The 125,594-nt window shown below is 32.3% G+C and overlaps 3 protein-coding genes across 4 annotated transcripts; 2 read left to right on the top strand and 1 right to left on the bottom strand.

Moving 5' to 3' along the window:
• Positions 1–18,602: 18,602 nt before the first annotated feature.
• Positions 18,603–44,298, top strand: LOC143076172 (gametogenetin-binding protein 2-like). The gene is made up of 12 exons (XM_076251862.1): positions 18,603–18,852; positions 19,626–19,819; positions 22,335–22,478; positions 23,133–23,231; positions 24,067–24,177; positions 24,895–25,098; positions 26,023–26,200; positions 28,758–28,952; positions 30,414–30,666; positions 38,896–38,999; positions 39,978–40,076; positions 40,684–44,298. Exons 1-12 carry the CDS (start codon positions 18,766–18,768, stop codon positions 40,888–40,890), a joined length of 1,875 nt encoding a protein of 624 aa, XP_076107977.1. The 5' UTR covers positions 18,603–18,765; the 3' UTR covers positions 40,891–44,298.
• Positions 44,299–48,452: 4,154 nt separating this feature from the next.
• On the bottom strand, positions 48,453–78,397 carry LOC143076173 (trichoplein keratin filament-binding protein-like). 2 transcript variants are annotated; one of them, XM_076251863.1, is made up of 15 exons: positions 78,302–78,397; positions 75,313–75,531; positions 73,884–73,992; positions 72,701–72,802; positions 72,006–72,062; positions 70,298–70,366; positions 69,253–69,426; positions 64,280–64,392; positions 62,243–62,309; positions 61,133–61,243; positions 56,233–56,294; positions 54,281–54,362; positions 53,826–54,011; positions 51,023–51,166; positions 48,453–49,357 (listed from the first exon to the last, which is right to left on the bottom strand). In XM_076251863.1, exons 2-15 carry the CDS (start codon positions 75,501–75,503, stop codon positions 49,328–49,330), a joined length of 1,497 nt encoding a protein of 498 aa, XP_076107978.1. In that variant the 5' UTR covers positions 75,504–75,531; positions 78,302–78,397; the 3' UTR covers positions 48,453–49,327. The 2 variants fall into 2 exon arrangements, with proteins under 2 accessions (XP_076107978.1, XP_076107979.1); XM_076251864.1 differs by having other exon boundaries at positions 78,171–78,308.
• Positions 78,398–85,207: 6,810 nt separating this feature from the next.
• LOC143076171 (NADH-ubiquinone oxidoreductase subunit 8-like) lies at positions 85,208–103,537 on the top strand. Its single transcript, XM_076251861.1, has 6 exons — positions 85,208–85,294; positions 88,075–88,152; positions 92,576–92,671; positions 95,272–95,444; positions 101,197–101,325; positions 103,286–103,537. The coding sequence occupies exons 1-6, from the start codon at positions 85,258–85,260 to the stop codon at positions 103,415–103,417; spliced, it is 645 nt and encodes a 214-aa protein (XP_076107976.1). The 5' UTR covers positions 85,208–85,257; the 3' UTR covers positions 103,418–103,537.
• The last annotated feature ends 22,057 nt before the right edge of the window (positions 103,538–125,594 follow it).

The raw sequence follows: 125,594 nt of genomic DNA, 5'->3' as shown, positions 1-125,594 counted from the left end.
GCAAGAAAAAAAAGTGAGATATAAAAAAAAGGCTTCTGCTCGCATGGTTCATGTATTCAGACAGCACAGGACAATGATATGAGGCTAAAATATCCCGACATTATTCGCCTCTTTTTGTATCAGTAATTGTTATATCAAAATAGAAAAATAAAAGTTCTTGAACATGGATAAAAAAACGATTATAACTGACGCTTTATTACCCTTTTAGAAGAAATGATGTACGAACCCCTTTCATACAGTGGCGAGAAGAATATTTTCACGAACAACTTTGGGCTATATATTGCATTTTTTGAATAAATTTTATAAAGTTATTTCTTATGGGATGTCAATCAACCAATAGATTTATTTGTTATCACATATCTATTTGTTTATCAGGTTATATTTATCATCGAACAACTATCTTTTACTGGAGATATAAACACTAATTTTTTATCCTGAAATTTGCCATATATTTGACCAAAATTGGTTTGAAAAATATCATTATAGATGTCCACATCAGTAGAAAATAAAAACAATCAAAGATAGAATTATGACCATATAAACAAATTTATTTCCGGCAATTCCGTGTCTTTCAACATAAGGTTTGGTAAAAATCCGCCCATAAATACCCTAAAATATCTTTTTAAAAACTGTTATGATATGAAAATATGTAGCAAAAAATTGTAGGCGGCGCATAAAACTTTAAAAAAATTCTCTCTCAATTAAAAAAGATCATTTCATAATTGCACGAATTCAACAGCATTTTGAAAAAAATTTCAGTTTACTTTACATTTGTGAATCTCCTTGGTCCATCAAGATGCAAATTTGTATAGAAAGATTTTAAGTACCGGTCTTTGTAAGAATCATGCAGGTTCCTGTTGATGGGCGATTCATGACCCCTCTTCAAATGTCTTTATATTTTGTTTATGAGGAGGGTATGGTATGAAAATAAGTTTCATGTATTTTTTTTTTCTTTTGAACCTTGGTTGCCATGGAAACCATTACTATTATGCATATTTTAGGGGCCAGCTGAAGGACACCTACGGGTGCGGGAATTCTCGCTACATTGAAGACCCATTGGTTGCCTTCGGCTGTTGTTTGCTCTATGGTCGGGTGGTTGTCGCTTTGACATATTCACCATTTCCTTTCTCAATTTTATTACAAAATCTTGCCTAAATACGTCCATAAGTTGCCTTTGAAAATTGAAATATAAGGGGTTTTAAAGAACCATAGAAATAAAGTTAATCAATATAAACAATATGTATATTTACAGTATTGGCAAACAAAACCCCAAACTATACAAAAACGTTAAAATTTTGAATTTACTAAATAGTATGTTTCCATAGCAACCATTTGAAAATGTGTTAAAATTCGAAAGTGAAAAATTTCAAAAACTCTTAAATTTTAAATCTGTTTATCTCCCAAGACCAACATTACCATGACATGTCATTGACAATTTTTGAAAGACCACATTCTATATATTCATAAAATAAAAAGAAAGTCGTGTGTTTTTTTTTCTTTAAAAAAATAATTTTAGTCAAAAATTGTCAATTTTCACCAAAATTCAGATTACCAAACAGATGAATACTGAAACATTTTGAACTTAAAAAGCTAAAACATTCCATTTATACGTGCATTTCTGACACAAATTTGGTAATTATAAATGAGAATATATGATTGATAGAGATATTTTGGTAGAGAAGGAATTTTTTTCTCTCTGGGCATGGTGCCCCCTCCTCCTTTTTTTCAAAATTCAAAAAAATATTAAAAATTTAAAAGATGTTATTCAATTGTGAACATTTTGAGCATTAATACATGAAATTTCTTCAAAGGGAGAGAGCAATAATAGAACCCCCTACACCATTTTTATATATTAAGATCTTTTTTTTAAAATGGGGAATGTGTCAAAGAGACAACAACCCAAACAAACAACAGAAAATAGCCGAAAGGCTGAAGACTGAATGAAGGATAGCTGCGTCCCTAATTACACTTGTTTGTGCAAATTCAAATTTAAAATCTTTAAGTGCTATTTCTTGGTCTTTAAAATTGACTCTGTCCTAGTTTCATTTCATATTATGTAAAAAAATAATTAGTCTCAGACTGATTTTAAATTTTAACTCTAAACAACAGGCTCTAAAGAGCATGAATCGATCACCTGTAATTTTTTGGTTAAATCTTGCATCAATGATTATTTGTGCCTTTCAATATATATCATTTTTTTTTTTGATCTTTATTATATATCAATGAGTGGCTTTAAAATTCCATTTAAATGTTCTTTGGATCTGTCGTTTTTTTCTTCAAAAGCAAAAACATGCATTTTACCCCATATGTTCCATTTTAGCCATAGTGGCTAAGTTTCTTGAAGTACAAGAAAATATAATACAAAATTTATACAAGATACTCCCAAGTTGGGCTGAAATTGATTAAGCATATTCAGAAGAAGTTTTTTTTTTTAAAGTAAGCAAACTAGGTGAACAAATTTTTAAAGGGCTATAACTCCAGAAGGATTCAATTGACACTGTTGGTCATATAATTTATTTGTAGATCTTACTTTGCTGAAAGTTGTACTCTTTACAGTTTATCTTTATCATTAATAATATTCAAGATGATAACCAAAAACTGCAAAATTTCCGTACAATTAACAATTTAGTGGCAGCAACCTAAACAATGGGTTGTTAGATTCATCAGAAAATTTGCTCTTAAGGCTTTAGTGTTTGAGATATAAGCTACACACTGCATTTTACCCCTATGTTCTATTTTCACCCATGGCGGCCATGTTTTTTACAAAATTGAAAATAAAGCACAAACTTTATTCTAGATATCCTAAGGATCATTCAGTTTAAGTTTTACTGGAATTGGTTCAGTAGTTTCAGTGGAAATGTTTCAAATATTTAACACCGGACAGACGACGACGGACGCCAAGTGATAGCAAATTTCACAGTTCCTTTGAAACGGTGGGCTAAAAAAAACTACGTCCGTTCTATCAGAAATAAACTGAAAATTAAAAACTTGTACCATCGAGAGCGCTAACGAGGCCACTTTCCATAAATTTTAATATTTTTAAGGGTCATAACTCTTTAAAAAAAGTCCATTGTCCATCATTATAGAACTTATCCTAGATATTGTTGATATTAAACTACATGTAGTGTATAAGTTTTATTAAAAATCTGGCAAGAATTGTACCTAACAGGGCTATTTCCATAAATTTATTATTTTCAAGGGTTACAACTGTTTTTATAAAAGTCGATTGGCCACCAATGTATAACTTGTACATGTGCGAGCGCTGCAAGGACCGGACAGACAAACACATGGACAGCCAGATGGACACAAGGACGGATGGCAATCAAAATTTTAAGCAGACCATGTTTAAATTTAAAAAAAATAAGTTCAAATTTCAATTTTTTTAATTATAAAAATACTATTTTTGATATAAAAAAAATAAAAAAATAAAATATTTTGTTTTGTCTTAAAACAGTGGTTTTGATAAGATTAGACCAATGGGAAAGTTTTAAGCTTGGTACAGTGTATCCATTTTCATTATCTATGGAAAATACATTGCCTTGTATCGTTTCTTTTGTGGACTAGTACACTATTGCGCAGAGTCAGATTATGTACACATACATGTAATGGCTGAACTACTATTTACCTCCCATGTAAATCGACATGTATCGAAACCTTTATGCAACCACTTATTTGTCACTATGTCAATTTAACCGGGTTAAAATTGAAATTGAAGAAGAACTACAGAACCTTTCTTTCTAATCTAATATATAATAATCTAACTTATGTAAAAGATTTGAAATAAATGCGGGGCACAAATAATGCTCCGGCTTGCATATCATAAAAGTTATAAACTGACATAACTGAAGAACAGTAAAAGTGACACTTACCAATTGTGTACTAACTTTTATGGTGATAAGTATTGTGTAAAAATTTCATAACATTTGGTTGAGGCAAACTAAAGAAAGAGAACAGAAACCAACTTTGGGACATGCTGACGGACGGACAAGGGAAAACCTGAATGCCCCCACAAAAAATTCAGCAAATGTTTTCCTCTATAAAGAGACATTGCATAGAACAGTAAAAGTGACACCACCAAAATTCAAAGTTGATCTGTATTTGGTGGTTTTAAGCATTGTGTATAACTTTAATAACATCTGGTAAAGACAAACTAAAGTTAGAGAACAGAAACGGAAAATTCAGCAATATTTCTATTTATAAAGGGGCATAACTCTTGGACGGTTTAAGTGACACCACCAAAATTCAAACTTTGTCTGTGTTTTATTGTAATAAGCAATGTGATTAAGTTTCATAATATTTGATTGAGGCAAACTAAAGATAGAGAACAGAAACCAACTTTGGGACATACTGACGGACGGACAAGGGTAAACCTGAATGCCCATCCGCGACTGCGGGGGCATAAAAATGTGTAAATATAACAATTGATTAAATTAGGCAAAATTCAATGAATGGTCATTGCACATGGTTGTCATAAAGGTTTGAGAATCAAAACACTTAACAGTATATAATAGTAAGGACCAGCAAAGGAGTAGGTCCATTAAGACCCCTTTTTGGCCCCAAATAAAGCAGTTTTACAAAATATTAAAATGTAATCTTTTAGCCTATTTATTGGACAATAGAATGCTTCTGCTACATAAATATGGGCTGTTTTTGACAATATAATGCACATATATGATATATCAGGTACTAGCACCATTAAGTCATGCTAAATTACTGAAATCTTCACAATTCTAGCATTTTAGTTAAATTTTAGACGGTTTCCGTGAAAAACGAAAGTAGCCGCATTCGTGTTCATCCTTAATATTGAAATGTATGTTGTATTTGATGATAATACATAACATATATAAAGGTTAAGGATGAACACGGATGCGGCCACTTTCATTTTTGACAAAAACCATATGAAAAGTGACATTTTTCAGCATATTTGGTAGATTTTTCATATTTGAGTTTAAATCGATTCGTTTTTAATGACTAAATTAGTTAAAATCTTTCACATAAACTAATTGAGACACTTAAGTGTTTAAAAAAGGTCAAAATCTTTCGTCAGATGAACCTGAAATTTGAGGCCAAAATCGGTCCTTAACGGACCTACTCCTTTTCCTCAAGGCCACAAGAAAAATATGTTTTGAGAACCATAAAAAATTCTGCCGTATACAAATAATAATTCAGTTAGGTTTAAAAAAAAAATAATAGACAAGCGTTCTTTTCCACCATATACAATAGAAACATTGATAAATTCTTGCACAATTTAATGTAGATCGTTTGTATATTTTTCCTCAGATAGAACATGAAGAATTTGTATGTCCCCACCGTAGCAAAGGGGGCATTAAGTTGTACCCTTGTCTGTAAGTACTCCGTTGCAGATGTAAACCCTTATACAAATGGAAAAAAAATGCTGACTTTTTTGTTTCCGTTCTCTAACTTAAGTTCATGAAGTTTGCCACAACCAAATGTTTCGAAACTTATACACAATGCTTATTTCCATAAATTTCAGAACAGTTAGAATTTTATTGGTGTAACATGTACTGTCAATAAGTTATGCCCCCTTTAAAAATGGAAAAAAATGCTGAATTTTCCGTTTCCGTTCTCTCTTTTTAGTCTGTCTGACATAGTTCATCTTACCCTGACCTCATTTTCTTAGAACATTGATAATGTTAAGTTATTATGATACTTGTATTAAAATCTTTACATAACATTTACAGAATTTAAAAAGTAATTCATTGATAAATAAAACCAACCAGACATTTCAGGGTGAGCCTTCTTGCTTAGCAGATCTTAGTCTAGGGTTAAAGTTTTTAAAGCATCAATCTGTTTCAAAAACCAACAATGAGTTGCATTAAATTGTTGCTGTAACTTCTTTATAGCCATTTTGAAAGAGAAAGTATCCTGAGCTAAATTTTTTTAAACGTTCATTAAGATTTGTTTTATAGATAATCATGTTATGCTCATTGTTGAAGGATATACGGTGACCTGTGGTTGTGTATTTCTATGTCTTTGCTCTCTGGTGGAGAGTTAATTGTCTCATTGACAATTACAACACATCGTCTTATTTTTTTACATAGTCAGACTTACTAGTAATTAAGTTTTGGATTCAATATTATTCTTTTTCACTGACAGCATCAGTCTTAGATACGACAACGGGTTATGCGTATTACATTTTTTTTTAAACTTCTGAGAAATCTTACATATAAGATTGAAGAGAGGGGGTACATATGCTGCCCTCAACTTTAGAAGTTGTGTTATGCTTAAATTCTTAAAATACTTAGTTCACAAGTAAACACAATGAGATACCACATTTTTTTTCAACAAATTCTATAATTTTGAAAAAAAAAAAAAAAAATCGATAAAAAAGGGGGGTGCACCATACCCAGAGTGATGATTTTTCATTTTGTACAAGGATATCTTCATTTATCATATATTCTTGTTTAAAATTCACAAATGTGTGTCAGAATTGCACATATAAAAGGAATATTTTAGCTTTTTAAGTTACTAAATGTTTGATTATTCATCTGAATTTTGGTGAAAATTGACAATTTTTGACCAAAATTTTTTTTTAAATAAAAAAAAAACGCACAACTTTCTTTTTATTTTATGAATATATAGAATGTGGTCTTTCAAAATTTGTCAATGGCATGTCATGGTATTGTTGGTCTTGGGAGATAAACAGATTTAAAATTTAAGAGTTTTTGAAATTTTTCATTTTCGAAATTTAACACATTTTTAAATGGTTGCTATGGAAACAAACTATTTAGTAAATTCACAATTTTAATGTTTTTGTATAGTTTGGGGTTTTGTTTGTCAATACTGTAAATATACATATTGTTTGTATTGATTAACAATATTTCTATGGGACTTTAAATTCCCTTATTTTATATTTTCAAAAAGGGTCTTTTTTCACATATTCAGGCAAAATGTTGATTTGATGGTTACCATGGCAACGGGCATAACACAGGGAAAATAAAGACAGAATTTTACTCATCTACCAAAGTTCTTATGATATAGGGCAAAAAAAATTACTTCTGTGACATGTCATGAATCACCTTCTGCATGATTTTTACAAAGACCGGTACTTAATCAGTCAATATAGAATTATCAAAATGTTCTCCTGGTCACCGCCCTTGTGAATGCCGTTCGTGTAGAAAAAACTACTTTATAAATCAATATGAAAAAAATAACGCCAAAAAGACGACGTCAAAAGAATTCGGCACTGGCGACGTCAAATTGTCATTTGCCTATTGACAACGTCGAAACGTTGATTTTTTTAAATCTGGCATCAAGAGGGTTAACATGTATTTCACTAACCTTATTTAATCATGATATTATTTTCACAATTACGATCTTTGAAATTACTTCTGGTTTTCTTCCCTATGTTTCATGATAAGGATGATATTGACTTAAATATTTCAGGTAATTTTTTCAAGGATAATTTGTGAAATTATTTCCCATTAATATAATACTTTTTTTTTAACATTTTCGCTTTATTTCAAATACACTATTATTATTTCATAATATTTTTAAAAGATACGTTTTTTCTAATAACTATTCAATAAGTTAACTACCAAGATAGAATTTCACGGCAAAGGAAAAGATATCCCAGGGAAATATTTTCCTCCGGATAAAAAAATAACAACAACTACTGTGACATTTTTTCCTCCGGATCAAATTTTACCAGGATATAATTTTGCTTTACAAACACAGTCTATCACTAATGTGAACACAGTCTATCACTAATGTGAACATCATCCCTGAAAGTCGTCATTGTAAATTACAAATTCGAACGCTTAGGAGTCGATAATCAACAATGATTTTAATGTATCCGTTAGCTTCTAATAGAAACAAGATAAAGGATAAGTCGTTAATCAAATATTCTACAATTTTCTTACAGCGTGTTCATTTTTGTGTTTGTATAAACGACTGTTCACGTCATAATCCATAGTACGTTTATCACGTCTATACTTTCGCGGAAAATCGCACTTTAGCGTATGGAGGCATCGCACTTTAGCGCAGACCATCGTACTTTAGCGTGACCATCGTACTTTAGAGTCGAAACAATTGAAGAGGTGTGTGGCTAAATGGGACATTGAAAATAGCAAAACACATCTAACCTCAACTTTGCTTGAGGGGGTAGATACCTACCATTCTTTACAATTTATTTATGAAGGTCTATATTTAATGACTCATTACTGGTTGCTAAACGTCCATGGCCAGTTGCAAATATTTTAAGCATGCTCAGGACGATAACAAATTATCAATAAACACAGTAGGAAGGTCCAGAAGTAGAGTCCGTCCAGAGTGAAGGTCGGTAAAATTCAGATCACCACTTGAAAATGGGAGATTTTGGATAGGGACAAAATATTGACTTGCAAAAAATATAATAACGAAAATACCGAACTCCGAGGAAATTTTAAACGGAAAAATACTAAGCAAATGGCAAAATCAAAAGCTCAAACACGTCAAACGAATGAATATCAAGTTATAGTTATTGACCAAGCAAGTCGGTATATACGATTTAATTTGCACGGCTGGGGTGATCCTTATTAACCCGAACGACGTAGGAGTTCGGGTTAAAGGGTCACACAAGCCGTGCAAATTAAATCCAATATACCGATTTGATTGGCCAATAACTGTTTTAACACATGACGTCATCAATTTACGTGAACGTTGTAGAAACGACTTTTTGTGGACGATTTCCGCAATCCAAGGATTCTAGGAAGTTTCTTGTAGGTTAAAGAAAGTGGGAAATATGACTTTGGTAAGTTTTAAATTAACTTTGTATTAAGACTGATTCTAAAATTGAGATTTAATGGTAGATTTTTTTTTATCGTTTCTGTTTAATTCATTCCCAATTTTTATTTAATCATTGACGATTAAGACTTTGACAAATTGTGTACTTTCAAATCGGTGTCTGAAAAAAATCATAACTGAAAGGTCGATGTTATTGAGTTTGGATTAAATGCTTTTGAATTTCTTTCCCTCAATGATATGCTTAGAGAAAGATAAACCGAGGAAGATGTTATATTAACTAAATTTAAAATGTTAGATAAACAGAAAATGCGTTTCACTTTCCAATCTTTTACTCCCCAACCTCACACATTTCTAATTGTACTGTATCAATTTTTAAAGACATGTCCATCTAAATGAAGTCTGATTGATCTCTAGCTAATCCCCCCCTGTTTTGAAACAAACTTAAATATGATCCGGCCAATCCTCATTAAATTCGTTCCAGAAATAGTCACTTTATAGGAATAGATATTTAAAAAGTCGTTATAAATTCCATGGAGTCTAAGACTAATCCAAACAGATAAAAATTTCTGTAATTCGGATATCTTTAGATACATTTTTTTTTGGCAGAAATTACCAAAAACTGTTTTAGTTATCTTCCACTGATTTAAGATTTACATTGTACTCAAAATATGATGAAATATTTTATGTCCCAACTCAGTCAGGAGTCTACTTCGTCAAAATTATCTTCCCATTACGCCAGTTCATTTTCACAATCGTAGAAATGGATGCCATTGTAGGGGTGACGCGCTACCAATATTGCTCTTGGAAACCGATACATTTATCCACATTGCACCATTACGATCATTATATGTTAGTTGTATTTTAAAAGACAAATGTAAAAGCTAGCTAATGAGCATCAGTTAATAATCTTGTCTGCATTGATTCAACTTAAAACTATTGTCTGATCGGTTGTCAGGTGGAATTTTCGAAAATTCATAAACATTTAAAAAAAATTCTAATTAAATATTTCGTGGAAGGGCAGACTAGATTTTTTTAGTGTATGAAGACTATAAACCCTAGTAATCACACACAAAAAATTAGAATTTTTCGAAGATATGCATTTTCATCATCCAACTTGAAAGACTGTCGTCAAGTACTTTCAGTAAAAAAATAGCTATTCGAACACACCTTCTCTGTTTTTGTGACTCATTAGATAGGTATTTCACTTGACCCATATATTTCATCTTTTAGTACTGTGATTCTTTTGTGTTATAAAGTCAACCTGTAGCTTTAATATATAAAAATGATAGAATCTGAAGCGAGACGATGTATGAAATATTCTTACTTTGTACGATATCAAGACAAAATACTCAACTCAAACACGCCCTAACATAAAAAGGTGCATTCGATTTTCTCTTTTTGTTACCCATTTTTGGAATTTTTTCTTCAGTCACATAATGGAAGGGCAGACACGAAAATTACTGAACTATTAGATTGATATGTTTTCCGTCCGTGGTAATTTTTTCATAAAAATCGGAGGTTATGCATTTTCTTCATCCAACTTGAAAGATACCCATGTCGTCGACTTGATATCTAATCAGTCGGAAACCAGGTTGAAATAGAACAAAAGAATCGAAGCTCTTTGTTAGAGAAGGCGATAAATGTTTACTGTATTGTTTACTATAGTGACCAAATTTTTAAAAGTTAATAGAAACAAACAAAATTGCAGTTTTCTTCTCAATTACGAGGTGTTTTATTTTAAAAACACCATTTGCATAAGTTTTCAATTTATTTAGTACATAGCTAAGCAGAACAATTAGATATCAAGTCGACGACATGGGTATCTTTCAAGTTGGATGAAGAAAATGCATAACCTCCGATTTTTATGAAAAAATTACCACGGACGGAAAACATATCAATCTAATAGTTCAGTAATTTTCGTGTCTGCCCTTCCATTATGTGACTGAAGAAAAAATTCCAAAAATGGGTAACAAAAAGAGAAAATCGAATGCACCTTTTTATGTTAGGGCGTGTTTGAGTTGAGTATTTTGTCTTGATATCGTACAAAGTAAGAATATTTCATACATCGTCTCGCTTCAGATTCTATCATTTTTATATATTAAAGCTACAGGTTGACTTTATAACACAAAAGAATCACAGTACTAAAAGATGAAATATATGGGTCACAGGCCCGTAGCCAGGAATTTCCAAGGGGGGGTTCGTTGGACTCATGAACTCGACTTTAACAGTCACAATTTGAACAAAACGTTGACTTTAACAGTGCTTATTTGATTTCAAGGGGGGGTTCGTCCGAACCCCCCGAACCCCCCCCCCCCTGGCTACGGGTATGGGTCAAGTGAAATACCTATCTAATGAGTCACAAAAACAGAGAAGGTGTGTTCGAATAGCTATTTTTTTACTGAAAGTACTTGACGACAGTCTTTCAAGTTGGATGATGAAAATGCATATCTTCGAAAAATTCTAATTTTTTGTGTGTGATTACTAGGGTTTATAGTCTTCATACACTAAAAAAATCTAGTCTGCCCTTCCACGAAATATTTAATTAGAATTTTTTTTAAATGTTTATGAATTTTCGAAAATTCCACCTGACAACCGATCAGACAATAGTTTTAAGTTGAATCAATGCAGACAAGATTATTAACTGATGCTCATTAGCTAGCTTTTACATTTGTCTTTTAAAATACAACTAACATATAATGATCGTAATGGTGCAATGTGGATAAATGTATCGGTTTCCAAGAGCAATATTGGTAGCGCGTCACCCCTACAATGGCATCCATTTCTACGATTGTGAAAATGAACTGGCGTAATGGGGAGATAATTTTGACGAAGTAGACTCCTGACTGTAATTGTTCTGCTTAACTATGTACTAAATAAATTGAAAACTTATGCAAATGGTGTTTTTAAAATAAAACACCTCGTAATTGAGAAGAAAACTGCAATTTTGTTTGTTTCTATTAACTTTTAAAAATTTGGTCACTATAGTAAACAATACAGTAAACATTTATCGCCTTCTCTAACAAAGAGCTTCGATTCTTTTGTTCTATTTCAACCTGGTTTCCGACTGATCTTAGATTGAAAAAAAGGAGTGAGAAAAATTTTCTTGTTTTCGTATTTTGAAACTAAGATGTTTGTACAAAGTTTAACTTTGTCGTAATTTTAAGGCAGATGTCGGATTCTGGGGTGGGGTGAATAAGTCGTTCACTTTTGGATTGGACAAAGTATCGTGTTTTAGCATAAAGTTGTCAATATTGTTTTTAGTCTCGCTTCACTCGGTGATATTTTTTTTATTTTATAGAATAACGCTCCTTTCAAAATCCAGGAACCGCCTCTAAAGGTAAAAATAGATTTGAACTGTGCAGTATATTATGTGAGGTAGTTAATGCACACCTTTGCTGTGCATTATTCAGATTATAGCACGGTAAGAACAAAGAGATTTTACCCGTGTCATGTGTTAATAACTCTCAAATACTGACTTGACTACCCCTCCCCTAATAGAGCAGCTACATAAATGATAAATGCATAAAAGAGGGACGAAAGATACCAAAGGGACAGTCAAACTCATAAATCTAAAACAAACTGACAACGCCATGGCTAAAAATGAAAAAGACAAACAGAAAAACAGAAAAACAATAGCACACACGACACAACATAGAAAACTAAAGAATAAACAACACGAACCCCACCAAAAACTAGGGATGATCTCAGGTGCTCCGGAAGGGTAAGCAGATCCTGCTCCACATGTGGCACCCGTCGTGTTGCTTATGTGATTACAAATCCGGTAAATAGTCTAATTCGGTAGGTCACATTCATGAAAGGGAAGGGGATTGTAGTTACGACGTAAGGAACATATCCGATATCATTTGTGAAACGGTTATTCCATAACGGTCAACCAGCTCGTGATGGCGTCCGTAAAATTTACGAAGGGATGATTTCAACTTCACCATTTGGAACTCTTGGTTTAATAGCTTCCTTGTGAGCAGTAACCCTCTATCAAGAAAATCATGATAGGAAATGCAAGCACGGGAATATCGTATCAATTGGGAGATATATACCCCGTATGCAGGTGCTGCTGGAATGTTGCTACTTAGAAATGGAAAGTTCACAATTGGAAAGCTGAAATCATCTCTTTTGTCGTAAAGTTTTGTTTTCAACCGACCCTCATTGTCAATTTCTAGATGTAAGTCAAGATATGAAACCGACTTAACTGTATCTGTAGTATCCTTTATCTCCAATTCGATGGGATAGATGCGTTCCACATAGTCACCAAATTTTGAATTGTTTAGTGAAAGAACGTCATCTATATAGCGGAAAGTAGAGTTAAAGGATATTGCTAACTTCTTATCTTTCTTCCTAAGAAGTTCCTGCATGAAGTCAGCCTCATAATAATAAAGAAACAAGTCGGCAAGTAGAGGGGCACAGTTTGTTCCCATTGGGATGCCGACAGTCTGTTGAAAAACACGTCCTCCGAACGTTACAAATATGTTGTCAATCAAGAAATCAAGCATCTTGATAATATCGGTTTCAGAGAATTTTTTGTTTGAATCAGAGTGATTCTTTACAAAGTATGATTTATCCCTCCCTAAGACAAGATACTTGTATCTACGTTGGCCATTCTTTTTTATGAAGCAAAGTAATACCAACTCTTTCAATTTGTCTTTTAGTTTGGAATGTGGAATACTTGTGTACAGAGTAGAAAAGTCAAATGTTTTAATACTGTTACAATATGAAAGAGAGTTAGATTGTATGTACTCTAAAAGATCTTTGGAATTTTTAAGTATCCACATCTGATTCACGCCACCTCTAGAATAGGCAGTTTCACAATAACTTTGAAGCCCGTCTTTGATTGCTGATAAAATAGATGTTAATAATTTAGAAAGAGGTTTCGTGGAGCACTTGGAAGACCCAGCAATATACCGTTGTTTGTAAGGACACTTATGTAGTTAGGTATCCAATACAGTGATGGAAGATCCAGTTCTTCATCTTTGGTTGAAATACCAAAGGAACAAAGAACAGACCTATGATTATCCAGGATTTCCTCTTTGGTAAGTGTCGTGAGGGTATATGTTGAGTTTACAAGTGAATTGTCTATACCTAATTCGTTTATCAAGCAATTAATGTAGTGACTTTTACAGACAAGAACGATGTTATTTGAGGCTTTGTCTGCGGGGACAACAACATATTTATCATGGAGGTCGGATAAGTGTTTAGCAACATTTGGGTCTTTAAAGATTGACGTAGCATGGGCATTGATAGACCCATTCAGTTTCTTAATTCTGATGTGTATTAACGACCTCACTGCCTTAATCCATTCGGATAGAGTGTCTACGTCTTCCTTTTCACGTTTAGCCCATTGCCTGGCATAATCCTCGACTGAGTCCATCAAAATTTTAAAGTTGTATTTCCAATTGATGGATTTAGGCTCACGATATTTCGGACCTTTCGATAACACATTTCGTAGAGAAGTGTTATTAACAATGTTAAGGTCACCGGTAATAACGTGGCCAGCAGGATTATATGTGAATTGGGAACTAGCACAAGTGCAATCAGGAGGTTTAGACTTGAAGTCGTCAATATCGAGATTCTGCAAAACGCGTTTGTAATTGAAAATTTTAGTTGCAATAGGTTTGGTATAGGTATAAGAAATTATTGGTACAGACTGGTCTTTGAAATAAGGAGGTATTTTCGATTGAACTAATTTATGATGAAGGATATTGCCTAGGTTGACGCCATCGAGACCTTTGTTAGCAAAGGAAAGATTTAGAAAAGATCTTTTCTCTTTTTCATCTTTTCCAATGCGAACTGGCTTGAAAAGTCTGTGACTTGCAATATCCGAAATTATAGCTTGAAGTTTGTATTGGTTTGAATGAGGGTTTGTAACAGTGGATTCCAAACATAAATTGAACAGAGAATGAAGTTTTGAAAATGGTAATGAATAAAGTTTCGTGCGAATGTGATGAATACCTAACGGCTTTTGTATGAATGACAGCAAGTCATTAATAGAGACATCATGCAGAGAAGGTGATGTATAATGACGATGACCATGACTGCGTCTACGTCGAGGAGTCGAGTTGAAAATATTCATCACATTCACCGAGTTACACGAAGGACTAGATAGAATACCTATACCATCAATTTGGTCATTGCAGCCATACGGTATTGCAGTTCCCAATTGTCTAATCCAGTAGTCTTCTTTTTGTCTACGGAGAGTCGTTGAAAGATTAGGATTGTTAGAGCTATGGTATATCTTTTCGATAATGCGAACTGTCATAGAAACGATGGAATGATCGGGCTGATTGAAATGCTGGTATAGAATGTCGTTAGCATTGAGGTTAATGTCTGATCTATGACCGCACATACGTTTGTTTAGCCTTCCTTTCGTTTCACCGACGTATACCAATCCGCAAAGGTTGCACTCTAATCCGTAGACGACATTTATCGATTTACAATTCAGATCATTGTAACTTCTGGTAAAATATGACTTCTTGGTCAAATTGCTAGTGAATTCAGCATAAAACGTTTTACAAGCATCAGTCCAAACGTTGGGTAAATATAGACCCCACCTTTTCAAATCTCTGGATCTTTACCAGAAAAAAATGTACCATTATTGTAGCCCCTCGTGGAGGTATCCAAGTCAAATATATACATGATATACAGACGGTGTATACTATTAATAACCACATTTAGAGCAGTAATCACAAAGTTAACAAGTTATTTCTGCATATTGTTCATTATGTTAAGAGAATTAACGTGCGTCAAAATGAGGTCTTACTAATAAATTATATTTTTTCGACTTAAAGAAACATTTTTCTCATTTTCACAACTTACAACCGTCTCTTTTCGCCCTTATTCTTTTTTTTTTATTTTTATATATCAAAAATAAAAGAAAACAAACTTTCAAAGAGCGAAATAATCAAAACTGAACGTTGCGTTTAGTATTTTAAAAGTTTTATCAAATATCTAAACAATCAAATTTAAAAACGATATTCAAAATTTCAAAATTTTAAATTATTTGGTGAACATTTTTAAATTTCAAAAAATAAAAGTAAAATTTGGAATTCTCGGATATTTTAAAACTTTAAAATACGGATCAAAATGTATAGTAAAAAACAAAAGCATGAAAAGAAAATTACTTTGAATTGTTATTTGTATATATATGCTTCTGACATCGGACTCGGACTTTAATATAATTACTTTGCATTGTTATTTGTATATATATATGCTTCTGACATCGGACTCGGACTTTAATATTATGATTGTATGATACAAAACCCTAACGGGAGGGATTGTGCCTGAAATTCATATGATGAAGAAATAATCTTTCAATCAGTTTAATTGAGGTCTGAGCTGGTATGTCAGTTAACTGCTAGTAGTCTGTTGTTATTTATGTATTATTGTCATTTTAATTATTTTCTTTTGTTACATCTTTTGACATCAGACTCGGACTTCTCTTGAACTGAATTTTAATGTGCATATTGTTATGCGTTTATTTCCTACATTGGCTAGAGGTATAGGGGGAGGGTTGAGATCTCATAAACATGTTTAACTCTGCCGCAATTTTGCGCCTGTCCCAAGTCAGGAGCCTCTGGCCTTTGTTAGTCTTGTATGATTTTTAATTTTAGTTTCTTGTGTATAATTCGGATTTTAGCATGACGTCCATTATCACTGTACTAGTATACATATTTTTAGGGGCCAGCTGAAGGACACCTACGGGTGCGGGAATTCTTACTACATTGAAGACCCATTGGTGGCCTTCGGCTGTTGTCTGCTCTATGGTCGGGTTGTTGTCGCTTTGACACATTCCCCATTTCCTTTCTCAATTGTATTGTCTTGAACTGAATATAGGGGGAGGGCAGGCCACGGTTGATCGATCGAGATCTCAAAAAACATGTTTAACCGCGCCGCATTTTTGCGCCTGTCAGAAGCCTTTGGCCTTTGTTAGTCTTGTATGATTTTTAATTTTAGTTTCTTGTCGGTATAATTTAGAGTTTAGTATGGCAGTCATCATCACTGAACTAGTATATATATATTTTAGGGGCCAGCTGAAGGACACCTCCGGATGCGGGATCGAGTTTCTCGCTGCTTTGAAGACCTATTGTGACCTTCTGTTGTTGTCTGTTCTATGGTCGGGTTGTTGTCTCTTTGACACATTCCCAATTTGCATCCTCAAATTTACATATGTATAAACTGTCTATATAAGTTATATGATCCTAAGTACGCACGTGCGGCATATAGTGACATCCGTTAGACTTGCTGAACTATATAAAAGAAAAATTAAAGTAAAATACTGCATGAACACGGAGGAAAATCCAAAACGGAAAGTCCCGTATCAAATGGCAAAATTAAAAGAAAAACACATTAAACGTATAACAACACCTGTCATATTACTAACTTTGTACAGTCATTTTCTTATGTAGAAAATTGTGGATTAAAGTTAAACCTGGTTTTAAAGCGCTAAAGCTCTCACTTGTATGACAGTCGCATCAAATTCCATTGTCTTGACAACAACGGGTGAACAAAACCAACAGACACAATAGGTATAAAAATGTCACAAAAAGGCTGGTGTACAACAGCAACACGAACCCTACTAAAACTCGGGGTGATTTCGAGTGCCCTGGAACATGCAACACCCGTCGTGTTGCTCATGTTATGACAAAGCCGACAAATCGTCTAAGTCGATCGGTAGGTCATATTCGTGAAGAGGAAACGGGATTGTAGTTACGACATAAGGAACACATATCCGATATCATCTGTGAAACGGAAATTCCACAACGGTCAACCAACCCGTGATGGAGTCCGTAAAATTTACAAAGTGATAATTCACCATCATTGGTCTAAAAATGAAAAATCACAATTGGGAAGTCAAAATCTCTTTTAAATTAAATTGTCGTAAAATTTTATTTTCAACCGAATGTGCGGCCTCGTCAATATAGTCCATAGGCGAATCCAGGGGGCTGTGGGGCCGGACCCCCTTTTCGCGAAAAAAAAATATGGTTGCTTAGAAAGGGAATCACTGAAGCGTGACTGGAGCGGGTCCCACCTTAGAAAAAGTTCTGGATCCGCCACTGTAGTCAATATCTATAGATATAAGTTCTTATCAAATGGCAAAAATCAAAAGCTCAAACACAATGGATTTGGTACAGGCATTTTGAAATTCTAGTGTAGAACCTGGTTATATAGCGCTAAACCTCTCACTTGTATGACTGTCGCATCAAATTGGCAGGCTTTGTTAGTCTTGTATTATTTTTAATTTTAGTTTCTTGTGTACAATTAGGAGTTTAGTATGGCGTTCATTATCACTGAACTAGTATATATTTGTTTAGAGGCCATCTGAAGGACGCCTCCGGATGTTGGAATTTCCCTTAGCATTGAAGACGTGTTGGTGACCTTCTGCTTTCATCTATATATAACTTAACATGAATGATCATGAAGGAGGTGACTGATTATTTCTATTCTGTTGCATTCAACCCAATCCAGACTCTCGTGTGTTAGGTTTAAATAGAAATTGCATGTCAAATTTATAGGATAAGTTGTATCGTCATTGTAACAGCTCCTTTGACCACTGGAAAATAAAATTAAATCCTCCGTGTAAATAAAGGCATTAACTGTACTGTGGTACCGTTTTACACCGTTGTCACTGTCACGTTCAACGGGCGTGGACTGTACCGTTGTTATCTGTGTACTTGGAAACATACAATTTTCTTTTCAATTCATTTTAAAATATCTTATTTAAAAGTAACTAAGTAAATGAGTTATTAAAAAGACTGTTTGTGAAAATACGCTTCGTTTCTATCCAAAAATATTAGAATTTATATAGGACTATTTCATACGCAATCCGGAAGTCGGATTAATTTTAGCATTGTGGCTGTGTTGTTCGGTCAAAATTTGACAAACTCAGGTGCCCGGTTAGCAAATTTGTACTTAACATACGTTGTTTAGAAGATAATAATAATCAACAGATATATTTGATGACTATATAAGTTAAAGTTGCATATATATCACATTTGGCACGGGATATACATGGCTAAGCTGGTTGCGGTATGTCGAACTGACGACTATCAATTTGAACGGAGACAGCTCCCATTGACAGTCGATGACAATTTGAAGGTGAGGTTTGTCAAACTGAAATTAGAACCATTCTCAATAACATAATAAAATTGTGCAAACCATTAACGAATGTAACGAAAATCAATTGATTTGCCCCCGTACTTATAAAAAGTTGATTCTGAAAAAAAGGGAAATGGGGGACAAATATAAATTTGACATTTTGAAAAGTAGGTCAAACTTCTACTAATCTTTTAAGTTACTTTTCACAATTAATATATAATCATGTGAGAAAATGTAAATATGAAACAGTACTGGTTAAAATTAGAATAAAAAAAAGATTACAAAATCAGATACTTGAGATAGTATATATCCAGATCAATAATCATGATAATGCTCAATTTATGTAAACAACACAGCTTACATTTTGTATTTATCATCAGTTTTGGAAAGGAAAGGAAACTAAGGAGCGTTGAACATATAAAATTGTCAACCCTTAAAAATTAGTTTTAACTGAGAGCTGCCTGTGATTATGGAACCATTCAAATTTATGATTTCATGTGTAATTTAATCAACCATTTTTGTTTACCAGTCATCCAGTGGTCAAACAATTATTTTACAAAATTCTCTGTGGGGTACTTTTAGGATTTAATATGATAGTGGCATACATGTATATTTACATGTTCATTTGGACATGTAAAATCTTCAATAAAAGAAGAAAAATATTGAGTTACTTACATCTGTATATGGTTGTTTCTAACAACCTCTGAACAGCACTGATACAGTTCCATTGAGTCCATTGATTTATGTTCCTATTGCTTGTTTGTTTTTTTCAGATGGTTGTCCAGTTTAGTGATAACTGTGTTGATTGTGAACATGTTAGAGGAATCAAACAGAAGGAACTGGAACATTTTGTTCAGAGATTTAGTCGACTAACAAAAGATGAAGTGGCTGTTGAGATGATGGTCACAAGTAAAGACATCATGAATCTTCTAACACATATGGTTCCCTGTGTTGGTTGTAGGAGAAGGTATTTAAGCTAATACATACTTTTTTATTTGCTTTCATCACACTTGGTGCCTGTAATCTGTTTACTTTTACAAATCCTCTCTTCTGAAACTACTGAGCCAAATTTAAACAAACCTGACCACAATTATTATTTTTTTTTTTTTTTTATTAACCCTTTTCTCAATGATTTTTTTTTTGCATACTTAACCCTTTAGCCGATGAGTCCCGGTTTACAGGGATTCACGCTTCAGACAGCTGACGATAAGTCCCGTTTTACCGGGATCGGAATACCTCTTTTATATTTCCTGCTAAAAACAGTGCAAACATGAGTTATCTTTCTTTGATGAATACCCGGATGAAAGTGTAAACATGGCGCTTCCGTTTGTTGAAAACCGTGTCAAAATCAGACGAAATTTACGGAATTTACAAAAATTTGAAATGAGGGAACATTTTTTTTGAAAGAATATGGAAGAATTGAAGTCAAACTAGTATACTTTTTTGACATAAAATGTCCTTTTATGTCCTACAAAACACTTGGAATGGACATCGTTCAGTGTAAGGAATTTGTACAGCCTCGTAAAATTTTTCAAAATTTTGCCGTTTTGGATTAAAATATTACGATTTCGGGTCAAAGAGCAGAATTTTGAGAATTTCACCTAGATAATGCCGAAAATTTGAATATTTTATGAAGAAAAAATTATCAAAACATGAACAAAACTGTGAACATGGTGTTAGTGAATGAAATAAATACACAAATAACTACAAACAAGTTTTTATTGACATTTATTATGAAGATCTCCCACTTGAGATATAGTAGCCAGGGAAGCCATCGTCTCCAGAGTAGCTTCTGTCTGGGCAGCAATCGGTGAAAGGGTTAAATTGCATAGGATTTTTCAATAAAATGCTGAAAATATGTTTAAAGTATTTTATCAAATAAATTTAAGTTGAATATCCATCTCATATATGTTACATGTAGATGCAAATTTTATTAAGTCTGATGCAGACACTTCATAATCAAAGCGGTTCAACTGAGGTACAAATGTACAGGCCTGGGGTAATGGTAATTTGTAATTGTAATGCATTGTAATATTACATTTTTTGGATGTAATGCAAAGTAATTTGTAATGCACATTTTCTGCATTACAATTACATGTAATGTAATGATTACTTTAGTTAAAAATTGATGTAATGCCTCCATTACAGTACATTACTTTTCATTACAAATTGGTAAAATAGATAAAATTGAAGAATATTGTATAATAAAAATAAAATATTAACAAAAACAAAGAAAGTATGGAATAAAATTTTTGTCACAGTTAATTACTGTATTAAATAAATTACATCAATCTTTAAAACACACATTAAGGTAAGAAATATAAAATGGTAAAAAATATCAAGTCTTTGATCTTGGTTTCTGATATTTGTTTAATATGATATGGGAATATTTTGGTGTTTGGTGGTCTATGAAAAATCTTATAAAAAAAAATTATCAAACAAAACTATATAGATCAATGAAAAAAAATGAAGATGAAAATTTCATAATTCTATACACACCTTACATGTATTTCAATGAAATATTGAATATATCAAACAACATTTTTAAACCAAACTGTGGTTTGGGTCCTGTCTGTGTTGTTATTTCACCTAATTTAATATCACAATGTTTTTATTGCAATCAAATCTTCTCAACTTATGTTTGTCCTCACAGATCCCTTAGGCATTTCACAAGATAATCCTTTAATGACACATTTATTATATCCCTTTGAAATCCTTAATGATGTCTTAATGATTAAGTGATCAATGTTAGAAACAAAATTATATGATAATTTATTTATTTTTTACCACCACCTAAGAAACTTGAAAGTGACTTTTTCAGTTTCATGCCTCCTACTACTCAATCAAAGGGTATAGACACATGTACGGTGCAGTACATGATGTTGACATCTACTTGTCTGAGCCATGTGAAGAAATTTCAATCAATGCACTGGAATAATGGAAGTCAAATTCAGTGTGCCTTTCTTCTTTGGCTAATACAGCTATCAAGTATTTAGCCATTTCCCACACATAAGCTCCTGTAGAAAGGCTTTTAAGTATTGCGGGAAAGGTGTACAGAACTGATCGCTGTTCTCTTAATGGCATCACATTTAAACCACTTATTATGATAAAGTGCACATATTAATTAACCAGTATTTGAAGTCTATGTACCTTACACTGTATACATATGTACATATACCTTTGTTTTTGAAATGCTTTTTGTTTTTATATTGAAAAAGTAATGTGTAATGTAATGCATTACACAGGCAAAGTAATTGTAATGTAATGCATTACATGTGAGAAAAAATGTAATTGTAATTGTAATTGTAATGGAAGAATCACAAAGTAATTGTAATGTAATGCATTACATTGCAGTGTAATGGCCCCAGGCCTGCAAATGTACCACACAGACGTCATTATGGAGTAATTGAGTTAAACTACTATAATTAAGAAATGTTAATATTGTTATACATGTACATATAACATTATATATTTTATTACAGTGTTGAAAGGCTGTTCAACGATTTGGTGGAATCCCAGCACACAGCATTAGAACCTCTTATCATCACACGACGTGGTGTGTTATCTGTAAATCGTGACAGTCTTTTTGATCCGAAAGCATTGTATGCTCTCTTCTACATTCATGGGTTAGTACAAAAATGTAGTTATTTTACTATTTACCAATAACATTTTTTATTGTATGACTATAAGATATCTCATATGTTAATAACAGGTGGAATCAACTATGATAAAACTTTTAGAGCAGAAATATCTTGAGAGGTTAATATAAGATTTTTAAAGGTTTTAAAATTCAAATCTCTGACTGTCATGGCTGTTGCTGAGACTTTTCATATTAACACGATTAATGAGTCAAACCACTGGAAGGTAGAGCTAGATAAGATGTATTGTTTACAACCATTTGAGTTTGTAATATGTTTTTAAGTACTCTGGTCTGCATCATGTGTACTTGTTAAATGAAACTTTTTTGAGAGACCCCAGTCATGTCTGTCCCTTGATGATTAATGGAAAAATAAGCATAATAATGGAACATCATTTCAAAGAAGTTTATCATGATCTGTTGAAAGTTGTAAAATTGTCAAACATTTTTTATAAAGCACTATCAAGATTGATTCTTAGCAAAACAAAAATCTGTTGATGTGTGATGGATATAAAAAAAAAAGAGGAAAAGTCATATTTATAATCTTTGTCAAACATGATGTTATTCAAAATTGAATTTCTGGAAAAATGACTTTTTGTGCAATTTTTTTTGGGACAGTGACTACAGTCTTCTTTTTTTCCAGATCAAAGCTGACATCTGTGATGGAATCTATTCCGAAAAGTAAGAAGAACAAACGGTGTAATCTTCATTCCTTAGAGACTCATAAGACAAGAACACCAGGGTATGTCATGTATGTTTAATAATCATAAAACTGTGTCTGTCCTGTCCTGTAAAGCACCTTCACACTTTAAATGGTGCAGTCAATTTATCAGTTTACATCAGAACATCGAAATTGAAATACCGATTTTGTGTCAATCATAATTATGATATGACGCTGAACTGATTACTATGGTCTCCTTTTGATACTAAGTCTTAACCCTTTTCTCCATGTAATATTTTTTACCTACTTGATTCACATAGTCATAGGATTTTTTAATTAAAAAAAATCATGTTTAAAGTATTAATGAATTATGAAAAGGAATATTTCATCGAAAAAATTCCAGTCAGAATCAGATATTCTCATGAATATCCTTTTTATATTCGATACAAATTTTATTAAGTCTAATACAGATTTTTAGTATTCAAGACATTTCAACTGAGGCACTACACAGGCATCATTATGGAGGAAAGGGTCAAGGGATAACATCTGGAAAAAAATTCTGACTGGCTCAAATATTTTTTGAAAGCCCTGTGCTAAAATTTCCTATCAATATTTTTACCTAAAATTGACATGTTTGATACCTTTATAAATGCTCAAATGGTTAGCAATAGTATTGTATAGCCATCACGTTTAGAAATACATTATAAACTAATAAAATACAGGAAAAGAACTGTCAGAATATAGTTAAAAGAGTTAGTTGCATTAACTGTAAGTTTTTCATGTTTATTAGAAATTTCATAAGGCAAATGAAGTGAAACTGTCAATATGTTCAAATAAGTCACAAATGACCTCATTTTCTCAAACCGTATTGATTAAAATGATCATGATAATGGAAGAGGTAAAAACTGTGTTTCAGAAGCTGGATAGATATATGGGATTTGTTAGCTCAAGATTGCAGAGAGGAAGTAGTGCTAGTAGATGCTGATGGTCTCTTGGATACACTTGAAAATTATCTCAGAAAACACAGGTAATTGTTTTATAGATATATAGATGATAATTTCTCTAATTTATAACGGATATTCACATTTCTTGATTTTTTCCTCACTAGTCATGCTAGTGAAATATCAGTTCTCCACAAATGATTTGTCAAATTAAGTTATGATGTCAAATTTTTTATTAAATCCTTCTGAATTTCCTACTGTAATGTCTTGAAAAAAGTGACCATATCTGATGACGTCATATGTCAAGAAATCAACTTTTTGCAAATGTTTGAGTTGCCAAATGCCAAAGCAAGGCTAGTCATGCTAGTAACTGCTCGACTCTGTCTGTCTATAAGACAAAGTTTTCTTGGCTTCGATGCAACGGATAATTAGTCTACAGCTTGATAAGGTTGAGTTGTAGTGAGTTGTCAACCAGGTAATTACTTCCTGTTTGCAGATAGTTTGAAAATATTTTTTTTCAATATTTTTCAATTTTACAGCACTCTTTGTATGTGTTGTGAAAATTTTCATTCAAGTTTTAATGACTTCAATGAAAGGGAATGATCAGTTATTCTCCTAATCTCAAATTAATAGCATGCAGCGACACAGAATAAAATTTGTTTTGCCTTTTAAAGACTTATAAAATAGAGCAATAGAAAATAATATGTAAATCACATATATTTACTTTATTTTGAATGTGTGACTGGCAGATTGATGACAGGAAATACTTTCATTGACAAATTTTAACATCAATATTTTTTTAGGTTTTGTTCAGAATGCAAGTCAAAAGTGTTAAGAGCCTACAGTATTTTGGTTGGAGATTTGGACTGTACCAAAGAGAAGGGTTATTGTGCTGCCTTGTATGAAGGTTTACGATGTTGTCCTCAGGAACGCCACATACATATGCTCTGTGATACAGATTTCATAGCTCATTTAATAGGCAGGGCAGAGCCAGAGCTTGCTGGAGGGTAAGAATGTCAATTGTAAAATTATTGCAATGATTTTTATAATATAATAGATTGAAGTACATTTGGTAGTCACATCTATTATGAGAAACATGATTTTTACTAACAGATTGCAGAACCTGAACACCAATAAGTTAGTAAAGTATAAGACACAACATATGCAATGCAATCAATGAACATAAGAACATAATATTTCACAAAGACAACCCTCTATTCAATACAAATCTTGTGTGCTATTTAGAATTCTTGATGTCTTAACTATTTGCTTTTTGGTAATCATCATACAATGTAGTATAATAAAGCAAATATGAAAATTTACCCTAATCAATTTTCATGTTTTGCCATGGAGTGTATTGGGTCAATTTCCCTGTGGCATTTTAGCTGAAGCCATTACTTTTTGCTGATACAGTGTTATTCAAAATCTGCTCATACATGACTGATAATTCTATTTAAAACAATATAGCTAAGAGTAAAGTAAAATAATAAAAATACCGAAATCAAAATGAAAAGTCCTTTATAAAATGGCAAAATCACAAGCTCTAACACATTTAATAAATGGAAAACAACTGTCAAATTCCTTTGTTTTCCTGACTTAGAACAACCATTACCTTTTAAAGAAAAGGAGGATTAAACCTGGTTTTATAGCTAGCTAATACCTCTCACATTATTACTGTTGCATATTATTTCATTATATTGACAACGATTGTGTAAACAAAACAAAGACATAATAAGCAAAAATGAAAGACAAGAACTCAAAACTGACTGTAGCACAATAATACAATGGTAGGAAGTATAAGTACCAATCCACATCATATTAAAGTTTAAGTATACAGTGATAGACATTTTATTTTTATGATTTGCAGATTTTTGACATAAAAATAAACTTTTTTAATCAACACACTTTTGTTATATGTTTGTCTATTGCAGAACACGCCGAGATAGACATGCCAAAACTTTAGACATTGCCCAGGAAGAAGTGCTGACCTGCCTCGGTATACATGTGTATGAGAGGCTTCATAGAATCGCTCAAAAATTGAAGGAAGAAGAACAGACTTGGCAGATTCTATTCTTCCTTGGAGTGGATGCTCTAAAGAAAAGCTTTGAGGTCTATATGTGTTCAATTTTCTATAAAAATCTTTAGTCTTCCTATAAACAAGAGTTGTGATACATAAACATGTTCAAAATAACTAAATATACTAAGAAAATGTGTAAATTGTTTTTTTATTATCATTGATTATTGCAAATTATGTGACTGGGTTAGTATCACAATAACAAGAACTATCATTCTGAAATCTGACATATTTGTATATATGGAGCTTTTCCTGTTATTTCAAAATTGAAATGATAAATGAATGCAAAAACTTCTAACTTTACCAGTAATTTTTTTTAAATAAAAATGAGCAATATCTCAGGCGTGTAGCTACGTTAACGTCAAAACGCCCGTGCGTACACTTGGATTTTGATAAAAAAAAATAAAAAAATAATCTCAATAAATCAAAAAGATCTGATTTAAAAGCTTGTAAATCTTTTTTCAATAGCTTGTAATTGCGAGTAAAAGTGATGGAATTTACTTTCGATCAAATGGTACTGTATTATATATTTGTTAATTTTCTGTCAGTCAAAGTCTGAATCTACTTGGCATTCTTTTTACTTTCCTTTTGTTTAAAGCAATTCATAATCAGCTGAGATTCTAATATGAGCTTTGATTTTAGCTGAGCCTGTGACATTTTTTGTCGCAAAAGCAAGAAATAGCGATCCTAGTTTTCGTCGGGGGTTTCAACATTTAGGTTTAGTATGGTTATTTTTTTTTAATATCAATTATGTTGTCAAACCTTCGTGAAATTTTACGAAAGTTGGACAAGCTATTCAAATATTTATTACCATAAAACTTTATACATTAAGTTTGTGACATACAAAATAAGTAAACTAATTAATGTATGAAGCAAAATTTTAAGAATATATATATTTTTTTCCATTGACAAACGGACTTATCTTGTAGCAATTACCAGACGGTCTAACTGTGATTATTATTTTTTTACATGATAAATTTGAAATATTTTTTCTGATATTGTAATATTCCATCTCAAGAAAAAAATCTACAGAAAATGTTTAATTATCTAAACTCCTGTAATGGACTGATAATGGATTCAATTTTCGCTGGGAAGCTGTAATCCAGGCGAACACCACAGTCCTAAGGAACCCTTTACGAATTTTCATAATACACCTAAACATCTATGAAAATTAATCACTTCATATCCATTAACGTCATTTGCACAAAAAGGGGTTTTGTTAGAGTTACTGCTTTGCCCTACGGTTCCTTATAAACATATTTTAAAGTAACTGGTTTGGATATTTTCTCTAACACCAATGACCATTATTGACTAAATCAATACAAAACATAAAAGATTCAAAAGATAGTATGTCCAACTTGCTATTGATTAGTTTTTAATGTCGGAAAAGGGCTTCCCCACGAACCCACTACTAGTAGCAGAGGCGGATTTAGGGGGGGGCCCCTGGGCCCCGGGCCCCCCTTTTTGGGAAAAAATTTGGTTGCTTATATAGGGAATCATTGAAGCGTGACTGGAGCGGGCCCCTCTTAGGTCAGTCAGTGGGCCCCCACTTATGTAAATTTCTGGATCCGCAACTGAGTAGATGTTAGAACTTGGATTCGATTTGGGCCCTCAAACTTCTCGCCGAGGTTAGGGCGTACACTCAAAAATAGCCTAGCTACGCCACTGTATCTAGAAAATATTTTGTCAGACAGGTGTCGAGGCATAAATGGAAGTTCTTTTACTTTAAACAGCCACTTATTTCCATTTTTAGAAGTGACATGACGAATAAGTACTATACTTTAAAACTTTAATTAAACTGTTCTCATTACAATCAAGGTTTATTAGTTGTCTGACAGCTGAAATGTACTTGTTGAGTCAACAGAAAAACTATTTTGGACTGAACATAGATACTTCTTTGAATATCACTAGTTTGCATTCTAATTAATTTAGTTAAAAAAAATTAGTTTATTTATAACACACATTAAAATATCATTTGATGATAAATTTTAAAAGGTAGTAAAAAAGGTTTTAAGTGAAAAATTATCACAATCACATTATTTGAACTAGCACAGTTGTGCACAGATGTGAATTGATTATTATGTTCAAAATGCTAAAAATATCATTGATATTTTATTTTATGTTCATTTCAAGTATTCTTGAAGAAATAATGTAGAAAGAACTACTTTGTATTTAACCTTTTGTAAACATTTCTAGAGGTATAGGGGAGGGTTGAGATCTCATAGACATGTTTAACCCTGCCGCATTTTGCGCCTGTCTCGACTTAGAAAGGAGCCTCTGGCCTTTGTTAGTCTTGTATTTATTTTTAATTTTTGTTTCTTGTGTATAATTTGGAGTTTAGTATGGCGTTCATTATCACTGTACTAGTATATATATTTGTTTAGAGGCCAGCTGAAGGAGGCCTCTGTGGGTGCTGGAATTTCTCGCTGCATTGGAGACCCATTGGTGACCTTTTGCTGTTGTCTGTTCTATGGTCGGGTTGTTGTGTCTTTCACTGAGTTTGACACATTCCCCATTTCCATTCTCAATTTTGTTATACATGGAATTTGCATATCAATCTCATGTTCAAGGTTCTCAATTATTATTTAACAGGTGGCATTAGAGAAGAAACAAGGTGTGTCAAACTTAGAATTGATGTATGAGGAATTGTTGGAAGAGGAAAGAGCTAAAGAACAAAGAAGGGAACAGAAAAGACAGAAGAGAAAAAAGAAGAAAGCAAAGACATCTCAGATTGCTGAAAAGGAAAACATTGCAGTTGAGATAGACAATGAGAACTCTAAATGTGAAGTAAGTAGATACAGTGTAAGGTAATGATAACTCTAAATGTGAAGTAAGTAGATACAGTATAAGGTAATGATAACTCTAAATGTGAAGTAAGTAGATACAGTATAAGGTAATGATAACTCTAAATGTGTAGTAAGTAGATACAGTATAAGGTAATGATAACTCTAAATGTGAAGTAAGTAGATACAGTGTAAGGTAATGATAACTCTAAATGTGAAGTAAGTAGATACAGTATAAGGTAATGATAACTCTAAATGTGAAGTAAGTAGATACAGTATAAGGTAATGATAACTCTAAATGTGAAGTAAGTAGATACAGTATAAGGTAATGATAACTCTAAATGTGAAGTAAGTAGATACAGTATAAGGTAATGATAACTCTAAATGTGAAGTAAGTAGATACAGTATAAGGTAATGATAACTCTAAATGTGAAGTAAGTAGATACAGTGTAAGGTAATGAGAACTCTAAATGTGAAGTAAGTAGATACAGTATAAGGTAATGATAACTCTAAATGTGAAGTAAGTAGATACAGTGTAAGGTAATGATAACTCTAAATGTGAAGTAAGTAGATACAGTATAAGGTAATGAGAACTCTAAATGTGAAGTAAGTAGATACAGTGTAAGGTAATGATAACTCTAAATGTGAAGTAAGTAGATACAGTATATGGTAATGATAACTCTAAATGTGAAGTAACTAGATACAGTATAAGGTAATGATAACTCTAAATGTGAAGCAAGTAGATAACTCTAAATGTGAAGTAAGTAGATACAGTATAAGGTAATGATAACTCTAAATGTGAAGTAAGTAGATACAGTATAAGGTAATGATAACTCTAAATGTGAAGTAACTAGATACAGTATAAGGTAATGATAACTCTAAATGTGAAGTAAGTAGATACAGTATAATAAGGTATGGTTATCATTGTTTGATTCTAGGTTCACAAATTTATATGGATTTTGTGGGTATAGATTTACCACCAATTTATATGATTGACGAAAAACAAATTTACTATACATGCCATAGGGTTGTTTTCAGAATTTGACAAAACAAGAAAATCAGATATCAACAAAACTACAATTTTTCTTCATTCCACAAAATCAATTTAATTTATTCCAGAGTAAGTTATGTGGAAAATTCTAGAATAGTGGCTACTTAAGCAATCTTATTGTTGGTGTTTGACATTAAAACAATTATATCTTGTATATCATGTATATACATGAATTTGGTATGAAAGTTTGTGGCCTGTCTTTAATATCTTGACAATAGTACACTGGAGCAGATAAGTAACTAATGAAAATTTGCATGACTCAAAACCTGATACACTCATTTAATGCAAAACTTAAGATAAAATTTGATAATGTTTGCTGCTGTACTGTTATTATAGAAGTTGATTATGTTTTCTCTGCTGTACTGTTAATATTCTGGAAAATTTATATTATTATTATGATGGTATTTTCCACAGTGTGATAAAGAGAGGAGTAAGGATAAGTCGACTCACAAGTCTTGTAAAGATAAGTGTAGTATCTATGGTGACCAAAATTCCAATACTAGCTTGGCTTCAATGGAAAGTTGTCGGAGTAATCAGTCTGGAGAGAAGAAAGGAGGAAGTGATTGTGGTTATTCCTCTGGTCCTGATGGTTGTGACAGCTGTAGTGTGCCAAGTTCAAATGATTCAGATGTCTCCAGTCTGGAGCACATATGTGGTAGTCAAGATGGTAAGCAATACACATTCTATAAACCACAGATACATATGTGGTAGTCAAGATGGTAAGCTATAAACATTCTACACAGATACATATGTGGTAGTCAAGACGGTAAGCTATAAACATTCTACACAGATACATGTATGGTAGTCAAGACGGTAAGCAATAAACATTCTATAAACCACAGATACATATGTGGTAGTCAAGAGGGTAAGCAATAAACATTCTATAAACCACAGATACATATGTGGTAGTCAAGACGGTATGCAATAAACATTCTATGACAGGATCCAGAGCTAAATAAGGATTATTTTTTTTATACGACCGCAAAAATTGAAAATTTGTTGGTCGTATATTTGTATGACGTTAGTGTCGTCGTCCGAAGACATTTGGTTTTCGCACTTTAACTTTAGTATAAGTAAATAGAAATCTATGAAATTTAAACACTAGCTTTTATGACCATACAAGGAAGGTTGGGATTGATTTTGGGGGTTTTGGTGCACAATAACTATTATAAGTAAACAGAAATCTATGAAATTTTAAAATAAGATTTATGACCACAAAAGGAAGGTTGGGATTGATTTTGGGAGTTTTGGTCCCCACAGATTAGGAATTAGGGGTCGAAAAAAGGTCCCAAATTAGCAGTTTTCTTCGTTTTTGTACAATAACTTTAGTATAAGTAAATAGAAAACTATGAAATTTAAACACAAGGTTTATGACCACGCAGGGTTTCCCCTGGGTCAATTATTTTTTTCGCCACCTCTTTCACCAAAACAATAGATTTTTTGCCACTTTATTATTTTTTTCACCAAGTAACATAACTATATTTTTCGTTTAAAATTTACCTTTTTTTCTACCCCCCTTAAATAAGATGATTTTGCCCCATTGTGTCTATGATTATTCTCTTAAACTTAATTTAGAGTCTACATTTTAATGAATAAACACTAAACATTTACTTTAAAACAACCCATTTTTAGCTCACCTGGCCTGAAGGGCCAAGTGAGCTTTTCCCATCACTTTGCGTCCGTCGTCGTTAACTTTTACAAAAATCTTCTCCTCTGAAACTACTCGGCCAAATTAAACCAAACTTGGCCACAATCATCATTGGGGTATCTAGTTTAAAAAATGTGTGGCGTGACCCCGCCAACCAACCAAGATGGCCGCCATGGCTAAAAATAGAACATAGGGGTAAAATGCAGTTTTTGGCTAATAACTCAAAAACCAAAGCATTTAGAGCAAATCTGACATGGGGTAGAATTGTCAAACAGGTGAAGATCTATCTGCCCTGAAATTTTCAGATGAATCGGATAACCCGTTGTTGGGTTGCTGCCCCTGAATTAGTAATTTTAAGGAAATTTTGCTCTTTTTGGTTACTATCTTGAATATTATTATAGATAGAGATAAACAGTAAACAGCAATAATGTTCAGCAAAGTAAGATTTACAAATAAGTCAACATGACTGAAATGGTCAGTTGACCCCTTTAGGAGTTATTGCCCTTTATAGTCAGTTTTTAACCATTTTTCGTAAATCTTAGTAATATTTTACAAAAATCTTCTTCTCTGAAACTACTGGGCCAAATTTAACCAAACTTGGCCATAATCATCATTGGGGTATCTAGTTTAAAAAATATGTCCGGTGACCCAGTCAACCAACCAAGATGGCCGCCATGGCTAAAAATAGAACATAGGGGTAAAATGCAGTTTTTGGCTTATAACTCAAAAACCAAAGCATTTAGAGCAAATCTGACATGTGGTAAAATTGTTCATCAGGTCAAGATCTATCTGCCCTGAAATTTTCAGATGAATCGGACAACCCGTTGTTGGGTTGCTGTCCCTGAATTAGTAATTTTAAGGAAATTTTGCTGTTTTTAGCTCACCTGGCCCGAAGGGCCAAGTGAGCTTTTCTCATCACTTGGCGTCCGGCGTCCGGCGTCGTCGTCGTCCGTCGTCCGTCGTCGTCCGTCGTCGTTAACTTTTACAAAAATCTTCTCCTCTGAAACTACTGGGCCAAATCAAACCAAACTTGGCCACAATCATCATTGGGGTATCTAGTTTAAAAAATGTGTGGCGTGACCCGGTCAACCAACCAAGATGGCCGCCACGGCTAAAAATAGAACATAGGGGTAAAATGCAGTTTTTGGCTTATAACTCAAAAACCAAAGCATTTAGAGCAAATCTGACATGGGGTAAAAATGTTTATCAGGTCAAGATCTATCTGCCCTGAAATTTTCAGATGAATCGGTCAATCGGTTGTTGGGTTGCTGCCCCTGAATTGGTAATTTTGAGGAAATTTTGCTGTTTTTGGTTATTATCTTGAATATTATTATAGATAAAGATAAATTGTAAACAGCAATAATGTTCAGCAAAGTAAGATCTACAAATAAGTCAACATGACCAAAATGGTCAGTTGACCCGTTTAGGAGTTATTGCCCTTTATAGTCAATTTTTAACCATTTTTCGTTAATTAAAGTAATCTTTTACAAAAATCTTCTCCTCTGAAACTACTGGGCCAAATTAATCCAAACTTGGCCACAATCATCTTTGGGGTATCTAGTTTAAAAAATGTGTGGCGTGACCTGGTCAACCAACCAAGATGGCCGCCACGGCTAAAAATAGAACAAAGGGGTAAAATGCAGTTTTTGGCTTATAACTCAAAAACCAAAGCATTTTGAGGAAATCTGACATGGGATAAAAATGTTTATCAGGTCAAGATCTATCTGCCCTGAAATTTTCAGATGAATCGGTCAATCGGTTGTTGGGTTGCTGCCCCTGAATTGGTAATTTTGAGGAAATTTTGCTGTTTTTGGTTATTATCTTGAATATTATTATAGATAGAGATAAACTGTAAACAGCAATAATGTTCAACAAAGTAAGATCTACAAATAAGTCAACATGACCAAAATGGTCAGTTGACCCGTTTAGGAGTTATTGCCCTTTATAGTCAATTTTTAACCATTTTTCGTAAATTAAAGTAATCTTTTACAAAAATCTTCTCCTCTGAAACTACTGGGCCAAATTAATCCAAACTTGGCCACAATCATCTTTGGGGTATTTAGTTTAAAAAATGTGTGGCGTGACCTGGTCAACCAACCAAGATGGCCGCCACCGCTAAAAATAGAACATAGGGGTAAAATGCAGTTTTTGGCTTATAACTCAAAAACCAAAGCATTTTGAGGAAATCTGACATGGGATAAAAATGTTTATCAGGTCAAGATCTATCTGCCCTGAAATTTTCAGATGAATCGGTCAATCGGTTGTTGGGTTGCTGCCCCTGAATTGGTAATTTTGAGGAAATTTTGCTGTTTTTGGTTATTATCTTGAATATTATTATAGATAGAGATAAACTGTAAACAGCAATAATGTTCAGCAAAGTAAGATCTACAAATAAGTCAACATGACCAAAATGGTCAGTTGACCCCTTTAGGAGTTATTGCCCTTTATAGTCAATCTTTAACCATTTTTCATAAATCTAAGTAATCTTTTACAAAATCTCCACTGAAACTACTAGGCCACAATTATCTTTGGGGTATCTAGTTTGAAAAATGTGTCCGATGACCTGGCCATTCAACCAAGATGGCCGCCACGGCTAAAAATAGAACATAGGGGTAAAATGCAGTTTTTGGCTTATAACTATGAAACCAAAGCATCTAGAGCAAATCTGACAAGAAGTTAAATTGTTAATCAAGTCAATATCTATCTGCCCTGAATTTTTCAGATGAATTGGACAACTGGTTGTTGGGTTGCTGCCCTCCAATTGGTAATTTTTAAAGAAATTTTGCCGTTTTTGGTTATCTTGAATACTATTATAGATAGCGATAAACTGTAAACAGCAATAATGTTCAGCAAAGTAAGATCTACAAATAAGTCAACATGACCTAAATGGTCAATTGACCCCTTAAGGAGTTATTGCCCTTTATAGTCAATTTTTAACAATTTTCATTAATTTGGTAAATTTATGTAAATTTTTACCAAATATAGTTCTCTGTTACTAATGGGCAAAGTTCATTATAGATATAATTGTAAGAAGCAAAATCGTTCAGTAAAGTAAGAACTTCAAACACATCACCATCACCAAAATACAATTTTGTCATGAATCCATTTGTGTCCTTTGTTTAATATGCACATAGACCAAGGTGAGCGACACAGGCTCTTTAGAGCCTCTAGTTGGTCATTATCTTGAATATTATTATTGATAGAGATAAACTGTAAACAACAATAATGTTCAGCAAAGTAAGATTTACAAATAAGTCAACATGACCGAAATGGTCAATTGACCCCCTTAGGAGTTATTGTTCTTTATAGTCAATTTTTAACAATTTTCATAAAATTTGTAAATTTTTACTAACATTTTCCACTGAAACTAATGGGCCAAGTTCATTATAGATAGAGATAATTTTAAGCAGCAAGAATGTTCAGTAAAGTAAGATGTACAAACACATCACCATCACCAAAACACAATTTTGTCATGAATCCATCTGCTTCCTTTAATATTCACATAGACCAAGGTGAGCGACACAGGCTCTTTAGAGCCTCTAGTTTTTTAACTTAAAAGGGAAAAATATTCATTGTATTTATACCCCCGCTTTAAAAAAGGGGGGTATACTGTTTTACCTCTGTCTGTCCGTCAGTCCGTCCGTCCGTCAGTCAGTCCGTCCCATGAAACTTTTGTCACATTTTTCTCAGGAACTACACATCCACCCTTTCTGTCAGTCCGTCCCATGAAACTTTTGTCACATTTTTCTCAGGAACTACACATCCACCCTTTCTGTAATTATACCCCCGCTTTAAAAAAGGGGGGGTATACTGTTTTACCTCTGTCTGTCCGTCAGTCCGTCCGTCAGTCCGTCCGTCAGTCAGTCCGTCCCATGAAACTTTCGTCACATTTTTCTCAGGAACTACACATCCACCCTTTCTGTAATTTGGTATCAACATTTATATATGTTAGCCATACCGTGTGATGCGTTTTCAGATTCATCACTTGACAACTTCCTGTTTACCGAACACTTGTATGATTTTACACATAATAGCCAAGTTGAAAATTTTCGTCACATTTTTCTCAGGAACTACACATCCACCCTTTCTGTAATTTGGTATCAACATTTATATATGTTAGCCATACCGTGTGATGCGTTTTCAGATTCATCACTTGACAACTTCCTGTTTACCGAACACTTGTATGATTTTACACATAATAGCCAAGTTGAAAATTTTCGTCACATTTTTCTCAGGAACTACACATCCACCCTTTCTGTAATTTGGTATCAACATTTATATATGTTAGCCATACCGTGTGATGCGTTTTCAGATTCATCACTTGACAACTTCCTGTTTACCGAACACTTGTATGATTTTACACATGATAGCCAAGTTGAAAATTTTCGTCACATTTTTCTCAGCAACTACAATACAAGGATTTCTGAAATTTGGTTTCAGGATTTATATAAGTCAGCTATACCGTGTGATGCGTTTTCAGATTCATCACTCGACAACTTCCTGTTTACCGAACTCTTGTATGATTTTACACATGATAGCCAAGTTGAAAATTTTCGTCACATTTTTCTCAGGAACTACAATACAAGGATTTCTGAAATTTGGTTTCAGGATTTATATATGTCAGCTATACCGTGTGATGCGTTTTCAGATTCATCACTTGACAACTTCCTGTTTACCGAACACTTGCATATTTTTACACTATTAATATTATCCACTTGCGGCGGGGGTATCATCAGTGAGCAGTAGCTCGCAGTTTCACTTGTTTGGTATCAACATTTATATATGTCAGCCATACCGTGTGATGCGTTTTCAGATTCACCACTTGACAACTTCCTGTTTACCGAACACTTGTATGATTTTACACATGATAGCCAAGTTGAAAATTTTCGTCACATTTTTCTCAGGAACTACAATACAAGGATTTCTGAAATTTGGTTTCAGGATTTATATAAGTCAGCTATACCGTGTGATGCGTTTTCAGATTCATCACTCGACAACTTCCTGTTTACCGAACACTTGTATGATTTTACACATGATAGCCAAGTTGAAAATTTTCGTCACATTTTTCTCAGGAACTACAATACAAGGATTTCTGAAATTAGGTTTCAGGATTTATATAAGTCAACTATACCGTGTGATGCGTTTTCAGATTCATCACTCGACAACTTCCTGTTTACCGAACACTTGAATATTTTTACACTATTAATATTATCCACTTGCGGCGGGGGTATCATCAGTGAGCAGTAGCTCGCAGTTTCACTTGTTTAAACAACTTTTCTAAATGAGGGGGCCACTTAGTCCAAATAATTATGACGTCTGGCAAGGAAGGTGTCCCAAAAAAAAAAAAATAAAATAGCCTTTCCACAGGAAATAATTATTTGGACTAGGGGCCACTATATTTTTAATAGTAAAGAAGATATAAGTCCTGGAATATAACAAAATTAGTGGATATGTTTTTATTATATAATACCAGTATAGTTCGTAGGGAAAGTTTCTTTAAAAGAAAAATACTGATGTGCCATTTTGTACTAAGAAGTGGTTTTTACAACAAAATCTTTTGGATAGATTTCTTCATAACGACAGTTTTCTTTTCTTGACCATCGTAAATGAAAAAGTTGAGACGTAAAACTATGTTTGAAACACGTGTGTCACTCAAACGACTTTAAAGTAGTCTCCCTAATCAATTATCTATATTAAAGTCAAAGGATAAGTTTTAAATCAGAAATTTTTCTTGCTTTTAAACATTTTTCGTCACAACAACAGCGGAAACCCTGTGACCACGAAAGGAAGGTTTGGATTGATTTTGGGAGTTTTGGGTCAAACAGTTTAGGAATTGGGGTCCAAAATTAAATTTTGTTTGGTTTCATCAAAAAATGAATTATTGGGGTTCTTTGATATGCCAAATCTAATCGTGTATTCAGATTTTTAATTTTTGGTCCTGTTTTCAAATTGGTCTACATTAAGGTCCAAAGGTTCCAAAATTAAACTAAGCTTGATTTTAACAAAAATTGAATTCTTGGGGTTCTTTGATATGCTGAATCTAAACATGTACTTAGATTTTTTATTATGGGCCCAGTTTTCAAGTTGGTCCAAATCAGGGTCCAAAATTATTATATTAAGTATTGTGCAATAGCAAGAAATCTTCAATTGCACAGTATTGTGCAATAGCAAGAAATTTTCACTTGCACAGTATTGCACAATAGCAAGAAATCTTTAATTGCACAGTATTGTGCAATAGCAAGAAATCTTCAAATGTACAGTATTACGCAATAGCAAGAGCTATCTAATTGCACAAAATTGTGCAATAGCAAGAAATTTTAAATTGCACAGTTTTGCGCAATAGCAAAAAATATTCAATTGCACAGTAATTGTCCTGTTTTCAAATTGGTCTACATTAAGGTCCAAAGGGTCTAAAATAGAACATTATTTGATTTCATCAAAAATTGAATTCTTGGGGTTCTATGATATGCTAATTCTAACCATGTATTTAGATTTTGGATATTCGACCATAATAGGTAAAAGTTTTCAAGTTTTAAGTTCTTAGACCACATTTATTCTGTGTCAGAAACCTATGTTGTGTCAACTATTTAATCACAATCCAAATTCAGAGCTGTATCAAGCTTAAATGTCGTGTCCATACTTGCCCCAACTGTCCAGGGTTGGACCTCTGCGGTCGTATAAAGCTGCACCCTGCGGAGCATCTGGTTTCATTTTTTACTTACATAAAACCCACTGGGCAAGTGTAAGCTTTTGCCATCACTTGTTGTCTGTTGTCTGTTATTGTCAACTTTTGATAAGAATATCTTCTGAAACAACTAAGCCATATTTAACAAAATAGGACACCATCATTAAGGTATCTAGTTTAAATGTTTAAACGATCAACAAGACCAGATCTAAAAGTATTTGCCCATTTGATGACGATTTTTACCTTTTTGTGTGCATTTTTGCCTATTATCTTGAAATTTAATAGATATATAGAGAAACTTGAAACCTGAAAAGATTTACTCCTAAGACAATATTGCAGACATCATAAGTTGACTCCTTTTGGAGGTATTGTCCTTGGTGATTTTTTACCAAGTTTCTAATTATTAATTAAAGTTATCAAGATAATTGGCAAAATGTTAAAAAGTTGTAAAAATCATCATTTAAGGGTTGATGAAATAGGAGTTTGGATTTCCAAATGTTTGGTAGATGATTGAAATTATTTGTTTACAAGATGTGATAAAAATTAAATGAATTTGTTGACAGGAGGTGAAAGTGTATGTGGTTCCAACGACAGGTTAGACTCATGCCAAACTTGTTTGTCTGAAAGTTCTCCATCTAAACTCAAGCACAAAAGAAATCACTACAAGGTATGGTATAATAATTAGGATACATGTAGTATTGAAGTATCTGTTGATGCACATAGTTATTGTTTTACTGTTTACCCAATAAAAACAAAACCTATGGACAGTCTGTTAAGTTCTAATAAATTGTATCAATAATGGTGTCCACAATTCTCCATTCATTTCTTTGTTACTTGAACCGTGTTAGTCTAGTATGTTACACAGTTAAATGTCATTGTCCTGAATAAGCATGAAATATTTGCAGGGCCTATTATCTGATTCTGGAGAGGGAGAAGTGACTTATCAATCGAGGAAAGAGTAGGGAGAAGTGGAAATCCATTACCCTTTCTCTTGTATCTTGTTTTCTTAACCACTTCTCATCCAAGAGGAAATATTTTAAAAGTTCAATACCAGCAGTCAACTGAGTTATTTATGGAAGAATTTTGATAGTGTGACATTTTAATATGTTATATTTTCCTGTTGATCTGTATTTGAGAATGATTGAGTATTCAGTTGTAGCTGAAATGAATAGATCTACTATCCATGTATCGATTAAACAATAAAGGGCTTAATTTGTTTCCTTTAATGCCCCCACGTTTTAAATGTTTAGGGCATATTAATTTACCCCTAATTAATGAATATACATTGTAAATACACACGATATCTAATATCTCCTCCTAGATTTTATGAGCTACAGTTTTAATATTTTGATGGATATTTCTACACAAAGTCACATAATATACATGAAAGAGGTGTGCATGTCCACTGGATTTTTTTTAATTTTCCAAATAATCCCAACGCCAGGTTTTGTCTGCGGAATATAAATAAAAGATAGATCATCATAAATAGCATTTAGTGTTATTAGTGTTGAATTAACTTCAATTGTTTTGTCACAATTTTCACAAGTACTGCGGAGCAGAATGACTTCATATTTCAATAGCAGTGACTGCCCCACAGAGGAAACAAGATTTTTGTAAAACTATAGAATTATTATTACTTTTTTAGTGTGAAATGTCTGTGATTCCTCAGCATCAAGAAGACTACTGTGATGCCAATACAAGCTCTCAACAGTATATGCCGCTTAGTCTTCAAGATATGCTAGAGGTAAATTACAAATTATTGTTTATCATCTTTAAATATTTAGTTATGTTCAAATTAAACATTGAAATCAACAAAATAGCCAATATTTAGTATTTGAAATAAAAACCACCTTAGAAAGCAGGGTTGATAAGTAATGCCACCTTTTTCCATTTCAAATTTTGTAATTTTACTTGAAGAGATCAAGATATTTAGATATCAATGCAATATTTTCTTTCAAAACATTTGCATGGAAGATGTGTCTCTAAGAAAAAATTGAAAAATTTGAGATTTTGGTTGTTTGAATTTGTTGTATCTTCGTCAAGACTGAATTCAAACTTGAATAAAAATTAGTGAGATATATTATTATTATTCAGAGACTTCAGATTAATCTAAAGTAAGTTCAGAAAATTATTCATAATTGTATACTTTTATGACCTGGAAATAGACTACATAATTGTCTTAATACTCTCACATTATTTGAAATTAGAAAGTAGACTGAGCATAAGGCACACCTGTGTTTAATTTTTCCTTTTTTGTTTACATATTGAATGACTTTCTAAGACCACAACTAAGTTATGTGAAATTACCAGAGACATATATAATTATTATGTATTGCTCTCTTTTTTACCAGGCACCATGTTCATCAGAAGATGAGGATGATTTTATTTCAGAAGAAGAAATAAAGCAATTCAAAGCTAACAAAAAAAATCTTCAGGTCCAACGGGAGGAGTTAAGGGAGAAACTTAGAAAACAGTTCTGCAGTTTCTGTACAGTACATCAAAAGACACCAGAAACTTCGCCTACTTTGTCTGGATCAGTACGTCCATCCAACTGTTGACTCGGTTACATGGATTTTTTTTATTTTTCATTTTCTGTAATGTGTTTTGGTTGACTTTGTTTGTAATCTTCTTTATTTAACAGTATACACATAGCCTCTGTCCTTGTAGTATTTATTATACAGAAATCTGTCAGTCAGTATATGTTAGTGTCAAAACATTTGTCTAATCTTGTACATGCAGTGCAGTTGCAGGAATGATGCATAAGGGAAATTAGTTTTTCTGCTGTTTCATTGGTTACGGAAATTAAAACAATATATTATGATAATTATATTTTTATTATTTCAATTTGTATATGGTTTTGGATAGAATTTTACATTAAAAGCTAACTCTTTTGCCTGGCTGCTTGAGAAAATTATGAAGATACACATTCTTTTGAAACTGTTTAACATATTTGTGAAATTTTCCTCCGGCCAATTGCTTTAGAGAAAGGTTGTACAATATGTACAAACTGACACTTTATAGAAGTAAAGTTTCACATGAGATAAAACTACATTACTTGTAGCTAAAACAGAGAAAAACAAGAATGTGTCCACAGTACACAGATGCCCCACTCACACTATCATTTTCTATGTTTAAAGGACTGTGAAATTGGAATAAATTCTCTAATTTGGCATTAAAATTAGAATGATCTTATCAAAGGGAACATGTATACTAAGTTTCAAGTTGATTGGACTTCTACTTTATCAAAAACTACCTTGACCAAAAACTTTAACCTGAAATTTGCACTATCATTTTCTATGTCCAGTGAACCGTAAAATTGGGGTCAAAACTCTAATTTGGCATTTAAATTAGAAAGATCATATCATAGGGCACATGTATACTAAGTTTCAAGTTGATTGGACTTCAACTTCATCAAAAACTACCTTGACCAAAAACTTTAACCTGAAGCCAAAAACTTTAACCTGAAATTTGCACTATCATTTTCTATGTTCAGTGAACCGTAAAATTGGGGTCAAAACTCTAATTTGGCATTTAAATTAGAAAGATCATATCATAGGGCACATGTATACTAAGTTTCAAGTTGATTGGACTTCAACTTCATCAAAAACTACCTTGACCAAAAACTTTAACCTGAAATTTGCACTATCATTTTCTATGTTCAGTGAACCGTAAAATTGGGGTCAAAACTCTAATTTGGCATTTAAATTAGAAAGATCATATCATAGGGCACATGTATACTAAGTTTCAAGTTGATTGGACTTCAACTTCATCAAAAACTACCTTGACCAAAAACTTTAACCTGAAATTTGCACTATCATTTTCTATGTTCAGTGAACCGTAAAATTGGGGTCAAAACTCTAATTTGGCATTTAAATTAGAAAGATCATATCATAGGGCACATGTATACTAAGTTTCAAGTTGATTGGACTTCAACTTCATCAAAAACTACCTTGACCAAAAACTTTAACCTGAAGCCAAAAACTTTAACCTGAAATTTGCACTATCATTTTCTATGTTCAGTGAACCGTAAAATTGGGGTCAAAACTCTAATTTGGCAATTAAATTAGAAAGATCATATCATAGGGCACATGTATACTAAGTTTCAAGTTGATTGGACTTCAACTTCATCAAAAACTACCTTGACCAAAAACTTTAACCTGAAGCCAGAAACTTTAACCTGAAATTTGCACTATCATTTTCTATGTTCAGTGAACCGTAAAATTGGGGTCAAAACTCTAATTTGGCATTTAAATTAGAAAGATCATATCATAGGGCACATGTATACTAAGTTTCAAGTTGATTGGACTTCAACTTCATCAAAAACTACCTTGACCAAAAACTTTAACCTGAAGCCAAAAACTTTAACCTGAAATTTGCACTATCATTTTCTATCAGTGGACCGTAAAATTGGGGTTAAATCTCTAATTTGGAATTAAAATTAGAAAGATCATATCATACAGAACATATATACTAAGTTTCAAGTTGATTAGACTCCAACTTCATCAAAAACTACCTGGACCAAAAACTTTAACCTGAAGCGGGACAGACGGACGAACGGACGAACGAACGGACGGACGAACGGACGCACAGACCAGAAAACATAATGCCCATAAATGGGGCATAAATATTGAATTAATATACAAAGTATGCTATTTTCAGTGACTGAAAAATATCTTTGATTTAAAGCTGGAAATGTGTTTGTTTTAATTATGAAAATGTCTTGACAAAGAACTTAACAATAGCTGTTTATAGTTTTAACACCAGTTTACATGAATAATTTTCTCATTCTTTCAATTGCTTTAAATTTAATTACTTGGTATTTTTTTTTTTAGCAATTTCATAACACATTTTTAAAGTAAAGCTATAATATTTGAAGCCCTTGGTGGATTAAACCTTATTATTTACATGATTTGAAGGTATCAAAATACAAGTCCTTATGAAGGGATTGTATTTATATGTATACAAAGTATGAAACAGTTGGCTCTTTTTGATTGACAGGATTTGATGTCAAGTTAGGGCTATTCCATTAAAATGTTTGTGGGAGGGTAGAAAGGGACTTTCAAAATATCCCTACAACCAAGAACCATTTTTCAAATAATTTTACATTATGGTAAAAGAAGCATACTGGAAAAAGACCCATGATCCACATTCAATAATTAAACTTCCCTTCCTACCGATCCATATACATTTTAATGGAATAGCCCTTATATGAAGAAGAAATTAATTTTGTGATTATATGATCATTGCAGCTATTCAGATTACATTTTATAAAACTGCACTTAATTGTAATATTTTGTACATTGATATTTCATATGCGAGCATTTCTTAAATGATTTAGAGGACGTAAGTGCTATTATTTTTCCGCCTCTACTGATATGCTTGAAGAGTCAATATTTGTATACTGAACCATGTTTCATGTTTGAAGTGAATTAATGTATTTAGACCAAGTCTTTATGATTATGCACATGCAAGCAGGAATACTCATATAACATAGAGCTTGAAAAGTATAAAAGTTAAGATGTTCCTTGTTGAAAGGGATGGAAGGGGGGATAAGAAGACAAGTATAAACAGTGGTGAGGGATTAGGACAAACTCAGATTGATGTCTTTCACACAGTTTTGTTACCTTTGCTGTCAGAAATTTAATGAATACATGCAACAAATTTCCATGCTTATCAACAGTGAACAGAAACAATGCTACAAAATGAATGTTATTGTAAGTTTTAATACATGTGTATGTCAACATTCTTTTATTTTTTTGTTTTGAATTCTTTCTATTTTGTCTGTTTTCATTATTTTGGTCAACAATTGATAGATGTATCTTCCTGACACAAGGATTAAGATGTACTGTTCTCGTTATAATGATGGACAATGTTATTATCTTGTTACTGAATTTATTCAATACAATGATTATCTGTATGCAGCAGTGACATGATAAATATGCTGCCAAAATAAAAGTCTTATGTAATATTGTGTTCAATTCTTTACTAGACTATGAACATGTGTGTAAAAGGAGATGTTTGGAATTTTTCAAGAGCATGTCAAAATATGGTTTTCATTGATACTAAACCTGATAAACATGCATCTTTACCATAATGTAAATTCAGAAAGTAATGCATTAAATGAAGAATGTAAATGGGGGAATATGTCACGGAGACAACCAAACCAAAGAGCAGATAACAGCATGAATTTATTATTGTAAATCACTGATTACCGGTTAAAATACACAATCTAACTAATGTTATTGCAAACATTTTATAAAAGAAATTAACCACTGAAATTATGAATGAGCTTTTGTAGTAAAAATCAACATTAAGAAACCAATGGAATTATTTGTTAACCTGCTGTACAAGCAAGTAATGGACCAGATTCTATAGAAGTATGTGTTGAAGAGCACCTGGTCTACCAAAACTTTGCCATTTACCTAAATCATTATAAATATACAAACACTTAACTAAAGTGCTTCCTTTACCATATTATAATATTTTTACATATAAGAACCATTGCTGGAACAAGTCTTTTCCAAGTACCAAACGGACTGATGAGACTGATAAGTGATAGTAATGCCTTAAAAATTTTCTCCACATTGCCAGGATATTTCAGAAAATAAGCTAGTTAAATATAATAAAGAAGATGTGGTATGATTGCCAATGAGACAACTATCCACAAAAGACCAAAATGACACAGACATTAACAACAAAAAGAATGCTTGTTGCACAAAATGAGTATTGTTTTCAGACTATCTTTAATATATTCATGATTTTTTTTTAAAAAGGTAGAAAATCCCAGAACATAATTAAAAGGGCCTGGTAATAGTTCACAGTCTGTATGATTTAAGTCTTACATATCAGAGGCGGATTTAGAGGGGGGGCCCAGGGGGCCCGGGCCCCCCCTTTTTGGGAAAAAATTTGGTTGCTTATATAGGGAATCACTGAAGCGTGACTTGAGCGGGCCCCCTCTTAGATCAGTCAGTGGGCCCCCACTTATAAAAATTTTTAGATCCGCCAGTGCATATAAACCAGAAGATGTGGTATGATTGCAAATGAGACAACTCTACTTTGTACACGAGACCAAATGTTACAGAAATTAACAACTATTGCTCCCTCACAGTGTTCAACAATGAGCAAAGCCCATAACCATACTGTTCAAAGAACTCAATCACATAATAAGTACCACTTTCTGATATTTAAAAGGGTGATAACTTGAGAAAAGCTAAAACGATGAAAATTAAACTTTAAAGCCATACCACAGATTCAGCTATAAAAGGCCCAAAAATGACAAATGTAAAACAATTGAAACGAGAAAACTTACCACACAGGTTTCTTCATAATCCAAGACATCATTATTCCCTAAGAGTAAAAGAGTTGCATAGGAGGGGCATAAAAATATACATCCGTTTTTTAAGGTTTATGATCCTTCTGTAGTAATGTGTATACAAAATTTGCAAAGTACAACAACATCAAAACAGCAAAGATAATGAAAAATAGAGATGAATATTCCAAAGAGAAACTACAATCTAAGCAATATTATTTATTTTATTGCATTTTACTATAAAATGGCGAATTTGTGGCATTAATTAATTGATTTTTGCACAAAATCAAGACTTTAATTTAGAAATTTTGGTTTTAAATTTTGAAGCATTGATTGCTCACTTGATTGCCCATAATGTGCTAGTGTTGATTATTTAGAAAAATTCATGAACAACCTTTACATTCCAAGACCTTATGCTGAGTCACTAATCTTGGTACTAGAATGTGTGCTTAAATTGGTCCATGTTTATATTTTTTACCCAGTTTCTGAATTTATAAACTTTTTTTAAAGGATATAGTCATTTTATAGTCCTTTTATATCAGTCCTTTGTATTGTCTTTTTTGGGCTTCATGCTAATCTGATGAGTTGAGCCATTTCAAATTAGTTTTTTTAGTTTGATTTTATGTTGTTCATATCCACAGCTTGTTTAATTTTTATATCAATTATGCAAAATAAGTCCAGGTCATTGATTTTCTCTTTTGAATGCTTTGACTTTTTATATGACTGCAAAAATTGAAAATTTTTGGTCGTATACTGGCATCACGTAGGCGTCGTCGTCTGAAGATTTTTGGTTTTCGCACTATAACTTTAGTATAAGTGAATAGAAATCTATGAAATTTAAACACAAGGTTTATGACCAGAAAAGGAAGGTTGGGATTGATTTTGGAAGTTTTGGTCCCAACAGTTTGGGAATTAGGGGCCAAAAAGGGCCCAAATAGGCCTTTTCTTGGTTTTTCGCACTATAACTTTAGTATAAGTAAATAGAGATCTATGAAATTTTGACACAAGGTTTATGACCACTAAAGGAAGGCTGGGATTGATTTTGGGAGTTTTGGTCCCAACAGTTTAGGAATTAGGGGCCAAAAAAGGTCCCAAATAAGCATTTTCTTGTTTTTTTTGCACAATAACTTAAGTACTGTATAAGTAAATAGAAATCAATGAAATTTAAACACAAGGTTTATGAACACAAAAGGAAGGTTGGGATTGATTTTGGGAGTTGAGGTCCCAACAGTTTAGGAATTAGGGGCCAAAAAGGGGCCCAAATAAGCATTTTCTTGGTTTTTCGCACCATTACTTAAGTATAAGTAAATAGAAAACTATGATATTTAAACACAAGGTTTATGACCATAAAAGGAAGGTTGGGATTGATTTTAGGAGTTTTGGTCCCAATAGTTTAGGAATAAGGGTCCAAAATTAAACTTTGTTTGAATTCATCAAAAATTGAATAATTGGGGTTCTTTGATATGCCGAATCTAACTGTATGTAGATCTTAATTTTTGGTCCCATTTTCAAATAAGTCTACATTAAGGTCCAAAATTACTAAGTTTGATTTTAACAAAAATTGAATTCTTGGGGTGTTTTGATATGCTGAATCTAAACATGTACTTAGATTTTTTATTATTGGCCCAGTTTTCAAGTTGGTCCAAATTGGGGTCCAAAATTAAACTTTGTTTGATTTCAACAAAAATTGAATCCTTGGGGTTCTTTGATATGCTGAATCTAAACATGTACTTATAAATTTTATTATGGGCCCAGTTTTCAAGTTGGTCTAAATCGTGGTCCAAAATTAAACTTTGTTTGATATCAACAAAAATTAAATCCTTGAGGTTCTTTGATATGCTGAATCTAAACCTGTATTTAGATTTTTGATTAAAGGCCCAGTTTTCAAGTTGGTCCAAATTGCGGTCCAAAATTAAACTTTGTTTGATTTCAATAAAAATTGTATATATGGGGTTTCTTTGATATATGCTTAATCTAACCATGTATTTAGATTTTTGATGTTTGGGCCCGGTTTAAAGATTGTTCCACATTGAGGTCTAAAGGGTCAAAAATTGAACTTTATTTGATTTCATCAAAAATTGAATTCTTGGGGTTCTTTGATATGCTGAATCTAACTATGTTTTGATTTTGGATATTGGACCATAATAGGTAATGTCCAATTTAAAATTTAAAGTTTTTAAGTTGAAGTTCTTAGACCACATTCATTATGTGTCAGAAACCCGTGTTGTGTCAACTATTTAATCACAATCCAAATTCAGAGCTGTATCAAGCTTGAATGTTGGTTCCATACTTGCCCCAATGTTCAGGGTTCGAACTCTGCAGTCGTATTAAGCTGCACCCTGCAGAGCATCTGGTTATAACTTACTATACAGTCATTATGTGTTATGCTGAGTTTTAAGGTGTACCATGTAGTGGTTGTTAGTATTTTTCATCCTTTGTTGTCTCATTGGTATTCATACCACATCTCTTTATGTTTATCTTATGAGCTCCAACAAATTTCTAAAAAAATATTTCTCAAAAATAGGTAAAAGTAAATACTACCTGCAGTATCAGGGAAATGAATAACAAACTCAGAATTCAAAGGACAATACACCAAGAAAATCAAAATCAACAATATTGTATAGACAAGAAACACATATAAAACAGAGAATGAATGCACAAAGGTATACAAAATCTTTACTAAAACCTCTTCATATGCTCTGAAAAGCTTAACATTTCCTGCTCCAAAAATGAATGTCAAATTAACAGGTATATAACATGAAATACCAATGAGGTTTGCTGATGATTGGAGTAAAATAAAGACAAGAAGGATTTTAAAATTATTTCAATGACATTTTATTCTAAAATTTATCAGAAGACGGGACAAGACACATCTTGTGATGTGTAAATAAAGTCTTTAATAAAATATAAAAAAGAAAAAAATATATATCACAACTCAACATTACTACATATACAGCATTATGTACTAATTTTTCAATAAAAAAAGGTTATATTATTAAGCTGGCAGTACATACATGCATACCTCAGATCATGTATACCATATTTGGTTTAAAGGGGTATAGTATAAAAAAAACAAACTATGATTTTTTTTTCTTCAAACATCAATAATTACAAAATTGTGAAATTTTTATTTCACTGTAGGCAGTCAGTTTTGATTTGATAATGTCAACATTGATGATGTATTATTGGCTTGGGAAAATCCCATTCATAATTGACTTATTCTGTCCACAAAAAATTGTTTAATACAGGTAAAAACTATGATTTCCATATTTCTTTTAATCTATGACATGAAATCAAACAGATCTCCTATAACCAATAAAATTACTGAAATTATTTTGGAATAGCCCTAAAACTTACTGTGTAAAAAATACATACAAGTTTAAATTTTTGTATTGGTATATATAGTGCATACCAGTGTATGGTGCATAAAATTGAGGAACTAAAAGTTGTATGAGCAGAGACATTTCAAAACTACTCTTTTCATAGTTATTGTTTTGATTGATGTAATAATTCACAAAATTTTCATATAATAACATGATAACAATAATTATGGTCATCCGCTATTTCTCCTGAATTGTTGAGATCTGTGGAATCAATGAGCCCCCAACCATAATGAAGTGACATTTTCATTTGTTTTTATACACAATAATTTAGTAAATGGTAATGGGTCTAGGTTTTTACATCTATCATGACCATGCCTGTTTTCTTCCATGTTGCTGAAAAGAAAAGTGAACAGGTTAGAAAATCAAATGACTTCATCACATACCTATCATATTGCCCTATCACATACCTATCATATTGCCCTATCACATACCTATCATATTGCCCTAAGACATACCTATCATATTGCCCTATCACATACCTATCATATTGCCCTATCACATACCTATCATATTGCCCTATCACATACCTATCATATTGCCCTAAGACATACCTATCATATTGCCCTATCACATACCTATCATATTGCCCTATCACATACCTATCATATTGCCCTATCACATACCTATCATATTGCCCTAAGACATACCTATCATATTGCCCTGTCACATACCTATCATATTGCCCTATCACATAACTATCATATTGCCCTATCACATACCTATCATATTGCCCTATCACATACCTATCATATTGACCTAAGAAAATATTTGGTTTTCTTTCGGTCTGTCCTCTGGCTAAGGTGATGTATTTAATCAAAAGACTTGATCACAACGGAAATATTATAATAAAGTGATCTTGTTGTCAGATACCTTCATCTAGTAGAAAAGTTTAAATGGTAAATGACAAATCCAAATTTAAATTGAATGTGACATGTGTTTTATGTTTTTATATAGCATCTTAGTTAAAATTTAATAAAAGATTTTGTAAAATAGTACTCTCTCTCACCTATGCTTGGGAACCATAGCTATTTTAGTCCTCATTATATCTTTTCATAATTTTTAGACCAAATTAGGTACAGTTCCTCTGTTATATCACCAGGAAACATAATGAATTAGAGTTTTAAAGAAACTATTTTGGTAAATTTCAAAATCTTCAAACTTGACCTGCATTTCCTGCATAAATTTTTGAAGATAAAAAAGGTTGATATTGTTTGTTATTGGTACAAATTTATACCACACAAAAAACAAGAGCTAAGGTCCAAATGCTTTTGCTGGTAATTTTTGTGCATCTACTTGACCAGTATTTTATAATTGATGTGTTAAAATATCACAAGATTTAGTCAAGTGGTACATTATCCACAAACCAAACAAATGCCCATTTATATAGTGACTGTGGGCATGATTGGCAAAATTCTTGACCTGTTAATGTTAAAACCATCAAAATCTAGCTTGACCTGTATTTCAAGGTCAACGACATTGTGTTCAAATTTCAAAATATTTGGTCAAGAAGTGTAAAAAATTCTTAAGAAAACTTTATGATGTTTGAGACAAGTGCAAAAGTTAAAAAAAAGAAAACATCACAAAATATTAATGGAGTTTTAAATAAATTAAACAAGTTTAAAAGTTGCAGATGTTCTTTGAAATAAGTATGTGATAACCATCTTGTATTCATCTTCACTTTTAGCACATGTTTATGTAGCAACATACAGTATACTAATAAAACATGTATATAATAGAGTGAAACAAAAATGATAAAAACAAAGTTTATGAATAAAGAAATCACCAAACATAAAATAACTTTTTCGATGTCACAGATTTGCTTTGTTAAATTTTCATGTAAAATGTAATGCCTTATTGAATTTTATACAGATAAGAGTTATAACTCAGAGAAGACAAATTTTAAAAGCTTAAGGGGGTTTTTATGCATGAAACCAAACATATTGTAAAATTTGAAAAAGATGAGTCAATCATCCTACAATGCAAATATGTCAAACTTACTCTAGGTGTAAATCCTTTTAGTCTCATTCTTTCTGTTTCTTGTCGTAAGAAATCATCATATTCTTCATCTCCTTTTTGATCTTCATTAAACTCTAAAGCGTCCCTCTGTTTTGCTCTCTCATCTTGTTCACGACGTGCTGTCACCTGTGAACCGAAATGAAATTTGTCTAATTTATAAACAACAAAACTGAAATATGGCAAAGACAAATTTATTGAATTATCAGCAATGTTTACTAATATTTATGTTTCTATCCTCATTTGAATCACTTTGAAACACAGTCTAGAAACAGACAGTGTTTCAGCTGTATCATTACAGCTAAATCCTAAGTTTTAAATAGTGCATAAAAATTAAGTTTGTTTACTGTGAAAGTACTTAATTAGTGGGTATCAATTTTCATGGTTTGAGCAACATTTACATGTTCGTCGGTTTTTAAATTCGTAGATTTAAGTTTTCTATGAAAAAAAAATTTGAAAAATTGAAGCCATTAGAAACAAAGGTTACAAGTTGTCTGGAATGAAGGAAATGCAAAGTAAACATTGACCTGTCTAAATCTTTGTGACCACACTAATTAACCCGAGATAGAGTGATCAACAGACTAAAGATCATTAAAGGTGTTGATTAGGTCATAAACATGTCAACTAAAGAAAACAATTACATAAACAAATGCTTTAAACGTATCTTGAATTGTAAAATATGTTTTATCAAAAGCCATTTATTATTTCATGTATGTACAAGATCTAGAGTTATGAGTATATAAAATGAACACTTTATCATAGCATATCAATACCGGAAATCTGTCTTTTATCGATCAAAATATCGTTTTGATTTAAAAGATCAAAAATTGTACAGCTAAGGTTTTAAAGATTAAATGGGTCTAATCCTGCCTGCAGTTGTAGTTCATAGTGCATTTGCCCTGTGACAACTATATTAGTACTCTCAGATTTGGCGATGTTCAATATGTTCTCTAGATCATATCAGAAGTCAAACCTACATGTGGATATTTCCATGCCTCGATTTTGACAATGGTTGGGTTTTTTTCGTTGGACACTTCAATTTGTGGATAAAGTCATCCACGAAAACCACGAACAAAAGTACTTTCACAGTATTATGTTATGTTAACCGTTTGCATATCATATAAATGGACATAACTTAACAGTAAAAGTTAATTTGTACTTGATCTAAATTTTGTGGTAACAAGTATTCCATATGCATTTCACAAAATAAGGTTGAGGCAAACTTAAGTTAGAGAACCAAACGCCTGAAACGGTAAAATTCAGATTGATGCCACCGAAATTTTTACTTGATCTGAGTTTTGTGGTAATAAGCATAGTGTATAAGTTTCATAGCAATTAGTCAAGGCAAACTAAAGTTAGAGAACCAAAACGAAAATTTAAGAAATATTTCAATTTTTAAAGGGCCACAACTCTAGAATGGTTAAAGTGACGTCACTGTAATTCACACTTGATCCATGCTTTGTGGTAATAAGCACTGTGTATAAGTTTTCTAACATTTTTTAATAATTTAATTTTGGATGTAACACGTCTTCTGATTGGCTGACGTTATTTTGTTATGAGCCCATAGACATAATTTAGTCATGTGACCGTGGCGTCATCAACGTTTTTTCATGGTTTTCTACGGTTTAAAATGAAATTTAGAATTAAATTATAAGAAATGACTGTAATATTTTTTCTGTCTATTCGAAATAACATAAAAAATGTGGTGCACACTGTTAAATAACCTGCTACGCGCGTTATTCAGTGTGCACCATATTTTTTATGTTATTTCTTCATAGACAGAAAAAAAATATTACAGTCATTCCTTAACTAATTTAGTTAGAGGAGAAACTATCAAATAAAGATGTGCATTAACCTTGGCCTAAATCTTCTACATATAATTGTTCTATTATAAAACCATTTTAAAACCAACAATGGCTGTCTAATGATGTAATAATTGTTTCTGGTTTTAGCCTTATGTGGCGCCTTGTTGACAATATAATTTTTCTTTGCTGGTGATCCAATTCTAAGTACTGGTACACATATCTCTCATAGCTGTTATCCGCTTGCAGTGACCACTCTATATTCATTTTTTTAAAGCTTGAAGTCACCATATACTTTTGTAACATTGGGATCATGTATATTTGAATATATAACTAGAGTGTGTCCATAGCACATGAATGATCCACTCACACTATCATTTTTTATGTTCAATTGACCTTGAAATTGGGGTAAAAGCTCTAATTTGACATTAAAATTAAAAGATCGTAATATAGGGAACATGTGTACTACCTTTCAATTTGATTGAACTTCAACTTCATAAAAACTAACTTGACCTAAAAGCTTTGATCTGAAGTGGTGAAGACAGAGGGACAAACAAACATATGCACAGACTGAAAAACATAATGCCCCTAGGTGGGGCATAAACAGATGTGTTTTTTCCCTTACATATTGATAAGCTCTCATTCTCACTTTGACTTTTAAGTGCTTTTTGGAAATTTACCTCTTCAAATGTTTTGATTCTTATACATCCTTGGCTTTCAAATATACAGCTTTAAGCGTTCCTGATGAAGGTTAATTCAGAAAATCTTTATGGACACATCAAATTTAAAAGTTTTATTTTCATTTTTTTGCTTTTCCTCTTTAAAAATAAATAAGTTAGATGCTCTTCCTTTTAGAATTCATTTTGTGCCCGCCCTAATTTTGTGTGGTGTTATCAAGGTTTAGGAAACTTAAAAACAGGTGTTGGATTTGAGCCAAACTTTTATGACAGAAACAAGTCGTTAATTGTAAATTCTGAGTTATATACCTGTTCTTTCAAATTTAATTTAAGTGCTTCTTTTTGTGCTTCTGTCTCCTCTTTCTCTCTGTGTGTCATCTGTTGTGCTATCTCCATCTCACGAATTAACAGCTCTCTCTGTTTTAAAGACTCTTCCTGATCTATTCGGTTTTGTTCCATTCTATCTTCAAGTTGCCTTTGTCTGTCATCCATCACCTGTTATAAGTAGTTTCATAATTCAACTTTCATTATAAGCAGGCTTTAAAATATTTATTTTTTATGTGTTTCAAGTAAAATTTAGATGGCATTTTAAACAGTTGAAGGTTAAGATAATTTTCTCATTGTTGAAAGTCTTGGAACAATGCCTTTCCAAAATACTGAGCAGTAAATCTAACACAATTCCATATTTTTTGTCTAGTTTTTTTTCTTCAATTTTATTACATGGGGAAATAATTTAACCATTTCTTTAAGTATATAGTTCTTACTTCGTGCATCAGTCTTGCCCGAGCTGCTCGTTCTTTCTCCCATTCAGCTTCTCTCTTGTGCCACATTCTAGCTGCTTCTTCTCTGTGTAGACAAAGAAGTTAATATATTAGGGACTCACAATCTAATATTCTTTGTTTATGCCTTATCTACTTTTGAAATCATTTTTATTGTTAGGCCAAAATATTAAAATTGTTCAAAGAGGTGTAAAGGGTTATTTTTGTGCGATGTGTTTTGCCATTTTTATTTCATGTGTAGCCGTGAAAAAGGTTCGTTATTAACCGTGTTTCATGAAATCGTGAAAAAGATCAGCGTGCAAGACATTTTTTATTGTTCGTTCATCATGATATAATGTTATTTTGCGTTCTTCCTTGCAGTTAGCCCCCTATTTACACCCCTCTTCAAAGACATTCTAAACTTTTTACCCGATGAAAAGATTTAACAAACCAGTAATTTGGCTTCTTGAGCACTTAGTTCATTTAGGGTAACTTTCATTAAGAAAATATTTTTTACATATAATATACATTTTGACAGTCAGATTATTGACTTGCAAAATAATATCTACTACCCAATAGAAAGTCAAAGTTGTTTTCAATTTGATGGTACATGTGTACATTATTAGAGCAAGTAATGAAGAATGACATGTCAGCATAATAAAACACTAATTCAATATAAACCAGATTTCTGTTCCGAAAACCTTGTTAAAAATCTTTTACATGAAATAGGAGTTACAAAACAGCATCGAGTAAATTTATGTGAAAGTTTTACAAATTTTGTCAAGTTGTTCAGGAGCAGTTGCAACATTACTATTTACAGTCTGCTTCAACAAGCGATGGAATTTATATACTTATACACATGTATTTTCCAAATAACTAAATCTTAGAAAAGATTAAAAAAACTAGATATCATTGAGATGGGAGCCATCTCTGTGGGCCCCGCTGTGAATAATGTGCATTAAAAAATTGTATCTTTACCATAGGACATGGAGTTGTCAACTGAAACCAAAGTTTTTGACCTTGACCTTTGACCTAGGAAGTTGTACATAAATTATGACACACCCTTTGGTGTTGGTTTATTTACATGTCAAGTACAATGTATAAACTTTGAAATGATAACGGTTATCTAGATATGGAGCGGACACGATCTTCACCACAGGACACGGGGTTGTCAACTGAAACCAAAGTTTTTGACCTTAAACTTTGACCTAGGAAGTTGTACATACATCATGACACACCCTCTGGTGTTGGTTAATAAACATGTTAAGTATTAAGTATAAAATCATAACGGTTACCTAGATATGGAGCAGACACGATCTTCACCACAGGACACGGGTTGTCAACTGAAACCAAAGTTTTTGACCTTGACCTTTGACCTAGGAAGTTGTACATACATCATGACACACCCTCTGGTGTTGGTTAAAATGGATGTCAAGTATAAACTTTGAAATCATAACAGTTCTCAAGATATAGAGCGGACATGATCTTCACCACAGGACACAGGGTTGTCAACTGAAACCAAAGTTTTTTTACCTTGACCTTTGACCTAGGAAGTTGTACATACATCATGACACGCCCTCTGGTGGTGGTTAATAAACATGTAAAGTATAAAGTATGAAATCATAATGGTTCTCTAGATATGGAGCGGACACAAAGTTAAAGTGTTACGGATGGACAAACTGATCACTATAGGGCGCCCCGCCTAAAGGCGGGGCCCTTATAAAATAAACAATAAGATACTTTTTCTTTCTGTTGACTTTAAATCAGTAGAGGAAAAAGGCATATATTTAGGCAAAAGAAAAAGCAAAATAAAATTCTTGACATTTCAATCTTAGCAAAAAAATGGACTAAAACCAATTTTGAAATCTCTTTTGGCCATAGTTCATGAAATATATGACTATTGGAGGTGTTTGTAACTTAAAGCTAAACTTTTTCAATATAAGGAATGTCCAACTTACTGATAAAGCATATCAAGTTCTGCTTCTCTTGCCTTTTCTAACTTTATCTGGTCTTCAATAACCTATACAAAATAGTAAATATATAATATACAACACATTCTAAAGCATGTTACAAACCAGGTGCTCCGCAGGGCGCAGCTTTATACGACCGCAGAGGTCGAACCCTGAACAGTTGGGGCAAGTATGGACAAAACATTCAAGCGTGATACAGCTCTGAATTTGGATTGTGATCAAATTTTTGACATTACATGTTTTTTTTTTACACAAAACAAATGTCAAGATTTTACAAATCAATTAAAGATTTCTTCTTCAAACTTTTTAAATCTAAAATTAAATAGTTGACACAGTATAGGTTTCTGACACAGAATGAATGTGGTCTAATGAACTTAAAAGTTTTTTTTTGCCTTTGAGCAATTCACTATGCTGTTGAATATTAATCCTCTCAAAAAAATGTTTGAAGAAATTTTCTTTTTATTTATGAAATCTGAAATGAGAAAAATTTAAACCCCCCCCTTTTTTTTTCACATCCCTGTTTCCCTTTTTCCAAAACTGATATCAATTCAAATTTCTAATGGAGTTTGCAACAATAACTACTCTTTTAAATACATCATAAAATATTAAAATGTAAAATAAAGTGCTTGTTATCACTGAATGGTAAAGATTGGTTGGTAGTAAAAGTGAATATACATTGTTTATTGTATAAAACAATAAAAAAAAACTTCATCAGCAACATTTTATATTGGCAAATTTCCAATGAAGTTATTTACATAAAGTTATTAGCAAATAAAAATAGAAAATGACATCATAGTCATGTCTGGCAAATGTCCAACATACATTATCTAAAAACATTGTAGATAAGATAAGGAAAAAAAGCTTCATCAGCAACATTTTATATTGGTAAATTTCCAATGAAGTTATTTACATAAAGTTATTGGCAAATAAAAATAGAAAATGACATCATAGTCATGTCTGGCAAATTTCCAACATATATTATCAACTACTATTCTATACAAAGAAAGATAACTCCAATTGAAAATTAATTGCTATTGCACAATATTGTGCAATTAGATATTTCTTGCTATTGTGCAATACTGTGCAATTGAAAATTAATTGCTATTGCACAATACTTGATAAGGAATCCTGATTTGGACCAACTTGAAAACTGGGCCCATAATCAAAAATCAAAGTACATATTTAGATAAAGCATATCAAATAAGCCCAAGAATTTAATTTTTGTTAAAATCAAACTTAGTTTAATTTTGGACCCTTTGGACCTTAATGTAGACCAATTTGAAAACTGGACCAAAAATTAAGAATCTACATACACAGTTAGATTTGGCATATCAAAGAATCCATTTATTCAATTTTTGATGAAATCAAACAAAGTTTAATTTTGGACCCCCATTTGGACCAACTTGAAAACTAGGCCAATAATTAAAAATCTAAGTACATTTTTAAATTCAGCATATCAAAGAACCCCAAGGATTCAATTTTTGTTAAAATCAAACTAAGTTTAATTTTGGACCCTTTGGACCTTAATGTAGACCAATTTGAAAACGGGACCAAAAATTAAGAATCTACATACATAGTTAGATTTGGTATATCAAAGAACCCCAATTATTCAATTTTTGATGAAATCACACAAAGTTCAATTTTGGACCCTTTGGGCCCCTTATTCCTAAACTGTTAGGACCAAAACTCCCAAAATCAAACCCAACCTTCCTTTTATGGTCATAAACCTTGTGTTTAAATTTCATAGATTTCTACTTACTTATACTAAAGTTATGGTGCAAAAAACAAAAATAATGCTTATTTGGGCCCCTTTTTGGCCCCTAATTCATAAACTGTTGTGACCTCAACTCCAAAAATCAATCCCAACCTTCCTTTTGTGGTCATAAACCTTGTGTTAAAATTTCATTGATTTCTATTTACTTATACTTAAGTTATTGTGCAAAAAAAACAAGAAAAATGCTTATTTGGGACCTTTTTTGGCCCCTAATTCCTAAAATGTTGGGACCAAAACTCCCAAAATCAATCCCAACCTTCCTTTTGTGGTCATAAACCTTGTGTTAAAATTTCATTGATTTCTATTCACTTTTACTAAAGTTAGAGTGCGAAAACTAAAAGTATTCGGACGACGACGACGACGCCAACGTGATAGCAATATACGACCAAAAAATTAAAATTTTTGCGGTCGTATAAAAACAAGGCCATTTATGTTGATTTTGGCAAAATAATTAAATGTTTGTTTCGAACTTACAAATATACAAAGCCCAAAGTAACTGAACAATGATTGAGAAATAAGGCAAACTTTAAAATACTTTTGAACATTATACTACACTATCTTTTTACAAAAATTACAACGACTAACGAGATGGTGAGCTTTGGGACCACATAAGCCTATCAACTGACCAAACCTTAAAACTGTCTTATTCAAAGTTACTGTTGTCAAAGTTATTAAAGATGAAATTTTTTAGGGAATAAATATTGATTCAAGTCAGAAATAAACACATTTATTCTCAAACAAGTCATTTGCATGATACAGGTTTTGTTCTTCTTGTATGTTTTATAATGATATAATATCAAACCTCTAACAGAACTGATTGTGCTAGATTTTCATATGATGAATATATACACAATCTTTCAATCAATTTAATTGGGGTCTGAAGCTTGCATGTATGTAACTGTTAGTAGTCTGTTGTTAATTAATGTTCATCATTGTCATTTTGCTTAGTTTTTACTGTGACCTTTTCTAACATTGTACTAAATAAACTCCTTATAGACTTCTTTTAAACTGAATTCTACTGTGCATATTGGGGGGGGTGTTTTTTTTAATTCCACTTTAGCTAGAGGGGAGGTGAAAATATCCAAAAACATGTTTAACCCCACCACATTTCAGGAACCTCTGGTTTTGTTTGTAAATTTTGTTTTTTTCATTTTGGTTCATTCATATGTTTCAGAGTTTAGTGTGATGTTCATTATTTGGTGAACTGATATATATTTTTTAAGGGGGCAGCTGAAGGTGAAACAATTTGACATCCCTGCAAATTGTTTCTCCACCTTTCATCTCACCATGACTACGTCAAATTCAATGTACCACTTTCAGTACTTCAGTAATTAATTTCTGAATGAAAATTGTGCTGATGAAGCCTGCCTTGTAGGCAAAACACGTAGACCATAGCAAATAAAATTGCAGAACATTTGAAGTGTTGGTGATAATTTTTAGTATTATTTAAATGTTGCATTCATTTGCATAATTTGACAATAAAATTGAGAAAGGAAATGGGGAATGTGTCAAAGCGACAACAACCCGACCATAGCGCAGACAACAGCAGAAGGCAACCAATGGGTCTTCAATGTAGCTAGAAACTCCCGCACCCGGAGGCGTCCTTCAGTTGCACCCTTAAACATATGTATACTAGTTCAGTGATAATGGACGTCATACTAAACTCCGAAATATACACAAGACACTAAAATAAAAAATCATACAGGACTAACAAAGGCCAGAGGCTCCTGACTTGGGACAGGCGCAAAATTTTGGCGGGGTTAAACATGTTTATTAGATCTCAACCCTCTCCCTATACCTCTAGCCAATGTAGAAAAGTAAACACATAACAATACACACATTAAAATTCAGTTCAAGAGAAGTCTGAGTCCGATGTCAGAATATGTAACAAAAGAAAATAAACAAAATGACAATAATACATAAATAACATTAGACTACTAACAGTTAACTGACATGCCAGCTCCAGACCTTAATTAAACTGATTGAAAGATTATGTCTTCATCATATGAACCCTGCATACTAAGGTATCCACTTCAGGGACTCTATCGACATGATTCACACAGGCATTGGTGCATCAAACAGAGTTTAATTCTTTTTAAATAATGTATAACAATGTATTGCCAATTATATAGTATGATCATCAAATATAATCTTAACACTCAAGAGAAAAGAATGTCATAAATCATTCTAATGCAATTAGTTTGTAACGATAATTTTCATTGGACGTTGATAAATATTTTGAGGGGTTAGATTCCACGTTCTACCAGTCCGTAACTAAGAAAGCCACCATTTTGAATTCCGATTTTTTTTGGATATGTAATTTCTCAAAAAATTAACAAGATATTCTCATTTTGAGCCTCAAAATCTTCTTTTTGTCTATATTGAAACCATTATGAAGCGTACAAAAAGTAAAAATACGTTTAGAATTCATGTTTCACACCCAGATTAAACACATGACGTCACACTGTTAAGATGCTAAAAACAATGCGACAGTTTCGCGGACTTTTTCATTAATGCCATTTTTAAGCCAAAAAATAACATTTATTTTAAGATGCGGCATTAGAATGGAGATAACTGTATTGTATTTTAAGTTTGGCCTTCGTAAAACTTGATTTTACTGTCGCAAATATCCGTTTACCTATCTCCGCTCCGCGTCGCTAGGTAAACTCAATTTGCGACAGTAAAATCTACGTTTTACGAAGGCCAAGCTTAAAATACAATACAGTTATCTCCTAAATAGTGTTCAATGACCAGAATTTACTTACAGTTGTACTGTCAGATTAATTTGTAAATGAATTCAAATCTCAAGAGATCATGTTTTGACATTTTTGTAATGGTTCAACTATAAATAATGCAATGAATATGCTTTTGTTAACCGTGGGACCATAAATCTATTTTGAGATAAAAAAAAAAAAAAAAATCAACTCATCAGGAGTATAAATACATTTTTGTATATATGATTGTATGGAACAAAGTTCAGGACCCTGTTGAAATTTCTGCTTGTTCTAAATTTTGAGTCAACCAGGTTTTGGACAGCAAGAGTTAACAATTTATAAACATTGAAATCCATAAAAAAAATTAACAGTTCTTTGAAAAATATGCAGTGTTACAAACCTGTTTCATCCAAGCTGCATCTGCTCTGGCTGTTTCTTTCCTTGCTGTCTGTACTTTTTCATCTTCCTGTTCTTGTTCCGCCATAGCTTCTAATATCTGTCTGTCTTGTTCCTAAATTTAAATCAGTTTAATCAATGCACTTATAAATGTTAACAAATTTTCTTAGAAACACAATATCTGAAATTAATTTCTTATATTCTATGCAAAGTCTTTAACTGTTTAAAAATTAAGTTGATACAAGTTGAACCCTACAGAAAGAATCATTTTTATTTTGTATTTTCAATAAATCAACAACTTATACATGTATATCCATGCATACATTGGCATAAGGTCGATTTGACTTATACATGTATATGTATGCATACATTGGCATAAGGTTGATTCGACTTATACAGGCATATGTATGCATACATTGGCATAAGGTCGATTCGACTTATACATGCATATGTATGCATACATTGGCATAAGGTCGATTCGACTTATACATGCATATGTATGCATACATTGGCATAAGGTCGATTCGACTTATACATGCATATGTATGCATACATTGGCATAAGGTCGATTCGACTTATACATGCATATGTATGCATACATTGGCATAAGGTCGATTCGACTTATACATGTATATGTATGCATACATTGGCATACGATTGATTTCTATCAAACACAACTCATTTGTTTATAGATATGAACTCAATCGCTTTTGTCATGGAAGAACAATTGAGTATGTAAAAGTCAATGCATGCAGCCTCATTGATCAACTCCTATTGTATGAATTGAATAAAATGACCTTCTAATTATAGAGGCTAGATAGATATATTTTAAGGTGCATGTGCCAATCAAGATGACAACATTCAATTGTAATTTAACAGGTATAAGCATTTTTTAAGTCAAATAATTTCAGACAGAAAACTTAAAATGAGATAATAGGATTTTTCTGGTAAAATATTTGCTATCCATCCTCTTTGACAAATCATCACAAATCAAACTTTAGTTATACTTTTTGACACTGTTATTTATTTATAATTCATCATTTATCCTATCCTCAATGTCAGCACCAAATATTTGTGGGTGGGGAAGAAGGGGTATAATAATAATTCTTTTTACCAGTTCTTCTAAAATTCTTCTGGACTTTGCCATCATCTGTGTCTTGTGTTGCCTAAGCAGCATCTTTCTATATAACAATAAAATAAACTTATTCTATGAAATCTTAAAAAAGACATAATATGATCTATCATTCCTTCCCTACAATTGAAAATAAGTACATGTTTATCTATGGTTTTTTGTTTCTATAAACTCCATTTTTTTTATTGCCAATTAAAGACATTTTCACTACTCAGTGAAATAATAAATGATATTATTTGAATATTTATAGAAAAATAGTCATGCTATTTTGTTAATCTTCTGTGCATGACATCCCATTGATGTTTATTTCACTGTTTTATATCTGCTGTATGGATTTGATAAAATAACTTATATCCCTAAAAATTTAAATCCCATCATAATTTTCAGAAAAAACAAGCTAGAAATTAAATCTCTGCATGATTTGAGATATGCCAAATACAGTGATTTTTCTAGTTTATATGTTGTTCTTTGTTGTTTGTGCATTTTGTAAAATTATAGTAAATTTTGCTGATCTTTTATTGTTTAAAGTTTATAGAATAATTATCTCTGTCTATCTAATCAATCAACATGTACAATTGTTTTCGGCTTTCCACATTGCTGGTGTACTTTGTGCAAACAATTAGGCTTTTAAAAAAATCATAAATACTATTCAATTGAAATAAGTAGCTGATAAAATATCTTGAAATATGAACAATTCATATCAATAAATGACAATTAATTATTATTCTTTGATATATATTATAACTAGATGTGTCAAAGCGACACGAATGGCCCCGTCTCAAAAGGTTGAAAAATGTGAAATTTCAATAACACATGTGGACACAAACATGATGGTAGTCTCACATATCTAGAATCAGCTCAAAATCTGGAGGCGTATAGAAAAAAAGTCTGTATAACTGTGATTTTCAACAATTTTCAATGTTATAAACTCATAATTTTGGCCAAAATTAGCAGAGCATCAAAAAGTTGAAAGATCTGCAATTTCAATAACACATGTGGACACAAACATGATGGTAGTCTCACATATCAAGAATCAGCTCAAAATCTGGAGGTGTATAGAAAAAAAGTCTGTATAACTGTGATTTTCAACAATTTTCAATGTTATAAATTTTTTAAAATGACATTTTGTTTTATTTTGCAGGGAGATTACGTGGACCAAATTTGATAAAACTGTAAATAGTGCAATTTTTTAAATTTTGATAAATATACAGCAAAAAATGACGTTTTTTTATCTCAATTCAATATCATTTAATAAATAAGAGTTATTTCTGAATAAAAAATGCATAAATTTTTATGATACTTATAAAATACAGAAATTACAAATCATTTAACAAAAAAAAAATTGTGTTTATCTCTTTAAACAAGAAAGTTATGGCTTTCTTTCGAAAGGAAATATACGGCTACAAATACGAATTTTGAGCCAACATACAAAATTTCGACCTCATTCAACTCAAAAAGTAGCACATGAAGGCATATTTTTTATTATATATTTGATTTACTCGGGCAAAAAATAGCCTATATGAAAATTTTCATCAAACTGTAAATACGGGATCAAAACTGTATCGTATGCCCTTAAAGGCTTATAAGCAATCTTAAATTACTTCTTACATATTTGGAAATCTGAAAACCTATGCCAGAAACAGTAATTTTCAGGAAACTTTTCAGGTCTCATTTCTTGTACCATTTCAAAGTAGGTAAATCATGACAAAATTAACATATGATATGCACCTACTTATTATGCAGTTTTATAAGCAGTAAGGACATATCATGAATGATAATAATCATCTTCCCTTTGTTCCAGTAAGGACATATCATGAATGATAATAATCATCTTCCCTTTGTTCCAGTAAGGACATATCATGAATGATAATGATCATCTTCCCTTTGTTCCATTAACAAATCCATTCTGATACAAATTTAAAATATAATGGAAAACTCTGTATTTGAGCATCTTTTCATTTTCTACCATTCAATTTAACATGTCTTCAAATAAATTTGCACTCAACTGTTGAAACTTACCCTACTTCTCTTTGTTTACGTTGAACTTCTCTTTCCTTTCTTTCTTCCTCCATGTTTTCTAACTCCCATTGTTCCTTCAATAACTGATCCTGTTCTCTTTTTAACATCCTTGCCTGTAATTATAGCATGTGTCTCATTTAAAAGTAAACAATTTACAAAGTTAATTTGATAGGATTTAAACATGTTAAAATAATATGTGTTCCACACCCAGTCAAACAGTACATCAGGAAACCTTTAAGTAGAGTATCATCTTGGTTATCTGTTGGACATTGGAAAATATAGAAAATAGTATTTGAATTTGTATTAATGTAATAATTTTATTAACTGAATGAAAATAACTCTTTATAAATTATATTGTGTGATCAATTCAAGTGCCTATTTAAAATAACCTTCATTAATTATATTGTGTGATCAATTCAAGTGCCTGTTTAAAATAACCTTCATAAATTATATTGTGTGATCAATTCAAGTGCCTATTTAAAATAACCTTCATTAATTATATTGTGTGATCAATTCAAGTGCCTGTTTAAAATAACCTTCATTAATTATATTGTGTGATCAATTCAAGTGCCTATTTAAAATAACCTTCATTAATTATATTGTGTGATCAATTCAAGTGCCTATTTAAAATAACCTTCATTAATTATATTGTGTGATCAATTCAAGTGCCTGTTTAAAATAACCTTCATTAATTATATTGTGTGATCAATTCAAGTGCCTATTTAAAATAACCTTCATTAATTATATTGTGTGATCAATTCAAGTGCCTATTTAAAATAACCTTCATTAATTATATTGTGTGATCAATTCAAGTGCCTATTTAAAATAACCTTCATTAATTATATTGTGTGATCAATTCAAGTGCCTGTTTAAAATAACCTTCATTAATTATATTGTGTGATCAATTCAAGTGCCTGTTTAAAATAACCTTCATTAATTATATTGTGTGATCAATTCAAGTGCCTGTTTAAAATAACCTTCATTAATTATATTGTGTGATCAATTCAAGTGCCTGTTTAAAATAACCTTCATTAATTATATTGTGTGATCAATTCAAGTGCCTGTTTAAAATAACCTTCATTAATTATATTGTGTGATCAATTCAAGTGCCTATTTAAAATAACCTTCATTAATTATATTGTGTGATCAATTCAAGTGCCTGTTTAAAATAACCTTCATTAATTATATTGTGTGATCAATTCAAGTGCCTGTTTAAAATAACCTTCATTAATTATATTGTGTGATCAATTCAAGTGCCTGTTTAAAATAACCTTCATTAATTATATTGTGTGATCAATTCAAGTGCCTGTTTAAAATAACCTTCATTAATTATATTGTGTGATCAATTCAAGTGCCTATTTAAAATAACCTTCATTAATTATATTGTGTGATCAACCTTCATTAATTATATTGTGTGATCAATTCAAGTGCCTATTTAAAATAACCTTCATTAATTATATTGTGTGATCAATTCAAGTGCCTATTTAAAATAACCTTCATAAATTATATTGTGTGATCAATTCAAGTGCCTATTTAAAATAACCTTCATTAATTATATTGTGTGATCAATTCAAGTGCCTATTTAAAATAACCTTCATTAATTATATTGAGTGATCAATTCAAGTGCCTATTTAAAATAACCTTCATTAATTATATTGTGTGATCAATTCAAGTGCCTGTTTAAAATAACCTTCATTAATTATATTGTGTGATCAATTCAAGTGCCTATTTAAAATAACCTTCATTAATTATATTGTGTGATCAATTCAAGTGCCTGTTTAAAATAACCTTCATTAATTATATTGTGTGATCAATTCAAGTGCCTATTTAAAATAACCTTCATTAATTATATTGTGTGATCAATTCAAGTGCCTGTTTAAAATAACCTTCATTAATTATATTGTGTGATCAATTCAAGTGCCTGTTTAAAATAACCTTCATTAATTATATTGTGTGATCAATTCAAGTGCCTGTTTAAAATAACCTTCATTAATTATATTGTGTGATCAATTCAAGTGCCTGTTTAAAATAACCTTCATTAATTATATTGTGTGATCAATTCAAGTGCCTGTTTAAAATAACCTTCATTAATTATATTGTGTGATCAATTCAAGTGCCTGTTTAAAATAACCTTCATTAATTATATTGTGTGATCAATTCAAGTGCCTGTTTAAAATAACCTTCATTAATTATATTGTGTGATCAATTCAAGTGCCTGTTTAAAATAACCTTCATTAATTATATTGTGTGATCAATTCAAGTGCCTGTTTAAAATAACCTTCATTAATTATATTGTGTGATCAATTCAAGTGCCTATTTAAAATAACCTTCATTAATTATATTGTGTGATCAATTCAAGTGCCTATTTAAAATAACCTTCATTAATTATATTGTGTGATCAATTCAAGTGCCTGTTTAAAATAACCTTCATTAATTATATTGTGTGATCAATTCAAGTGCCTGTTTAAAATAACCTTCATTAATTATATTGTGTGATCAATTCAAGTGCCTGTGTGCCTGTTTAAAATAACCTTCATTAATTATATTGTGTGATCAATTCAAGTGCCTGTTTAAAATAACCTTCATTAATTATATTGTGTGATCAATTCAAGTGCCTGTTTAAAATAACCTTCATTAATTATATTGTGTGATCAATTCAAGTGCCTGTTTAAAATAACCTTCATTAATTATATTGTGTGATCAATTCAAGTGCCTGTTTAAAATAACCTTCATTAATTATATTGTGTGATCAATTCAAGTGCCTGTTTAAAATAACCTTCATTAATTATATTGTGTGATCAATTCAAGTGCCTGTTTAAAATAACCTTCATTAATTATATTGTGTGATCAATTCAAGTGCCTATTTAAAATAACCTTCATTAATTATATTGTGTGATCAATTCAAGTGCCTATTTAAAATAACCTTCATAAATTATATTGTGTGATCAATTCAAGTGCCTATTTAAAATAACCTTCATAAATTATATTGTGTGATCAATTCAAGTGCCTATTTAAAATAACCTTCATTAATTATATTGTGTGATCAATTCAAGTGCCTATTTAAAATAACCTTCATTAATTATATTGTGTGATCAATTCAAGTGCCTATTTAAAATAACCTTCATAAATTATATTGTGTGATCAATTCAAGTGCCTATTTAAAATAACCTTCATTAATTATATTGTGTGATCAATTCAAGTGCCTATTTAAAATAACCTTTATAAATTATATTGTGTGATCAATTCAAGTGCCTATTTAAAATAACCTTCATTAATTATATTGTGTGATCAATTCAAGTGCCTATTTAAAATAACCTTCATTAATTATATTGTGTGATCAATTCAAGTGCCTATTTAAAATAACCTTCATAAATTATATTGTGTGATCAATTCAAGTGCCTATTTAAAATAACCTTCATTAATTATATTGTGTGATCAATTCAAGTGCCTATTTAAAATAACCTTCATTAATTATATTGAGTGATCAATTCAAGTGCCTATTTAAAATAACCTTCATTAATTATATTGTGTGATCAATTCAAGTGCCTATTTAAAATAACCTTCATTAATTATATTGTGTGATCAATTCAAGTGCCTATTTAAAATAACCTTCATTAATTTTTGAGAGAATCAGGTTTTATTGGCAGGTCTTTGATTGTTTCTGTTAAATTCCAACATTCTTTATACTCAGTCGAAGTTAGTGCTAGACAAAATATTTTATTTCCTCAGACACAGACGTGTACAAGAGGTCAAAACATAATAAAGTATACGTATAAATCGACAGCAGAGTAGTGTACGATAATAGCACATGATTTTCATGACATTGAGATTATATATATAACATATTGAGTTTAAAGGATTACATATGTACAGAATTCTTTCTTATTATTCAGTGATTGTGAGTTCATAAATTTATATAAATATATAAAAATTGCATCTACAACTAATAAGTAATCTTTCTAAGGAAAGTACATACTTTCCTATACACCTTTATGTTGCAAAATGAAAGTAAACCGATTAATTTCTGCCTTGAAGGATATTGTAAGTAATAATTAGGTACAAGATTTTGTCTAAGAAGTGATACACTAGGATGAGAACAAACACACAAATAGTGATATTCGTCGCCAATATTTTGATTACATAGATGACATATCCTATTTTCTTTTAAAATATTTTTCCATCTTCCCGTTTCAATTGGGAATTTAAGATTTGAACATCTAAATTTAGCCATATACAATCTATCAGTATTTCCCAATCGAAGTAGATAGGGTTCTAATTCAAATATACTTTTGAATTTACCATAGAATTCCCCTCTTGAAGAATTATTAATTACAGAAAACCATTGTTGTATAAACTGATCAACAAGTTTTTGTTTGACAAGAGATTTCAATATTTCTCTATTCATAGGTATTGGATCATTCCATATAAAAGTAAGACCACATTCATCAAAAATGGATTTAATGTACGTAACCCATTTAAAATGTGTGGGTTTACTCTGGTGAAGTAGTATCATAAGTCTATATAAAGTATTAGATAATTCATTCTCACTTGAGAACATATCATTCCAAAACATAACCATAGATAGCTTAATAGTAATATCAATGGGATAGTGACCAAGTTCCCCGTAAACCATAAAATTTGGCGTACTTTTCCTCACGTGCAGAATATTTTTACAAAACTGAAAGTACATCTGTTCCAATCCCTGTTTATTTTCAAATCCCCATACTTCACTAGAGTAAATCATTATAGGCAGGATAAGACAATCAAAAAGCTTTAGCTGTATATCTACGGGTATTGCAATATTTCTTATCTTTCTATATAGTGCATACAATGCTTTATTGGACTGTTCCAATAATTTCTTTCTGTGTGCTTGATATATATTTTGTAGACTGTGGTCTATTGATGAAGAAATGTTGCCCTCTAGTTTTCAAATAAGAAAAGAAAAAAAATATTGCATAAAAAACATAAATTACCTCATGTTCCCTTTCCTTTAATTCATACATTTGTTCTTGTACAATATCTTTTATCCTTATTTCTTCTCGCAATTTTTCTTCTTCTTTCTGTCTTTCTGACGCTAAAGCCTGTAACCTCTCCTCTTCCATTTGTTTTTCAAACTTTTCCTTTTCTCTTCTCTCTTGATCTAATTTCTAAAATTATAAGATGTTAGTACTTTATAAATACACATGTTCTTTATTGAAACTATTTCATATCAAGTCTTAAGCATTTTTTGTCAAGGTTTAACTGAACCTCACATGATGGTCAGGACAAATATAATTAGTATATACATTAACATTTGTTTCAAATGATTAACCAATTTACATGATAGCATCACCATGGAAATATCAATGGTTTGAAATTCTTTGGCTGCACTATTAACTGTTGTGAAACCCTAAAAATCTATTGACTCTAATGGAAGAAAATTGTCTATTTTTATTTATATAATATAAATGACATCAGAAGCTCACAACACTACAGTTTTTTTCTACATATTTTGATTGGATAAAAATTGGTTTCATGGATAAATAAAATTTATACTTGCATCATATATTTTATGTTTTGGCATCCCAGGTGAACTTATCCCTTATTTTGTAAAAAAAAGTTTTTTAATGAAGTTTCAGCTTCTGTTTGATGACGGAAAACAGTTTTTTCCAAGAAAACGACCACATAAGATTTGAAATTACCAGAGTTTTCTTAGACCTTTTTTAACAGTTTTTTTACCTTTTACCTGAAATTTCATGGGGAAGAGTATGTACCAGTTCAAATTATACAAGCCCAATTACGGTATACCTTTCTCATTTTATACTTTTTATGGTGTTAAGAATAATGTTGTTACAATCATGATAATGGTTAATAAAGGATTCTTGATGAAAAAGTGGTACAAAAAAGCTGTTGATACTCTTTTCAGAAAAACATAGTTTGGGCTGTTTCTGATCCTGAGTACTTAACATTCCCTTATAACTTGGTCAAAATATAATGTCTGTAAGTGGAAATGTATAATTATAAAGATATTTAAAATACCTGTTCTTTTTCTTCTACTTGTCCACTCCATTTACCAACCACATGATCTTTTAACTGCTCTGACTCAATCTGTTGAAAAGTAATTAATTTTTATCAGTACACTTCATAGCTCAATTGCAAAGCCATTATTGTTCTCTTGGTTAATGTATTTTTTCATTTAAGATTTCTACTTGGAGCTTGCATTTATCATCGTCAATCATTGATTAATTAATGATTTGACAGTAGATGTTAATCACTATAAGCATGGGCAGTATAGAACTATACTGTAATTTCAACAGTAAGAGAAGTATTTTTGTTGATTGTTCATGATTTATTCTATAAATTGAATTTTTAAATTAGTCTTGAATAAAATAATTATTAGTTGTTAGTGGCTTTGAACTAGTTGTCAATAACTGTGAGTACTCTCAGATCTGTACTTAGTGTCTTTTTGTTGTTTGGATAACATGTCCACTCTGGTTTTTTTGTTAGATGTATTTCTATTTGTATCCATCTGATGAGTTTTAAGCCTTTTTCAACTAATTTTTATAAGCCAGAAAAAAAATAATTGTTGTCATATGTTGATATCATATCATCATCTGTGTCGTAGATGGTCCATGTCATTTGGTTTTTGCACAATAACTTTAGTATAAGTAAATCTCAAGATTTTAGAATTTAAAAAGAAAATTTCTTCAAATATGTTTTTTTTTGCAAAAAAAAGGGGGAGGGGGTCAATTTGCAACAGCATAGTGTATTGCACAAAAGCAAAAAATTGAATATAAATTCAAATCATATAACCAATTCAAGTTCTTTGACTACAGTTATTCTTTGTCAGAAACCAGTTTTGTGTCAAATATTTAATTACAATCCAAATTCAGACCTGTATTATATGCTAATATTGTGTTCATTTTGGACCCAACTGTTCAGGGTTGGACCTCTGTGGTCGTATCCAGCTGCGCTAGGCAAATCAATTCATTATAGTTTATTCTTATTTTTGACTGTTGCACCACTGTCCCAGGTGAGGGGAGGGTTGGAATACCGCTAACATGTTAAAAATACGCTCGCCACCAATATGTATGTATGTGTCCCTAGTAAGGAGTCAGTAATTTAGTGGTTGTCGTTTGTTGATGTGTAACATATTTGTTTTTTGTTAATTTTTGTACATAAATTAGGCCGTAAGTTTTCTTGTTTGAATTGTTTTACATTTGTCATTTAGGGGCTTTTTATAGCTGACTACAAGATATGGAATTTTCTCATTTTTGGAGGCCGTGCGATGACCTATAGTTGTTAAATTCTGTGTCATTTGATCTCTTGCAGAGAGTTGTCGCATTGGTAATTATACCACATCTTCTTTTTTATACTTCCCACATAATCAAGCCAAATGTCATTTTCATAAAGGGGGTCCATGACTTTATCAAGCTAATGGTAAAAACCAATTGATAATTGCATCTTTTCTGAATACATGTATGTCACGAGAAATAACAACATCATTACCTCCTCTGTATTATATGCTCTGAACTGTGTTTTTTTTTAAATTTTAGGTTTTTTTTTTTTGGGGGGGGGGGAACCAGGTTGTTCAGTTGCTGGTTGGTTGAGTATGTTGTACTGTGCATATTTCTATTTTAGGGATTGAATTATTTGAAATTGATTGAAATTTGAGAAAGACCACACTTAACTATCATATTTTAAGTTTGAATTATAAAGACATCTTTTAAATCTTATTGTTTCATACCTTTCTTAAGTCTGGATTATTCAGTTTCCAATATTCATATAATTTTTCTTCTGCCAACTGTAATGTAAAAGTAATTACAGATTATAGAGAAACAAGGAAACAACAAGTTAACAATCTTGCTAAGTGAATCATAGACTCTAACTATCTCATTCAATTTGGGATGCAAGAGAAAATTATAATCTGGCATATTGTATAAAAGTTAAAAAAAAATTGTAATACTGTAAATCTCAGATTTTTTTTAAAATGCTTTTATAATTGCTGAAATTGTGACTGGATACATTTTATCAAACTATTTGAAATATCACTCTAATTTTGATACAGACAGAAGAAGGGAATATCAGACAGGCAAAATAATGGAAGGATTCGCAAGACCAGAAAGCGTAATGGCACTGCTACTATCATAGCATACAGGGCATCACAATATCCACTGCTAAATACAGAGTTGTGGCTTAGGCCAGATAAAATTTACTGTGTAAGATCAGGGAGATCAGAAATAGTATGATTGAACAACATTATTCAATAGTAAAAGACACTAATTTAAGATTGACCAACTGTTAATAACAGAAATTTCCGTTGCTTGACTTTTCAATTAAACTTTACGACGTTCACTGCAAAGAAAATTAATTAAAAAAAACAACGAACAGAGTGTGTTAGTAAAAACAAATGATATAATTTATTATAATAACTGGTTAAACCTGTTTTCGTTTTTCTTCCCTAGCACTTCTCAAAGTATCTGTTCTTTCTTTCATGTCTTCTAGTCGACTATAATTATCCCTGGAAAAACCTTTCAGTTCTGCCTGTAACATAATAATTCATTAACATAAACATGGTTTGTAATGACTGTGTAAAATATCATACTCTTATTTTCAATCTGAATGAAATATTCCTTCTTTCTTTTTTCTTTTTTTAACACTTGAATATAAATTTATTGCACTAATGGAAATATTCCTTCATGGAACACGTAAACCATAAAAATAATTCCAAATAAATAAATTTCATCAATGAATGTTTGAACAATCTAACAGTTCAGTCAGGGCTTTAAACATGTTTTAATGTAGCAGTAAAATATCTGAAAGTAGCTTGGGAAATCTAGTAGGTTCACTTGTACTTGTTATGTCTGGTGGTGTAGAGCAGGGCTGTAGATGTAAAGGAGAAACTTGACATTGCTCTTGTTTCTCTAGTGTAAATTCACTAGTAAATTAAGTGACAATTCAAATAAACTAATTGACCTTTGAAAAATATTATTCTAAAAGGTTATCCATTTGATTTGAATGTAGTTAGACCTTTGAATAAAGTCTTGATTGTACAGGAATTTCATACAGGTGCATGTAGTTAAATAGATAAACTACATGCATTATTGTGGATTCATTATTATTTGTTGTTTACCAAGGTTTCATGGGTACAGGTGAACCACAATTTCAAATGATCAATGAATATCATATTTTCAATATGCTTTGTATAGAGATTTACAAAACCATGAAATCAAATATCCACGAATATACAAGTTTTCAGCAATCCGCGAAAATTGATACCCTTGAAAATAAATAAATCTACAGTACTATACAATTATGTTAAAATAGCTGTGATTTACGACTAGTTGATACTTATTTTTAGTCCTTTTCTCAAGCCTGTGAATGATGTGTTTACAGTGTTTTTTGTTTGTTGATTGATATTTATAGTAAAAACAAGGCCACATGTTTTCTCAAATCAATGGAGCCTTTCATATAGGAATAAGGTTTTGCTCATTGTTGAAGGCAATACAGTTATCAGAATTTGTTCACATTTTTGTAATTCTACCACATTTCCTAATTTTATATGCCATAATTATCTATAAAGGGGACACCTGAAAAAAATTAATGAGGTTAATATAAAACTGACCTCCCAACTGTTTCTTTCTTGTCTTAACATCTGTCCTAACTTTAATCTCCTTTTCTTTAACCTTTCTGTCTTCTCATCTTTGTCCTGTATAGCTTTGTATTTGTCCATGCTGGAAATTGATTTACTTTAATAATTATTTTGAATGGATTAGTCTGTCGGACAAACATGACAAAGAAGCAACAGTAGTCCTCAGTGGTCCTAAAAGGAATGTATACAATGCAATCATGTGTAGAATATAGATCATATCTTGACCAATGTTAAGGTCAGAGGCATCTTCAATGGAACTCAACAAATCATCATGAGCTGCTGCATCAATGTGCTAAATATCAAAAACATATGTCAAAGGAAAAAACAATAATTTAAGAAATCAAAATGTAAAACTAGACAAAAAGATGCCCTACACTCAAATCTGAAGTAATTGTATTATAATAACAAAGTTAGGAATTTCTTTGAGATATTACTGTGTCTGGGAGACACAAATGATGCCCCACAGATGCAAAGATTTAGTGTTATTTTAAAATATATGATTGAAGGAGGAGTCATCTGGAAATGCTATGTGTTATGATATTGTAATTATTATATTTATTTATGTTGGCCTGATAGTTGTGTACAAAATAATCTTATAACTGTGCAGTTTATAAATCACCAGAACAACCATAGATACTGATGGAATGATTGGAACTTTCAATTTGACTTTACATAACGATTCCAGAATTATCATGATGCGTTATTTAAACTCCTTACATTGTTCTAGAAACTTCCGTTTTACAGTTTTCTAGCACTTTTCTTTCTACAGTGTTCTAGAGACTTCCGTGACAACTATTTACAGACACTAAAGTTAAACTTTCAGACATAAACATAGACAAAGATATTGATAGACATGAATATTCTCAGCAGTTGGATTGACACCTTTATATTACAAACAACATCATACTAGATTGTGACCTTAGTAATGGACGTAATATTCTGATTGGATTCCCGAGAAGATTTCGGGATGAAGAAAAGATAAAAGATCAGACATACTTTGACAGCTAAGTTGACATTTCATTTTGTGTAATACTTCTTGTAAACTTGTGTATAATAAATTTTGTTAAATTATATTATTGATTTGTGTCTTTTTTTGGCTACAATCTAAGTGATTCTGGCCGTAACATACGTGTATGCACCTTATGAATCCAAGTACATGTATATACTACAAAAAACGACAAGTGTAACTATCTCCCAACAGAGCAAATAGCAATTCCCAATCTATAATAGTCCTATTGCATGATTGCTAAGAATCTTTTATTCTGAAACCTTGTGTGAGCCTTGTCAAATATAATGAATAACATAAGTTTGCTATAGTATGTAAGGTATCTTTTTAAGATCTATAGTGGCCTTGATCCAATATGTTACAGTATATTGTATAATCTTCTAATTATATATTTACCTTGACCTCATGCTTTGTTCAGAGCCCCAGTTTGATTGCTTTTTAGCTTCCATGTCAGATTTCTGAAAATAGTTAACAGCTGTACCCCATCTTTCCCTGAACTGGTCATTGTGGTCTCTGTGTCGTACAATAGCTTGTTCATAAATATTCTTTCTTGTTGTCCAGTAGCGAGGAGTAGTTGGTAGTGCCATTATGAAAAATCAAATTATCTAACGGTACCTACAATATTTGAAAAACATTTGCTTCAGTTTATTGTATGAAAAAAACAAAAGTTTGGCTGAATTCTTCAATGTTTATGTATGATGAACTGAGCTGATGATAAAACTGCCAAGGACTACCTGTGTCAGACAATTTATTAGAATATAGGCAATCAGAATGTAACAGTTTATAGGAAATGTTAAGACATGTAATTTGTTTAGTGAATACACTTACCTTATTGCTTTTTGTTCACAATCTTGGTACTCTCAGGCATTGTAATTAGTTAAGGGTATACACTTTATTGCTATTTGTTAGCAATGCTGGCAAGCTCAGACCTGACAAAACTCAAAAATGCAACAGAGATTGCAAAATCAGAAAATTGCTCAAGACACAGAATCAAAAAGGGAATTTTTAAGGGCATACAGTTACAATGTACAGGGGAGGTAATGATGTTGCTAATGTAAGTTGTTATTTTCGTGACGTCAAACTATGACTTATCGGGAAAAGATTTAGTTTTCGACTGATTTTTATCATTCAAACTTATTTAACTTGAAAACGAGTCCCCTCTTTTTTAAAATGCCATTTGGTTTGATTTTGCGAGAAGATTATGTGTGCCAATTTTCATGAAAACATAAATAGTGCAATTTTTATAAACTTGATAAATATACAGCAAAAAATGATGTTTTTTTTCCTACATTCATGAATATTTGATAAATATGAGTTATTTCTGAATAAAAAATGTATAAATTTTTATGATACTTATAAAATACAGAAAATCCAAATTATTTAACAAAAAAACAATTAGTTTTTATCTTTTAAAACAAAACAGTTATGTCTTTCTTTAATCAGGTAAAAAAATAGTCAATATGGAAACTTTTATCAAAATGTAAATACGGGATCAAAACTGTATGGTACATGTATGCCCTTAACAACTAAAATTAGGTGTTCCAAGTTTGTATACATGTAGTTATAATTTATATTATGATTTTTTTCCACAGTTGCTTACAAATTATAAGTTTTTAAAATCTTTTTGCTCATCAGTTGCTTACAAATAAATTATAAAAAATCTTTTTGCCTTTTTGCTAATCATTCATTTCATAATCATGATCAGTTGCTTACAGATAAGTTTTAAAAATCTTTTTGAACCTCATGATTTTTAGTTGCTTACACAGTAGTTACAGATACAGATACATGAGGTGGGCAAATATTTATTTTGTTCCAAAATGTTTTCCCACAATTATCAAAGGAACGTCACTTAAGTTCTGGTGAATATAAAATATTAAAAACGGTAAAATTTAATGGACTCGAATTTCCGGAACGTTCGATTTACATTATCTGGAAATTCGGGTCTGTCAAATTTTACTGATTTTAAAATTTTATATTCACCGGAAGTGAGGTTTCTTTCATAATTGTGGGAAAACATTTTGAAACAAAATAAATATTTGCCCACATCAAATGGAATTGTACCTTATTTTATCTTTTTTTGGATATTTCTGGAAATATTTTACATCAATAAGCACAAAAAAGGTAGGACTTTGTAACTACATAAAAATTTCTAACTGGCTATAAAAATTTCATGTCAAAAAGTTCCCCCCCCAAAATTTGCTCTCAAACTCCAGACGTAAAAAATGGCTTCACGGCCTAGCCAAGATCAGATGTGCATTTCATATTAGGTCTATGTTATAGGCTTGTAAAGACAAGAAGATAAACTTTACATAAGTAATACATCTTTGAACTGAAGAAGAGAATGAAGGATTTTACAAGGAATATCAAATATCATGTATAGGTGTTACCGTTTTGAAAAAAAACCACTAAAATACACGCTGAAAATTGGCAAAATTTCACGTTATGTTGTAACTTGTTTCATTTAAAATTTTACTGTTTTTGTCAATTGATAGTTAATAAGTGAACTTTATTTGAACTACATTATTGGTTCCCTGTTATAGACAATTTATTCATCTTTTTTTTACTGGTTGTTGCAACAAAAAATATTCAGTGGTTACAAAGTTATGATAAAAAGTTGAATACTATGCGTTTGTTATGAAATTTTGTACTTTTGTTTTCAGGTTGATCAGTGTAGTGATAAAAAAGAAAAATAAATCACATTTATGCTATTATGTGTTTTGTTTTCTCTTCTAGTATATACATTATCAAATTCTACCTCTTTATCAAAATTGCAGAACCGTAGCTGGAGATATATGCGATCAAAGTTGGATATACAAATAAAGTGAAAAAATGTCTTGTCCGTAGACATGCATTCCCTACTAGTAAACTGGAAGCATAATCACATTAATGTTGCATTGCTAAGTTCCTGTTCTTTTGTAGATATGAAAACACTACTAACATTTTTTTCTACCATCTATTAATAGAGGAAAAAAAATCAAAAATATGTCAGAATGTCTTGTCCTTAGACACATGTCTTGTCCGTGGACATGTCTTTTATCAATATTGCTTGGCTTTATGGGTCTTAAGTAGTCCTATGTGTTGTTTAAACTTTGAAATATATTATTTTTAAAGCAATCACTTAACTTCTTGTTGAAAAAGAAACATAGAAGATAACAATTGGGTGCGAATGTGTTACGCGTAAGGTGTAAATGTGGTTTTGGAGCGAACGAACCCGATACCATCATACATGTGTAATCTTGTTCTTTTACACTTACACTGGACTCGAATTCGTGGATTTCACATTTATTTCAATTGGGAATTTGAAACCATTAGCCCAATTTAATGACTACTGTACGGAGTTTCATAAATAAAAGTTCATGATTATTTGTTTAATCTTATTTCTTACTCAAAACAATGTCAGTTAGGAAATCTGTAGCGAATGTCAACAGGAAATGTCTTTCTTGAAAAACAACATAACCACGCATGCGTTTGGTAGTTAATATTCAAGTCATATCGGGCGAGTTTTGTATCCGATTCCGGATACACAAGACATGAAATAAATTTGGGTCATAAATCATTTTGTAAATTGATTCTAAATTGATATGCTGAAAAAGGCAATGTTTCTAAATTAATGATTTGAAACGAATAACATAATATAGATTGGCATATTATGTTTCCCATTTTTTTTAAAATGCTATGATAATTATTTCAGTTTACAATTTTTCGGAGGCTTGGTTTTTTCGGATTTTTCGTTTTTACTGACTTCAATTTTACATTATTTTTTTATTTCATTTTTTCAAAGTTAAAAATATTGATTGCATGTTTGCTTCAGTTGTGGATAGGTACCAATGAGCACATCGTTAGTAATTGCATTCTTGAAGGCTTCTGTAGTTGTGTTTTTGCCCAGCTAACACATAATATTTTCATGATATTATTGACTGGTTATATATATGTTTTTCAAAAATATTTACCAAAAAATATTTTAAAGACATTTTTTTTACATCAGAAATTATGCATTAATGATATTTTAACAATAATATTTCGTCCCAATGTTTGATTGCTAATATAAACACATTTTTTGTAAATATTTTTGTATAATGAATAATAAATATTCTTTGCTGATGTTTTTAAAACGTTAAATAGACAGTTTTATAAATGAGAACAATTGTATGTCGAGGAGATATTTCTTTGCAATATTCAATCAATATCTGATGGACATTTTTATATTACATTTAATATATATCTTTTTTAGATGTGTAAAAGAAATATTTATAAAACATTTTTGATTTACATCTATGTAAAGCATAGGTTTGATGTATAATAAAATATCTTTTTGATGTAACATCAATATACTTTTCTTGTCCTAATCAAAAATATAAAAATGGTAATATCTAATGAATATTTCAATAACATCATAACAATATATTTTTTCGATTTTATTTAGAAAATATTTGTAAGATACTCTCCAATTGATAGGTGTTAATCTACTGAAGATATATATTATAATATCAACCAGTAGAATTTTTGAATTGACTTATAATCATTCAATTCAATGCCTCAACTTTTTATTAAAATGAGAATAAGGTTGACAGACTGTATTTAAACAAAACATTAGGTAGACCTCAATAAAACATTTCCTAGACATTAGAAGAAAATTTTGTCCAGATGTTTGAAAGATGTTGTCTGGATATTTTCAATTGAAACTGAATTATATCAAAATTATGTTATTTCAATATAAAATTAAGATATTTAAAAATAATGCTCTTTAAACATCCAAAACAAATAATTCCAGAAAATATGCTATTCACATGAGTACAGCCAGACATATCACGTCAAAAACATGTTTTGGAATGATATTTTGGTGATATTTTGCAATATATTTTAAAAATATCAATAAAATGTTTTTGTGCTACCTGGGTGGTCATGTCCATAACCATGATAACAGCATGATCGACACCGAACAACCGCAATATATAAAAAAAATGCAAGATTGAGTGGGTTAAGCTCAAACTTCAAACAGCACAAGACCTAACCGTCGGCTCATTTTACATGCCACATAGAAACCACGTTCACTAGAAGAACTTGAAAAATCCCTTGAAAAAAATCACAGAGGAAAAAAAAACCAGTAACATCATACTAGCAGGCGATTTCAACTGCCCAGACATAATGTGGGACAACCTCACCATTAAAAAAGATGCGCAAGATCCAGAAGTTCAAATAACAACTCATAAACATTACAACACAATTCGGTCTTACACAATTCCAATAGGAACCAACAAGGGAAAACAATCTACTGGACCTTGTACTTACAACAAATCCGTCGCTAATGAAAACATCAAAGAACATACCAGGTATATTTGATCACGCCATCATCATAACCGACACTGACATCAAACCGTACTACTCCAAATCCAACCATCGAAAAGTAACTTCACTTGGGCAAGAGCTAACTGGAATGAAGTAAATAAAGACATCGACTCACTGACAACTCAAATACGGAATAATATCCAAAACAATCAAAATGTCAACGAAGTTTGTTTAACATTCAAAAAACACCTCTTTGCCAGCCTAGACAAAAATATCCCATCTAAAATAATCAAGTCAAACAACAGACTACCATGGATAACCCACAAGATTAAGAAAATGCATAAGAGAAAACAAAACCTGTACAACCAAGCCAAAAAAACGAAATATTGGACTAATTATCGCCATTACAAAAAAATCCTGCAAGAGAGAAATCAGGAAAGAAGAACACAACTCAAAACAACGCCATAATAGAAGGAATGAACAAGAACAACTCAAAATCATTTTGGACATACCGAATAGAGTATTTAAACAATGCGCCGAACATCTGGCACCAATAATGACTTCAATATTCCAGCTATATCCTCAGACAGTTGTACACTACCAGATGACTGGAGGAATGCCAACATCTCTAGTATATTTAAAAGGGGAGACCGACATGCGGCTGAAAATTCTAGGCCCGTCTCACTGACTTCAGTACCCTGTAAGCTACTTGAGCACATAATATGCAGACACATGCTACTAGAAAAGTATATAGTAAAGTATTCATGGTATTGACATCATTAAACCACGGCTTCAGATCCGGATATTCCTGTGAGACCAAACTTGCCATCACAATCCACGATATGCTTCAGTCATACGACAAAGGAAACCAGGTATAGACATAGCAATCCTGGATTTCTCCAAGGCATTCGATACTGTACCTCATGATGGACTCCTACACAAAATAAACCAGTACGGAATTAGGGGAAACATACACAAATGGCTAACTTCATTCCTGACTGAAAGACAAATGCGAGTCCAACTTGATGGAGAACACTCAACTAATGCATCAGTCGAATCTGGATTCCCCCAAGGAACGGTACTAGGACCAATCCTCTTTCTATGTCGTATAAATGATCTACCATACGCAGTAAGCTCGTCAGTCGGACTATTTGCAGACGATTGTTTACTGTACAGAGAAATCAAAACCAAGGACGATGATGATCACAACAAACTACAAGAGGACCTTAAACATGTTAAATCACTGGAAAAATGGGCAGACGACTGGGGTATGCGCTTCAACGCCAAAAAATGCTATATGCTTAGTCTGAAAAATAAAAGCCTGCGGTTCTACACCCTAAATAACCACACTCTGGAACAAGTAACATCTAATGCTTACCTAGGGCTACAAATTCAAGAAGATCTTAAATGGAAGGAACAACTAACAAACACATGCAACAAAGCCAGTTCCACGTTAGGCTTCCTTAGGAGAAACTTACAACATTTCCTTAGGGAATGCCGGAAAACAGCATATATAGCTCTCGCCGATAATTCCTAGCTGGCACTATTATACTAAACGTATAATTATCAGGAGTCTCAGACAATTTGTTCCAGTCTTTAATACCGGTAGTTGGACAAAAGAAGAACAATTTGTAGCTGTCTTTGTTGCTTTGGATTTGACGGTTTGCATCTTTATTGGTTGATCTTGTATTTAAATTTACTGACTCTGCTGATTTTGCGATGCAATGGCAATCATTTTCATTTATAATTTTGTGGAACATTAGCCTTGTTCTGACGGTAACAGGCGTTCATATCCTCTTGAAAATGCACACTGAAGCTACTAATCTGTTTCTGTTTGCCCATTTTTATGCTCAGATTACATGAAACAACTAACGAATGACTGAGTACAACAGGACCGTCTGTATACACTTGTTTTTGCAGACAGTATGGAATACTTGAATGCACTTTTAATCCCAAGAGGCATATATATTAATCTCTTACTATCATACAAAAGAAGAGACAGTATGTGAAATGAAACAGCACAAAAGACATAGCAAAGCGCTTTTTATACTAAGGGAAATGTTTGATAACCTCCATTTTTATGTACAAAGGTTTTAAGCTTGCTTCGGACAAGGCCGTTAAAATACCCCCCCCCCCCCCAAAAAAAAAAAAACAACAACAAAAAACAACAACAAAAAAACAAAACAAAACAAACTAGGACCCTTCGTTCAACTCATTTTGCACATTATTCTGAGTTAATCTACTTTTCTTTTTATGAATAATACAACTAATGACAACTGATTTCCTCTCTTAGTCTCTTATGCGCCTGAGAATACAGTTATTTCGCAAAAAAAAAAAATTATAAAAAAATATAAAAATTAAGAGATAAAAAAGAATATTTTTTTTATAGATATAGTAATATAGGAATAGGTGTGGAAAATGAACAAGACGAAAACGTTGGAAAAATAAATAAATAGAATTATCCGTAACATTACATCCCTACCTATATATTTTTTTTATTAAATGTAACATATGAAAAATATTTGAAAAGTTAATAATATATTTCTTTTGTAACAGTCAGCAACGTGATAAACCAAGAGCATAACTTGGCAATTATATATTCTCTAATATAAATCATTGGTTAATAGTAAATATAAAAAAAATAGTCATTAGCTAGTATCCATTAACAGGTTTCAAAACTTTCCATACGGGAATTGTTATATTCAGGATTTTTTCAAAACTTTTTACAGCTATCATACTGTCAGACAGACTCTAACTGCACTTACGGATATCACATATACCCCGTTGCTAGTTCAGAGATATCTTTCAGATTCATTTTAATAGCTTGCAATGAGAGATTCGTTGTCAAACATCTAGAATTATACATTTATTGTTTAATATAAAGAAAAAAAAAACATGTTGTAGGGGTTGTTGGGGGATATATTGTACGGTACCAGTCTCCAAAAAGAAAGTTTTAATTTATGCATTGGGAGACGTATTTCACCAGAAATGAACCAGTCATCAATACCCTGTAGAAAATGCATTTTGTGCAGTATTCACAATTCCAAAAGAGATGTTCTATAGACTCGTTTACTGTTCCAAAATATACATAAAGGATAAACAGTAAGTTTTATGTTTTCTAATAACTAGATACTGTTTTGTTGCAATATTGTCCAGTCAAACTAAAAAGAGTTATCTCTCTTTCCAATGATAATTCCCATAAGAAATTGAAAATGCTGATTTTGAGTTTTCGTCGAGTTAGATTTGATGGGACTTTTTTCTTTGTATATTTGGGGCTTATATATAATGCTATAGATTACTGAGAACTAAAACATTTTCTGTTGCGATTACTGTGAGGTTCAAATGCAAACTTATAGTTTGACTGGACAACATAGCTTGTAAGATCATTTAGTGAACGATTTTGCTGCCTCCTTCACCATGTTCACTACCGTATGACACTGTTAAATTTTAGAAAATCTGTTGTCGATGTTGCTTAATTTGGTCAAATGAAAGATATAATCGATTTTGGTCTATTAAATCAACTTCAAATCTAAAACCAACTTTGAACCATTCTTGATAAAATACTGGTTTCTTCAATTTGAATAATAGAAAACAAAACTATATATCAAACGAAACATACTAGATATAAAGTGAGAAACAAGTTTTTTTTTTCATTCGTAAAAAATACTGCTTCATTGCTTATTTCAGAGTTCGAACCCTACACGTGGTAGCTAGGTTACAATCCAATCTAAATTGACTAAGATTGACAGTTTCCTTGCCGAAGGTCGGTGGTTCTCTCCGGGCGTCCCACCTTTCTACACACACAAAAAGCTGGGCGCCACGAAAAAGCAAACAATGATAAAAGTGGCATCAAAAACCAACAATGAATACACCAATCATTGTACATCTTAGAAGTTTCACAAACAGACCATATTTGTGTTACCCGCGAATCTATTAAGTTATTTGAAATTGAATTTAACAATAGCAATTTTCCCGCATCGTATAATGATGAATCTGGATAACACTGTAATATGTGCCGCTGCACATGAAAAAGCTTAACCTTTAATAATTTTGATTATGCAGAAGAATAGATGAATTTTAAAGCAGAACTATTTGAAATTTCAGTTAGCTATTTAAGAGGACTGTAATAAGGGGACAACCATTTAATATTCTATTACAGGACTGTAGCTTACATAAAGGCAAACGCCTCATGTAGGAAATTTCAAAAGCAAAAACTTGTCTTCTTATCAATTTTCTTTTCTGTTCATCCTCTGACGCGTTCGTAGCCCCCGTTTCTCATGTTTCTCATTTATTTTTAGTCAGTTTCAGTGGTATTTGTCTATTTGTTGTTTTGAGTTTTATCTGTTCTCGGGTTTGTCTTCTGTTCATTGATTCTCCCTCTTTATTCTCTTAATGTTGCATTCCAGTGCAATTTAGTAATTTTGTTTTAAACTTGAGTTTTATTTTATTTAAGGACTTTTTATCTAATTTTACAAACTTTAAGTAAATTGAATCCCAGTTTATATGAACTACATCAAGTTGTAATTGAAATGTGTTATAAAAACTTAGCGGACATAGTTATATCAATGATAATCAGACACCTCTTTACTTAATTTGGAAAAAAAAACTTGACTAACAAATAATTGACAGGTCATGAAAGATTTTCTACAAGCCAAAACACCACTAAAACTTTAACAGCAGCCACATACTTAACTTTGTGAATTACATTTTTTGCTTTATCCTAAATATTGTTTTTTTATAAAGTCCCTAGGCTAAAAACTAAAATACTTACACTGAATCTATATATTTTGCTTTGAGACCAAAATATCATGTCGAAATAATGATTAAAAAGTACTAGTGTTTCAGATCTAGAAATAACTGAGAAACGCGCAGATTGCATGATTTTGCTTCATTTTTCTATAGCTTCTTGTGCCTTTAGCGGCCCCAAACACTTCGCAGAATTATTTTTCGGCCCAGCTTTGATATTTAAAAGTGGCAATCTTTTTAGAAAAGCTATTACTTGTAATAATTTCCCGTCAGTAATTGGTTATCTCCCATATGTGAAACTCTTCAGACATGGCTTCGATGAAATTATTTTCGGTTTGTCGATCTGGTAAATTTTGTTATTTCAAGTCATTCTTTTTCCGCTTGCACATATGTTGTGTACATGAATAGTGACACCTTTACAATTTTTTTCTGGCAGAATTCTTTTTTGACATACATCTTCCTCAGCAGCAAAGGAGTTTCGCATAACAGAAAAACACTACCTTGAAGTTCACCTTCATATAAGTTTATTTAAGGTTCATCATAAAAAAGGGACAAATATGGCTGTGTTTACATGCCAAAAACTACTCTGAGTACAGACTTACCTGTGAAGTTAGGAAAGTTTTAATGCCTAGCATCCACTAGATATATAAAAGTTAAATGCATTTTATGTTTCAAAAAGATAAAATCTCTTTTGGATTTTGATGGGCATTTTTTTCCTTCATGCATAAGGACACTAACTTAATAAGGTGTGAAAATGAACTAAGTTGAGGTACACCTTCGAGATGCTCCCTCATGTAAAAAACCGGTTTGTATTGTTTTGATTGTCCTTAATTGACATGGACAAGAGGTATCTTCACAACTACAGGTGAGTAAAAGAGTTAATCTGATTCAGTGAGTGGACAGTATCAAAGTAATTCAGGTGTTTGTTTATATTTACACCTTCTGCAGAAAGGAAAAAAAATGCCCATCAAAAACCAAGAAAGATGTTATCTTTCTTAAACGTAAAATGCATTAAACTGTTATATATCTAGTGGATGCTAGGCCTTAAAACTTTCCAAACACCATAGGTAAGTCTGTACACAGAGTAGTTTTTGAGGTGAAAATATGGCCATATTTGTACATTTGTTATGCTTTTTTGTAAATTTATTGGGGTGTAAAAGCGTTGACCAAAGTACATTTTGTATGAAGCGCTTACACTAAAAATGTGCGCACGGTCAACGCTTTAACAACCCTATAAAGTTACAAAAAAAAGCTTTCAATACTTATAATTACATTTTTACCTATAGGATCATGAAAACACGCCTTTTATCAAGTTTTTATTTCATTTACCTGTGCACTTTATTGTGGGACCTCGTGTCATCATGAATGAAAAGTTGCATTGTGTAATGCAATTGATTAAGGAATATCACAAGATTGCTAGTTAGCCAATCAGAATAACGTATTATAATGAAACATACATTTAATGTAATTATATACATGTATATGCAAAATTTGTGTGTCGAATACTAGAAGGAAAAAAAAATCATGTTTTATATTAAAAAAGGAATCATAATCCGAAACTGTAAAAATAAGGTTGATTTTTCCTAATACTTCAAACCGTGAAGATAAATGTGGGTCCGTTCGAAACAAAAACATGTGCCAATTCATGTTCGTCTGCTTTCACACCCCACATGTTCTCACCCTACACATTCATGCCAAATTTTCATTGGTTTTGTGTTTAACAATTTTGTAATTGAGTTTTAGTAAGTGCATAGTTATAAATATATTTTTTTTCATCGTTGCTTAATACAATGGTCTTGACCATGTTTTTTTTGGTGTTGAATAAATCTTAATCATGTTTTGGTTAGTTTATTGCTATAAATATTTTGTATATTCTATATTTGTAAAAAAAACTGCTACAATGATCATGACATGTATGTAGCACTTTCAGTAGAGTGGGGTGCTAATTTTTGCCATAGTTTCCATGTTTTCTGCACCTTATGTTCAGGTCTTTATGTTTTTGAAGTATTCTGATATTTCTATATGAAGATAACATCAAAAGCAACATATTCTTAGCTTAAAAACATGTTTCTTTGAAAAAATTATCTGAAAAGTTAGATTAAAAATTTCCTGATGTTTTGACACATATTCTCCGTTTTTTACGCATCTATGTGAAACCAAATAACTACAGCTTTAAACAATATTCATCAAATCAATTTCATTATATATGAATAGCAGACATTTCAAAGGTGTATAAAACTGAAATTAAGGGCAACCAGTCAAAGAATTTATACTAAGAAATACTTCTTTGAAATCCTGTTTTATATTCAGGAAATTGGCCAAAAATCGTTGTTAAATTTTTCGGTCCTTAGGTGTTGAAATTTTGTCTTAGTTTAAATAATAATTATATTTGTTTTTAATTAAAAATATAATTTACCTTCATATTTCTTCCATTTCAGCCAAAATCTCAAAAAAGCGAATATAGGTGCCCCACTCTATCTGTTTAGCAATTTCAATGGGATTAATTTAATGTCTTTCATTTTTGGGGTTCTAACCTTGTATTATACTATGTTGGTTATTGGGCCCTATTTTTGCATTGGTCTACTTTGATCATATGAAAGGGTCCAAAATTAAACTTTCTTACTTTGTTTGAATTCATCAAAAACTGAATTATTGCAGCTGTGTGATATGTTGAATCTTTTTGTGCATTTAGATTTTTTGATTTTTGGGTCCTGATTTCTAATAAGCCCATATAAAGGTTTGAGGGGTCAAACTTTGATTAATTTCAACTTAAATTAATTTTTTTTTTTTATTTGCTGAAAATAACCATGTTGTTAGATTTTGGATATTAGACCATTCTATGTAAATTAAATGTCCCATTTCAAATTTCTTTGATCACATTTGTTATGTATCAGCATGATCAGAAACCTATATATTGTCAAAAATTTGATCACACTGCAAATTCAGACAGTATCAAGCTTGTATATTGTGTCCATACTTGCCCCAACTGTTCAGGGTTTGACCTCTGCTGTCATATCAGGCTGCGCTCAGCGGAGCATTTGATTTCCCATTGATTTCTTGAAAACAGATAAAATATTTTTTCTGTATGCATGCTAGTGTATAGTTTCAAGCAATTCTTACTTTCAGCACAAAATGTAATCTGGAAGAGCTTACGTCCAACAAATGTATTAATCAAACAGTCAAGAACTATCTCAGCAGGATATAGTAAGTATCAGTTTAGTTAAGGTAACAGGCAGTCCAATATAAAAACAAGCAGATGGGTAAAAATACTATGATTTTCAATGAGACAACTCTAAACCAGAGACATCATGACATAGAATTTAACAACTATAGATCATGTTACAGCCTTCAACAATAAGCAAAACCTATATTGCTGAAAAAGCCCTGATTTAAATGACAATTGTAAAACAATTCAAATGAGAAATCCAATGCCCTAATTTATGTAGAAAACAAGGAATGAAAAACAAATATGATATATAACAAGTCAACAAACATCAACCACTAAATTACAGGCTATATATACATCCCCACAACAAATAGGACAATAAATACAGATCCCAGAGTACTGACAGTTCCATGGTTACTGTCAGCTAGTTCAAACCCACAAAAAGAATGTTATTAAATGTATATATTTAAGTAATAATTAAAAAAACGAAGTTCAAGGAAAATTCCAAACAACTTTCTGTTATTTTATTTATATAACACATCAAAATATATTGCATAAAAAATGTAACTTGTATAAGGCCAAAATAAAATAAAAATAATACATGTGTTTCCCCTAACGTGTTGAAAAAAATAGGGTAGGTACTGAGGTAGGTAGGCAATATAAATTTTATTTTACATTTTATAGCTGAATACTACTAGATGACTAGGGAATCAGTCTGACTTAAACAGTGTTTGATCCAAAATGGCATAAAAATCTTAGGGTAGGCACTCAAATTTAGGGCAGGAACATAGGGTTAGCTGAAAAACATGTTTTAATTTTTTTTGCCATAATGTATGTTTGCAAAAATATTAATTCAATTGAAAGCCATCCCAATTTTCCTTCATTGGAATACACCTTATACAGATGTACAGTTGTAAAGATATAGGGAAACAGAAGAAGCATATTAGTTTTAGGGACAATAGTTCAAAGAACAAGTTCACTGACACTGTTACCAAAAATAGATTTGTTTTAAACATTCAACAGTTCACACTGTTACTAACAAAATTTTAAAGTTGGCATTTGGATGTTTTCCCACTATTTTTACACACACATTCAGGTGGAAAAATAACAATACATCATTTGTACTAGAAGATAAATATTTTTCCCTTGTCATGCTTGTCATAGGAATTTGTACTCTTGAAATTATTTTTGTTTTCTTAATAAATATACAGTTTATGGAGTGTAATTTGTCAGTGCCAGTTTTGTACTTTTAAATTATTATAATGCTTTTTATACGACCGCAAAAATTAAAAATTTTTGGTCGTATATTGGTATCACGTTGGCGTCGTCGTCGTTGTCGTCCAAATACTTTTAGTTTTCGCACTCTAACTTTAGTAAAAGTAAATAGAAATCTATGAAATTTTAACACAAAGTTTATGACCACAAAATGAAGGTTGGGATTGATTTTGGGAGTTTTGGTCCCAAGATTTTAGGAATTAGGGGCCAAAAAGGGCCCAAATAAGCATTTTCTTGGTTTTCACACTATAACTTTAGTTTAAGTAAATAGAAATCTATGAAATTTTGACACAAGGTCTATGACCATAAAAGGAAGGTTGGGATTGATTATGGGAGTTTTGGTTTCAACAGTTTAGGAATTAGGGGCCAAAAAAGGGCCCAAATAAGCATTATTCTTGGTTTTCGCACAATAACTTTAGTATAAGTAAATAGAAATCAATGAAATTTAAACACAAGGTTTGTAACCACAAAAGGAAGGTTGGGATTGATTTTGGGAGTTAAAGTCCCAACAGTTTAGGAATTAGGGGCCAAAAAGGGGCCTAAATAAGCATTTTTCTTGGTTTTTGCACCATAACTTTAGTATAAGTAAATAGAAATCTATGAAATTTTAACACAAGGTTTATGACCATAAAAGGAAGGTTGGTATTGATTTTGGGAGTTTTGGTCCCAACAGTTTAGGAATAAGGGGCCCAAAGCAAAAATTGAATAATTGGGTTCTTTGATATGCCGAATCTAACTGTGTATGTAGATTCTTAATTTTTGGTCCCGTTTTCAAATGGGCTACATTAAGGTCCAAAGGGTCCAAAATTACACTTAGTTTGATTTTAACAAAAATTGAATCCTTGGGGTTCTTTGATATGCTGAATCTAAAAATGTACTTAGATTTTTGATTATTGGCCCAGTTTTCAAGTTGGTCCAAATCGGGGTCCAAAATTAAACTTTGTTTGATTTCAGCAAAAATTGAATAATTGGGGTTCTTTGATATGCCAAATCTAACTGTGTATGTAGATTCTTCATTTTTGGTTCCGTTTTTAAATTGGTCTACATTAAAGTCCAAAGGGTCCAAAATTAAACTAAGTTTGATTTTAACAAAAATTGAATTCTTGGGCTTCTTTGATATGCTGAATCTAAACATGTACTTAGATTTTTGATTATGGGCCCAGTTTTCAAGTTGGTCCAAATCAGGATCCAAAATTATTATATTAAGTATTGTGCAATAGCAAGAAATTTTCAATTGCACAGTATTCAGCAATAGCAAGAAATCTTCAATTGCACAGTATTGTGCAATAGCAAGAAATTTTCCATTGCACAATATTGTGCAATAGCAAGAAGTCTTCAATTGCACAGTATTGTGCAATAGCAAGTATTTTCAATTGCACAGTATTACGCAATAGCAAGAAATACATAATTGCACAATGTTGCGCAATAGCAAGAAATTTTCAAATTTATTTTGAGTTATCTTTCTTTGTCCAGAATAGTAGTTGAATCAACATAAATCATTGTTTTATACAATATACAATGTATATTCCCTTTTACTACCAACTGATAAATTAAAACAATCTTTACCATTCAGTAATAACAAGCACTTTTTTTTTACATTTTAATATTTTATGATGTATTTAAATGAGTAGTTATTGTTGCAAACTCCATTAGAAATTTGAATTGAGATCAGTTTTGTAATAAGGGAAAGGGGGATGTGAAAAAAAAATTGGGGGGGGGGGGGGGGTTCAATTTTTCTCATTTCAGATTTCATAACTAAAAAGAAAATTTCTTCAAACATTTTTTTGAGAGGATTAATATTCAACAGCATAGGGAATTGCTCAAAGGCAAAAAACAAATTTTAAGTTTATTAGACCACATTCATTCTGTGTCAGAAACCTATGCTGTGTCAACTATTTAATCACAATCCATATTTAGAGCTGAATCCAGCTTGAATGTTGTGTCCATATTTGCCCCAACCATTCAGGGTTCAACCTCTGTGGTCGTATAAAGCTGCGCCCTGCGGAGCATCTGGTTCCAATAAAGAATATGTTAATTCTAATGTCTAACATTAATGATGAAAACAACTGTTAGTGTTAGCTACATGTAACTTTGGTCAGCACTGGTCACATTCATATCTGCAAGAAATTTTTATCAGTATATATTTTTTTTGAGAAATATATATATAAGTCTTTTAACTTGGGAATCTGTTGATATTTTGTTTCCAGTGACAGTGTAGGCATGTGAAGGTTTTTATACGACCCCAAAAATTGCGTCGTCGTCCGAAGACACATTGGTTTCCGGATAATAACTTTAGTTTACGTAAATAGATCTTCATGAAATTTTTTCAGAAGGTTCAATACCACAAAAGGAAGGTTGGGATTGATTTTGGGGGTGATGGTCCCAACCGATTAGGAATTAGGGGCCCAAAACAAGCATTTTCCTAGTTTCAGGATAATTACTTGTGTAGAAGTATTTCAATTGCTCTGAAATCATACCGCAATGTTTAAAACCACAAGTAGAAGGTTTGGATTCATTTTAGGGGTTATGGGGCCAAAGTTTAGGAATTAAGGGCCAAAAAGGGGTCAAAACAAGCATTTTTCTAGTTTCAAGACTAACTTATGTGTAATTGTATGGATCTCTCTGAAATTGTACCACAATGTACCATATAAGAAAGGGGAGGCTGGGATAAAGTTTTGGGTTAATTGCCCAAAATAAGTAGGAATTAGGGGCCAAAAAAGGGCCAAAAAGATGCATGTTTCTAGTTTCCAAACAATCATGACAATAACTTGTGTTTAAGTGTATGGATCTCTCTGAAATTGTACTACAAGGTTCAATACTGCAATGGAAAGCATGGGATTGAGATTAAGGGTTATTGCTTCAAGGGGGTTTCAAAAAGTTGGAGGGGGGGATTTTTTGTTTACCATTTTTTGTAGGGCTTCCTTTTTTTTCAAAATTTTCGAGAAGAAATCTTCAATTGCACAGTATTGTGCAATAGATCTTTGGCCACATTAATTTTGTGACAAAAACCTATATTATGTCAAAAATTTGATCACAATCCAAATTCAGACAGAATCAAACTTGAATATTGTGACCAAATTTGCCCCAACTGTTCAGGGTTCAACCATTGGGGTCGTATAAAGCTACGCCCTGCGGAGCACCTGGTTTAATGTTAAAATCATAAGTGTTATGTTTACTTTTTTCCAGAGGATGTAAGTGAGAAAATACCAACTCCTGATGATGGCATGGCAGAAATCAGTAGCTATAACCTGAGGGAATTCTTTATGTCAGATCTGATAGGTGGTGAGTAGGCAGTAGTCTTACTATAACCTGAGGGAATTCTTTGTCAGATCTGATAGGTGGTGAGTCAGGGCTCACACTACTTCAGAATTATAGGGAGAAGTGACTTCTCTTTTTGAAACTGATAGGGAGAAGTGGTGAGATTTGAAAGAGAAGTGCTCATTCGCGCGGGTGCGCTATAATGTTTGGATTTTACAATAGTATAAAGGGCCATATGTAAATAATGTTCTTTTTATGTTGTTCAATTCATATGAGTAAAAAATTACAATTAAAGTAACATTTGAAATTAAAAGTTGTTTAAGTTTTACTAAGGTTCTTGTGAGAAACTACCAACTAAATATCTAGCACTAAAAAAAAAAAAATATTTTAAAAAATGTAAAGAAATTATATCAATTACAATATTATTAAAAATTATCTTGTGTATGAAATTCAGTGTTTCTCATAAAAAAAATATAAAAGTTAATATATTGATATTAGTATAATAGTCTCAGAGTTAAGCAACTTTAATCAATAGTTTGAAACATTCATAAAAAATATAGGGAATTATATACACCAATCAATTAGATGTAACCAAAAGTCTTTTAATGCGTGTGTGATGCGTAATTTTTCCCTTTGGGATCAATATTCTTCTGTCAGCTGTTCCATCCGTGCGTCCGTAGTAATTATTGTAAAAGTACGGATTTCGGTCATAGCTGGTCCGGTTCAGATCCGTAGTTTAGAAATCGGTCAATGGCGGACGAATGCAAGAAAATTTACAAAAATAAACGATGTTTGACAAGTTATTTGGAAAGGAACATGACGGTTTCAATGCAATAAATGGATTAAACATTTACTGGAGGCAACTTTTATCACGTTTAAATGAAGTAACAAACTTATTTTGCCGCCGAAATTTAGGTTGATGTACGTTTTCGAGTAACAAGCACCGGAACTTGCGAAAATGCACGAAGTGATAAAAAGTTGTATTTTTATCAAATAACCTGATACACACTGCGAAGACAATGCTTCAACCTCTTTTCTAAAGATAATGAATAGTTTATGTCTGAATTTCTTTAATTATCAGTAAAAAATTGATGTTTCATCAACTTGGTAAAAGTTGAAAATGTCCGATGACGGAAGCGACTGAAAGCGACTTTCGTCAAGAACAGGGCGACTTGTTTTCGCTTTTGGGGGTCGGGGAAAGCGAAGTGACGGTCGGGAGGGCGACTTCTTCGCCCAAGTCGCCTGGTAGCGTGAGCCCTGTGAGTATGCAGTAGTCTTATTATAACCTGAGGAAATTCTTTATGTCAGATCTGATAGGTGGTGAGTATGCAGAAGTCTTATTATAACCTGAGGGAATTCTTTATGTCAGATCTGATAGGTGGTGAGTATGCATAGAAGTCTGATTATAACCTGAGGGATTTCTTTATGTCAGATCTGATAGGTGGTGAGTATGCATAGAAGTCTGATTATAACCTGAGGGAATTCTTTATGTCAGATCTGATAGGTGGTGAGTATGCAATAGTCTGCTTATAACCTGAGAGAATTCTTTATGTCAGATCTGATAGGTGGTGAGTATGCAGTAGTCTAATTGTAAACTGAGGGAATTCTTTATGTCAGATCTGATAGTAGGTGAGTAAGCAGTAGTCTAATTATAAACTGAGGGAATTCTTTATGTCAGATCTGATAGGTATTGAGTATGCAGTATTCTTATTATAACCTGAGGGAATTCTTTATGTCAGATCTGATAGGTGGTGAGTATGCAGTAGTCTTATAACCTGAGAGAATTCTTTATGTCAGATCTGATAGGTGGTGAGTATGCAGTAGTCTTATTATAACCTGAGGGAATTCTTTATGTCAGATCTGATAGGTGGTGAGTATGCATAAAAGTCTGATTATAACCTGAGGGAATTTGTGTCAGATCTTATAGGTGGTGAGTATGCAGTAGTCTGCTTATAACCTGAGGGAATTCTTTATGTCAGATCTGATAGGTGGTGAGAATACATAGTATTCTGATTATAACCTGAGGGAATTTATGTCAGATCTGATAGGTGGTGAGAATACATAGTATTCTGATTATAACCTGAGGGAATTTATGTCAAGATCTGATAGGTGGTGAGTATATATTAGTAGTCTGTTCAAATAAGAAAAGTGGTATTTTTTTCTTCATAAAAAATGATGACTACATCTTCCTTTTGAATCTAATTTATATGCATTCATACATAAAAAAAAAGGAATAAAGAGGCAGAGTTTTAAAAATTTCATTTGTTTGTCACACCAATGATCTACAAGGTTCAAGGTTTTGCTGGTCTTTCAAAATATAGGGGTCCTTCCATTATATTTCAAGGTTCAATCTTTCACATTGTTTTTTTTGCCATATGTAACATATATCTGACTACTGTCTGTTTACATCAAAACTGTCAAACAACTTTTTATAGAAGTTTTTGCAATTAAACTAGGTTTTTTACCCTTTTCTCATCACTTGGTATGCATACCTTTATTGTTAAAAAAGTCTTCTTCTTGTTAGTCTTATTAGTAGCACCAAACATCTTTCAAAACAGGATTTTTTACTGATGATGGAAGGTTGAATAATTCATATTAGTATTAGGTCTTCTTTCTCTTTTTAGGAGTGAGCTTGGCAGTATCTGGTGTTCTTCGGGAACCAGCAACTATAAATTATCCTTTTGAAAAAGGGCCATTAAGTCCAAGATTCAGAGGTGAACATGCTTTAAGAAGATATCCTTCAGGAGAAGAGAGATGTATAGCCTGCAAATTATGTGAAGCTATATGTCCTGCACAGGTAAAATCCATTTTATGAAAGTTTGTCACTGATGTTATTATGCTTACAATTGTCTTTAAACTCTCTTCAAGGTCATTTGGCACTCATTAGTTTTCTCCCCTGTTTTTAATAAGTACCAGTAATGGCCAGGATTTGAAAAGCTCTGTTCCCCCAAATTATAGCACTGAACCTATAATGCATTCTAGTATAAATAATTTAAATTAACGTGCATACATCTTATATGTTTCAGATATTTCACAGCAAATCTTATATGGTGACATTCTATTCAAAGCACAAAAATGTTGTCATTCACCTTAAAGGCTAACCAAACTTTCACACAAACTTCTTCAGAAGTGATTTAGATACAATACTGTTGTCAGGTCATTAAAAATAGCTTTTTTTTTTAATTCATAAGGTCTACATTGGAAATAAACACATTTATTTTGAAACCAGTTTCTGACATGATAAAGGTACTGAACCTCATGGGACTGTGCTTGATATTCATATGTTAAAGACATAATCTTTCAATTAGTCTAATTGAGGCCTAGAGCTGGCATGTCAGTAACTTATAGTAGTCCTTTGTTAATTTATGAACTGTAAAGTACTTATATTCGTGGGGAACCAATTTTCTTGGTTTTTATACGACCGCAAAAATTGAAAATTTTTTGGTCGTATATTGGTATCACGTTGGCGTCTATTCTGAAGACTTTTGGTTTTCGCACTATAACTTTAGTTTAAGTAAACAGAAATCTATGAAATTTAAACACAAGGTTTATGACCACAAAAGGAAGGTTGGGATTGATTTTGGAAGTTTTGGTCCCAACAGTTTAGGAATTAGGGGCCAAAAAGGGCCCAAATAAGCATTTTCTTGGTATTCGCACTATAACTTTAGTTTAAGTGAATAGAAATCTATGAAATTTTGACACAAGGTTTATGACCACAAAAGGAAGGTTGGGATTGATTTTGGGATTTTTTCAAACAGTTTAGGAATAAGGGGCCAAAAAAGGGCCCAAATAAGCATTATTCTTGGTTTTCGCACAATAACTTGAGTATAAGAAAATAGAAATCAATGCAGCCTCTACAATAACTTTTTTTTCAACTTGTCCTGTAGGACAAGTACATACCAAAATTTACTTGTCCGAATGAAATTGCTACTTGTCCAAAAAATTTCTATTAAAAATAACCTTTTTACATTTTTAGTTGATTAAAGGAGCAAAGGGTTCTTTGATATGCTGATTCTAAAAATGTACTTAGATTTTTGATTATTGGCCCAGTTTTCAAGTTGGTCCAAATCAGGGTCCAAAATTAAACTTTGTTTGATTTAATCAAAAATTTAATAATTGGGGTTCTTTGATATGCCAAATCTAACTGTGTATGTAGATTCCTAATTTTTGGTCCCGTTTTCAAATTGGTCTACATTAAAGTCCAAAGGGTCCAAAATTAAACTAAGTTTGATTTTAACAAAAATTGAATTCTTGGGGTTCTTTGATATGCTGAATCTAAACATATACTAAGTTTTTTGATTATGGGCCCAGTTTTGAATTTGGTCCAAATCTGGATCCAAAATTAGTATATTAAGTATTGTGCAATAGCAAGAAATTTTCAATAGCACAGTATTCAGCAATAGCAAGAAATCTTCAATTGCACAGTATTGTGCAATAGCAAGAAATTTTCAATTGCACAGTATTGTGCAATAGCAAGAAATCTTCAATTGCACAGTGTTGTGCAATAGCAAGTATTTTCAATTGCACAGTATTGGGCAATAGCAAGAAATATCTAATTGCACAATATTGCGCAATAGCAAGAAATTTTCAATTGGAGTTATCTTTCTTTGTCCAGAATAGTAGTTGAATCAACTTAAAACATTGTTTTATACAATATACAATGTATATTCACTTTTACTACCAACTGATAAATTAAAACAATCTTTACCATTCAGTGATAACAAGCACTTTTTTTACATTTTAATATTTTATGATGTATTTAAATGAGTAGTTATTGTTGCAAACTCCATTAGAAATTTGAATTGAGATTAGTTTTGGAATAAGGGAAAGGGGGATGTGAAAAAAAAATTGGGGGGGGATTTCAATTTTTCTCATTTCAAATTTCATAAATAAAAAGAAAATTTCTTCAAACATTTTTTTGAGAGGATTAATATTCAACAGCATAGTGAATTGCTCAAAGGCAAAAAACAAATTTTAAGTTTATTAGACCACATTCATTCTGTGTCAGAAACCTATGCTGTGTCAACTATTTAATCACAATCCAAATTTAGAGCTGAATCCAGCTTGAATGTTGTGTCCATACTTGCCCCAACCATTCAGGGGTCAACCTCTGTGGTCGTATAAAGCTGCACCCTGCGGAGCATCTGGTTTATGGATGACTTTATCCACGAATTTGAGTTTCCAAGAAAATAAAACAAATGTGTTTTAATCAAGACATGGAAAGATCCCCATGTAGGTTTGACTACTGATATCATATGATCTAGAGAATGTATTGAAAATCCACAAGTCTGAGAATACTATAATAGAAATCACAATGGAAACGCACTATGAACCACTGTAGGCAAAATTATACCCATTTAATCTTTAAAAACCTAAATTGTACAACTTTTGATCTTTTAATTCTCATAAATAAATATTTTTGATCGATGAAAGTCAGATTTCTGGTATTGATATGCTATGATAAATGATCATTTTATATCCTCATAATTCTTGTAAATATGGGGGAAATAATTTCATGCTGGGCTTGCTTTTGATAAGAATTACTTTACCACATTGTACAATTAAAGATATGTTTATAGCATTTGTTCATTTAACTGTTTTCTTTAGAAGACATGCTTATCGTCTAATTAAGGGCACATTACGTTTGCGCACATTTGGGGATCAAAATGTTTTAGGTCTGCCCGCAGCCTTTGATTACATTAGCGCACATTTATCTTACAGGTAAACTCAGGTAAAAAAGGGAATATTTAAATAAAATATAAATAATATAAGAATAAATGACTAAAATTTCAAAATAAATATGACTATAAATCATTAACTTTGAAAATATCTTTTCATTGTTCATATTGAATTCTGAGGCAAAATATATAGAGTTCATTATTAATTCCGTTATAATGTTATAACTTAGAGCATTCATGTAACTATATTGCGAATTTTTCATAGGGAACAAGTATCCTGAATAGTGATCGCTTTTAAATTTCGTAAACAATTTAAGTTAGTTTGTGAAGTTTTGTCAAGGCACCAACATTCGAAGTTTTTTTTTAAAGTAATTCGGGGGTAAATTCATTAGTATACTATGGATATTATACTTTTCGTATTGATAGAATATAATGCTACTGACTTATCCTGCTTGAAATCCCAGTCCCACCTCTTTCTGAGTGAGTAGGTAACTTACACTAATGGAAAGGGTACTTTTACTTAAAAATAATGGAATAAATTTATAAATAAATAAGTATTATTACCAGAGCTTAACTTAGTTTATCTGTCAAATAAATGCGTGCAATTGTAATTAAAAGCTACGCCCAAACGTAATGATTTTTGCGCGCAAACATAGTGCATCGCTTATTAAAACCTTTGATGGTCTTTAATCTTTTGATCACTCTATCTTGGGTTAATTAATGTGATCACCAGGGGGTCAACGTTTATTTTGCAATTTCCTTCAATCCAGACAATTTGTAACCCTCGTTTCTTATGGCTTAAATTTTTCAATTTTTATTTTTTTTAGAAAACTAAAATCCACAAATTTAAAAACCTATGAACATTTAATTGTTGCTCAAACCATATCATTTTGTATAGTTTCTTCTGTTACCTATTCTAACATCAGACTTTGAATTCTTTTAAACTGAGTCTTACTATGCCTATTGCTCTGTGTTTGTTTATTCTACATTGGGTAGAGATTTTGGGGAAGGGGGAGATCTCACAAGTAGATGAAAGAAGATCACCAATGAGACAACTTTCCATCCAAATCACAAAACATGTTTAACCTTACTGCATTTTAGTGCTTATTCAGTGTCTTTAGCCTTAAGCCTTTGTTAGTCTTGTATTTTTTTCATTTTGGTTCATTTTATATGTTTTGTAGTCTAGTATGACATACATATTTGCTGAACTAGTACACATTATTGTTTAGGGGTTAGCTGACGCTCTGGATGGTTGATTTTTTGTAGTGTTTAAGACCCATTTTCCATTCTCAATTTGAAGTATTAAATCTATTAGAAAGCACAAAACAATGTGTATAATGCTTAAGCGAGAGTAATACTTGTCTATTATTAAAAAGATTGGTGTAATGACAACATTGACAATGCTTTGATTACTAGTATATTTTGCTATTCGATTTCAGATATTTTGCTGATTTATACTATAGTATGTAGTCTTATTTTGATCAGTTGAAATTAATGAATTTTTGTTCCAGTTGTTCTACCTTTGATAATGCCACTTTGACTAAAAAAAATCCACAGTTAAACCAAAGTTTGAAGTAGGCTAAGCTTGATTTTAAAGAATAAGGAGATTATAGCTGTATAGTACTAAGCTTGGCCCACTTCAAACTTATGGTTAACTGTTGCAAATTGAGTTTACCAAGCTACATCAAACAGCCATTGATAAACGGCAATTTGCGACAGTAAAACCAAGTTTATGGATAATGGCCAAGCATAAAACACAATACAGTTATCTCTATTATAATGTGACTTTATTAATAAGTTCAATTTTAAATATTATGTTAACTTCAAATTTAAAAAATTAAAAATCCCTGAAACTATAGCATCTTAACATTGAAATATCATATCCAGCGTTAAACTTAAACACTTTATGTCTTTAAAATTTTTGTACTCTATAGAACTACAATGTATAAATTGACAGAAATAAGATTTTATGGCAAACAAAGGGACTGTTTAGTTTATTTTTCAAGATATCACAAATATATCATAAAGTTCTGGAATTCAAAAGGTTGCCTAAACCTAAGATACAGGCAAGGTAGACTGCCTTACCTAAGATACAGACAAGGTAGACTGCCTTACCTAAGATACAGACAAGGTAGACTGCCTTGCCTAAGATACAGACAAGGTAGACTGCCTTGCCTAAGATACAGACAAGGTAGACTGCCTTACCTAAGATACAGACAAGGTAGACTGCCTTGCCTAAGATACAGACAAGGTAGACTGCCTTACCTAAGATACAGACAAGGTAGACTGCCTTGCCTAAGATACAGACAAGATAGACTGCCTTGCCTAAGATACAGACAAGATAGACTGCCTTGCCTAAGATACAGACAAGGTAGACTGCCTTGCCTAAGATACAGACGTCACAAGGTAGACTGCCTTGCCTAAGATACAGACAAGGTAGACTGCCTTGCCTAAGATACAGACAAGGTAGACTGCCTTGCCTAAGATGCAGACAAGGTAGACTGCCTTGCCTAAGATACAGACAAGGTAGACTGCCTTGCCTAAGATACAGACAAGGTAGACTGCCTTGCCTAAGATACAGACAAGGTAGACTGCCTTGCCTAAGATACAGACAAGGTAGACTGCCTTATCTAAGATACAGACAAGGTAGACTGTGGAATCAACCCCCCTCAAAATTAAGGAAGACAACCAATGAACACTGTTACAAAGAAATTGCATAGGAATTAGATATAAACCCTCAGCTTTTAGTATATGTTTACAGTTACACATCGGACATATTTTATGCCTTTTCACTTTGATTCTAGTGTTTATAATTTAAACTGCTGTCATGAAATTTGTAAGAAACAAATTGATTTTTTCATTTTTCTCTAGGCAATAACAATTGAAGCAGAGCCAAGAGCTGATGGCAGCAGGCGTACAACAAGATATGACATTGATATGACCAAATGTATTTACTGTGGTTTTTGTCAGGAAGCATGTCCTGTTGATGCTATTGTTGAGGTATGGAAATAGCTATGGAAGAAAACATTACATTATATGACTAAAGACCATCAGTACATTTTCCACATCATTGAAATAGCATTTTTGGGGTCTTAAATTAAAGCTATTGCCCTTAAAATATTACTTTAATTACTTTAACTTTAATTTGTTTTATTTTTTTGCTGAGACTATTATATAAACAGAGGCCGATTTAGGGGGGGGGGGGGCAGGCCCCCCCTTTTTGGGAAAAAATTTGGTTGCTTATATAGGGAATCACTGAAGCGTGACTGGAGCGGGCCCCCTCTTAGGTCAGTCAGTGGGCCCCCACTTATGAAAATTTCTGGATCCGCCACTGATAAAGAAATTTCAAATGACATTTTTGAACACACATTGATAAACATTTAACAGCAGTTGAATAATGTATGGAAGATGCAATAGAATTTTCCCTATTCTGAATCTATCTAACCAACACAAAAGTCTTCAATTGTTATTCTGATATCCAATTTGCTTGATGCTATCATAATGATAAAAGTGAAATGCCTTTGTACGTTCTTTAACTTTTTCAGGTAAGGTTTTTGTTCTTGTTCTTGCTTTGTTGCTCCAAAAGCCTCTTGACATTTGATATTTATGACTTTGCAAAACGTGTGCCTCTCAGTAGATTAGCTCACTCCCACATCAATTAAGTTTTAACTAGGAAAAATGATGTAATATATAAAAATAATTGTCATAAACAATGTTATTTACCACGAGGTTCCATACCACAAAAAGACAGATGTACATAAAAAAAACTATCTACCATTGATTTTATTATTGCAATTTGTATATTACATTCTTGAAGCAGTACATCGTTTATTGCAAAAGTAAAAAATGGCAACCCATGTGCCAATTTTTGCTGGAAATTGAAAAGATAGTTTTTCATATACTGCAATCCCATTTTCCTTCTTTAGCTCACCTGGTTCAAAGGGCCAAGTGAGCTTTTCTCATCACTTGGCGTCCAGCGTCGTCGTCCGTCGTCGTTTACTTTTACAAAAATCTTCTCCTCTGAAACTACTGTCCCAAATTTAACCAAACATGACCACAATCATCATTGGGGTATCTAGTTTTTAAAATGTGTGTGGTGACCTGGCCAACCAACCAAGATGGCTGCCACGGTAAAAATAGAACATAGGGGGTAAAATGTAGATTTTGGCTTATAACTCCTAAACCATAGCATTTAGAGCAAATCTGACATGGGGTGAAATTGTTTATTTAGTCGAGATCTATCTGCCCTGAAATTTTCAGATGAATCGGACAACTGGTTGTTGGGTTGCTGCCCTTAAATTGGCAATTTTAAGGAAATTTTACCGTTTTTGGTTATTATCTTGAATACTATTATAGATAGAGATAAACTGTAAGTAGCAATAATGTGTAGCAAAGTAAGATCTACAAATAAGTCAAATTACCAAAATTGGCAGATGACCGCTTTTGGAGTTATTGCCCTTTATAGTCAATTTTTAGCAATTTTCATTTATTTGGTAAATTTTTGTAAATTTCAAAATATTTTCCTCTGTATCTAAAGGGCCAAGTTATTACAGATGGAGAAAATTGTAAGTAGCAAGAATGTTCAGTAAAGTAAGATCTACAAACACATCACCATCACCAAAACACAATTTTGTCATGAATCCATCTGTGTCCTTTGTTTAATATGCACAAAGACCAAGGTGAGCGACACAGGCTCTTAAGAGCCTCTATTTGCTTTTATGTATTCTTAAGGCAACATCCCTCCTGTAATAATTCCCACAAAATATTGCAAACTACAAACTTAATGATCATAAAAAAGTAAGCAGTCTTCATTTGTCTCAAATATTATAGCATTATAAAGGTGAGGAATATCTATGTGTCAATCAACATGAATTTTCATCTTGCATTCTGGTGTTTTTATAAGATTTTTTTTTTGTATTGTTCAATTAATGTTATACATGCCATTTCTTTTATTCCCCAGGGTCCTAACTTTGAATACTCGACAGAAACAAGAGAAGAACTACTGTACAACAAAGAAAAGTTACTGGAGAATGGTGACAAGTGGGAGGCAGAAATAGCTTCTAATCTGCAGGCAGATCATCTGTATAGATAAACTGTAATTTCACTGTAGATCTAATATCCTGACAGACATTTTAAATTTCCTCAATATGCTCTGACATTGTGATAAAAGTTGTATTTATGAACTGAAAAATAAACAGTTATATGAGTTAAATGTCATTTGCATAATATATACATTGTAAAATTATTACTTAAGTAATAATCTGAGGTATTTAATGCACACCTCAGCCCTGCATCAACCAGACTATAGCACAGTAAGAAAGATATTTTGCTTATTGTGTTAATGAATTGTGTGAATGTCCACATTGGTCAAAGCAAGTCGATGTTTTATTTTTAAATCTCATGTGACCCTCCTCCCCTTGAACGAGAATTGGAGTTTAAGGGTTATCCTAAACATGCATATTCCATGATATATACCAATTTGATTGATTGATTACTGTTGTACCCCATGACACGCTTTGGAAATATTTGGACAATATGCAATCAATTGCTCCAGGAAAAGTTTTCTTGTAGGATAAAGATAGGGGATAATACACATTTGAGAATTAAAATGATGACAACTTTAAAATTATTGACTCTTTTGATATACAGGTTTTCTACTAAATTGTTTGTATTTTGATAGAAGGGAGATGATTGGTTGTTTCTTGTCAATTTATTCACGATATTCATTTAAATTCACAACAATTAAATCTTATCAAAAAAGTTTTCTTTTAAGTCAGCAAGTTGAAAAACTATTATACAACATAAGCTCTAAGTGAGCTTTTAAACTGACATAAGCAATTAAGTACTTGACATGTTGTTAAGACACCTGTACATGTCTATTGTTTAACACTATATGTTGCCCTCTAGATGTGCTGTTTTGGTTTTTGTTGATTGATTGCTGTCTTATTGGCATACAACCCACATCTCCTACAGTTTCACTTTTGTTTTTATTGTCCAGCCTGTGACTTCTATCGCAGAAAGCTTGACATAGGGATAGTGATTTGACGGCAGTGGCGTTTAATATCCTCTTAAAAGCTTAATATATCTGAAGGTAGAAGACCTTATTCTTTCATACTTTGTATATAGATGCCTTATGTTATGAAATTTCTGTCTGTCATAATATTTTTAGTATTCTTAATTTCTCTCTTATTATGAGTGTTAAATAGGATAACTATTTTTTTTTTACATACCGTGCAAGGTCCTTTAGACAGTTTTCACTTGACCTCAACCTCATTTCGTGGATCGATGTACAAGGCTTAGTTTTTATGGTTCAGTCGATACCTCAGATACTATAAGCTACAGGTCTACTATATTAGGTGTATGAAATGATTGTAAGGTGTACCTGTTCAACTGGCAGGTGTCATCTGACCTTTACCTCATTTTTTATGCCCTACCTACGATAGAAGAGGGGCATTATGTTTTCTGGTCTGTGTGACCGTCTGTTTGTCGGTCTGTCCCGCTTCAGGTTAATGTTTTTGGTCAAGGTAGTTTTTGATGAAGTTGAAGTCCAATCAACTTGCAACTTGGTACACATGTTCCTTATGGTCAAATATGATATGATCTTTCTAATTTTTAAGCCAAATAAGACTTTTGATCCCAATTTTACGGTCCACTGAACATAGAAAATGATAGTGCAAGTTTCAGGTTAAAGTTTTTGGTCAAGGTAGTTTTTTAAAATTTTGGGATCGTATAATGGTATGGTGTAGTCGTCTGCGTCGTCCAAAGACACATCGGTTTCCGGATGATAACTTTAGTTTAAGTGAATAGATCTGTATGAAATTTTTTCAGAAGGTTCAATACCACAAAAGGATAGTTGGGATTGATTTTGGGGAACCGTTAAGGAATCAGGGGCCAAAAGGGGACCAAAACAAGCATTTTTCTAGTTTCAGGATAATAACTTGTGTACAAGTATTTCAATTGCTCTGAAATTATACCGCAGTGTTTAAACCCACAAGTAGAATGTTGGGATTCATTTAAGGGTTATGGGGCCAAAGTTAAGGAATTAAGGGCCAAAATAAGCATTTTTTTAATTTCAAGACAATAACTAGTGTAATTGTATGGATCTCTCTGAAATTGTACCACAACGTACCATATAAAAAAGTGGAGGCTGGGATTAAGTTTTGGGTTAATTGCCCAAAATATGTAGGAATTAGGGGCCAAAAAGAAGCATGTTTCTAGTTTCCAAACAATCATGACAATAACTTGTGTTTAAGTGTATGGATCTCTCTGAAATTGTACTTCAGGGTTCAATACTACAAAGGTAAGCATGGGATTGAGTTTAAGGGTTATTGCTCCAAGGGGGGTTTCAAAAAGTTGGGAGGGAATCTATTGTTTACCATTATTTTAAGGGTTCCTTCTTTTTCAAAATTTTTCAAAATTCGAATTTCGAAAAGTTTCAAGAAGAAATCTTCAATTGCACAGTATTGTGCAATAGATTTATTAGATCTTTGACCACATAAATTTTGTTACAAAAACCTATATTATGTCAAACATTTGATCACAATCCAAATTCAGACAGTATTAAGCTTGAATATTGTGACCAAATTTGCCCCAACTGTTCAAGGTTCGACCACTGGGGTCATATAAAGCTGTGCCCTACGAAGCACCTGGTTGATGAAGTTGCAGTCCAATCAACTTGGAAACTTTGTACACATGTTTCCTATAATATGATATTTCTAATTTTAATGCCAAATTAAAAAAATTACCCCAATTTCACGGTTCATTGAACATAGAAAATGAAAATGCGAGTGGGGCATCCGTATACTTTGGACACATTCTTGTATGGTTCTGTGGTTATAGTGTTAACTTTAGTTTATTTGTTTTGGACCTTTGTTCTAATACTGTATGCAATGGGTTAACTATATTTCGTCTATGAAAATATTTTTAATGATGTGCATGTCAGTCTGGCATATTTTATTTGACATTGACCTCATTTACAGTTCATTGCTAGATGATAAAATTTAGTTTTTAGTCTGTTTTTATAAATCTATTAGCAATAGGTCAAGTTTATTTTGTGTATTGAATGATTATAAGGTGTATATGTCTTGTCTAGCAATTATCAACTGACCATTACCTTTTTTTCGTGGTTTAATTTGTTTCTTAGATACTATATACAAACAGTCGACTATATTGAAAGCATGTAATGGTTATAAGGTGTACATGTCTCTCTGGTAGGGTTCATCAGAACTTGGCCTCATTTTCATGCTTCATTCATCAATGGTAAGTTTTCCTGGTTAGGTTTGTTTCTTTGATGTGCACTTTTAAGTGCCACGTTTTGGCTATTTCGTGGTGTACAGTTTTAATTGGTGGAAAAAGCGGGAGTGCAGGGAGAAAAACCACCTACCTTCAGGATTCGAGCTCACAACCTCAGTGTTGAATGGCTAGTGATTACAGTAGTAAATCTACTAAGACCGCTTAGTACTGAGGCCCCTATATGGACAATGACAAATCCACTACAAAGTAACAGCACCTCAAAAGAAACATTCAAATCATATTTGGTTTCAGTCCATTTAGCTGTTTGTTTGAAGGAGACATTTAAAATTCAGAATGGAAATGGGGAATGTGTCAAAGAGACAACTACCCGACCATGGAGCAGACAACAACCGAAGGCCACCAATAGGTCTTCAATGTAGGGAGACACTTCCACACCCAAAGGCGTCCTTCAGCTGACCCCTAAACAAATATGTAATGTACGTGTATACTAGTACAGCGATGATGGACGTTATACTATTTTTTATACATTTCCCATTTATAGCGGTCCTTTGTTAAACTAAATCCCCCATTGGCAGCAATCTTGAATGGTTGATGGATTTGCAACAAAGCAACACCACTTGGTCAGCACCTCATAAAGAACATTCATATCTTAAATTACCGTGGTTCAGTGGTTCTCTAAAAGAAAACATTTTTATGACAGGTCCTATATTAAACTAAGTCCCTACTGGCTGCCATTTTGGATGAAAGATATCCTACAAAGTAGCAGCACCTTATAAGGAACATTCTTGCCATGTTTTATTCCATCTCATTTAGCGGTTTTCATAGAAGAAGAATTGTGTACTTCCCATAGGTCATATCACTCATATGTTAAACTAAGTCTCTCTCTGGCGGCCATCTTGAACGATGAATCGGCTTCAAAATAAGTACACTTCGTCAGCACCTCATAATAAACATTCGTGCCATGTTTGGTTTCATTCCATTCAGTGGTTCTCTAAAGAAAACGTTTGTATGTATTTTCCATAGGGTCCTATGTTAATTACTTAGTACCTTAGCTGTATTTGGCAAAACTTTTAGGACTTTTGGTCCTAAATTCTTTTCAAATTCATACTTTATTTGGACTTTTTAACTTTTTTGGTTTCGAGCTTCATTGATGAATTTTTTGTAGACGAAACACGCATCTGGCGCAAATATAAATTTTAAATCCTGGTATCTATGATGAGTTTATTTACAACCACTGGGTCGATGCCACTCAAGTTCTGGTGGAGTTTTTATTCCCCGAGGATAAGTCAACAGTTCTGTGTTGACATGAGTTATCATTGATATGGTCATATCATAAATTTACTGTTTACAAAATTTTTAATTTTTTAAATGCTAAGGCTATTCTACCTCAGGAATAGATTACGTTAGCTGTATCGGCAAACACTTTTAGGAGTTTTGGTCCTCATTGCTCTTCAACTTCGCACTTTATTTGCCCTTTTTATTTTTTTGGTTTCGAGCGTCACTGATTAGTCTTTTGTAGACGAAACGCGCGTCTGGTGCAAATATAAATTTCCTGGTATCTATGATGAGTTTATCTATATGGCAATCGAAGGTCAACTCGCAGTGGCGTAGCTAGGCTATTTTTGAGTGTACGCCCTAACCTCGGCGAGAAGTTTGAGGGCCCCAATCGAATCCAAGTTCTAACATCTACTAGTAGTGGGCTCGTAGGGAAGCGCTTTTCTGACATTAAAAACTAATCAATAGCAATCTTTTGAATCTTTTATGTTTTGTATTGATTTAGAATCTAATGGTCATTGGTGTTAGAGAAAATATCCAAACCAGTTACTTTAAAATATGTTTATAAGGAACCGTAGGGCAAAGCAGTAACTCGAACAAAACCCCTTTTTGTGCAAATGACGTTAATGGATATGAAGTGATTAATTTTCATAGATGTTTAGGTGCATTATGAAAATTCGTAAAGGGTTCCTTAGGACTGTGGTGTTCGCCTGGATTACAGCTTCTCAGCGAAAATTGAACCCATTATCAGTCCATTACAGGAGTTTAAATAATTAAACATTTTCTGTAGATTTTTTTCTTGAGATGGAATATTACAATATCAGAAAAAATATTTCAAATTTATCATGTAAAAAAATAATAATCACAGTTAGACCGTCTGGTAATTGCTAAAAGATAAGTCCGTTTGTCAATGGAAAAAATATATATATTCTTAAAATTTTGCTTCATACATTAATTAGTTTACTTATTTTGTATGTCACAAACTTAATGTATAAAGTTATATGGCAATAAATATTTGAATCTGAATTTGAATTAATCACAAAAAAACTTTTGCCAAACTTTTAAGTTTCATAAAATTCGATAAACTTTTAAGGTTTGACAAAATAATTGAAGTGTAACAAACTTTAACCACAGACAGTATCTACTTGTATTAAAACTGCAAAAAGAATTCGAAATTTCTTTTATCAGTAAAATATGGGGGAATTGAATATATGAATTCATCCCTATGCTCTGGATACTCTTTTGAGAATAAAAAGCTTGTCCAACTTTCGTAAAATTTCACGAAGGTTTGACAACATAATTGATATTAAAAAAAAACCAACCATACTAAACCTAAATGTTGAAACCCCCGACGAAAACTAGGATAGCTATTTCTTGCTTTCGCGACAAAAATGTCACAGGCTCAGCTAAAATCAAAGCTCATATTAGAATCTCAGCTGATTATGAATTGAAAGTAAAACGAATGCCAAGTAGATTCAGACTTTGACTGACAGAAAATTAACAAATATATAATACAGTACCATTTGATCGAAAGTAAATTCCATCACTTTTACTCGCAATTACAAGCTATTGAAAAAAGATTTACAAGCTTTTAAATCAGATCTTTTTGATTTATTGAGATTATTTTTTTTTTTTATCAAAATCCAAGTGTACGCCCGGGCGTTTTGACGTAAACGTAGCTACGCGCCTGCCTGACTCGACAGTTAATTAGATGGCGTTTAGACTAAAAATACCCACGAAACAAAGGTACATATTCTCGAGCCCATGCCTTGTAAGTTGTTTATTTTACTTTTTATGATTTTAAGAAATGTTTCATATTGTTATTAATCAAATATGAGAATTTGTGTAACATCAATGAACATTTGACAGCTAGTGCCCTTTTAAACTGAAATTTAAATTTTCTATATTTCGTCAGCAGACCTTGTAGACAAATATGACAATAGTCTCATCGGATGTTATCCAGCAAAATAAAAAAATCCTGACATTTTCGGAAAAAAAACCCACGGCAGATTAAAACATCACATATGGCCTTGATGACATGTGACATAAGAAAGATGCGATCACCAGTTGAATAGTCACTTATCTAAACATAAAACAAACTGTGCTCACTTCACTTGTTATTCAAAAGTCAAACAGATAAGATGACCCATCATATTTATCACACACTAAAAGTTGTCGTCGAAACTTGCTTATGTAAAGCGCTTGAGGTTTGTTGATTCCGTCCCTGTCACTAAGAATAACACGACTGCTTCTTCCATCAGGGGCAATAAGTACCACGTTGTTTGAAGCTCTTCCAGCAACATAAACGAACCCATTTGTATCTGTAGCTATTCCAAACGGCTCGCGTAATTGCACATTTCGATAAGTCCAGATTTCAGACCCCTTCATGTTCATGCAAATGACTGTATTCTGTCCGGTAACGGTGCAATAAATTTTGTCCATATACCATGTTAGATAACGCAAGCGATCGCCCGGAAATCGAACCCGGGAAATTATTTTACCCGCTACATCAATGAGAAGAAATATACCGCTATTAACAAGTCTTACTAGCATCTTGCCATCTTTATGGTCAATTCCAAAGCATTCACCATTTACGTTTATCTTCTTTATTATTTTCCCTGTAGGAAATTCAGTTAAAATTATCATCTTTGATGTTCGTGCTGATACAGCAATCTTATCGTCTGCAATACATGTAATATCGAACGGACCATTACCCGTGAAATCAGCAACAACGCGACTTTCGCTGCCATCAATGTTACACGCAAGTAAACGTTCATGTTTCCAATCTAAGAATAACAGTTTACCATGATCTAATATTTCACAACTAGAGATGTCAAATCCTTTGCTATTCTTCAATTTTATTTTCTGCTGAAGCCTCATCTTAATCTGTTCAATTCCTGCAACTTTTGGCAACACAATTTGCGATTGTATCCTCTTTCCTAAAATGAGGCTTAAATTTCTTGGACTTGTCTGAACGAGTACGTCACCAAACACTGAAACCTTATCTGTAAAAGAAGACAGAATTTCCGAGTAGCTTAAATGAATATCTGAGTTGTAAAAATTTTCGTCTTCTTGCAAAATAACCAATGTTTTGCCTTCTTCGTTAACCTTTTTTTCTAAATCTCTCATTCCAATAAAGTTTTGAAGGTTACTCGCAGCTTCTTTCATCAAACTTATTTCTTCTTGAATAGCATTGGCTTTAAGTTTTCTTTCATTCAATTTATCGATAAGGTTTTCAATTAAAACTTTCGATGCATCATGTTTTCGACTTAAGTCTTCCAAAACGGTTCCTTCAATCTTATCTAAATGATCGTTTATTATTTCGCGCATATGTGTTATTGTTTGAATATGTTTTGTTTTTTGCACCTCTAGTTTAGATACATTTTCCTCTCTTTCTTTTGTCAACTTAACAATGTTATCAACAATATCTGAAAGATTTCTTTCGATTTCATGTAGATGGTTTGACGATTTGACATCCTTGACGACATCATGAAGAGGTTTTAATTCCAAACACGAAGAATGAACATCTTTTGTACAATCAACACAACATGGTAGGGCGTGTGATGTACAGTAGAATTCATGCTCAAGTTTATGAATATCGCAACGGTGTTTTACAGAAGCAACATATGACGGGAAATGATGATAATCCTCGATCTGAATTACATGGTGATTAGCAGTTGATCTGGAGGCGCCATGGTGTTCATGACAATCTGTACAAAGCCCATCCTCACAGTGAGGGCACCATTTAGTGGCAGGTTTTGAAATAGATCGACGCTGACAGACGTCACAAGAAACTGATCGAACGGTACTGGAACTCTTCTCCATTATCCTAGAATCAGAAAAAATGTTGTCAGTATGTGAAAAACGTATCACAGAAGCATTTTAAGAGTTCAGAAAGTCGGATTTCTATTAACATCAAAATGTCGCAATCTATTCCACAAAAGATATTGAGACAATGAAAACATACTTCTAATGAACATCGCACTTTTTATAGAAGAAATCTAACTAACACTTTTACAGAACTGATAAAATATATGATTCCATAAACAAAATCATACCTGTAAATATTTACCATTTTTAGGGGCACGATCGCACATTATTTGTTCCGCAAACCTTGCTAAATAAAATATACTTATTCATAATAATAATTTTATTTGCAAAATACACTCATTTTGGTCAAGCAAACACAAATACATTGATGAAAGAATAATTATTTTGTTCAGTTTGGAAAAATTTATAAACTATTTTCCATGGTAATAAGCACATAAAGTGCAATTCTTATCATTACAATTTAACCTGCATTTAGTCATTTTAGGTATCAAAACACTGATGTTGGAAGTTTCAATGAGTGCCATAGTTTTTTTTAAACATTTTTTTCATAATATAGATTGAAAAAACGTGAAGTACTCCCTAAAATGGAAACATTAATTAAGAAATAAAGAAATTTACTATTGTGCCTTTCAAGTTTAATCCGACATAGTAATTTAAATTATGCATCGATTATTTGAATTTCTATCGAACTTGTTATTGGACACATAATTAAAGTGCATATATTTTTCTTTTATTTGATTTTTGCGACTAGTTTGTGTGGTATATTGTAAGTTAACCTTCTTTCCGTTCTAGCACAAAGATAGTAGTAGGACTTTAGCTTACCTAAACGGATCTCTGGAAAAAAATTCACATCCGTGTTGTAAGTGCGCTAATTGAAATGTAAAAGATATGCACAAAAGTGCATAAATTAGAAAAACATCTAATATTTTATCTTATATCGCATTAAACTTTGTTTCATTCCATTCTAACTTATAATAATGGTTCTGCGTTGACATAGGGACTGAAATAGGATCCTATGTAGAGCAAGTAAGTCAATAGATTACTGTAAAAGATACTTATGACAAATGTAAAACTACTCAATTGTGTAAACCACTACAATAACGAAATATATCTGAAGTTTCTATTTAACATGTGCGGATAGAAAAATCACACTGTAAGTGTATAAGTCATTTACTTAAACCATGACCTTATATTATTACAGCTTTTACAAGGCATGCATTGCACAGCATTGATTTTCAACGAGTTCACTGCAGTGGACACAATCTTGTGTGAAAAGGACTAACTGTAAAATATTTATATAATTATCAGCATGATTTCATATGAATATGTTAGCGGTAATAAGTGAAATTAGGCATTAAGCTTAAATCCTAGGCAATAAGCTAATGCCTAGGCAGTAAGTCTATTGCCTAAATGATGTTAGGCATTAGTCTTAAATCCTAGGTTTTAAGCTTAAATCCTAAAAAATGAGTGCAGGCTTTAAGCTTAATGCCTAAACTATAAATGCGAGTAAATAAAGGACATTTATTCATTTAAATAAAAATATATTTGTAACATAATAACATTATGAGAACTTGGGCCTGTTTATCGAAGCTCAGCCTGTCCTAAGATTGGTCCTTTAAGATATTCGTATGACAATAATTATAATAAAGTTAGGACCGACCAACGAAGATGTGGTATGATTGCCAATGAGACAACTGTCTACAAGAGACCGGAAATAAAATCACTAATAAAATATGTTATTTAAAAAAATGGAATATTGATAGAAATTTGTGTTAAAATCATTTTGTTAAAATTTACTTATCCAATAAAAAAAATTGGAAAATGGTGCGAGCAAAAAATCGTATCTTAATTTTGTCTACTTTTACCAGTTCAACTAGTGAAGGGTACATATTTTCAAATGAATATTATAATTATTCTATAAAATCTCCCCCCTTTTTAATGTGATAAAATCACTTCTTTTTAAATCTTTTTAATATTTTGTAATACCACAAAAAACATGAAAAAAGTATGAGTTAATTCTCGTTTTTTTAACTTCTAAAATTACTAAATAAGCTTACTAAATTTGAAGATCTATCAAATGAATGTATATTTATACATGTAAGATAACAAATATAACTAAGAATCGACTTTATATCAAGAATAAATCACCTAATATGCAAAAATTCCAGAGTTTACTTATTACCTAAAATTATGTTCGGCAATAGGATGAATAATCATCATCAAATTTCAGGAAATAAGCTTAATGCCTGAAAATTTCAGGCAATAACTTAATGCCGTGGCGTTAGCTTATTGCCTAGGATTTAAGCTTAATGCCTAATTTCACTTATTGCCGCTAACATATACATATAAAAAATACATCCGATGTACTGCGTTGAAGGCGTCGAAGAAAGGTGTCACTCAACTACAGAATACTCCTTTTCTATAGTATTGCTGGGCGAGTGGTTAAGGGTGTAAGACACCGAAAAGGCGCAGTTATAACTAAACCGCGGTTCGGAGTAACGTCTACTTAAACTATATCTTCAATGCTTTTCATTTTGATGTCAATTTGTTTTTTAGAATCTTTTCCCCCCTGGTTTTTAAGATAATAAAGGGCTTCTAATTTTTGAATATTGCTGTAAATGGGGAGTGATTAGTGGAAAGGGGAAAGACAATCTTTTGTAGCGTTTTTTTTTTTCTGTCGTCGAAATCTACAAAAGTATTAATAAATATGAAGATGTGGTATGATTGCCAATAAGACGTACAACTCTTCATGATTCTTTTATAGCTTGTTATACTGTTAGGGTTTTGTTCATTGTTGAAGGTGGTGCAGTGTCCAATAGTTATTAATTTCTGTACAACATAAGGATACACTATAATTATATAGATCAGCTGATAAAGGTTCTTTGTTTTGCGTACGGCGAAGAGTGGTAATATCGGTATACTTGCAGGTCCGCAATCCTCCGTATTATTATATTACAATAAACGCGGAACTCGTACAGAAATTCAAAAAGAACTATATATCTTATCTTAGTATGCAAATGTAACTAAGAACATTCTTAGACAATAACAAATGCAAATTTATCTAAAAACTATTAAAAAATCTGCTTCTGAAAGGCCTAATAATTGAACATCATGTGTAGATTTTACACTAGCCATCAATCAATAAAGATCATCGCACTTCAGCGTCCCCATCGCACCTCCTCTGGGGTTTTTTCATTCGTCGTTTTAAGGCTAACAAATTTGACCTTGTTATTTTAGTAGTATAGATATATTGTATCATTGCTGCTTGTAAAGTATTCATGTATGTTTATTTAGCGAAGTATTCATAGTGTGTTAATTTACGTTTTTTTTTATTGATATTTTATCGTGTGTTTTTCTATGTTGTGATGTTATACTATTGTTTCAGAAAAAGGGAGAAGGTTTGGTACCATTAAAACGTTTATTCTCACTGCAAATGTTTGCACCTGTCCTAAGTCTGGAATCTGATGTACAGCAGTTGTCGTTTGTTTATGTAATTCATACGTGTTTCTCGTTTCTCATTTTTTTTTATATAGATTAGACCTTTGTTTTCCCGTTTGAATGGTTTTACACTAGTAATTGTGGACTCTTTATAGCTTGTTGTACGGTTTGAGCAAATGCTCCGTGTTGAAGGCCGTACATTGACCTTTAATGGTTTACTTTTATAAATTGTTATTTGGATGGAGAGTTGTCTCATTGGCACTCATACTACATCTTCCTATATCTATATTCAGGATGAAGAAATGAGTAAGACGAAATAGTTTGCTTTGTACTAGAACAACACATTGGTGGAGATCCTTTGGGTCTCATTATCACATTTAAATCAAATTATGGTGTTCCTATCCTGATATGCATGTAAGATTTGCCACAATTAAACACCATTCCATCAGGATGACGATATTTTTCCTGTTATACTACATCATCAACCGTACATGATATGTATTCCAAGTCTTATAATTTGAAACAGAGTTACCTCTCTTTATCTGAACATTGATATGTTGAAAATTAAAATTCCAAGATAATATATTTAAATTGGCGTTTTCTTTACACTAAAATTGTATGTTTATCGACCTTTGTTAGACCGCTCAGTAAATTTGTCCTGGAATATACAGACATAATCATATATTTTGTTATAAGAATATGATATTAATACTGTTAAAACTTGAATAGGCTACAATAAAGCGGATATTTTTACATTTCCAACTAAATAAATATAGGAAGATGTGGTGTGAGTGCCAATCAGACAACTATCTCCATTCAAATAACAGTTTATAACAGTAAACCATTATAGGTCAATGTACGCCCTTCAACACGGAGCCTTGGTTCACACCGAACAAAAAGCTATAAAGGGCCCTAAGATTACTAGTGTAAAACCATTCAAACGGGAAAACCAACGGTCTAATCTATATAAAAAACGAGAAAGTCTTTCAAAATACAAAAAACAAAACATCAAAGAAATAAAAACAAACAAACTCATAGCGCTATAGTGGACGAATAGTCGTACCGTATCGTGCAGAATTTAAAAAAGTGTTTTAGAACAAAGAGAGGCGAAAGGTACCAATGGGATATTCAAACTCGTATAAGTCGAAATCAAATTCACAGTGCCGTGGCAAAAAAAAACGAAAACTACCAAAAGAAAAATAACAGTACACATAACACAACATAGAAAACTAACTACTTAGCAACACGAACCACAGAAAAATGCAGTGGTGATATCAGGCACTCCATTATGGCAAGCAGACCCTTCTCCAAATGTGACAGCATGCAGTCATGTAACTCATAAATACCACTCGTCTTCAGACAAAAGATTTTTTTATATTGGACAGCACATTTTATTGAATAAAAACAAATACCTTTGATTACTTTCGAGGATGAAAAAAGAACGTTCATGTCTTTGATTGCAAGGATTTCATCATTATAGAATTAAATGATCGAGTTCCTACATTTGGAACAAGGCATGTTTTTTCTTAAATAATGGTGCTTGGACAGTTGACGGTTAACCATTTTTTAACTGACTCGGACCCCAAATAAATAAATAGTTGATGATTGTGTATATTAAATTACAAACTTGTGTTCATATCACTTGGTAAAACTAACAATGTGCCAAATGATTTCCAAGGATAACAGTAAAATTAAGTTTACTATGAACTTCATATAAAACGAGTACTGGGTGCAACAATTTATTACAAGTATCAAATAAACACAATTACACATATAACATTAGAGCAATGAATATAAAGCATGTCTTAAAAAGCAAAAAGGCATAATATAAGCTAACTGCCATAAGTAGAATATGAAAACTACTACCCCATATGAGCTGTTATAGAGCTCTGCTTAGTAAATAATCACATGAAAACATTACTGTTTAAAAAATACATTAAGCAATATAATGTAACTAAAAAGAAAATTGAAGCTCCCCAAATATAAAGCATGACAGTCATTCCCAAAAAATGGGTACAATTCGAATGTAGACACTGTTAAAAAATAAATTTCAACTGAGCAGAGAGAGAGTGTTGTTTTCTTCTGTGTCTATATCTAGTCTGTCATTTTTTTAATTTTTACTTACACCATTTTAGTTGTTTTCTAGTTTTAGCATTTTTTGTAAGACAAGGTAAGTATGAACGTATCGGAGGTTAGTGTTGTATAAAGTCATCTTAAAAATTGCATTAGAGAAAAACACAAGATTTAAATCCAGGCTCATGTGAAATGGATTACATTTACCACCATAGCAAACTGATTTATACGTATTATTCTGTATATATTGAAAGCAAATACCAATTTTAAGGTCTGAATTAATATAGTGTTTAAAAAATAATTCAAATAAGTAGTTTTCACAACTTATTTAGTAATAAATTTAAACTAATGAAATGTTATGCTGTATAATATTTTAGTTTCATAATACAGCTTTCCAGGAAAAACCCTATTATTTATGTTTTGAATCACTTGTATGTATTTTTTATGCTTGTATTAGTCCACACCCCCATCTTTGTTACGGAGGTTGATATCAAACCAGTATCTGAATGCTGATACATAGTAACACTTAACTCTTTAATGCTAGCTTTTCTAAACAATTTATTGACATTACAAACTAAAAAACTGTTTTCTATCAAGTTATATGTTTCTTTTAGTCAAATGGACTTGTTCTTGTCAAAATCTCCGTAACGATTCATGAACTTTCACTCTAAAATATGTTTTACCTAAACCGAATACTGTTCAACTTAATTTTATTAGCTCTATACAGATAATGTCATCTTCCTTCACACCACAATGTATGTATTATACTCAACTATGAAGTTTTGGAGTCAAAATAGTTTCATTTCGAAAATTTCTATCCTCCGTAACGACATTTAAAACCTCCATAACGGACAATTCCAGTTCTTACCAACAGCAAACATATAAATGAATGTAAATATTGGAATTAAATGACAAACAAGACAACAGAATTAAACATTTTTCTTAGTAAATCGTTATCTAAAAAGAGTAAAGTCCTGTTAGAGAAAAAAAAACTTTTTTTCCTTAAATTTCTATCCTCCGTAACGTAAATCAATGATGTCGTCTATGATTGACATCACCTTTTGATTTTTATTAGTGATAATTGATGAACTGATTTGGTATCTATAACAATGTACAAGAATTTCAATTGGTATGATCGTGTTTACATGCATCTTTAGATTTTTTATATTTGCATAACCTCCGTTACATTGATGAGTCCTAAATAATCTTGAAAATGTTTGCCATAAACCGCTGTTAAAGTTATGATTGTCGTCGTAATTACACAAGTTGTGTTGTAGACTATTTCAAATCTAAGAAAATGGCTGATATAACGTTTATTAAACGTTATAATGTTGCTCACATAATAGGGAAAAAACAAGTTAACATACCTTTCTCAAAACAACATTTTTTTTTCTCAAAATCTGTATTTTGTTTGTCTGTTTCCTTTATAATAAATGATGTCTGCTACAAAAATGACTTTCGGCAGTGTCGGCAGCCGCTGATACTGATAAAAAAGTCTCACAACTTAACTGTAAATAACTGCGTCACGGAGGTTATTTAAACGGAGGTTAGTTTTATTTACATTATACATGGAAATATGTAACAATATTGTTGAGTTGCTTTCTCAAAACTGATTATTGAGAAGCTTTATGGGTGCTTTCAATGAAATAATCATCATTTTGATTTGTTCTTGGTTAGTGCGTTCCAAAATACGCGTTACGTAGGTTGGATTCTTATATGCGACAATCGAAAAAAAGAGAAAGAGAAGATTTTTTTTGATTTTTCGTTTCATTGCAATAAAAGTTAAAGGCAGGATTTTAAAATTTGATGTATCAACTTTGCTTAAAGTCATTTTGGGCATGATTTCCAATCATATAAATATGTTTTGACTGTACCTAAAGATACGTTACGGTAGGTTATACGTTTATCGGCGACATTGGTTTAATGGGTAAATCAAAGTGTATATTATAACTTTTGATTCTAAAATATTTTTGTGGATAAAAATCAATATATAGTGTCAAATAAAAAAGCAAATATAATCATGATTTAGATGAAATAAAGTATTTTAATTCACACCGATATTTGGAGTTTTTCTTGGCGACATTCGGAATTCGTGTGATTTCCGTATATTGAATAGAAAATCACACAAATATATTTACGATATACATCACAAAAGAATATAATTTTATTTTAGTATACATATTAATCACTTAGAACACGAAAAAGATTATCTGTGACATATGTTAAGCTTGCATTTTGTGGTTATTTGCCGGCGACACTGAAATTTTGTAATTGTACCCATTTTTTGGGAATGACTGATGAGCTAATTTAACTCAGAACTGGTCAAAACGCACTATTAAAGCTAAGAAGAAGCAAAGCAAGCTACCAGCCAATAATACTATTGGTGTGGGTGGGAGGGTTATAAAAATTGCTTTGAATTTTGCCATCCAAAAAATAAGGCTTGGACGCAGCCATGCTACATTTAACAATTAAACAACAACCCAAAGCTGGAATGGACCCGACTCGATCTCCTTAAAAGCGAATTTACCCAAAAATTCTACTTTACTATGAACTTCATATAAAACGAGTACTGGTGCAACAATTTATTACAAGTATCAAATAAACACAATTACACATATAACATTAGGCAGCAACCATTTGATTTTCTGGGGGGGGGGGGGGGGGGGGCTATGGTTTTTTTTGGAAAAAAAAGTTTGTTTCCAGGTTTTGGTGAAAAAAATAATTTGTTTTGGACCTTGAGTAAAAAAAATTGTTTGTTTCACCCTCAGCTGCCACTATATGTAATGCTAAAATTGAAAGAAAAAAATTGTCTTCGGTTTGTCGCTAAAAAAATAGATTGTTCTTCGCCGAAGGCGAAAAAAAAAGTTTGCACAGAAAAAAAAACCATAGCCCCCCCCCCCCCCCAGAAAATCAAATGGTTGCTGCCTTAGAGCAATGAATATAAAGCATGTCTTAAAAAGCAAAAAGGCATAATATAAGCTAACTGCTATAAGTAGAATATGAAAACTACTACCCCAGGACCCAAAGGGAAAGATAGAAAAAAAAAAAAAAAAAATAAGAATAAAAGTATAAAATTTGTCAAAAAAATTGCTTTGAATTTTGCCATCCAAAAAATAAGGCCTGGACGCAGCCATGCTACATTTAACAATTAAACAACAACCCAAAGCTGGAATGGACCCGACTCGATCTCCGTAAAAGCGAATTTACCCAAAAATTCTACAATAGAAAAAAATCTATATATATAAAAAAAAAATAATCCAGAATTTTACTCTTTTTATAAGCACGTTTACCATTGACCTTTTAATCCAAAGACGAACAAGAGTTTTGTTCATATCAAAGGTCACTTTTAAGCAAAGTTGGTGAAGGTTTGACAATCGTGCCCCATTTTCAGATCGATCAATAGCTGTTATGACCTTGACATTTGATTTCCTCAATGACGAAAGGGATCTTTTTTTATTTCATAAATCATTATCAACGATTTTTCAAATCTCTGATTTATGGTTTAAAAGAAATTACAGTCTTTTTGGTACTATGACCCTTTCCTTTGGCTTACTGATCATTTATGCAATGCAAATAGTATAGTGGGATCTTCAGTATTCATCATTATTTTGTTAAAGTTATGATTTTAATATCAGTCAAGATTCTACTTCGTCAAAATTATCTCCCAATGACGCCAGTTCATTTTTACAATCGTAAAAATTGAAGCCATTGTAGGGATGACGCGCTGCTAATTAAGCTCTTGAAAACCGATAAATTTATCCACATAACACCATTACGATCCTTATATGTCAGTTGTATTTTATAAGACATATGTATCTACTAGCTAATGAGCATCAGTTATAATGTTCTTGTCTTCATTGAGTCAACTTAAAACTATTGTTGGATCGGTTGTCAGGCAGAATTTTCGAAAACTAATAAACATTTAAAAAAAATCTAATTAAATATTTCGTGGAAGGGCAGACTAAAACATTTCAGTGTTTGAAGACTATAAACCCTAATTATCATACACAAACAAAGAATTTTTTTTTTCGAAGATGTGCCTAACTCTAGTTAAAAATCTTATATCAAACTTAAAAGTCTGTTGTCAAGTTCTTTTAGTTAAAATTTTCTGTTCGAACACACCTACTCATTAATAGAAAGGCATTTCACTTGAACTATATATTTCATCTTTTAGAACTATGAATTTTGATGTTATAAAGTCAACATATATATATGAAAATGATAGAATCTGAAGCGAGATGATTTATCAAATACTCTTGCTTTATTCGTTTTCAAGACAAAATATTCAACCCAAACACGCCCTTACATAAAAAGGTGCACTCGATTTTCTTTTTACGATACAATTGTTACCCATTTTTGGAATTCTTTCTTGAGTCACACAATGACTTAACCCCAGTTTAGCGGTGTTTATGGTTAGAAGGAAAGTTTGTGTCCATTTACATAAATAAACTTATCATAGATACCAGGACTAAAGGAGTAGGTCCGGTAAGGGCCGAATTTGGCCTCAAATTTCAGGTTCATCTAACGAAAGATTTTGCACACTTTTTAAACACTTTAAGTGTCTATTTCAATTGATTCAATTAGTTTATGTGAAAGATTTTAACTGATTTAGTCATTAAAATTCAAAGATTCAAGCTTAAATATGAAAAATCTATCAAATATGCCAAAAAACGTCACTTTATAGATGGTTTTTTGTCAAAAATGAAAGTGGCCGCATCCATGTTCATCCTCAACCTTTATATATGTTATGTATTATCATCAAATACAACTTGCATTTCAATATTATGAATGAACAAGAATGCGGCCACTTTCATTTAAGACGGAAACCGTCTAAAATTTAAATAAAATGCTAAAATTGTGAAGATTTCAGTAATTTAGCATGACTTAATGATGCTAGTACCCGATATATGTACATTGTATTGTCAAAAACAGCCCATATTTATGTAGCAGCAGCATTCTACTTTCCAGTAAATAGCTTAAAGATTACATTTTCACAATTTTGTAAAACTGCTATATTTTGGGGCCAAAAAAGGGTCTTACTGAACCTACTCCTTTAGTATATACGCCAGACGCGCGTTTCGTCTACAAAAGACTCATCAGTGACGCTCGAATCCAAAAAAGTTAAAAAGGCCAAATAAAGTACGAAGTTGAAGAGCATTGAGGACCAAAATTCCTAAAAGTTTGCCAAATACAGCTAAGGTAATCTATGCCTGAGGTAGAAAAGCCTTAGTATTTCAACAAATTCAAAAATTTGTAAACAGTAAATTTATAAATATAACCATATCAATGACAATTCATGTCAGCACAAAAAGTGCTGACTCCCCAGTTAAGCGGTGTTTATGGTAAGTTAGACGTCACGTGTGTGTCCATGTACCTAACCCTAGTTAGGCGGTGTTTATGGTTAGACGGAAAGTGTGTGTCCATGTACCTAACCCCATTTAAGCAGTGTTTATTGTTAGACGGAAAGTGTGTGTCCATGAACATCACCCTAGTTAAGCGGTGTTTATGGTTAGACAGAAAGTGTATGTCCATGTTCATAACCCCAGTTAAGCGGTGTTTATGGTTAGACGGAAAGTGTGTGTCCATGTACACAACACCAGTTAAGCGGTGTTTATGGTTAGACGGAAAGTGTGTGTCCATGTACCTTATCCAAGTTAACCGGTGTTTATTGTTAGACGGAAAGTGTGTGTCCATGTACCTAACCCTAGTTAGGCGACGTTTATGGTTAGACAGACAGTTTGTGTCCATGTTCATAACCCCAGTTAAGCGGTGTTTATGGTTAGACGGAAAATGTGTGTCCATGTACATAACCCCAGTTAAGCGGTGTTTATGGTTAGACGTAAAGTGTGTGTCCATGTACATAACCCCAGTTAAGCGGTGTTTATGGTTAGACAGAAAGTGTGTGTCCATGTACAAACCTCCAGTAAAGCAGTGTTTATGGTTAGACAGAAAGAGTGTGTCCATGTACATAACCCTAGTTAAGCGGTGTTTATGGTTAGAGGGAAAGTGTGTGTCCATGTACATAACCCCAGTTAGGCGGAGTTTATGGTTAGACAGAAAGTACGTGTCCATGTACATAACCCCAGTTAAGCGGTGTTTATGGTTAGACAGAAAGTGTGTGTCCATGTACATAACCCCAGTTAAGCGGTGTGTATGGCTAGACAGAAAGTGTGTGTCCATGTTCATAACCCCAGTTTAGCGGTGTTTATGGTTAGACGGAAAGTGTGTGTCCATGTACATAACCCCAGTGAGGTGGTGTTTATGGTTAGACAGAAAGTACATGTCCATGTACATAACCCCAGTTATTAAAGCGGTGTTTATGGTTAGACAGAAAGTGTGTGTCCTTGTACATAACCCCAGCTAAGCGGTGTTTATGGTTAGACAGAAAGTGTGTGTCCATGTACATAACCCCAGTTAAGCGGTGCTTATGGTTAGAAGGAAAGTGTGTGTCCATGAACATCACCCCAGCAGAGCGGTGTTTATGGTTAGACGGAAAGTGTGTCCATGTACATAACCCCAGTTAGGTGGTGTTTATTGTTAGACAGAAAGTGTGTGCCCATGTACATAACCCCAGTTAGGCGGTGTTTATAGTTAGACAGAAAGTGTGTGTCCATGTACATAACCCCAGTTAAGCGGTGTTTATGGTTAGAAGGAAAGTGTGTCCACGTACATAACACCAGTTAAGTGGTGTTTATGGTTAGAAGGAAAGTGTGTGTCCATGAACATCCCCCCAGTTAAGCGGTGTTTATGGTTAGACAGAAAGTGTGTTCATGTACATAACCCCAGTTTAGCGGTGTTTATGGTTAGACGGAAAGTGTGTGTCCGTGTACATAACCCCAGTGAGGTGGTGGTTATGGTTAGACAGAAAGTATGTGTCCATGTACATAACCCCAGTTATTAAAGCGGTGTTTATGGTTAGACAGAAAGTGTGTGTCCATGTACATAACCCCAGCTAAGCGGTGTTTATGGTTAGACAGAAAGTGTGTGTCCTTGTACATAACCCCAGCTAAGCGGTGTTTATGGTTAGACAGAAAGTGTGTGTCCATGTACATAACCCCAGTTAAGCGGTGCTTATGGTTAGAAGGAAAGTGTGTGTCCATGAACATCACCCCAGCAGAGCGGTGTTTATGGTTAGACGGAAAGTGTGTCCATGTACATAACCCCAGTTAGGTGGTGTTTATTGTTAGACAGAAAGTGTGTGTCCATGTACATAACCCCAGTTAGGCGGTGTTTATAGTTAGACAGAATGTACGTGTCCATGTACATAACCCCAGTTAAGCGGTATTTATGGTTAGACAGAAAGTGTGTGTCCATGTACATAACCCCAGTTAAGCGGTGTTTATGGTTAGAAGGAAAGTGTGTCCACGTACATAACACCAGTTAAGTGGTGTTTATGGTTAGAAGGAAAGTGTGTGTCCATGAACATCCCCCCAGTTAAGCGGTGTTTATGGTTAGACAGAAAGTGTGTTCATGTACATAACCCCAGTTTAGCGGTGTTTATGGTTAGACGGAAAGTGTGTGTCCGTGTACATAACCCCAGTGAGGTGGTGGTTATGGTTAGACAGAAAGTATGTGTCCATGTACATAACCCCAGTTATTAAAGCGGTGTTTATGGTTAGACAGAAAGTGTGTGTCCATGTACATAACCCCAGTTAAGCGGTGTTTATGGTTAGAAGGAAAGTGTGTGTCCATGTACATAACCCTAGTTAAGCGGTGTTTATGGTTAGAGGGAAAGTGTGTGTCCATGTACATAACCCCAGTTAGGCGGAGTTTATGGTTAGACAGAAAGTACGTGTCCATGTACATAACCCCAGTTATTAAAGCGGTGTTTATGGTTAGACAGAAAGTGTGTGTCCATGTACATAACCCCAGTTAAGCGGTGTTTATGGTTAGAAGGAAAGTGTGTGTCCATGAACATCACCCCAGTTAGGTGGTGTTTATGGTTAGACAGAAAGTGTGTGTCCATGTACATAACCCCAGTTAAGCGGTGTTTATGGTTAGACGGAAAGTGTGTCCATGTACATAACCCCAGTTAGGTGGTGTTTATGGTTAGACAGAAAGTGTGTGTCCATGTACATAACCCCAGTTAGGCGGTGTTTATAGTTAGACAGAATGTACGTGTCCATGTACAAAACCCCAGTTAAGCGGTATTTATGGTTAGACAGAAAGTGTGTGTCCATGTACATAACCCCAGTTAAGCAGTGTTTATGGTTAGAAGGAAAGTGTGTGTCCATGTACATAACACCAGTTAAGTGTTGTTTATGGTTAGAAGGAAAGTGTGTGTCCATGTACATTCCCCCAGTTAAGCGGTGTTTATGGTTAGACAGAAAGTGTGTTCATGTACATAACCCCAGTTAGGCGGTGTTTATGGTTAGACAGAAGGTATATGTCCTTGTACA

The sequence above is a fragment of the Mytilus galloprovincialis genome, chromosome 5 (assembly GCF_965363235.1).
Source record: "Mytilus galloprovincialis chromosome 5, xbMytGall1.hap1.1, whole genome shotgun sequence".
Lineage (NCBI taxonomy): Eukaryota > Metazoa > Mollusca > Bivalvia > Mytilida > Mytilidae > Mytilus > Mytilus galloprovincialis.
Note: the sequence above shows the minus strand (reverse complement) of the source record. Positions and strands in the feature narration are given on the sequence as shown.

Excerpts from the sequence above, each read along its gene's own strand:
- LOC143076173 (XM_076251863.1), bottom strand. The coding sequence starts at position 75,503 with ATGGCACTACCAACTACTCCTCGCTACTGGACAACAAGAAAGAATATT. Across the intron at positions 72,803-73,883 it reads AAGAAAGAAACAGTTGGGAG|GCAGAACTGAAAGGTTTTTC; the intron begins GTCAGTTTTATA and ends ATTATGTTACAG. Across the intron at positions 54,012-54,280 it reads GGGCAAGACTGATGCACGAA|GTGATGGATGACAGACAAAG; the intron begins GTAAGAACTATA and ends TACTTATAACAG.
- LOC143076171 (XM_076251861.1), top strand. The coding sequence starts at position 85,258 with ATGGCTTCGATGAAATTATTTTCGGTTTGTCGATCTG. Across the intron at positions 92,672-95,271 it reads TATGTCAGATCTGATAGGTG|GAGTGAGCTTGGCAGTATCT; the intron begins GTGAGTAGGCAG and ends TTCTCTTTTTAG. Across the intron at positions 101,326-103,285 it reads CTGTTGATGCTATTGTTGAG|GGTCCTAACTTTGAATACTC; the intron begins GTATGGAAATAG and ends TTTATTCCCCAG.
- LOC143076172 (XM_076251862.1), top strand. The coding sequence starts at position 18,766 with ATGGCTAAGCTGGTTGCGGTATGTCGAACTGACGACTATCAATTTGAA. Across the intron at positions 23,232-24,066 it reads CATAAGACAAGAACACCAGG|AAGCTGGATAGATATATGGG; the intron begins GTATGTCATGTA and ends ACTGTGTTTCAG. Across the intron at positions 39,000-39,977 it reads ACAAAAGAAATCACTACAAG|TGTGAAATGTCTGTGATTCC; the intron begins GTATGGTATAAT and ends TTACTTTTTTAG.